This window comes from Lemur catta, chromosome 22, assembly GCF_020740605.2.
Source record: "Lemur catta isolate mLemCat1 chromosome 22, mLemCat1.pri, whole genome shotgun sequence".
NCBI classification, from domain to species: domain Eukaryota; kingdom Metazoa; phylum Chordata; class Mammalia; order Primates; family Lemuridae; genus Lemur; species Lemur catta.
Window position 1 is genome coordinate 24,855,004 of NC_059149.1, and position 130,059 is coordinate 24,985,062.

The window sequence follows — 130,059 nt, forward strand, 5'->3', positions numbered from 1 at the left end:
CAGCGGGGGACACAAGGAACACTCAAGGAACTCACAGCCCAGTAAGAAAAACAAGGAATGGAAGAAGCATAAGTTCCAGGTGAATCTAGACCTAAAGCAGGAAGGATCTAGCAGATCCAGCCCCACATGTTACAGCTCAACCATCAAGATGCTTTTGCTAATGGTCAGCCTTTTACTTCCTGCCCTGGCCACTCTGGAGTGCTTTGGTATGACAGTTAGAGGAGAGTCTTTCTTTTTCTAGACCACCTGTTAAGGATTGGAACCCTGCCACGAATCCCCTGTGGTCCTCAGGGCTCTGTTGTTAGCTGCTTTTCAGATGCTTAGTATGGTAGGGGACGACCATGGACTTTGAGTGACGGATCTGGGATCAAAACTATCTCTGTCATTTGCTACTTGGGTGACCTTTCAACCTTGGTTTCCTCACCCATAAAATGGGAATATCTCATGGGGCTGTTGGAGTGTTAAATGAAATAATATTTGTAACGTTCTTGGCACTTTGGCATCTGAAAAATGCTAAGTATGTATTAGCCTCCTTCCCTACTGCTTCTGAGATACCCGTCCCCTCCCACTTACTGCCAACTGTTTGCCGCCTGTGACCTGGGACTGTTGTTGCTACCTGGGACCCAGAGTTACCTGCAAAACTGTACCTTCCTTCTCCTGCACCTGCCAGTGGTTAGTTTTATGTGTACACTTGACTGGGCCCTGAGGTGCCCAGATTAAACATTATTTCTGGGTGTGTTCCTAGAGGAGATTAGCATTTGAATTAGTGGACTCAGTAATCACCTTCCCCAATGAGAGTGGGTACCATCCAGTCTGCTGAGGGCCTGCATAGAACAAAAGGTGGAGGAGGAAGGAATTCACTCCTCTTTTTCCTGCCTCACTGCTGAGGCTGGAGAATCTCTCCTCATCTTCTGCCATTCGACTGGGATTTACGCCATTTGCCTCTGTAGTTCTCAGGCCTTTGAACTTGGACTGAACTACACCATCAGCTTTCCTGGGTCTCCAGCTTGCTGACTACAGATCGTGGGACTTCCTAGCCTCCATATTTGCATGAGCCAATTCCTGTAATAAATCCACTCCCCTCTCTTTTCTCTCTCTCTCTCTCTCTATAGATATATATATGTACATACACACACATACACACACATACGTACATAGAGATATATATATACATCCATACATCCATATCCTATTGGTTCTGTGTCCCTGGAGAGCCCTGAATAATACAACCCCGAAGCAGAGTGGGATCCCCCACCCCCTCGCTGGTCTTCTGCATCTTAGAACTTCCCCCCAACTCTGCTCTGCTCTACTCTGTTGTAAGAGAATAGGCAATGGATGAGGTTCCCATGAGGGAACTTGAAGAAGTAAAGTGTGGGGGAAAAAGTGTGTTGAGAAGACAGACCCGCCCAGCAAAAGCAAGTTGTTCTCTCTTGTGAATTTGATTGCATTGATAATTTATGTTCCTCTAATTCCCGAAATGATCTCACCACTCCATTCCGCTTTGTGTTGAGTCTCAGTATGTATACGTCTGCAAATATACAGCATGTAAGTCTATAAAGCCTTCAACTCCACATTTACAAGGTCATTAATTTTCAGAGAAAGCAAGCACTGCATTGAACTTCACTTCCGCCTTCTGAAAGGATCTGGGGTTGGGGTCAGGGCTGGCGGTGCAGGCAGCCTCCGGAGAGGTGTGATTTCAGTTACATCATCTGCCCCCAAACATCCCTCCTCACCAACTGTCGTAGTGCCTGAAGTTCCCAAATTAGAAGGTTGCCCTTTTGCTTTCCTTATTACAATGTCTTGGTTCCTGGCAAACGCAATAGATTAAGTTATCCTGGGATGGCCAATAGGGAACACGTGGGAGCCAGGACAGGCCTGGTGACTTTGTCCCTTCCCGGGGTTCCTCTCTGTGCTGTTGGCTCAAGATGACCAGCTGACAGCATGGACCTAAGAAACTGCAGGACTAACAGGAGAGGGAGTGATGTGGACAAAGGACAGAAGAGGTTCCAACATGGGGAGACTATTTAGGAAGACCGTGTTCATGTGTGACTCTTCGGGGCAGAAGTGGAGGAGGGTGGCCTGAGCTCCGTGGAGGCAGTTCATGAGTGTCTTTGAGGTCGGGAGATCAAGATACTGAGAAGTCAGCATGAGTGTATTGGGCCACGACGAGGGGACAAGCTGAGGCGCTACACTGAGGGCCCCCAAGCCAACGTGAGGCTCAAGGGGGGAAGGACCGTTGAATGACACAGGAGGTTGGACAGGGAACAGCAGACACTGACTCAGATGTGGGGGGTTGCAGTGATGCTTTTACCGTGGGATTTGGGCCATTGTGACCTTCTGCTAGGGGTGGGCTGTTAGGATGACAGACCCCACCAGGCTCTGGGAACACAGTTTAGGGGCCCGCACAATGACATTCGCAAGCCCTAGGCATGCTGGCCTTTGTGGCCCCTTTGATATAATAAAAAAAATAGGGTCTTTGTTCTGGTCCCTGACACAGAGCTTCAAAACCCTTGGAATTTCCTGATGGAAAGGAATGTCTTTTGATATTCATAATGAGCCCCTTTTGACTACACCTGAGTTTATGCTAATGAGGTGACTCATCACAGGGTCCCCTAGGGACTGGCCACCAGAAAAATCAACCCTGTGATTAGAGGGTGGGAACTTTCCAGAAAGGGAGAGAGACTGAAGATTGAGTTCCATCACGTGGCTGATGGTTTAATCAATCAGGCCTGTGTCATGAAACCTTGAAGAAAGCTCTGGACAATGAGGCTTGACGAGCTGCTGGGTGGGTGAACATATCCAGGTACCAAAAGGGTGGTGCGGCCAGGCGCGGTGGCTCACGCCTATAATCCTAGTACTCTGGGAGGCCGAGGCCAGAGGACCCCTTGAGCTCAGGAGTTCAAGACCAGCCTGAGCAAGAGCGAGACCCCGTCTCTACTATAAATAGAAAGAAATTAGTCAAGCAACTAAAAATAGAAAAAATTAGCCGGGCATGGTGGCACGTGCCTGTAGTCCCAGCCACTTGGGAGGCTGAGGCAGTAGGATTGCTTGAGCCCAGGAATTTGAGGTTGCTGTGAGCTAGGCTGATGCCACAGCACTTGCTCCGGGCAAGAGAGTGAGACTGTGTCTCAAAAAAAAAAACAAAGGGAATTGAGTAAGGGATTTTGGTACTCAGAGAGAGGGTGCTGTGGGTCAGTCAGGAGGACCCACCCTGCCACTGCCCCCAGCTTGGGCACTCCACCTTGCCTCTGCTGCCCCCAGAAACTGCCTAGAGGTCCTTGCCACCCCCACCCATTGCCAGCACAGACACATAGCTTTTTTCTTTATTCTCAAGAGTCCCCCAGCCCAAAAGGATAAGCACATCTGTTTGTAAGACCTTTCCAAGTGTCTTATATTCTATGATTATTAGCTGTGGGTTCCAACAGTTACCTTGCGACTGGTGGAAACTTAGCTCTGCTACCTGGGTCCTTGGGGATGTGGACACTGGGGTGAGTTAGGGGTGGGAAGGTTGGCTGGGGTAACACGTGTGAAAAGAAACTTGGTGCAGACCTGCGAACAGGTGTCTGCTAGAGGAGGGGTGGGTGGCCTGCTGGGCACTTGTGCCAAATGTGCTCAGTCATTGTCTCAGCTGCCCTGGGAAAAATGTGACCCCAGAGCTGAGGTGGACCCGAAGGAGTTAACCCCAGACTCTTGTCAGTTAACCATGCAGCTGGGACAGTGCTTTCAGTTTTTATTTTTATTTTTTCCCATCTTTATTGAGGTATAATTGACAAATAAAAACTGTACTTATTGACAGTGTACAATATGGTGTTTTGATATATGTATATATCATGAAATGATTACCACAATCAAATTAATTAGCACGTGCATCACCTCACATAGTTACCTTTTTTTAAAAGGTAAGAACACTTTAAGATCTGCTCTCTAAACAAATTTCACATAGACAATATTATTAACTATAGTCACCCTGCTGTACATTAGATCTCCAGAACTTACTCATCCTGTCTAACTGCAACTTGTACCCTTTGACGAAAATTTTCCCATCCCCCTGGCCCCTGCAACCACCCTTCTACTGTCCACTTGTATGTTTGACTTTTTAGATTCCTCATATAAGTGAGATCACGCGGATAATCTTTGTGCTTGGCTGATTTCACTTAGCATAAACTCCCCCAGGTTGATCCACGTGGTTGCAAATGACAGGATTTCCTTTGTTTTAAAGGCTGAATAATATGCCATTGTGTGTATACACCACATTTTCTTTTGTTATTCATCCATCGATGGACACTTAGGTTGATTCCATAACTTGACTGTTGTGAGTCCTGCTGCAATAAACGTGGGAGCACAAATGTCTCCTTGACATACCGAATTCATTTCCTTTGGATATATAACCAGAAGTAGGATTGCTGGATCACATGGGAGCTCTAGTTTTAATTTTTTGAGAAACCTCTGTACTGTTTTCCATAGTGGCTGTACTAATTTAGATTCTCACCAACAGTGTGTGTGTGTAAGAATTCCCTTTTCTCCACGTTCTTGCGATCACTTATCTCTTGTCTTTTTGATAACAGCCATCCTAACAGGGGTGAAGTAATATCTCATTATAATTTTGATTTGCATCTCCCTGATGATTAGTGATATTGAGCATTTTTTCACACATCTGTTGGCCATTTGTATGTCTTCTTTTGAGGAATGTCTATTCAGATCCTTTGCCCATTTTCCATCGGGTTATTTGTTTTCTTGTTATTGAGTTGTTTGAGTTCCTTATATATTTTGGACATTAACACTGGGCCGGTGTGTCCTTGAAGAAGGATCTGGGCAATGCATCCCCATGCCAGCTGTGTTAGCCTTGGTCCTAAGGGAAACACCCTCTCAAGGATGTGAACCATGCACGAGATTCTCAGAGCGCGCATCCATTCTAGGCAGTATCGCACGTGCAGACAAGGGCGTCATTATAGTGGCCACACAATTCAATCAATATTGCACATTGGCCTGTGTCATTTTTCCTATTCTATGTGTGTTGGTTCCACTTCTCTAAAGAAATTGTTAGCTCCCAAAGCTACAGACTGTGTCTGACTTCAGCATACCAACAGAGCCCAGCGTGGGGCTGAGCACAGAGTAAGAGCCTTGGGAACCCTGTCTGATTCAGCTAAGGTGGCTTCTAACTGCCTCCCTATCCTGTCCCCTGAGCCCTGCAATTTGAAGGCTCCATTCGCGGCCATCTCTTAAGCCACTGGCTTACTCTCAGGGTGAATTTCTGACAGATGAGTGCTTTCCTCCCCACCCCCATCTCTGATCATTCATTGTTCTTGTCACAAAGTGAAGAGAAATGTGAACCGTCCTTAGCAAAACCTGCAGCCCCACTCTTGACACCTCCCACGCAGAAAAGCATTTGACAACCAGTTCCTATGGCAACAGGCTTTCTTTGAAATAATTTCTTGTTCAGTGTGCTAGACCCCCACCTCTCTCTTCTTGGGAGTAATGGCCACTGTTGACAATGAGAAGAGACAAGGAGAGAACATTCCCACCAGGAAGCCAGCAGGCAGGCAGGAGGCTCTCCCTGGCCCAGGAGGCAGCTCTCAAGGTCTCTCTCCTCAGGGCCATGCTGGTGCTCACCAAGGGCCAGAGAGGAGGTCTGAAAAAAAGCTGACAGCAGCGTCAACAGGCACTATTTAGAGCAACACAGTAGCGCAGAACACTCTAATTTTGGAAAAGGGCCATGTTCTCACGTTCTGAGCAGTGGTGGAGGCTGCTGGCTTCCTCCTCTTGTTTGTTGTCAGCTGTGGCACTAGGCAGAGTTAGCGTTTTCCCCTCAGAACGGGCAGTGGACCCTGTCCGCTGGTCCTCATCCTGGTCCTCCTCTGTGCTAAGGAGTGGGTGTCCCAGGCTTGACTTCTGCTATGAGCTGAACTGTACTCCACAAAATCCCTATGTTGGAATCCTAACCCCCAGGACCTTATAATGGGACTGTATTTGGAAACAAGGCCTTTATAGAGATAATTAAATTAAAATAAGGTAGTTATGGTGGCCTCTAATTCGATCTGACTGGTGTCCTTATAAGAAGAAGGGATTAGGACACACAGAAAGAGGTACCAGGGGTATACACACAGAGGAAAGACCATGTGAAGACACAGCAAGAAGGAGGCTGTCTTAGTCCATTCAGGCTGCTATAAAAACACTATAAACTGGGTAATTTATAAACAACAGAAATTTATTTCTCAAAGTTCTAGAGGCTGTAAAGTCCAAGATCAAGGTGCTGGCAGATTCAGTGTCAGGTGAGGACCCACTTACTGGTTCATAGACAAGGACTTCTTGTTGTGTCCTCACATGGTGGAAAGGATGAGCTCCCTTGGGCCTCTTTTATAAGAGCACTTTGTGAGGGCTCCCTCCTCATGACCTAATCACCCCCCAAAGGCCCGCCTCCTAATACCGTCACCTTGGGGATTAGGTTTCAATGTATGAATTTTAGGAGAGATACAAACATTCAGTCTTCAGCAATGGCCATCTGCAAAGAAAGAACTGTCAGGAGAAACCAACCCTGTTGATACCTTGATTTCAAACTTCTGGCCTCTAGAACTGTGAGGATATAAATTTCTGTTGTGTAAGCCACTCAGTCTGTGGAATTTTGTCATGGCAGCCTGAGCAGACTAATACAACTGCCCTCGGAGCTGCGGAGACTCCCTTTGTCAGGCCTGGGCTTGGGAAAGTCAGGCTGAAATCATTCCACTCCACAGTCCTGTTCAAAGAGGGATGGGCTCCACCAAATATGCCAGGCACACCCACTGCCTGGGATGGGATGCCTGTGTCTAGACATGCCTGGAGGTCTGTTCTCTCATTGGATACTCACAGTGTTCTGGGAAGTCAGTGACGGAGGCCCAGTCGTCCATCATTTATGCCAAAAGGAGGTGAAGACAGGTCTGAGGGATTCCCCTCAGTGAGGCTGGGGAGACATCACTGGATGTGTTGTTGCTTCTTCCACTCCCCGACCTTTTCCATGTTGTTGATGTATGTGCCATATCATCATGGAGTTCTCCGAGGCTGGGATGCTGTCTTGGTTCTGTTTGTATGCCAGCCCCAGGCTCCATGAGCATCATCAGAGGCTGACACTTTTGAAGGGATTGTTACCAGGGAGTGGAATACAATGGCTAGTCAGCAGAACTCAGCCTCTCTCATTTACCAAACTGATTTCCATTGTCTTGCTTATGTTCACTTACAATATAAAGTTTATTTTTGTGACAACTGCTCGTTAGTTCATGAAAGCTTTTATTTTAGTAATTGAGCTTGTTGGGAAAGCTATTGTGCCAGGAATCCAGGAAAAGCTTTCTGTGAAATTGTCAGGCTGTGCAGGGGGCTGGGCCGCAAGGGATGGGGACCACCATCCTTCCCCTACCTGCCCTGGGGCTGCCTGCAGTGGCTCCCAGCCTCAGCAATCCCCTGCATAGTCCAGTGACTCCTCCCCTTTGGTAACTTTTCCCTTGGGGGGTGGAGCAGATTGGGGAAAAGCCTCAGCTGTTGTTTAAAGCAGCCTGGACAGTTAACGGGCAGCTCCAGCTGGTCTCCTGAAAGCAAAACTGAAATCCTACACCTTTTTCCTTATGATAAAATTGATTTTGGCATACACTTCTTGAGTTGCTCTGATTTTCAAAAAAGGATCCCTCTGGGAGGTCAAGGGGCACTTGGGCTGGCAAAGGAGTTGTGTCACACAGGTCTGGACCATGACAACGCCAGGGCCTGGGACAGTGGGAAGGTGCTTCTGAGAAGCCCTCACACAGTACCATCTTCCTCTCGGAGACAGTTTCTCAATGTGTGCAAGTCTGCCCTGGAAAACTCGAGGAATTCCTGGCCCACCCTGTTGGAGAGGGGATGGGAGAGATATCTGCCTTTGTCCTGGGTCTTTAGACCATCCAGAGATTTTGCTGGGGGCCACCATAAACCAAGCATGGAGCACATTTGATAACACTTGCCCCGAAGCCTCTTGCTTCACTTGCGTGTTTCATTTCAGGCCCTGCTCCTTCAGAACTCCAGCTTCTAACCCTCCTCGCTTTCCCAGTCTCATAGGGTGCTCTTGGACACAGCTCATGGTCATTATTTTGCACTTCCTACTCTTTGTTGCTTTAGGTAATGCCCAGCCAGGTTCAGCCCCAAAGGGACCCCTCTCCGCACTGGCTTGCTTTGTCATTGCTCCGTCATCGTCATTATCCAGGCTAATCAGGCCACTCCGCAGAGGGTGGTGGGGCAGAGTGCGTAAGCTTATGCCAAGGAGGGGCTAATGTGTTTATAAGTGGGGACACGATGGCAGTGAACTGGAAGAAATGCTACCACCACCCTCCAATCTCTCCTGAGGTGGGGAGACTGAGCTGCCTCCTCTTAAGGGGCCACCTGGGCCACAGAGCACCGGGAGGGGGACTGGAGTTCATTGAAGAAATATGGTGACAAGGAATTCAGCAAACACTCTGATGACCCAGGCTGGGTTGTCTAGGACACTGTGGAATGTCTAGAAGGTGAGTTGGAAGCACAGCACAGTGTGGAAACACGAGCAAAGAGCTGCTGATGGAGTCTTGCATTTAGGATGGAAGCAGAACACAGTAGGAGGTGAGGCCTGGTGAGGCCAAGTGCAAGTGTCAGGTGACACCTCAGGCCTGAAGAGGCAGAAGACTGATGGGTTGGTCTGCAATTGTCACCAGAGAGCTCTGGTGGAAAGTTATACTCAGCAGTGGTGTGAGAACCCTGGAGACTCTCTGAGGGTCAGCACTGGAGACATGAAGTGTAAGGTGAGACCACCCCCAAGATGGTTTGCGCTGGCGAGTGGGAGACCCTCGGTGCTGAGCACCCCTTGGGACACTCCTCTTTAATGGAGTGGTCTGCAGTGTGCATGGCCCAGTGACCCAAATGCAAGAGGCATTTCCCCCCTACACATCTATATAATAAAGGCCACTTCAGCCCAGAAACACAATATTCAACCTTTAGGTCATTTCACCCTTGGCCAAACAGAGGCTGGCAAATTTATCTCTGCAGTCGCTTTCCTAAGCAACTGCACTGGCAGTCTCTGAGGGGAGTGGTCTCCATCTGTTGTCTCTGTGTGTTTAAAAGGGAAATCGATGATGGGTGGACGGAGCTATCTCTTGTCCCTGGAGACACAGCCCAAGTACTCTCATTCCAGCATTTTGCTTTCAATTTCTTGCCTAGAGAAGTTCAAGACCTCTTTGGCTTTAGCTTGATTTTCTAAACTTATCTCTCACAATTTTTTAGTAATGAAAAGTTCCTTCTTCAAGCAATAGCTTAACGAGGCCACACTATAGGAATGAGAAAAAGCTCAGGATTTTATTAGCGTATATTTATTTTATAACTTCACATTTAAAACATTTTACTTTGTATACTGTCAGTAAATGACAACAATGAGGCCATTGTCACAAACAGAAAAACACATTAAATCGGTGTAATGGACAACAGTTGCATCACTTTGGCCAAACAATATTGAAAATATAATTTAGAAAGATAAACGATCACAAATGATACCTTTTTTTAAAAAAAAAAATGCTTTTCTTACAATCGCAGGGTATTCTCTGGTTAAACTGACCCACAATCAGAAAGAAGAAATTATTGTTTCAAAGTCCAATCTCTAACAATCATTGACTGCTGGAATACTTAGCACAAATATAAAAGACGAACAAGCGCTGAAATTTACGATAAGAGCTGACGTGGTGTTTAATGCAGTGGCATCACAACTTGACTGGAAGATTTCACATTTACTTGTGACTACACAACTGTCAATACAGAGGGCATGCATTGCGCAGACTGTAAGCATCATGAAAACCGTAAGAGCCTCAACGTAGCGAGAGCCTTCTCTGTTCCAGACATCACGCAAAGTGCTTAAAAGGCACCATGTCATTTGATCCTAATAACAACCCTGTACTCTCATCTTCTAATTTTTCAGATGATGAAACTGATGTTTAGAGAAGCTAAGCAACTTGTGTATAGTACGCAGAAATCTACCAAGGAGACTATACGTCAACTATGTTGGAGCTTTGCCTAACACATAACTGAATGGTGCTCATTTATGCTGTGCTAGCACACTTGACATGCACAGGCTGAATTTAAACACCCAGGAGGTGCTACAACTTTTTAAATCTATCAACAGTTAAGAGTAGTGTGGATACGTGCACAGATACCATAAGGGAAGCTTTATTCCAAGGTCTGCACAAAATGAGTCAATCTGGAAATAAAAGGAAACCTGTTGGTTGAATAGTAGCATGTTAACATTTGGTCATCAGCACATTTGAGTCTACCTGTTATTTATTAGAGATTTAAAGAGTTTAAAATACATTCTGAAGATGACAGTGATGAAAAATCTCTGCAGAACTGTGGAGCACAATTTGAAAGCCATTATGATGGTAGAGAGTGGATTAGTGTGCGTCAGAGTTCTGGGCTTCTGTCTAGACTCTACCACTTCTCAGCATTTGGGTGTTGAGACCACTTAACCCATCTGAGCTTCAGTTTCTTTTGCTTTATAAAGAGCAAAATTATACCACAATAGGATTGCTGTTGTGTATCTCACACTCATGAGATACGCAAGAAACACCTTGCACATAGTAGGCCTTCAATAAATGTGAGTCCTTTTTCTCTCCTCTCTGCCTTTTGCCACCACTAAAACCTTCCTCTCTAAGCAGGCTGGCCCGTTCACTAAATCCAAACTTGCCCCGCACATCCCCCCTCCCATGCGTGCTTGTCCTCTCATGTCCACCCTCTCTTTGGGGACCTCTTGAAAGCAGAGATTAGGCCAAGTCATCTGTGTCTTCAGGGCCTGACATAGCACTTAGCTCTGGAACCATCTATCTGACACCTATGGGGGGTGGAGTGGGGGGAGGAACACTTCCCAGGTAAGAGAAGAAAGAAACCTACAGGCAGAGATGGTCCTATTCACTGGGTGATGACACGTCTATGTGAGTTATGAACTTATTTACACAAAGGGTGAGTTACCCTTTCACCTGTCTAGGCCAACCGCTCATCTAGACTGGAACCTCCCTGAAGGCCTGGCCTATTCTGTAGGTTTATAGCTGCTTAACCGCAGATCGTAGCTGTGGTCTGTAACTCCTCCTACGGTGTCTCACAATGCTAGGTACTCAAGAGAAAATTTGCTGATTGGAGAAAGGAAAATACCTGTCAAGTTGAACAGCTTCATTTGTCAAACAGTTACAAAAGATATTTTTTTTTCCAATGTCAATTCTTTCTTCTATGGTATGGTAAACTTTGGCCTATTTGGGGGTACTTAAAGGAAACTGGAAGTATATAGTGTTTTAGATTCCTTTCAGGCTTACTTATGTTTGGAATTTAATCTTTTGTTTATTAATAATCTATCTAGGGTCTAAGAACTCCCAAGTATTTTTTTCTTAGGAAGAAAAATCAAGAACTGGCTAGAATGCCTTGATTTCAGTCTCATGTGTTAGAGAAAAATGTATTGAGAGGGTCTTAGCCTAGCAGAGTGAACGTCCCCCAGGCCGACGAGGTGGGGGTCCTACTCCCAGGTGGTCTTTAGTTGTCTCCTTCATTGTCCCAGCGGTCATAGCCAGCCTCTTCCTCAGGCTCTTCAATATTCTCATTCTCGAAGGAGGCCTCTTCCTCCTCCTCTTCCCGTATTACCTTCATTAACTCCAGGAAGCTGGGGGGCGGGCCCTGATCCTTCAGCTCCCTGAGCCGACACCACAGGATCTCGTTCAGGCTGGCCCCCGCCATGACCTGCTCCAAGCGCACCTGGTCGGCTATATTCCTAGGGATGGCCCGTTTCTCCACCGCCCTGCGGAGCAGGGTTTCTAACCGTAACACGTAGGCCGACACTTTCTCTCCTTCCTCTTGGTATGTCTTCAGATACCTCACCTGGGAGGTCCTGCGGCTCTCCAGGCTCCCGAACACTTGTTTAAATGCCTCCAGACACTCTTCCACGCTGATGGACGGGTTGTCTGCCTGCACTATGTGCATGAGGTCCAGGGCAGGGCCACGCAGGCTTTCCATCAGCCACCTTTTCTTTTCTGCCTCTGCTACCGGCCACTCTTTGACTATCTCAGTGGCCTGTTCCAACCAGATCTCAAAGGGCTCTTCCTCGGGGGCTGGCACCGCGCTCCCCGAGAACACTCGCAGCTTCCGGTATCGCATGGGTAGCAGGGGCTGAGGGGCGTGCGCTATTGCCTGCCCCACCAAATGGGCCAACAGCTCTGGTGACACGCAGGGCACCGTGGCTGGAGATACCCCCTCGTGCCCAAGGGCTCGGAACATACCAGAGACTGTCTGCCCCTCTTTTTCTAGAAAGAGGTTCAGTCTTTCAAGAAATTCGGTGTCCTGGTTAGGGGTCTTAAAGATCACTTTCCAGACACCCCCCTTCCCCTGAACCTCACTGGGGATCACTGAGACATCAGTGTCCTCCATAAGCTCTAGTAAAACTGCATTGGCATTCTCCTGCTTCCGGAATATCTTGCCAAGCAGTCGATACCTGCCCAGAGACTTTAACGTCTCCTGCAGGACCTCCTGGATCTCAGCCTCATCACAGTCCGCCGGTATCCCCATGACCATCAGCGACTTCTGCTCATCCACACTCATGATCTTGCACCAGTCCTCCAGCAGTGCCAGCGCCATTGTCCCAAGACCTCACTCACTCGAACTATAGGACCAGTCAGTTAGTGGTGCCGATATGCACGCAGGACCAAAAATGCCCTCGATGAGCTTCCAAGCCTATCACCCACCAGTGAATGAGTCCCAGGCTAGGTCACTCCAAGACAGTCTCAAGTTCTCTGGACCAGTGACCCTTGCCTTCCCAGTGGCAAGAACTCAGCACTTCCCAGTATGTCTTTAGACCTCACCCACGGTGGGTGGCTTGCGTCTCGGGTCTGCAGTCTGGTTGCTGCTGTCTGCCACTGATACTGGCAGCCACGTGCGCTCACCCTGCTCTGACTGTCCACCGAGGCACCTGGGACAGCTGCCTTCCGCACGATCTCCTGGTCTCCGATGCTTTGCCTCTCTTCAGTTGGTGGGAAGAAGCCTTCCACTCTGGCACCTGGAACTCTTGCAGAGAAGCCTCTGGGCAGGGCAGCTTGGGGCCCTAGTAAGACAACGTTCAGTTTTACCACACAGCCCCTCCTTCCCGGGAAGCATCAGAGCTGTAGTTTGGGATGGGACTGGAGACAGCCCCGGGGGTCCTGCCTCACACTGTGCTGTGTCTGTCCCCCTCTGTCAGGCCCCTTCTCTGCTTACTGTGACTTGTTTTCTCTTGGGGACCCCACTGAAATCTGGCTTCCCTGCCATGCGCTCATCAGACATGTTGATTAATGTCTGGGCCCCAGCTGTGGACAGGATTCTAGGTCTTTGCCATGTGAAAGATGAAATCAGGAGATGTGGCTAAATACCTGTTGAAGTGTTCTGGATGTTCCGTGAGAGTCAAGAAGCTTATTTATTCAGCTTCTAGCACAGGAAGATGTCACCCACCTCCACACAATGGCATGTCCACATCAGCTCCAGTCAAGCCAAGTGCCCTGTTATACATAAATAAATAGTAACATGTATTTATGTTTCACTTATTTGAAGATATGAGTCCTTCACAATTCCACTAAACAATATTAAACTATTTCACTTTGATTAAAAAATATAATTAAGAATCACTCAAACATTTAAAAATAATTTAATAGGGGTATATCAATTAGGAAAAAATATCTCAGGGCCAAATAAGTTAAATTTGCAATTATGAATTAATTCTCTTTTGCTATGCATAGGTCTGGTGAGGCTTTGCAAATGCACAACTAAGTGCTACTTTTGCTATGAATGGTAAGTTGCTAACACCTTTTTCCCAGCACTTGAACTTGAGTGGGTCATTGGAGAAAAAAGAAAAAGGGAGGAAACACACCTGTTAAGGAGCTGATTCTGGAGGGCCTGTGGGGATTGGGAAAACGTGAAAAGGGACGATCTGGTAATAGCTCCCAGTTACCTTTGTGGAGTGTGCTGGGGGCTACAACCATTTTCCCCTTGGCTGAAAATCCCCATCAATCCGAATGGGGTCCCTATGCCACAGATGCCAACCTGTAGGGATATTAGCAGCAGCTGCTGCTGTGGGCACATCTCTCGGGTCTTCTGGGAAGGTGCGGAAGGCTCCACGGGTGGCAGAGGGTCAGGAGGACAAAATGGTGCTTCCCCCCATGCCAGCAGCCCCAGGGATGGAGACTGCCCACTTCTGACTGTTCCCTTCCAAAATATGGAGGAGACCTTCCTTCCCATTGGAATATTTAGAGGAAACATGGGATGTATAAAGGCATTGAATGCCCAGGAAGAAACATGTCTAAGGTCTACATAATAACTGTCATGCTAAAATTAGGCTACTTTTAGATGGCTTTTCCTCCCAAAGGCAATCCCTACCTGCCATGAGACCTTCAAATAATAAGATGGCAAGTGAGATGCCCTTGATATATAATAGGGCCTCGGGTGGAAATATTTGGATATGGCAAAAAAAAAAGTAAGAATGCTATATTTTCTCATATAAAGGAGGCCACAGCACAAGCTGGAAAAGGAGCCAGACTTTGAGGTGTAAGACCCCCACTGGAATTGTTGGGTCACTTAACTATGAGGAATACGACCTTAGGCAATGCACCCCAATCTCTCTACATCTCAGTTTCCTAACCCTGAAGGCCCTGAGGATAAAGCACTCATCTCACAGGGCTGCCGCGGGTAGGAAACGATGGAATTCATGTGGAAGCGCTTTATTCAAACGCGACGCACATCTGATGCTAAGTCCAAAAAGCCCACCTGGGATCCTCTCAACACCTGCACGCGTATATCCATCTTTCTTCTCCCCTTCTTAGCCGGAGATCCTTTTCTCAGATTTCAACCTGTAACTGCTTGTCCTCCAAATTTAACTCTATTCACCAAAGTAGCCCTCACAATTGGGAGGGGGTGGTATCCGCATTTAATCCGTCCTGGGGCAAGGGCTGACAATGGGACCAAACCCTTGGTCGCACTGCCCTGCGCCATGGCCCTGCGCTAAACTGCCTCTCTTAGCCCAAACCCACCCTGGTTACTGAGCATGCCCAGACCGCCCTCCCGAGCCGCCAAAGGATGGGCATCATTTCTGCGGGATTTTGCCACCGTGTAAAGAGAGGCGGGGCTCTAACCCACCCGAGGCAGGGAATGCTACGAGCTAAGGACAAGGAGATGGAAATAGGCAATGAAGGACCCTCAGAGATCGCGTTACCTACGCAAATCAAAATGCCCCTAGACACTCGCTAGCTAACCCGGTGGCCATGGCTGAACTACCTGCACGTATACATCAAGTTCCCACACACCTTTCCCCTGCTTGGTCCCACACAATTCATGGTGCTCCCAGCCGGCACCCTACCTCCTACCTCCTACCCCCTGCCCAGTGCGCTCCCGCACTTGCGTCCCAGGCCCGCGGCATCCGGCAACCTGGGAAACCTCACGGCTGTGGCGCAGTGCGCAACACAGGCGGGGTGGGGACGAGACGGGGTGCCCAGGGCTTGGGGAAACGCTGGCGATTTTGGGAGTGGGCTTCAATCTCTTTCTCCTCCCCACCTTTTTGTTTTTGTGTGGGTGTATGGGGAAGATACTAAATCATGACGCTCTCCTGGCCTGTTCTGGGCGCAGTGGCGCAGATACTGCATATGGCGCCCTCGGGCAATAGAGCGGGTCTGCACCCTCTATAAGTCATCGCGTAGGGCTGGGATTTGCTACGCCCCTCTGCATTTCTTCCCGCCATGTTGTGCGACCCCCGCTGCCGCCATCGCCACCACCGTGGGTGCACTAAGCAAGAACCTCCTAGTTTCAGTCTCTGCTCCCCGAAGCCCACCAAGGCGCGTGGGTAAACTGAAGCTTTGGTGTCCCGCGCCTTGGCTGGCCCCCTTCTGTCCGCGCTACCTGCATCACCCCTTGCGCAGCCCCAGGGCCGTCCCCCTTCCCAGCCCCCGATTGTCCTGGCGACTGCCAGTTTGTGCCCTTTTCCCCTGCATCTGCTCTTATCAGGGTAAGGGGGCGGGAGCCCCATGCACCGTGTGCACTCGCCCCCGGCCCACGTCCGCAATGCGGTGGGGGAAAGGCGCCCGGGCAGGGCAGGTAGGGGAGAGGGGCGCGGGGGCCAGGGGCTGAGCCCCCGAGTCCTCGCTCCCGCCACCCCACCCCGTACTCACCCTGGCGCCGAGAGCGGTCAGCGGGACCTCCGCTCCGCATCCATTAGCCGGTGGTCTGGCCGCTTCACTTCCGGAGCGCGGGGCTCGGGGTGGCGCCACCCTCCCCTCCTCCCCGCTCTCCTCCCCTCCCCTCCGCACCGCTCCCCTCGCCTCCCGCTCCCCCCTCCCGTCGGCTCCCCGGCGTCGCGCCCCGCCCCCGCCCCGCCCGCGCCGCCCCCTCCCCGCGCTGCCGGGAACTGGCAGTCTCTCGGCTCCGCTGCCGCAGCGGCCGCCCTCCCAGACCCAACTTTGCCGCTCGCCCGAGCTCGCGCGGTGGCCGCGGGGGGCGTGGGCAGGGAGGGGAGAAAGCGGGGTCAGGGGGAGGGACCGGGAGGGTGGGTCGCCGGCTCGCCAGCCCTCCTTCCTTTCTGTACACCTTGCGGTAGGCAGAGCGCGGCAGCCGCGGCAGCAGCTAGGGGTCTGTGCACACAGAGAGGGATCTAGACGGACGGACGGACGGAGACGACCCTCCCCGAGCCCCGCGCCATGGCCGAGAGAAAGCAATCCGGGAAGGCGGCAGAGGACGAAGAGGTCCCTGCCTTTTTTAAGAACCTGGGCTCGGGCAGCCCCAAGCCCCGGCAGAAATTCTGTGGCATGTTCTGCCCGGTGGAAGGGTCCTCGGAGAACAAGACCATCGACTTCGATTCGCTGTCGGTGGGCCGGGGCTCGGGGCAGGTGGTGGCTCAGCAGCGGGACGTGGCCCACTTGGGCCCAGACCCGCAGCCGCCGTACTCCCGGCAGGGCCGTCGTGCCAGCGGGGAGCCATCTGTTGAATCGGCCCGGAAGGTGGAGATCCGGCGGGCCTCCGGCAAGGAAGCCCTGCAGAACATCTACGACCAGGTTGGTATGGGGGTGGGGGGTGGAGACGAAGGACCGGGCGCGGGGATCGCCCCTCCCTCGCCCCCTTACCCCAGCGCTCCCGCCTTCTTGCCCCGCCTTGAATGTCGCCTCCCGCATCTGTACGCGCACCGCGCCCTGCCCGCCCCTTCCCCGCGCAGGGTGCGGCGAGGCTCGGGCTCGGCGGTGGGCGGCCGTGCGCCCACAAAGGCGGCCCGCGGCTCCCCGAGCCTGGGAGGTGGGGGGTGGGCGGAAAGGACGGGCCGATCCCCGGCTGGGGGTGGGGGTCGCCTGGGAAGGGGTGGGCCGCGGTTCCATTCTTCTTAAATCCTCCCGGGCGGCTTCCGATTGCAGCTGTGGCTGGGTGCCCCACCCTTTTTTGATGCAGCTCCGAGCGTGCAGGGGAGGGTCTGCGGGAAGGCCCGCGGGCTCCCCGGGGGTCGGGAGGGGCGGGGGTTCCGATGGCCGCTGCCCGCCGCACCTCCTCGGGCGCCTTCTGTGCGCACATCCCGAGCTCCGAGGCCAGCACCACGGTCAGCGCCTCTCCGGACCGCCTCGGAGGATCTCGCCACCCTTGACTCCTGTTCGCAGCTTGAGAAGAGCGAGGGAGGCCGTGGAGTCACCCGAGGAAACCAGGACGCTCCTAAATAGCCCATGTGGAGAACAAAGTTCCGCTAAGTGTCTCGGCGAGGGCTCCCCAGAGCGCTCCCCCTGCCGCTTTGTGGGAGACGCTTTGGGAACGGGGATTGTGTTCAAAGGGTAAAAGGAACAAGGGGGGAAAAGCCCCTCACATTTAATCAAAGAAGATTAACCCCCCTATACTGTGTTAACGGGGAAACAAAGAAGGCCCATGTGCTTAACCTTAATTTTAGAAAATGTTTGTCACCGTCTGGGAAATAGGAGCAGTGGGCGTTGTAAGTGCAGGCGTCCTCTCACTCCACGATTTTTTCCTTATTTGGGTGACCCTTATCCTGGTGCAATTTTTTTCACATCCTTAATTTCTCTATTGATAATTTTACAGTTCTAAATATTTTAACACTTGTTTGTGGTTTCTCTCTCCCACCCATTGGTGAAGATGAAAAATCCATCAATGAATGATTATTTATTGAATAAGTTCAAGAGGTTACTTCGTTTCAAAGGGCTTCCAGAGTGGTGGGAGTGGTCTGTACATATTCACTGAGGGCTCTGGGAAGCATTTATTCGACATTCAGGTTGTGTGCTTGCATTGATAGCATTAGAGAACAATTAAGAGTTGGTGATAACAGCGGGGGCATGATGTGACTTTTTTGACGTAGTATGCATCGCAGGGCAGTTTTGCAGCTTTTGACGTTCATAGGACCAACTGAGAAAAATAAAACCATTTGCTGTCATTTTCAAAAGGTGAGACAACTAAGTACTTAATTGATACCCACCCTCCCAGCCCTGTCCTCTAATTTATTCCTGTAGGGGAGTGTCTCATATCTATATTTCACTAGGATTTAACAAGAACAACCTCAATCCAAAAAATTAGCTTTGTTCCAAGTGATCGGACAATTGAAGTGAAAGTTTCTAATGATGTAACTTATACTGAAAGCTGGGTGTGAAATGCTTCCCTACGTGAATACCTTGGGTGAGGGCCAAGATCGTTTAGCATCATGGTTGAGTGAGTAGCTTCATGTATGGCAAGTTGTGCTGGTAATTCTAATGTCTTAGAGGGAGCAGAAAAACAACTGGGGAATAAAAAAGAAATGGTGTAAACAATGGCAGATCAGGGATAAGGGTTGATAATGGCCATCCTATCATGATGGCAGTGAATTAAAACTCACGTTTGAAAGATGTAATTTCACTGGGTTAAATAACACATCTCTGTTCTTGTCCATTTAGAAGCCTTAGATGTTTGATCATTGGAGCTACTTGTTTGAACACTCCCTGAATTTAATAGAAATTTTAAATTGTAAACCTAGGGCACATAGAGGAGGAGATTTAAAGAAAAAAATACCCAACCAAACTCCACAAAACAAGACAGTTTCAGCCTCTGCAATCCACATAGCCTCAGTTGCTTAGTAGTTCTGGTTTGGCCTTTCTGCAGTGCCCCCTGAATTTTCACATTTAATCTGGGCTTATCACATAAGGGCTGTTCTGTGACATTTTGTCATTTCTGACTAAGAGCATTTGCTTGGATTGGTGCTTGCAATGTTTGAATATTTCATGTCTATACAGGAGGGAAAAGGTATTGGGTGTACATGTGTGTATAACAATGGTGATTTCCAAAAGCGCAGTGGGGGCCACCACTTTGACTGAATTGAGAAGTCACTGCTTAGTTTTCAGCTAATGAGCCGGGTGACTGCCAGCAGCTCTGTGCATTCCTATCAGAAGCCCTGGCATAGAGAGGTGGGGGAGAAGAGAGCGAGGGAGTCCCGGGACCCCTGACTCATACCCTCCCTTCTCCCTGGCATCTGCATTTACAAGTGTTATTAATATATGGCCAGGAGTGGCTTTGCTCACCTGTTGTGCTGGGAATCCTGCTGTTCCTCTAGCAAGGTTTTGGGAAGGGAGGGAACAGGCTTCCTTAGCCCAGATGCCACATGGCCCATGGGAAATGAGGGAGATGAGTGCATGCATTTGCACTGGCTGAATGACACGTGCTGCAGAGTGTGAGCAGGTCAGCACCAGAAAGCTGGGTGTGGCTTGACCTGGGATGTCATGTTTTGGGGAACAGAAAGAGCCAGTATAGTGGATGTGAATGAGGAAAGCTTCTATCACACTCCTCTCTTTTCCCTACAAGTCCGCTTTGGGCTGCAGTGAGGTTCCGTTCATGACTACCTGTGAAGGACTCTGAGCCTCCTGGAACAGAGAGCAGAGGGGCAATTCTGTTGGCCTAATTCTTCCTCTCCAGTGCCCCTGGGTCCCACAGCCTTCTCCATGCCACCCCAGACAAGGGTTAGCCAGAACCAGCAGCGCAGCCAGGGATACTGGATGGTGAACATTCCTTCCAAAGGGCTTCCAGGCCCTTTTCCCAGCAGCAAAACACCCTGCACAGGCTAGAGTGATTCTCCTCTTCTCCAGGGCAGGTGCCAGCGAGTGCACGATGCAGAGTGCTGCTGAACTGATGACATCACTGAGTCTGCGAAATGCCTTCTGATGTTCCCTTCCGTCTGTGTCCCCATCCCCGCTCCCCAAGTTGAGTGTCTTCCAGCCCTGGGTGCCCAGTGCTCTGCTGCCCCCTTACTGTCCAACACCGCCCCCGCCATCCCCACAGGATGGCCCTTCTAGATCTCTCTTCCTCCAAAGGGCAACAGGCTCTAAAATCACTCTTCCCCTCTTTGACCTCCCTTCTCCCATTCAGGATCCCTTCCTTGTGTTAATCTTAGTTATAGAGGAATCCCGGTGATTAAAGTTATCTACCCCTCTGTGAATGACTGATACCCAAGTTGTCCCTGGAGATGCCCATTTGATAATAGACTAGCCCATTAAACGAAACCAAATGAATGTCTAGTTAGTGGGATGTGTGGTGGCGATTTGGCTGGGAGCCTAGAACCAGGCTTTACAGGTTGATACCTTTGATACTTTAGAGGTCATATTGGTTCAAAAGAGGAAATACAAATATGATCATTTGTGTGTTCAGGATCCCAAAACACCTAAGATCCACCTGGGATGAGATGAGCTTCCCCAGCCTGGGGCCTTAGGCCCGAGTAGAGGAATACTCTCACCAGCTAAACAGCTTTTATCATCTTTCCCCACGCAGCTTAAGGGTGGAGAGGAGAATTGCTGTCATTGAACCACCAGTGACAACATCTGGCTAGGACCTTTGCATAGTTGCATATGTAATGTTGCATAGTTCACAGACTCATAGTTCTGTGCCATGGGAATTGGGGCTGGGCTGGGCAATTTTTCCAGTCCTGGTAAAGATAGGCCAGTCATTCTTCCGGGGTCATTTGGTGTAAGGGTCCCTCTCTACTTTCTTAAGAAAGAAGGGAAAGTCAGAATTGATGGTGGATTCAAATGTATACTACTATTAAATGTCAGAGCTCGAAGAGACCTAGTGATTGTTTCATTGCCTTACTCTACAAGTGAACAAAGCCATGCCCAGAACACTACTTTGTCCCTTGGAATCCAGGTGACTGTCCTAGGCCTGGGACAGACGTCTCTTGCTCTCAGTCCATTGCCACTGCAGTCCTGTACCAGGAAAGCCCACTTATTTATGTAGCATTTATATAGCTCTAGAATGTGCTTTTACGTTCTAGATAATACATTTGAGAATGTTTAGAATATATGATTTTAAAACCTTGCCCCAATGCCCTCTGATATAGGCATTGTTTGTTTTCTGTAAATAAGGAAACTGAGATTTAGTGATATTTATTGACCTAATTCCTAGGGTCTTGCTATTTAATAAGTGTGTGAACTAGGATTTGAACCAAGATTTCCTAATCCAGTCCCATATTTCTTCCGACAAAGAATTCCATCCTCTCAGTTCTACTGCCAGAGATATGTAGTAAACAAAAAGGTATAATTTAGTTTTGCTGGTGAAATATTTTATATCCCATTAAACTGCCTATTTTCTATGGGTTAAGCTGTGTGATAAAATGCTTTGTATGCACTATCTTATTAATCCTAAAATGACTCAATAAAGTAAGGTGCTACTGTTGTCCTTATTTTGCAAAAGAAACATCTGAAAGTAAAAGAAACTTGTACAGCAACTTGCTAATGAAAAGCCAGAAGGAGGATTTGAACCCAAGACTTGTGACTAGAAAGCCTCTTAATCATTGTATCACTTTGTATATTAGTTTTTTTCTCATTTTATCTCATTTTTTGCAAGAACTAGCTCTTGCAAAAAAAGTTCAGAGTGCCTGCTTTGTTTTTTGTTTTTTTGCAATGTATTCTTTGAAGCCATTTGTATATAAAATGGATTCCTGATTTGTCTTTGTGCCTGTGCCCTAAACTGCTGATGTTCTATCCATTTTTTTTAAAAACACAAAAAATGTCTTCAAATATTACTGGGACACAAGCCAACTCTGACAGTATGAATGACATGCTTTTCTAAGATTAGAGCAATGCGATGACAATATGATTTTTCTACTTGATATAAATCATTGTCTTAGTCAGTCAAGCTGTTACAACAAATTAACATAGATGGGGTGGCTTAAACAACAAACATTTATCTCTCACCGTTCTGGAGGCTGGGAAGTCCAAGATCAAGATGTTGGCAGATCCAGTGCCTGGGGAGGGCCCACTCTCTGGTTTCCACATGGCCATCTTCTTGCTGTGTTCTCACATGGTGGAAGGGGTGAGGGAGCTCGCTGGGGTCTCTTTTATAAGGGCATGAATCCCATTCATGAGGGCTTTACCCTCTTGACCTAATCACTTCTTAAAGGCCCCACCTCCTAATACCATCCCATTGGGGGGTTAGGGTTTCCACATACGAATTTTGGAGGGGAGGATACAAGTCCATAACAACAATGAACTACAAGCAAATAAAACTATTTAACGAGGGAGTCAATAATACAAGCATTGGCAGGTGGAGCTGATGGACTTCAGTTGAGTTGGTTGCAGCCCCTGGTAAATCCTAGTAGCAGAGGCCAAAAGCTGTACACAGAAACAGTGTTGGGTGCAAGTGTTTGGTCTTGAAAGTGGTTTGGCTTTGTTTTTGAGCATATAGAAACAGCTTGCGTGGGCTGTGATTCCGAGGGAGCTCTGCAGGAAGGACTGAGTGGGGAGTTGGGAAGCCCAGCTCTGTCATTCACTAGCTGTGTGACACGCACAGTCACCTGACCACGGCTGTCATCTGGCCGGCCTAGGAATCTGTAAGGCTCCTTCTACCCATTTCCACTGGAGACTCTGGAAGAAAACTATCCTGTGCCTGGCTGTTCTTCTTCTTTTCTCTTTAATTGAGGCAACATTCCCATAACAACAATTTTCATTTTGACCGTTTTGGAGTGTCCAATTCAATGGCTTTTAGTACATTTGCAATGTTGTGTCACCATCACCACTGTCCGATCCCATCACCCCCAAAAGAAACCTTGTATCCATTAAGTAGTCACTTCTCATGACTCCCTACCCCCTGCCCCTGGCAACCACGAATCACCTTTTGATATCCGTGGATCTGCCTATTCTAGACATTTCATATACATGGAAGCATATATGTGGCCTTTTGTTTCTGGTTTCCTTCACTTAGCGTAATGTTGACATGGTTCATCCACCTTGTAGCAGGTATCAGCGCTTCCTTTTTTTTAATGGTCAAATCATAGTCCATTGTTTTGTGTATATCACACTCATCAGTTTTTCTATTCTTCGGTTGACAGACATTTGGCTTGTTTCCACCTTTTGGCTATTATGAGTAACACTGCTGTTAACATTCTTTTTACGAGTTTTTGTTTAAACATATGCTTTTCCTTTTCTTGACTAGTAGAATTGGTGGGTCATATGATAATTCTATGTTTAGCTTTTTGAGGAACTGCCAAGCTCTTTTCCACAGTGGCTGCACCATTTTACGTTCCCACCAGCAATGTTTGAGGGTTCCAGTTTCTGCACATCCTCCTCAACCCTTGTAATTCTCCTGGTTTTGATTATAGCCATCTGAGCAGGTGTGAACTGGTATCTTATTGTGGTTTTAATTTGCACCCCTAACAACTAATGATGTTGATCCTCATCTTTTCATGTGCTTGTTTGGCCATTTGTGTACCTTCTTTGGAGAGATGTGCATCCAAATCTTTGCCCCACTTTTTTTAAAGCTGGTTATTTGTCTTGTTGAGTTGTATGAGTTCCTTATGTATTCTGAATACTAGTCCTTTATCAGATGTATGGTTTGTAAATATTTCCTCCCATTCTGTGGATGGTCTTTTCACTTTCTTGATAGTGTCCTTTGGTGCACAAAAGTTTTTTGACTTTGATGAAGCCCAATTTATCTATCTTCCCTTCTGTTGCTTGTGGTTTCGGTGTTACATTGTCGCTGGCTGTTCTTAAAACTGCTGAATCAACTGGAATCTAGCAAGGGAGTTCCGGGAACTCATTTCCTAGAATCATATTCATATAACTAAGTCCTTGGGGAGCTTTAAAATTCATTTAGAATGGCATTTGCATTTTGTGCACTGAATAAACCTGGCCATTCTGTCTCATGATCCTGTTCATATAAAGAAAATTCTTTCTTTATGTATGTGCATATATATATGCACACAGACATATGTGTCTATATATTTTAATAAAATTAAAAATTTGCTTTTCAAACCAGTGATTTGAGAGTCACAGGGATGAGGGAGGCAGCAGCCAACAAGCTGAATTAATTAATTCATTAACCAATTAAATTAATTAATTAAATTAATTAATTTGACAGCGTCTCACTCCGTCGCCCCTGGTGGAGTGCAGTGTCTTCATCATAGCTCACAGCAACCTCAGACTCCTGGGCTAGGATTACAGGTGTGAGCCACCACACCCGGCCAACAAGCTGAATTGAAAGCAAATAAATTTGGGAAACTAATTGAATTCAATCAAATTTTTTTTATTGTGATAAAATACACATAACAAAATTTACTATCCTAAGAATTTTAAGGGTACAGTTTAGTGGTGTTAAGTATATTTACAGTGTTGTGCTACCAATCTCCAGAACGCTTTTTATCTTACAGAACTGAAACTCTGTATCCATTAAATAACCACGCCCCATTCTCCTCTCCTGAGCCTCCGCAACCACCATTCTACTTTCTGTCTGAATGAATTTGACTACTTTGGGTACCTCTTATAAGTGGAATCATGCAGTGTGTGTCTTTTTTTTGACTAGTTTATTTCTCTTAGCATAATGTCCTCAAGTACATTCATGTTGTAGCCTGAGTCAGAATTTCCTTTTCCAGGCTGAATGATATTGCATTGTATTTATAGACCACATTTTGTTTATTCATTCATCCATTCATATATACTTCCACCTTTTGGCTATTGTGAATAATGCTGCTATGAATCTGGGTGTGCAAATATCTACTTGAGACCCTGCTTGCAAGTCATTTGAGTATATACCCAGAAGTGGAATTGCTGGATCATATGGTAATTCTGTGTATAACTTTTTGAGGAATCACCTAGTATTTTTTTGTGGTGACTGCACCATCTTACATCCCCACCAACAGTGTGCACAAGGGTTCCAATTTCTCCACATCTTGCCTATTCTAGTTATTTTGTTTTGTTTTGTTTTAATAGTAGCTATCCTAATGGGTGTGAAGTGGTATCCCATTGTGGTTTTGATTTGCATTTCCTAATGATTAGTGATGTTGAACATCTTTTCATTTGCTTTTTGACCATTTGTATATCTTTTCTGGAGAAATGTCTGTTTAAGTCTCTTGCCCATTTTTAAATTGGGTTCTCTGTATTTTTTTATTGTTGAATTGTAGGTCTTTATTTATGCTGGATATTAACCCCTTATCAGATATATGATTTGCAAATATTTTCTCCCCTTCCATAGCTTGCCTTTTCACTTGTGTCCTTTGATACACAGAAATTTTGAATTCATTTTTATTTTGTTCTGTTTTTTAGAAGCAACAGGGCAAAAGTACCATGTTTAGTGTAGATAGCATCAATAAGCAAGATTTTAAAAAGAAAGAAATCATCGATAATATTACTACTTAGAAATAAACACCGATAGCATTTTGTTGCATCATATTTTCCAATCTTTATACTCTCACCAAAAATAAATGGGAATTACTGTTTTTCAGTGTTCCTAACTCACTGGATGTTATAGTTCTTAGAGCTATTTCCCATATTTATAGGTGAATGTGGTGTCCTGCTGTTTGCCTATTTTTCTATGTGTGTTCATATTTTAAATATCAATTTGTAAAAATTATATATTGAAAATTTATCCATTTTAATGTCATGTGTTACTCATCTTTTCTTAGTTTGCCTCTAATTTTTTAATGACTTATTTTTTTTAACATCCAAATTTAAATTTTACATAGTTGTCTATTTATCTTTTCTGACATGTTTTCTGCCTTTATTGTCATCTGACTTCAGCATTATATAACTATTTACCTGTATTTTCTCCTAAAACGTTTTTGGATTTCATGTTTACTTACATTTTAATCTGGCAATTAAGTTTTGCCTTTAACTTGAAGTAACATATAACTTAATTTTCCAAATAGCCACATTTTCTAATGGCATTTAGAAATTATATAATCAATGTTTTTCCTACTTTAAAAAAATATGCTTAACCTTTATATGCCTGGATCTGTTTTTTGTCTTTCTGTTGTGTTTCATTGATTTGGTGGATCAATACTGCTTTTTAATAGCTTTACTTTTCATTTTCCCCACCATTCAAAGGCATTTTCTGTTAAAGATATTTACAATTACAAAAACCTATTACGATTTTTACCAGAATTATGTTGAATATATATATTGAATTATTATGAGACATATTTACTTTTAAGATAGACAGCTTTTCTACCTTTGTTTATATTATGTCTTGCAACTTATTTCAGGTATTTTGTTTTATTTCTGTGGAATTTCCTGTTAGATTTATTCTCAGATGTTTCCTTGCTATTGTGAATGGGGAAATTTCTCCATTAAACTTTGTATAATAGTTTATATTCTGGGAGATTCTAGTCTGAGGCTTTGTTTTTTTAAGAGGGTCTCAGGAGTGCCTGGGCTAGAGTGCAGTGGCATCATCATAGATCACTGCAACCTCAAATTCCTGGGCTCAAGTGATCCTCTTGCCTCAGCCTCCCAAGTAGCCGTGACTACAGGCCCAGCTAATTTTGAAAAAACTTTTTGTAGAGACAGAGTCTCTCTGTGTTGCTCAGGCTGGTCTCAAATACCTGGCCTCAAGCGATCCTCCCTCCTTGGCCTCCCAACATGGTGGGATTACAGGTGTGAGCCACTATGCTTGGCCTGAGGTTTTATATTAGCAATAGCTCACTTTAGTAAGCCCGCTCTTGGTTTTAATAGTTTTCCATTGATTCTCTTTGGATGGTTTTATTATCTGTGGCTAATAACACACTTGTGCACTTTTTGCCAATGCTTTTATTCATTATTTCTTTTCCTAGTCTGATTATGTTGGCTAAAACTTCTAGAACCATGATATAATATTAGGGTTCCCAGTTTGATTCCTGACTTTAAGCAGAAGGCCTCTACTCTTTCATCATTGTTTGAGAGAGATACTCTGTATCATGTTAAGGAATCATCTTTTAATTCCTACTTGAGCTTATTGTCAATGTCCTTCAGCTAGTGACCACCAGGAACACACCTATGGTTGGACCAGTCGGGTTTACGACTTGCTGCAGTGAGGAAGAATACGACACCATGGGGAACTGTGGGCGTCTCTGAAGGAAGGTGTTAGAGAGATTTGGGCTTTGGTTGGGTGATTTTGGGGGTCCAAGGAAGCAAGGATTTCCTCTGGATTGGGTGCTGTCAGAAAGCAGGAACAATTCTACGACTGGGTGTCTCAGTACATCTTTATAGGACGGCAGATTGGACTCAGGCCAGAGCTGCAATTGAGAAAGAAGCAGTGGCCACACATCTTAGTTAGGATGAGGGAGTTTGGCATTTTGTGGCTTGAGAAATGTTCATATGTTATTAGACATGACAAGGGAATGGTCTTGTTTTTGCCCTGGTCCATCCTGGACAAGAGTGTCCTTGTCTGATGCTGGTGTTCTGTGAACACTCAGCTCTTACTGCAAGTGGCAGATCAGCCCTGGGGAACTTTTCTGTTTCTTAATATCCTGTCATATTTCCATTTCTGTTTTGGAGATATCTTCCTACCCTCCACTGAAGATGCCAAATAGTTTCTTGAAAGTTATTTTTTTAAGGATGGTATCTCTTATTCCTTGCTCCATAGTAATTTTTTATAAGCTCAATATATTTCTCCTTTTTCCTTTTCTTTTTCTGAGACAGAGTATAGCTCTGTCACCTTGGGTAGAGTGCAGTGGCATCATCATAGCTCACTGCAGCCTCAAACTCCTGGGCTCAAGCCATCCTCCTGCCTCAGCCTCCTGAATAGCTGGGACTACAGGCATGTGCCATGACACCTGACTAATTTTTCTATTTTTTAGCAGAGATGGGGTCTCACTCTTACTCAGGCTGGTCTCAAACTCCTGAGCTCAAGCCATCCTTCCGCCTTGGCCTCCCACAGTGCTGGGATTACAGGTATGAGCGCCGCTCTCTGCCTGTATTTATCTTCAATTCAGGTGAAATTGCTTCAGAATCTTTGTCTTCAGCAGAGAAGTGTGTGGATTGTCCTGTCTTTGGCCCCCATCCCAATGACACGTACCAGTCAATTCAAGCACCAGCTTCTTGTCCAAGTTCCATTCTCTGTTGCAGTGGTGTCAGATTTTGGCTTTATACACCCCAGTCATGTTTCAAGAATAAATTTGGGGAACAGCTTAAGGGTTGCCATTTTTTTATGTTGCCAAATAAGGACACTTAAAAAATTACCATTTAGTATCTTCTCATAAAATAAAGGACATTTTTAGCACCAAAACCATAAACGGAAATTAACCCCAGCATTTAAAAATATGCATAAATTGAGCTTTGTGAAAAGTTACGTGTATTGTCCTTCCTTCTCTCATTTTGACCCAGATTTGTGAACACTTTGCCTCAGGCAGCCTGGTGTCAGCTGCTGGGTCAGCTTTGGTTGAGGGGCCCCTCTCACCCCCCCTTGCTGCCCTCTCATTCCTTTTCCTGCACGATCCCTTTGCAGGAACTATGATCTCTGGTGGATAAAGAGACACGGTCCCTTGCAGACCAGCATGGGCAACTGGTTCAAAACATACCTGGGATTTGTTTTACTCAGGTGTGGGAAGGCACACAGGTATGGAAATGACTGTCACGGAGGAAAAAGTTCATACTCACAGATCCTAGAAACAGCAGGCACCACACGCTGTACAGAGACACAGGGGAAAGCACCAAGTCGGTTGGGGGACAAAGGGAAAACATGGGCAGAGGAGCCTGTTTTGTGGTTTCTGGGCAGGCATAGGAGAGGCAGTGTAAATGGGTTTAGGATCACCAGTTTGGATAATTTTGGTGAGCACTGGGGCATAGAGCTGTCCCTAGTTATCTGCTATGATCCCTGGGGGAGATTAGGGCAGGCAGGTAGTGGCCCCGAGTTTAAGAGCTTCATGAAGGAGGAGGATGGAGGTGTGGGCTTTGGGTGGGTTGGTTTGCACACGAAAGGCGTGCCCCCAGGACAGTAATTTTACTGTCCAGGAATTGGCTAGTCCTGGGAGGGGCATTCTTTCTAGGGTCAGCAGAGCCCCAGATGTCAAAGCATCAGAAAAACAAAATAAAAAGGCATGATTCATATGGCAATACTAGCTGGCCATAGTAAACCTAAGATTATTACAAGATTCTGGTCCTGGTGTCTGTTGGTCTAAATTTTACAGAACCATTGGCACTTTTAGAGTATTATGATCTTCATTACTATTTTAGTTGAAATGTTGTATCTGGAGCCAAATTGCTTTTTAAGTCATAAATCCATAGTCTTACTTTTAAAAACTTGATGTATGTTCAGAGTTATAGTCACATCACTAAAAGCAATGGAGCCAAACCTGTCCATTAAACTGCTGAATTTTTAAATTAAAAATTTTTTTTTTTTGCAAATGAACTAAATTTCTTACAGGGCATAGGAGTATGTCAAAGCTGGTAGTGAAGTCAAGATGACTAGAAATAAAATCAACTAAAAACAAAACTATCATCTACAGCTCTGCTCACTAAAGTGTCCTCCAACTTCAGTGACAGAATTAACAAAAACAGAGTTTCCAGGTAGGATCAGCGTTGCCTCATCTGCCCACGAGCTCATCCAGTAACCGTGGGTGCTGTAATCACTGCGTTGTCAGAGCTGTCTTAGCCTGACGGCAGTACACCAGCAAAAGTGTATCTTTGTGATGTTATTTTTTATAGGAACCTTTAATTGGTTTGTGGCATTTTTGGTTGCATCCTCATTGGTACAGGCTCTGAAATTATCATGCAGCATTCAGAAATGGAGCCCTTCATGGAATCATCCAGGTTTAGAATCATATGGAGTGATGTGGAGACATTCTACAAACTCCTCAGGCCCCACAGGGCTCTGTACTGTCTCTAGGACCCTTTAATATGTAATATTCTCACCAGTTGATTCTTTATCTGTTCTTCTGGCCATGTGGTTGTGTAAGAAGATGGACTTCTGTCCAATGTTGTGTTTCAAGCTTAATTCTTGAGATTTCCTTGAATGTCCCTAGAGAATCTAATGAGCAAAAGATTAGGAGGAGTTTAACAAGTCCTAGTGAGCTTTTGTGTTAGACCAGATGGTGGCTTTAGCAATCACCTATTTCTTTTAGATCTACTTCCTCAAAATGGGCATCAAAATGATGACCTCATGGGGTTATTGCGAAGACTGAGTGTTGAACGTGAAATGCTTGGTCTGAGAGGGGCTCAGTCGCCGCAGCTGTTACTGTTGCAGAATGAGCAGGTGATGGGCGTGTGTGTAAGTAATCAGGCAGCATTGGATGAGGGCCTCGGCACAGGCAGGGAAGCATGGCTGTGGTGTGAGGTGGAAGGGTTTGTTCTCTTGTGTTAATAATCTATGACCACAAACTACAAATGGACATTCCACCCTTTCCAGTACAAAGACAGATACTTTGCATCTTTTCGTTTCCACTCAAATCTTACACACTCTTCCCATCTGCCTTCTCTCAGTGGACGACTTCACTTTATCTGTGGGGACGGGGCACAAAGAGGAACCCACTTGTCTTTTTACCACCGAACTTATCACCTCCAGGGTGGGTACTGCCTTCCTCTTCCTTTTTGTCACCCACAGCAGAAGAAAGGTCCCTGCTCTGCCCATGGCCATTTTGTCCCCTTATGGCTGGGAACTGTCCCTTCCTGCCCCCTGAAACCATCCACCGCCGTCACTGTTGTCTCCTGGCTCATTGCTGTTGTTGTACGAACATCTTTAATGTCTCCTTTTGACAACACAACAACACAACTCACAAAATCCTGCTATTTCTCTACTCCTCTTCATGGAAAACTTTTCTGAAGACTTATCTATACTTACTGCCTCTGTTTCTTCATCTCCTATTCACTGTTTTTAAAAATTAACTTTATATACATGACACAGGAACATAGTATTGGATGGAGAGATAAGGCTAACACCCGCTTTGACCAAGCTCCCCTTTCTCGTCCCCTCCCCTGACCAGAGGTGACCAAGGTTTATCCTTTGCATCCTTTTATCCTCTTTCCTACGTATTTGTACAAGTATACATCCTTGGGGTGAAGGTGTAGTGTTATTGCTGTGTGTGTTTTACATAATGATATCAATCTATGCCAGCAACTTGCCCCTTTTCTCTCTTGGTGTTTCAGAGGTCTATGGTAGCATATACAAACTATATTATTGCATATAAATTATCTTTCAACTGCTGATACTAATAATAATTACTAATATTTATTGAGTGCTGACCATGTCCCAAGCACCGTACCAATTGCTTTACATGTGGTTATTTATTTAGGCCTTTCAATGACCCCGGAAAGTAGGTATTATTATCTCTATTCTAATGAGGAAACTGAGGCATAAATAGACTAAGTAACTTGTTTAAGATTATGTGCTCAGTAGGTGATGAAGTTGGGATATAAAATCAGGCATTTGACCCCAGAGTCTGTGTTTCTTACTCACTTACTCACTACATTATTCTATAGTATGAATGTACCATAGCATAAATAGACATTTTTCTGTTGTTTCCAGTTTTTATGTATAATAAACAATGCTTCCGGGACCACGAGTGTGGGTATTTCTTTGTGGCAGAGGCTGCATAGTGAAACTGCTGGGTCATTGGCTAAGGACATTTAACATTATTATAGATATTGTCAAATGACCTTAAAAAGGACTATTCACCTTACACACCCATCAGCCACAGCAGAGCATACCTATTTTCCCACAACTTTACCAACACTTGATATCAAACTTTAAATATTTGCCAATCACGTGGGTTAAAAACAGTCTCTCCTAATTTTCATTTGCCTTTTCCCAGGGCTTGTGGATGGAGCATCTTTTCATATGGTTACTGATCATTTATAGGGCTTCTTTTGTGAACTGCACCGTTTTTTTCTGTGGGAATATTTGTCCTTTTGTGCTGTGTGTATGAGCTGTTTATATATTTCAGATACCACATCTCACTCTGCAACCCACTGCAACGTGGCTTCTATCTGTGCTGAAGCTTGTGGAGGTCGTAGTGTCCTCTGTGGAGGGAATTCACCAGTTCCTCTCCTGTCATTATCTTACCCTGTAACCCAGTAGTTTATGACCATGCCCTCTGTGGTGGCTTTGAGGACATAGGGGCTGGCCAGGGAACAGACATGACCATGGGATGGCGGTAGACACATCAAGCTTTATTTGGGTGGTGCTTTGACAGGTTGCCTTAGGCGGGGAGGAGTCCCTCACAGCTGGAAGACCTTCCAGAGACAGAGATGTGGGACCAGGACCCAGAAGGGGAAGAGAGCAAGGGAACTCCTGGGGAAGAGGGACATCCTATGGGGTGGGGTGGGGGCTTATGTGTCTAGGTGATGTCACTCAGCACATGATGGGGAGTCTTGGGTTCCCAGAGCTCTGAGGGCAGCAGTGGGTTGAGGTCTTTCATAGCTACATAGCTTACATGGCTAGCAGATGTTGGGTGCAGTTTTGTGAAGTATGCAAAGCAGGAAGGCTCTAAATAGCTTAAAATATGCTCATTTGGGCTATATTTAGAGCAATTAGATGTGTAAAAATTGGAGTTTGGTGCCAGTGGGCTTTGAGCCAACAGTCCTAGTCTGTGTAAAGAAGTAGAAAACATAGGCGCCGACACACAGGGTGCTCTTTAGCCCATTTGCACAACATCCTTGTTTTTGAAACGCTCCTCTTCCGACTTCCGTAATGCCACGCTGGTTTTCCTCCTAATCAACAGCGTTTCCCGCAGTCCTGTGCTGACTCACACTCCTCCATCTGTCCTCTAAACCAGCGGTTTTCAAACTTTTTGGTTTCAGGATGCCTTTACATTCTTAAAAATTATTGAGGACCCCAAAGAGCATTTGTTGATGTGGCTTATATCTCTCTCTATTTGCCATATTGTAAATCGAAAACTGGGGGAATTAAAAAATATTTATTAATTCATTTTAAAATAATGGCAATAAACCCATTATAAGTTAACATATTTTAAAATGAAAAATAACTCAAAGGACCTTCTGATATGTCCATTTCATCTTCTTCTTCATCTTTAAGTTGTAGACAGTACAACTATGTGTGTAGACATTGAGTCTTCCATTCACTTTTTTAAAAAGCTAACAATCCATCCTTAACTATTGAAAAATGATAAATCAGTTTTCTTTTGTTTTAGAATAGAATGTTATTCTAAATAATAAAAGTCTGAGATAAAATTTAAAAATTTAGAAAAGATTTTAAAATTAAAAAATATATATTATTGCCAAACAAGACAACAAAGTCTGTTGTTCTAACTTAGTTCTAGTTGCGTTTCCATGCAGCCTCAAGAAAACTCTGGAATTTCAAAATAACTGTTTTTTGGATGACAAGGAGACTACGGAAATTATAGCAGGTGTGTAAAAGAGAGCTGGTAAGAGCAGAATAGAAGTCCTGAAAACAGAGTTAATCTCTTAAAACACACATATGTATAATCTAAACCTATTGCTTTAGAAAATTCTAGAAATCATAAGAATACACAAGACATATTTCATTAGCTGTTGGAGCCATGATATTATCAGACATCATGTGGTCTTTTGAAAACTTCCCTGTACACTCATGAAAGAATGAAATTGAGAAAGACAAATTTTGTTAGTATTATGATGATAATATTAATAGTTCTGATCTCCTGGACCTCCCCTTAGGAACTGCTGGAGTGAGAGCCTTAGCACTCAGACCAGGGCTCAAATCACCTGTCTGCCTAGATGATGTCATCCAATCCCATGGCTTCAAATACACGTGCTAAATGACTTCAAATTTTTATCTCCAGCTCAGACTTATCTACTTGCCTACTCAACAGTTTCACTTATATATCCAATAGACATCTCGAAATTTACATGCCCAAAGAAGAACTTTTGATTTCATCTCCCAAATACACGTGCTAAATGACTTCAAATTTTTATCTCCAGCTCAGACTTATCTACTTGCCTACTCAACAGTTTCACTTATATATCCAATAGACATCTCGAAATTTACATGCCCAAAGAAGAACTTTTGATTTCATCTCCCAGTCTTCCTAAGTCCATGGCACCAACCTGCTTGGCTGCTCAAGTTCAACATTACAGGACTCATGTATGTCCCTCATCCTTCATGTCTATCCCATCAGCACGTCTGTAGGGTTTACCTGCAAAACACCTCAAATCAATGACTCCACCCATCCCTACTCTTAGCTTAGTCCCAGCTGCCGTTGTGTCTTACCTGGACCACAGCAATATCACCGCATCGTTGCCGTTGGCCCAGTCTTGTGCTACGATCATGCAATTGTCGCACAGCAGCTACAGTGATACTTAAAAAATGCAAATTAGATTGTGACATTCTTCTGCCTAAACTAGTCTTGGGTTTAGATTTAGATTCCCAAAGGCTTTTTCTGGTTTGGCCCCGTCCTTCCTCTCCAACCTCATTCACATTGCCCATCCATCCCCTTCCTCATCAGGATGTAGTTGCTCAGACTTCTTCTTTCATCCTTAATCTTGGCAGTCTCTCTCATTTTCCATCTCTACATGGTTTCTTCCCCTGCTTGGATTGTCCTTTTTCCAGCTCTTTGCATGGCTAGCACCTTCTTATACTCCAGGTCTTAATGTAAATGTCACTTTGACAGGGAGGTCTTCCTGCAGAAAGCCCCCCCAAAAGGCTTTCTTTTATCTACAGCAATACTGTCCAATGGAAATGTGGTGGGAGTCACACTGCAAAGTCACATAGAACTTTAAACTTTCTAGTAGCCACAATAATAATAAAGAAATGTGTGAAATTAAATTTAATAATATATTTTATTTAATCCAATATATCCCAAATATTGTCATTTCAATATGTAATCAGTACGAGATTGTTAATGACATCTTTTACATTCTTTCTTTTTTCATGCTAAGTCTTTGAAATCTGATATGTGCTTTGTTTATACTTATAACACATCTCAGTTTGGACTAGCCACACTTCTAGTGGTCAGTAGCCACATGTAGCCAGTGGAAACTGTACTATACTGGACACTACAGTCTTAATGTGACACTCCCCTCGTCCTCCTCTAGTTACTCTTTTTTGTTTGTTTGTTTGTTTGTTTTGAGACAGAGGCTTGCTCTGTCAACCCAGCTAAAGTGCAATGACATCATCATAGCTCACTGCAACCTCAAACTCCTGGGCTCAAGTGATCCTCCTGCCTCAGCCTCCTGAGTAGCTGGGACTACAGACGTGCACCACCATGCCCGGCTAAGTTTTCTATTTTTTGGTAGAGATAGGATCTTGTTCTTGTTCAGGCTGGTCTTGAACTCCTGAGCTCAAGTGATCCTCCCACCTAAGCCTCCCCAAGTGCTAGGATTACAGGTGAGAGCCACTGTGCCCAGCCTCTAGTTACTCTCTATCACATCTCTGTTTATTTCCTTCATAGCCACTGTCCTGATGTTCTTGGGAGGAGTTAGAGTGTGGACTTTGGAACTAGACCAACCGAGTTCAAATGCAGGTTCCACCACTTTTCTGCTGTTGATCTGCAGAGAGTTACTTAACATTTCTGGGGCTTGGTTTCCTCATTTATTAACCTAATATACAAACAGCCCCATCTTAGGGTGCTGTCGTGAGGATGTTCAGGGCTTAAACAGTGCCTGGTATACAGGAAGTTTACATAAATGGTAGCTGTTATTATTTACTTATTTAATATTGGTCTTCTTCCCCTAGATTATAAAGTTCTTGATGGCGGAAGCCATGTCTCCTTTGTTGACTTTTGAACTTCCTGTTCAAAGGGGACATGGATGTACTCATATTTCTGTTGGATTAATTGAATGGATGGATGGACGGAGGTGGGCTGGGGTCAGGGTTTTCAACACAGGCAATGTGACTTTTAAGTTTGGCTTTGAAATCTGAGTAGAATTTCTGGTTATGAAGAGAAAGAGACCATGGGAGGCAGAAAGAAGAGAATAAACAAAGGCGTGGTGTTGAGCAGGTGCATGTTATTTGACGGGAACAATCTGTCTGGCTAAAAGGTGAAAGATGAGAGAGGAGTGAGCAGGAAAGGGAGAACCGTCAGGAAATGAAGCTGCAAAAGTATGCTGAGGCCAGCGGAGGGCCGGGGAGGCTGTGCTAAGATGCTTGAGTTTTATTATACAGCTTGCAGAGGGAAGATGCTAATGGCGATGGTGGTGTTTCTGTCTTAATTTCTATTTCCCTATAATATTTTTAAGTGGCATTATTTTTGTTTTCTTTTTTTCTTATATGGGCTTTCCCCAAGTTTTACTATTAAAATGTTATGTTGACTTTTAGAATTTAAATGCTTTTCTTCTGTCTGTTCTGGAATGGTTTAAATAACATTAGATCCACCTGTTCTTTGAGGGTCTGATGGGGCCCGAGGGCCATCTTACACATGTTGGCTTTTACTCAGATTAAAAGGGGGAGTCCCTGCAGGATTTAGCAAAGTGGGGTGACATAATATGACTTAGGGTTGAGAGGGGTTACTCTGGCTAGTGGGGGAGCACAGAGAGTGGTAGGAGCTTCTGCAATGTGTCACATGGGAGGTGATGGTGGCTTGGACATGAGTGGGAGCAGTGGAGATGCGAAGAGGTGATTGGATCCAGATAAAGGAGTTGGTGAGAGATTCTGAGTTGGAGGGTGGTGATGAGGAAGTAGGAGAACTTGAAGATCTCTAAGTTGCAGTTTGGATGAAGTGAGATTCATGATCCAGTGCAGGATGGGAAGCAGGTCTGGAGAGAGCCAATAAACTCTGGGTTGGTCATTTTGAGTGTGAGGTACTTGCAAGACATTTATGTGGATGTCACACAATGGCTTTAAGTGAAATAGCACAATTTCAAAACCAAGGTTGGTTGCAGAATAGGAGCAGTCAAATATCAAACTTAATGAGTGAGTCAAGAAATGAAGTAGACCTTATTTGCTGGTCATGAAGACTGAAATGCCAAGGTTGAAGACATGTAAAGGGGTTGTCAGACTCAGCTCTGAGGAGTGTCTTAGTCTTTTGTGTGCTGCTATCACCAAATACCTAAGACTGGGTAATTTACAAAGTACAGGAATTTATTTTTTCATAGTTCTGGAAGCTGGGAAGTTCAAGGTCAAGGTGCCATCTGGGGAGGGCTTTCTTGCTGCATCTGCACATGAAGGAAGGCATAAGTGCAAGAGAAAGTGAACCCACTTCTGCAAGCCCTTCCGATAGCGGCATTTATCCATTATTAGTGATAATGGATAAATTATCTGCTGTCATGACTTAAGCATCTTCCATAAGGCCCCACCTTCCAACACTGTTGCACTGGGGATTAAGTTTCCAACACATGAATTTTGGAGGACACATTCAGACAATAGCAAGGATAGAAAGTGAAATAAGGAAGCAGCAGAGGAAATTGGGATATGAAGAGGACACAGGGGCATCCCAGCTTAAATCCCCTGGAAGGGTAGCTCCGGGGCTCGTGGATGTTCTCATAGGGCCCAGCAGTAACACTCCTGGACATGCAGGGGCTGCCTCCCACTTTTGCCAGCCAGCTGGAAGTGAGCTCAGAAGAGATTTGGGGACAGGAGGTAGAGATGGGGTGCCATGGGCAAGGAGGTGGTTCTTGAAGCTACGGCTAGTTGAGGTCACTCAGGGAGAATGTGTAGGCTGTATGAAGAGCATTAACAACATGATTGTGGGAATGAGTAGCCTTTAATGGGTGGGCAGGAGGAGAGAGGCCTGAAAAGAGATTAAGAAGAAGCTGCCAGAGGAGCAGCACCAATAGCAAGAGGGAACATGGTAGAAAGAACACTGATTTGGGAGCCATCTAAAGCTGGGATTAATCAGTTATTTAATTCTGGGCTTTGGTGGTAACTAATCTGGGTTCTGACGCCACATAAGAGAGAGAGAAAGAACCTCTGTTCCATAGCATCTTTCAGATTAGCCCAGAGGACTGGAGAAAAGTACAGGGTTTGGTATTTGCTGATGTTTAGTAAATGGCTGTTTTATGTTAATTTATGTTGTAAAAGTCAAGACAGGGAGGAGAGAGAAGGACATTTCAAAAGGTGTATGATGGCCAACATTGTCAGAGGCAGAAAAAAAATGAAGTAGGATACGACCTGAAAAGACACCACTGGATGAGGCCTAAGACAGAACCCCCTTGTAAATTTTGTGCCTTGGAAGATTATGGTAGACTCAAGTCCTGGTGTGACTGTATTTTATAACTGAGATTTTTGTGGAAGGTGTTTATTTATTCATCTATACATCCTTCATCTACCCACCCATCTACCACCATCCATCTGTCCACCAATCCAACTATCATCCATCCATCCATCTATCCATCCACCCACCTACCCATCTATCCATGCACCTACCTATCCATCATCCATCCATCCCTCCATCCAGCCATCCAGCCATCCACCCACCCACCCACCATCCAGCCATCTATTCGTCCATCCATCCACCTACCTATCCATCCAACCACCCACCTATCCCTCTATCCACCCACCCATCCATCCACCTATCCACCCATTCATCCATCCATCCATCTATCCATCTATCCATGCATCTACCTATCCATCATCCATCCATCCCTCCATTCATTCACTGATTTTTGCATCCATTCAACCATCCATACATGCATCCACCCATCCATCCATGAATTCATCCATTCTTCCATCCATGCACCTACCTATCCATCATCCATCCATCCATCCATCCATCCATCCATCTATCCATCCACACACCCACCCATCCATCCATCAATCCATCCATCCATCCATCCTGTCAGAATTTGTTTCCCTATTATATGCAAGACTCTAAGATGGGTGGGTGCTATTATATGGTAGGCACTGAATAAAGTACAGTTTCTGTCCGCAGAAGCTTACTGTCTAGGAGAAGGAGACACTGCATAAAGAAATAGAGCAGGGAAATGTTTCAGGCACTCTGCCAGGAGTGTGAACAGGGCCCAATGGGGCATGATAGAAGGAGTGGCCAGCTCGACCTGGGGGCGCAGGAACGGCTGCACAGAGGAGTGGCAGTGTGAGGGGTCAGAGAGGGCCTGGGTGTTCTGAGAGAGGCAGGCATGTGAGCACAGGCACAGAGGCTACAAACAGTGTGACACCTCTGGGGAATGTGAAGATGACACCTCAATGAGGCAGTGGCCTTGGATGACGGAGGAGGGATGAGGGTTATTACCTCCCACCTAGTCTCTCCAGCCCCCCGGGTTCCTTTCTTCCTTTAGTGCCTGATCACCTTGAAGTGGCCTTTTCCCTGACCTAACTCCATTTCTAACCTCCTAAAGGAAGAGAAGGGAACTCCCAAGCCCCGGGGATGTGTGCGGGCACCCAGTGTCCTCCCTGGTTTGACTGCAGTGCCTACATGGGTTAAATGGCACCCACAGATGTAGAATTTAGCTTAAAGCCCACAGATGAGACTGACAGTTGCTCAAAGCACAACTGTAGTTGGCTGTTTCTGCTTTTAGTGAGTTCCTTATCTGCTTAAGTCCTAGAAAGGGTCCTGTTTGGTTTCTTGAGAGACACTGGATGTGCTCAGAAGTTGGAGGGAGAACAGTTTTCGGGTTGGTGACACCCAGGGTGGAGAGCCCGCAGCCCAGGCCTAGGGCAGAGAGGCCCAGCTTGTCTGGAGCTGGCAGAGCTCTGGGTGTGCAGCAACACGGAGGGGACTGTGTGTGAGCAGCTTGTGAACACCTCCCAATTTCCGTTGGTCTCCCGAGGGCTGGCACACAAGGCCAGTAATGAACTTTCACCACTTGAAAACAAATGCGGCAGGGGCAGTGAGAAAGGGGGGAAAAAGACCAATTTGATCAAGGGAAAATTCAGATTTTCATTACATCTTTACAATATCCAAATGGACTACTTCCAAGAATGCATAGACTAAGCTAATAAATTGCCCCAAAGAGGCCTCTAGGGAACCTGAACGGACAAATGGCCAAGAGCTGTGCAGTGTTTTTAGATAAGCGAGCAGTTCTCAGTACTCTGATCATGGCTGGTTCTTTTAAGAGACTAAAACTCCAGAAATATTATTTACACTTGCCTGGTATGTAGTTAAACGCTTTCCCTGGCCCTTTACAGAACTGACACAGATTCTGAGTCAAGGAAGGCCCAATTGGTGGAGATCTGCTGTATTTCCTGGGTGTGGTGAGCGTGAGCCTGAAGTGTGGGCTTGGGAAGAGGAGGCCAGCCACTGTCACCACTGCTGGACCTCCAGGCAGGGCCGAGCTTCACAAATGTTAGGTCTGATGCTTCTGAGAGACTGGTCCCCGTGGGAAAGGCATCTGCATGCCCTGCCGTGGATAATTAGAACGTAGGCCCCAGGACCTTATCCACTGAGATGAATTCTGGCCATCTGGTCTTTTAAAAACCTGAGTGAGTCAGGATTAGAGGTGGCAGGTGCACGTCAGGGAGGCAGCAGGTGGAAGGTGAGGCCTGGGTCACCTAGGCTGGAGAACGGGAGGAGGAGACCTGCGTGGTGTCCTTGGGAAGGTTCTGCCGCTCATTTGTTCATTCAGCTCCTGTTTGTTGAATGTGGTGAGGTCCTTGCCAGGTCGGGTAGAGAGCAAGGTGGCTTAGGGGCTTTGCAGCTGAGAGGTAGAGACAGATTGGGGATATCCAGGTAAACAAGTGATCATTGCTATTGAGGAGAGATGCTGAGATAGAGGGGAGTCGTGAACATGTGGGCAGGCTTCAGACATGGCGGTCAGGGACCTGAGGCTGGAAAGGAAGGGAGGAGTGAGATCGCACGCAGCAGACTCGACAAGCAGTTTGCATTTTCTTTATGCAGCCACCTGCCCTGTTGCCTGAAATTCTACTAACCAGGGTCTTCCCCTTGTAGCTGAGGGGCAGCACAGTAAGCGTTTATCATCATTTAAACCCTGGTGTTCATCTGTCATGGTTCCCACGAGAGGAGGGCTGGGGCCACTGAGTGAAGCTGAGTTCTGCCAGGGATTTGGAAAGAAGATGGAGAATTGATTCTGGGACAAGGGGGCGTGTCTAGGGAATGAGGACCCAGGACAGTGAAAGGGGTGGAGAAAGAGACAGCAGATCACCTGTGCCCGCCTCTTGTACTAGGCGGGTCCTACTTTCTACTAAACTGGTGCTTTATCATTGTGGGGACTGGGCCCTGGGCTTTGGGGTCAGGCAGACTGGACTGGCATCCTGCTCTTGCTCTTGCATGAAGGTGAGATTGTAACGGCAGGTTTCTTTTGCTCGACTCTTCTCAAAATAAGGATCTGAAGACTTAACTACTAGGATTTGGGGGAAGATGAAAGTTGTGTTTAGAGCACTCAGCATTGTGCCTCGATTATAGTAGGTGCTCCATAAATGCGAACTCCCTCCTTACCAACTATATTATATAATGGTTTAGACAATTGTACTGTTACTAGAAGGCAGACAAGTAGACTGATAGAGATATTTACCACTCTTTCATAAAACGTTCCCACCGGGTCACATGCAGGCCACTCGGGGAGTGGGAGAGCGTCAGGCAGGGAGTGGGCCCCTCTTCCTAGCCCACGGTTTCCTCACTTCGTCCTCTAGGAGAGAGTGGGGTGGGCAGGATCTGGAGCTGAGCGCCCAGAGGCAGACTGGTTAAAACAGCATTCCTGTCCCTTTCCTTTGGAGATTCTGTTCAGGAGGTCTGAGCTGGGTTCCCAGTGATCCCGAGAGCCTGAGAGTCTGGAAACCCTGGAACGTGATCTTTGAGGATGCTCCTGAGCCAGCACGCAGGGACCACGTGCACACTCCTCATTCGCCACCAGAGGGCGAGCCTGAGGCGCGGCGGCCAGAGCAGGCGCCCTCCGCTCCAGCTGGGCGAAGGCCCCGGGGGAAATCAGCAATTACACAGAGAATGGGGTGCAAGGGACTAATGCGGGGGTCCCTTGGGAGGCATGTGCGCTAACTGGACATCAGAGGAGAAAACCCAAGTCGACTAGATTCAGAGAAGTGCGCGCTTTCCTCCGTGCTCTGCTGTCTGGTGGGATTTGGCCAGAGGGGCCTCCTGTCTGCGCAGTGAGGTGGTCTTCAGGACCCTTTGAGAGCCCTGCGGAGGCGGCCGGCGGTCCGGCCAGTTCTAGCTGAAGCAGCGCCCGGCTCAGAGGGCCGGTCGGTGCTGACCCTCGGTGGCCGCCCCCGGGGAAGGGTGCACCCCCGGGGCAGGCAGTGGGCAGGTCCTGGGCCATTGGCTCTTGGCCATTCCTTCTGCAGTCTCTGCCCTTCAGGGTCACACACACAAAGAAGACGATCTCGTGGCCTGATTCCATCTGCAGCGAAGAAGGCATCACTTCCAGCTCAAGCGTCCTAGTCAATGCCCTTCGTTTTTGGCAAAGAAGGATTCTGGCGCCTTCTTGCCACTGCCGCATTCCTTGTACCCTTCTGCACAGGCTGCATTCGAGGCCGCAGCCCTTGGCGTCGGACTGCAGCAGTGCGGGCGCTTGGGGTTAGCGCCTCTTTGGCGTCCCTAAGCTCCGGCCTTCCTGTCAGCAGTTTCTCTTCTGGAGTTTCCCTACTGGTGACATTCTGAACATTACACATCCACAGGGGCCCCACAGAAGCAGAAATGGTTACTCCTGCCTCCCAAAGGGGGAAGATGAAACCGAGAGCAGTGGGGGGCTGGCCCGGGACAGAGCATGGGCTGCGCAGATGCTGAGGAACTGAAAGCAGACCAGGCACCGGGCATCGCAGTGACATCTCGTTCCCCCACCCCCACTTGCTGGCAGGTTGTACGATGCCAACATGTTAAACATCCTGCCTGGGTGTCACCACTCGTCTGTCCACCCTGCGTCCAGTCGTTGAGTCCCCACGTCTGTCCGGCCCTCTGTAAGGATAAGGGATGAGTAAGACTATTGAAGGAGTTTTTATTTTCCATGAGCTCAAATTTTGAATGGAAGGAAAATGATACTTAGGAAACTGATACAATGGGAAAAAGAGTTGGGAAAAAAAAGTTAAGGCATAGGTGAGTATTGTACAGAGTATGTGATCTAGTGGTGTAATACACATGTACAAAGAATTATGGGGAGGGCAGAGAAAAGAACAGTTTTAGAAATGGTGCCGTGTATGATTCTGGGTTTTTTTTTTTGTAGGATTGGATGCTCTCTCTTTGTGTCATGTCAGGCTTGGTGGTACATGGCAGTTTTGCTAGGGGAGGTGTAGCCTAAAATCTAGGCAGCTACAGCCCACAAAGAATAACAAGCTGCCATATAACAAATTTCTCTGCAGTTTCAGGGGCTTGGAGAAGGGGAGCTGGCTGCCCAGAAGGCAGACCCAGCAAAGCTATGGGGGCCAAGAGAGAGGCCTGAGTCAGGGATTTTTTGACATCAAAACTCACCATGGTGGTGATGTGCAAGAATCTTTTGTTCTCGTGATAGCGAGGACAGCACTTATTTATGCAGCAAATGTTGAGGGGATATGCCAGGGCCCAGGCAGTGTGCTGGTTGCTGGAAGGAGAGGCATGATCTGATTGGAAGAAAGGGCAAATCGTTACATTATGACGGGGCATGTGCTGTAATAGAGGCAAATACAGGAAGGAGTGCTCAAGGCTTTGCAGCGCAGGGTGGGAGAAGACTTCACAGAGGTGACATTTAAGCTCAGTCTGAGAGGGAAGGGGTTACAGAGACCTGCCTAGGGCAAGGCACACAGTTTCATGGGGCGGTGGGAGGTTTGCTCTGATGCTGTGGGTATGTGTGTGTGCACTTTTGGAGCACGGGGACAGGGTGGGTGTCTAGGGATGGGAGATGAAGCTGCAGAGGAGGCTGCAGTCAGACTCTGATACAGCACCTGGCTAAAACTCACTCCTGCTCACACATCTGCCAGGACCACCCGGAATGCCCAGGACGTTACCACGTCATGGAATGACTGTATCTATCATATCTTGCTCTTTCTTGGTGTTGGGGAAGATGTGGGAAGGTGGGGGTTCTGGAAGGGGTTATGAACTTGGAATGGGCGATCTTCCAATGCTTTTTCATGTTGGATACACATTTGATTTTTAAAAATTCAGAAAAGTCACCCCTGAGAAAAGGTTCAAATATTAGGTTCATGAATAGTGATTTGTAACTTTACAGGACATTTTCATTGAGAGTTTTTCTAAAGCAAGTGTAAAAAATATAATTCATGTTTTTTTTAACAAGTTAATTAGTGCAGAGTGGATGGAAAATACTCCCCCAACCCGTTTTTACTTTTCTGAATTGCATTTAGCGGTAAATACGGTAAGAAATGCAGATTGCAGACAGTTCTTTTCTTTGGTCAATTAAAACTATACTTTGTGTGCCAAATACTCTCTTAGGCCCTAGTCAGAACAGACAAATCAATTTAAACCTCACATCTTTGGATATTTATGAGTGGAAATGTCAATTATCATGGGCCAAGAACATCCTATCAATGACTACAGAATTAAGACCAAGGCAAATGAAACTGACACAAAAGCTCTTGCAAGCTTTTATTACGAAAGAAACTATTCCATGGCAAACTGGTAAATAACGAGATACACTTAAATCCATTAGGATCAAGGAACTTAGGAACAGGAAAATATAACAAGAATACCAACAATATAATTAGAGGTTACTTTGTTTTAAATTAATTTGAGTCCCACTATGTACTTGCTTGCCAAGTGGTATTTTTCTTATGATCTAATAGGACTCTCCCTCCCCCCGGATGGAACCTACTGTTGGCTTTCACAGGTAGGAAGGCACATTTTATGCTGTCTCAGACTTGCAATTTTAACCATTGCTGGCTGACACCAATACTTGCTGACATCAACTCACTTTGCTCCTCGCACATCAGATAGTTGGAGGGGGAAGTGCTTCTGCTACCTTTTCAAGATGCACAGCTCACTCGAACTTGAATGAATTAACCAGTGGTGAAGCCTACTGCATAACGCACAATCCCTTTCTGGGACTTTAGATTTTACAGGAATAGGAGTGAAAGAGTCAGTTTGACACCATCTTTGAGTCTTGAAAGACACAGCCTCTCAAAGTGGCCAAAGTGGTCAGGTGCAGAAAGACCCAGGAACTCAGGCCCACAATAGCCTACAGAATTATTCTGTATTTATCTGGTTAATCTTTGCCGACGAGGTGTGAACCAATTAAATATTCTTCTTTCCTTTTTCATGGCTGTCCCATGGCTTAGATTATGTAAGGATTCTATGTACTGTCTGATCTCAAGCAGAGAAGCCCAAAAGCCATGGGCCAGTCCAGATGTTCGTCATTGCACCTGTTTGTGCTACCTCCAAAGGGGTCCCCTCCATCCCCGCTCCCAGTAGATTCCCCACGATCAGCTGGCCCAGATTTTTTCTTCCGCAGGGATTCTGCAGTTAGAGCATCACAACATGGCTTGGATGGGCAAGGCCAAGGACTCCCAGGCCTGTTGGATTGCTAGGACGATGAAGAGGCCTTGAATGCCTTTTTAAATGACTACACTAGGGGGGACTCAGGAATCTCGTATTATTTCTAACTCTGATTCCGGAGGTTTTCTCCTTGACTCAGTTCCCCTTTCCTTTGGGATTTATAATCTCTCATTTTCTCTCGTTCTCTTCTTCCCAGCTTATGTGCTCGCTGACGTCTACTGACACCCTCAATTCTTAGGGCTCTTTGGGCGCTGTAACACCAGCAACTTTCCTGCGCCGGATCTGCGGGCACCGGCGAAGTGCGCCCCCCGCCCGCCCCCGCGGTGGTCCGGGGTGGGCCCGACTGTTTCAGAGCGCGAACGGGGCCCCCAGATTAGGCCGTTTTTTGTGTCCCCTCCCGCCAAGGTTCTAGTGGCCTGAAGGCACAAAAGGACGTTTCAGGGAGGGGTTTCCCATACCAGCAGCTCCCCCCCCACCCCATGCCGCCCTTCCCTAAAAGCGGCTTCCTTCGGGCTTCATTTCCAGCAGCCACGCAACGGCGCCCGCGCCCCGCTCCCGCCCCCGGGGCAGCCGCCCTCTCTCGGGCTGGGGCGGCCGGGCGTGGCCGGCGCTGCCGTTCGCGTTCCCCGGCGCGGCGGGGCGGGGAGAGGGCCCAGCGCCCTCCCGGGCCGCGCGGCGCCGGCCGGCGGAGCAGTCGCGCGCTCGCCGCCAGCGCGGCCATTGGCTCGGCGCAGTCACCCCACGCGGGGCTGCGGCGCGGCCTCCGCGGATTGGCGCGCGCGCGGGCGAGCGCGTGCCGCACCGCAGCCCCGCCGTCTCGGGGTGCCGCCCCCTCCCCCAGTCCGCAGCGACCACCCCTCCATTGTCCCCGCGGGGCGGATGCTGCGTCTGGGGCCACCGCCAGCCGCAGTCCCCGCTGCCCGGGCCCGAGGAAAGCGCGCGAAAAGCGCGCGCCCCGCGCGGGCGCACGCGGCGACCGCCGCCCTCGGCCGCTGCTGCAGCGTTTCGCTCGCTCGCGCCGCGCCCCTGGCCGCCTGAGCTCATTTGCATATTCCGCGGCCGCGGCCAATCGGGGCCCGTCTCTCTCGCAGCGGATGGCTTCTGCCTGAGAGGAAAGGGAGTGGCCGGCGGCGCATGCGCCACGGTGGCCGCCTTGAACCGAGGCTTTTATTGCTGTAGTTTATTTCCACCCCCTTCCCTCCTGTTCTCTCTCTCTCTCTCTCTCTCTCTGTCTCTCTCTCTCTCTCTTTCTTTTTTTTTCCGCCCTAGCTGGGGCTGTGTTGGAGGAGAGGAAGAAAGGGAGACAGAGGATTGCATTTGTCCCTTACGTTCCTGAAATCTGCAGCCAGCAAGACCGGCTAAGCGGTTGCACATTTTTCAATTCTGAAAAAAAAAAAAAAATACCACGTCCCCTTTCCTGGCAATTTTTGCTTTGAAGTTGCCCTCTTGAAATTAATTTTTTTTCCCAGGAGAGAGATGTCTTATCAGGGGAAGAAAAACATTCCACGCATCACGGTGAGTTTGGTACTTGGGGACTTCGCGGCAGGCCAGCGACCTTTTGTGGCACAGAATTTTCTTAAACGGAGAAGGAGGGAGGGGGACCCAACTTTTTTTTCCTCCTGTACCTAACAGAGGCGATGGTGGTGGTGATGGGGTGGCGGGAACGCAGTGAGGAAGGATCATGAACCGTATCTTTGCAGGGCATTGAAACAGGGCGTGCGTGCGCGGAGGTGGCCGTGGGTAGCGCGCCAGATCCGCCGTGTCCTTCCATTGTCGCTGCGAGATGCTGCGGCGCTGCCCGCGGGCGCGAGCAAATGGAAGCCAGACTGAACGTGCACGCTCGGAGCTCGGATATTGTTCTCCGGGCTGCGCGCTGCGCGGCTGGACTCCTCCAGCCGGGGAGGTGGGGATGGATCCTCCCCGCGTCTCCCGCCCCCACCATAAAGGGCTTTCTGGAGCCTTCTCCGGGGCTCCCCAGAAAAAGGAGCGGGTTCCAGCCTGGAGGCGTGATGACAGCAGAGGGATGCTGAAAGGGGCAGGGTGTACCGGAACGATGGGGAAACGGGAAGGGAAAACGGGCGCGCAGATGAGCAGAGGCAGGAGGGAGGGGCCCGGGCGGGGGCATTTTGTTGACCAGGGGCCGGTTTTCGGTGGCCCTTTTGGTGTCCTCGCCCTCGGGCTTGGGGCTGGGGCCCTGGCAGGGCTCTGGGCTTGCTTTCTCGTCTCCTCTGTCCCCGCCGCCGCCAGGGAGGCGTCCGCGTCGGCGCATACAAAGCGCTGGCGGGTGGGCGCGGGGACCGCGGGAGCGGCGCCGGGGAGGTAATGGCGCTGTGCGACGCGCGAGCAGATGGCCCGGCCCGGCCAGACAATGATCGCAGCGGCCCAAGGGTCGGCGATATTCGGGGGCCTGGGCTTGTTGGTTTGGAAATCACGGGGCAACATCTGTGCCGTGAATTCGCGGTGCCTCGGGGATGAACGTCGCTGCTCGCGCCCACCCTCCTCCCCGTCTTTTCCTGAAGAATCTCGCCAGTCCTCGTCTTTCCATCCCCGGCGAGATCCCGGGCAGGGAGGGACGCGGGGAAATTCATTGTTATGTAATGATGTGCAATCCGATTGCAGCCGGCAGGCTGATTCCCGGGTGCAGCCGGGGGCTGAGGCAGAGATTGAAAGAATCTCTCACACAGTCAAGATGTGTTTTTAGAGCTAGGTTGGAGGGCGGGCTTTCGCTTGTGTTTTCCCTTTAGCCAGGGGCACCCGCAGGAGAAAGGTGCGGGAGCAAATGCGCAGGGGAGCGGGCGTGTGCTCGGAGGATCTCCAGCCTGAGCGGGGTGGTTCTGCAGCGAGGGTGGGTAATTAGCTCTTTCTCGAAGGCAAAACACGCAAGATCCCAAAGGGCTGGGCACGGGGGACCCAACCTTAGGTGTTCCCCGCGCTGGAAGAAGGAGTGGGGGCGGGGGGGCAGATTTGCTGTCTTCGTGAATGAACAAGGCAGTTTCGTTTTGACAGTGTGGGGAAGAAAAAAAATTTTTAAAAGCAAACAATCAACAAGAGCAATTTTTAAAAGAGCGCCCCCTCCATCCTTTTTTTAAAAAATCTGGCTGCATTATCATAGGACCTATAGCATGGTGTGTCTCCCTCCACCAGCATGGCCAGCCTCTTATGTAAGAGCCTTCTGGAAGGCACTAGAGTGAAGGCGACTGTGATGTTTCGATTTTTTGCCTGGCATGATGTTGGCTGGGGAGATTCTAGGTGATGGCTGGGCCAGGTACCTTAAAGACTAATGGGGCAGGTGGTGAAGGGCACAGCTTCTCTTTGCCTCCCAGGTGACATTTATCCTGTAAGAAGCGCAGAGATCTGGAACAAAAGGGAGGATCATTGTAGACAGAGGAAAGTGCACTGAGTCAAGTCTGAGCCTCAGTTTCCTTATGTGCCATGGAAATAGAATCTGGCCCCATCTACCTCACAGATTCGTTTTGAGGCTCCTATGGCATGATATGCACGGCAGGATTTTGTAAAGGTCTTTACATGTACATTAACATTATACAGGTGCAAGAATGGTTGTTGACTATTCCCATGTGGCTTTCCAAAGTCTGCATCAGCATGAAGGACCCTACAGTGTACACACTGAAATGATCTTACTGTTTTTCAGTATGTTAGAGAAACAATAATACTTTCCAAGCCCGGGTGTGTGTGCATTTATGTGTAAAAGTGTCTTTCTTTTCCCCTTGCTGTCCATTAGCCTACATATTTTTAAAAGATTTTTAGTGACTTCGTTTTCTTGGTAGCTGCTAAATGTAAGTAGCATTTGCTGAGAATATTGTTTTCTAACTGAATTTTAAACTGTCAATATGAATGCCATTCTTTGCAATGTGTTGCATATTAAAATGGCACTATATGGTTCAGCTTGTAAGGTTTAAACCCAGTCTGGAATAATACAGGTGCATATTTACTGAACATACAGTTTTAACATTGCATTCCATCAGCAGCATTTGGAATACTGATGAGTCATAATGTAGCATTTCTGTTACATTCTTGGCCCTTATGTACTGCCTGCTCTTTATTTTTTTTGCACAAAATCACCAATTAAAATATTAAGTGCATCAACAATCTATAGTGGTGTTAGATTTTAGAATGCCATCTCATACACTTCATCATAAAATGTTACTTTTTTCTTAACAACTTAAAGTGGTGTTTTTTTTGTAGTCTTTTTTTTTCCTCTCTTTTTGCTACACTTGCTGTGATTTACTTCACAGACTAATGCAAATATAAAGGACATACTGAACTGAAACCTTGTTGCATTTGTACCAAGTATATTTGTGTAGTGTATCCCATGACAACAGACTTTTGGTCAATTTTCTTTGACACAAACCTTGCCAAGATGTGTCTTTCCTATATGTGGGTGTATTTTTTTTTTCCTTAAATGAGGTTTAGCCAAAAGCCATATAAGAAGTATTAGATATTATTTTCTTTATAGAAAATGTTTTTACTGTTCATCAATGGGAGCTTTTTTTTTTTGCTTTCAGGTCTAAGGTATAATTGAAAGAGATGTTCATTTATCTAGGAAAAGCTTTAAGCTTTGCCAGTGTGTTCTGACTCATCAAGTGGTGAATGAATAGATTGCTAAATAGCGGTTTACCTTTGTCACGAACCTTTCCAAAATTGGCTTATTTTGAACATCACTTTTGAATAGTGACCATGTGTCCTTAGCTTATTTATCTTAGTAACTGGTGTTTCTCATGGGTCAGTTATGCATTGTGACCTTACTACTTCCTCTTTGTTTCAGAGTGATCGTCTTCTGATCAAAGGAGGTAAAATTGTTAATGATGACCAGTCGTTCTATGCAGACATATACATGGAAGATGGGTTGATCAAGTAAGTGTAACTCTTGATAATAGAGACATACTTGCACACCTGCCGGTAACTCAGTATCAAGCTTTAATGATATCAAAGAGTGACCAGCTTAATATCTGTTTTAAAATTAGTGAATTTGAATGCTCAGATTTAGGGAATTCAAAGCAACAATTATATGCACACCCATTTCATTATGTATTATGTAATTTACTATTTTTAACCGAGGTGACACAGTATCTTCTTGTTGCCAGCTCAGCTACTTGGTTTGTGATATGTTGAATAGATTAAAGATTTCCTAGAATGTAGTTGTTCGGGATGGATTGCCCAATCAAAGGACACAGAGATGGAATATAGCCTCTTCTATTAAGATAGCACATCTGCTTTCTTCATCAAGAATCCAAGTTGCAGAGGCCAAAGAAGGATACCAAGTTAATTACCAAGTAACACAGACAAATTACTGCCTAATCCTGGGGGAATTTTAGGTTTCATTCTTTAAGTGGCAACTAGCACAATGAGACTGCCCTTGTGTTTATTGTGTGTTATGTTACAGAGGACAAACAACAGAGCAGTTACTGACTTTGGGTATTCTGGGACCCTGGAGGATTAAGTGAGCTGAGTACATACCAGTATCCTCATGCCCTGCCTGCTAGGATGGCTCACAGGGCCCTGGAGAAATAGCACATCTGTTTAAAGACAAACACTGCAGCAATGACATCTTTTAAATAAGTGGCATTCATCAAGTGCTAGCAGCTAACCAGTCCGGAGGAGTGGAAAACTGGGGTGGATAGGACTATTCTCTGGAAGCTCACGCCCTAATTTATGAACCTAAAATAGGTTTCAACATTTCCACATTTAATGTTTTCTCCATGTGTGTTTTGCTGTGACAGTCTCAGCTCTGGGCTCTCAACTGCCATGACTTTCATGTTCCATTTTCCCCAATTATAAGGCAGCATGATCGAGTCTAGCAGAGAGACACTGGCCTAGAAATGTCTGTCACAGGCTTATATGCTATTTTTAGTCATCACTCATTTGTTCTAGAACTTTATCAACTCCTCTTTGATTAATACTCTTTTAAAAAATTGGAAGAAAAATATAGTAAAAATATTTTTTTAAAATTAGAAATGAATCATCTCGTCTAACATAATGAATATTCATTTTTCTGCCTGTATTATCTAATTTGCTGAGCAAATGGTTCCAAATTTTTGAATCATTGTGATCATAGTGTTGTCTTTTTCTTCTTCTTCTTTTTTTTTTTTTTTTTGCTTTGTTTTGTTCTACCCTCACCCTTCTATCCTTATCTTCCCTCTAAGTGAAAAAGGATAAGATGAAAATAAATGTTTGGAAAAATACAGCCAGGTCTGGAGAAAAATTGCTGTAGGATAATTAGCTCCATTGTGTGTGTTGTAAAGAAAGTTTAGTGACATTTTATATAAATATCTTGGGGCTTGGTTATCATTTGATCTTAGGAGTTTCTTGGTAACTAAATCTCTTTGAATGGGGCCTCCGATGCCTTATTTAAATTTTGGTTTCTGGTATACTCTGCCTTGCCTCTTAGTTGAGGTAGGGAGTGGGTAGTGCTTCTGTTACGAGTCATAACAGTAATCTGTAAAGCCCATGGCTCCTGTAGAAGAATGGTTGATAGGTTAGTGAAAGTAGCTGTCAGATCCCATTTTATTCCATGTTTCATTTATAACCCTTATCTCCAACCCTGTTTATTTAGGCAAATAGGCGAGAACCTGATTGTGCCAGGAGGGGTGAAGACCATAGAAGCCCATTCCCGGATGGTGATCCCCGGAGGAATTGATGTCCATACGCGTTTCCAGATGCCCGACCAGGGAATGACGTCTGCCGATGACTTCTTCCAAGGAACCAAGGCAGCCCTGGCTGGAGGAACCACCATGATCAGTAAGAGGCTCACGCATCACCTTTGCGGTGCTCAGGAACTGTGGTCGTTTGAAAATCAGTCTGTGTTGTTCGATTCTTTCCTTCTAAAAGTTGCTAAACTGAGCAGCGCTTTGACCTACCAAATAAGGGAGTGAGGATATATCAACCACTTCTCTTATTTCATTATGCTCATTTGCCGTCAAATTTCAAGTTCTCTGGCTGAACTGGGGAATCAGGTTCTAGGAAATTTGGGTAGGATAAGAGGAATTGGCTTCTTGCTTTCACTGCTTGAGGATTTTCCTTGGCCCCCAAATGTGATTGGGTTGTGAAAACACAGCATCTGGAGTCATCTTCAAGGCTATTAGTTTTGAGCCTTTGCTCATAGGTATTTGATTTTAATTTTTAAAAAAAATTCCCAAGGGTATTTCTTTTCAGAATGGAGATGGGGTGCAGCAAATGGATTGTTGAACCAGGAACCTCTGTCCCATTGATATGAAAATCCAATGGGAAGAGGGATATTTCTAGCCTGGGTTGGATGTAAAAGGAATTGGGCAGCCCTTCCTGGAGGGGGAAACCACAGATAATAACTGTCCTTTAGATACGAAAACTCCGACACCCACAGCTAGGTTCCCCGGGTGCCCCTTAAATATCGCACCGAGGGCTTTTTGCTTTTTTTCAGCCAAACCTAACCCATATTCACCGAACACAGCACACATCATACAAGTTTGCTTGTGAACCGTCAGATTCCAGTGTGCCTACGGATTGTCCTTTTGACAAATGTCATTTTGTTTTTGAGGAGGTGGACAAGCTGCACAGTGGCCCATCAGATATATATTTTAAAAAATAGATTTTATCCAAGAGTGAAAGTCAACATAGAGTCTGTTGTATACAAAAAGCTAACAAGTTTGGCTCAGAAGAGGGTCTAAGTAGAAGGAACTCAGCTATTTCTGTTTTAGAAAAACTTATCTTGCTGGTTATTTTTCAGAGTGATGGTCTTTTTACCTGTGGCTTTGGGGTCTTTCCAGAAGATTCTCTTTTTTCTTTTTATCTTGCCTGAGCTAGAGGAACACTGTCCTGTCCCCCTTTCCCCCGGCAGTCGGAGTTCCCCTGCATTGTAAGTCACTAACCCTCTGGGTCGTCTCTGTTCTGGTCTTCAGTGTCTGAAGTGTCAGGGGCCTCCAAGCATGAGCCTCGTGACTTGTGTCTTGCTGCACAGGTTGTCTTCTGACCCGGTGGTTGCCATTCCCAAGGGTGGCCCTTCGTGCTCACCCTGGGACCCGGCTAGTGCACCAGCCTGCCCCTTTGTCAGTTGTTCAGGACTTCCTGGCCCCTGTGGGTGTTTCTGCCCCACCCCAGGGCGGGCTGTGGAATAACAACGCTTGTGCTTCGGGGGCACAGACCGCTTGGTGTCAGCTGGGAAGGCCAAGTCAAGGTGACAGTCTGCCTCAGTGTGGAGTTCATAGGGAGGTCCTGTAGGTCCCTGCATTGGTCACAGAGGATCAATAAGCCACAAATAATACTTCCTGAGTGAGTGGTCAGTGATGTCTATCACTGCAGGAGGAAATGCCCCCAGCCAGGAGTCGGGAGTCCTGGTCTGACGCTAACTTGCTGTGTGACCCTGGGCAGGTCACCTCACTTCTCTGTGCTTTAGCTGTGCATCTGCACCATGAAGGGTTTGCATCAGACGACCCTGGAAGTCCTTCCCAGCTCCCACATTCAGTCATTCGCTGAGCTCAGAGAGAGATTTTGCCTCTGATCAAATGCACTTTGCTCAGCAGATGCAGAAAGGCCGTTTTCTCTCTGGTTTACTTGAAAGACCCTGTCAGTGTGTTTTCTCCTCTCCTGCGTCCCTATATGCGCCTCTTCAGTCCTCACACCTGCCCCATGCTTTGGCCCCTCCATCTGCTTTTTAACCCTTCCCTGCCTTCCCTCCCCCGCCACGGGGCACAGCCTTCTTGCTGCCACCCTAACTTTCGCAGTGGCTGTGGCCTTCTCCCCATTCAGCCAGGTGGGTTCCTTCTGTGTGGCATGAGGGACATCTTGATGAGTCCCACACCTGGCCCAGGGAGCCCGGAATAGTCAGCAGATGGTGGGCAGATGGTCAGGAAAGGGGCGGGAAGGCACAGACCACCTGCCTTGCTTTCTCGGACAGAGTGCAGTGGCATCTTCCTGTGTGCTCCATGATGCAGTCTGGCTGAGGAGTGGGGTGGGGCTGTCTAATGAGCAGACCTCAAAGGATAAAAGTAATCAGAGGTGGCCACGTGTGGTCAGTTGTCACACCCAAACTCCATTGCTTTTGTAGCCGGAGAAAAATATTAACCACTCTTGCAAATAACCAGCCATGGTTACTGCCCTCGTAGAATTTCTGCCAGCCTGCCTTTCCCTCCGGAGGTGAGCAGTCATGATACCGATGAGGAAATCAGGAATTTTTTTGTCTTTTTTCTGTGTGCTGGTCATGCATGCTGCATTGCTTAGAATGAGCAAGTGACTGGGGCTTGCTTCACAGAGAAGGCCTTGCAAAGAAAGAGACATCACTTGGTGCAACTTTATTGGTAGCTAACACCTGCCCTCCAATGGGATTGTAGCTTCTTTGATGCGTATTGAGTCTAGAAAGAAATGCTTAGGGAGCTTTGAACAGATTAAAGTGACCGCCTCACATGCCCACTGCTGTTTGCTGAAACAAGCAATTGAAGTAAATTGGTACAAAGACCCCCATGCCCTCCTCTCTCCTGGCTTTCTGACTTGCTCCAGGCCGTGTCCCCTGCGCTCATGGGTGACTCTTCACCCACCTCCCTGCTGGCTGTGTGTTTCCCAGGTCACAGGCTCTGGAGGCTCCATTTCTGTCTGAGATGGCACTGCCCGCAGAGGAAAAATGTTCCCAGTTTAAAAAAGGAGATGGCATGTCAGCAGCAGAAAATAATATTATTGCCATCAAACAGAGCCTGGTATTGAGAATTGCACAATGAGAGCTTTGTGAGGGGGACTCTGTGGGGCAGGAGGAATGCCCTTTGCCCTTTGTACCAGTGGTGGGTGGGCAGAGACTCCAGACGTACCCTGTAGGCGGCATCCAGCCCGGCCGAGGGGTTACAGGGGTGGCAGGGTTGCTGCCTGGGGAAAACATATGGACTTCGCAGAGGCTTTATGGTCATCAGAGGCGTTAGGACCCCAGAGTCCCCAGGAAGCAGCTGGGAAAGGTGACCTCCATTTACAGAGGGGAAGCCTGAGCCCAACCCTTGCCCTGTGTGTCGGTGCAGGTGGCAGGTGTGGACCACACATCTGCAGTTCTGGCTGCATGATCTCCCAGCTGCACCACCTTCGCTTTCAGCCTCAGTTATCTCATTTGCAAAATGGGGAAGGTTGTCACAGAGATGGACTGCAGCGGCATCAGAACAGCAACTGGCTGGTAGTCAGCACTCGGGTGTGGTGGTCATTGTCCTTCCATCCTGCACTGGGTACCGTGACCTCCCATCTCGGGTCACTCTTAGGAGCTCTGCTCTCCCGACAGAGCTAGAGAAAGAGGCTCTAGCTGCCAGGGGGCTGGGCCTGAGCCCCCGCAAGAGGAGGAGTTCTCCTGGCGCAGCCAGTGGAGGCATGCCTCGGTGTCCCCGGGAGGTGCATCTTAAAACATTCCACTTCCTGGCCCCACCCAACCTATTAAAGCAGGAAATATGCTGGTGTAGCCTGTGAATCTGCATTTTAATCTGGCACCGGTCCAGAGCATTGGGAACTGTTTGACAGTGTAGTTCTCAGGGGTCCGTGCCAGATCTACAGACTCTGGACCTCCAGGGATATTGGGAGCCACTGCTGTGCGTGTCCTTTCTGCTCACCTGAACTCAAGCTTAGAGGATGTGGAGCTCTGGGCACAGCCCACCCCGGGGGGCTTCCAGGTGCAGCAGAGACCAGGATTGGAGCACAAGAAGGGGAGGAGTGCTGTCCCTGCAGGGCTGCAAGGGGTCCTCCTTCCCGAACTCTAGACCTGTCACTTCTCTGGCTGCAGCTCCATCCACCTGTCCCCAGTCAGACTCCCCCTCTGCCCTCATATCCCTGCCGCCTTCCCAGCGCCAGGGCCTGGAGAGGCTGCCCTCGTGGTCGTGCTGGCTGGAACCCACAGAGCCATCCTGGCGTCCTCCTGTTCTCTTGCCGCCTCCAGTTGCTTTTGTTCCATGTTATCTCTTGCACCCGTTTCTTTACCCCACTGATCCAGACCTTTGTCGGCTCTTACTGGGTTTTTGCCCAGCCCTCTGAGGAATCTTGGTGCCCCAGTCTCTGTTGCCAGGCTCTTTCTCCGGCATGGCTTTGATCGCGCCATCTCCTCTGAAGCCTGCTGTGGTTCCCTCTTGCTCAGAGAAGTCAGCCCGGGTGTCAGAGCCCTTCACGACGGGCCCAGTCGTGCCAGACTCACATTGTCACCCTCTTTTCATTCCTCTGCCTCCAGAAGTATTGCTGCTCTTAGCAGCCCAGCCTGGGTGCCCCCTGCTTCCTGGAGCTGCTCCCCAGCCCCCTTCCCTGCAGTCTCTGGCGGCTTCCTGGCACCTTGGCAAACACCGGGTGTTTATCCCGTGGCCCCTGTGGCATTCAGCCTTGCATTGCGATTCAGGCCAGGCCCTCTGCCTCTTCCATTTTCCTATTCCCCACTCCTGGGGCAGCGTCTCCCTCCCAGGAGACACCCCATTACTGACCGCCCAAAGGGTGGATGAGTGAGCGGATGGATACATACACCAACGCGATTTGGTTTCCTGGTGTGTCCGAGTGATGCCAGAGGATGGAGTGTCCTGGGGAGGGAAGAAGAGTTTCTGTGTCCAGCCCCAGCGGGAGCAGATGCTTCCTCAGTGGTGCCCTCGTTTCTGCAGCCCCGGCACTCCCAGTCCCTGTGGTCAGCCGTGGCAGTGGTGGAGGAGGATGGTAGGAGGGGAACGCCCAGAGCCCCAGCGTGGCCTGTGGTTGTGGATGGTTGTGGACAGGGGCAGCTCCCGCTGCCTGGGCTGTTCTTCACAGGGAGGTGGGGACAGCAGCTCTCACACTGGTCCTCTTGGGAGAGAGCTTGTTGATCAGTACAGAGGGTCACACCTTGGAGAAGTCACGTGGCCTTGAGCGCTGTGGCAGACTCAGCTGTCACCCTGAAACCTCCTGGGCTCGTCCCAGCTCTTCCCAGCGAGCCTCGCCCGTGGAGGCAGGAGGCCTGGGAGGAGGCGAGGTCATTTTTTCATCGATGTGGCATTCGGGTTTGCTCCCCGCTTGTGACAGGCACACATGTGTGAACACACACTCACTGTAATGTGAATGTGTCTGTAATTGATACTTTGATTATTCCCTTTGCAGCATTCATTTGACTAGGGTTAGAAAGTGTTTACAAAAACTCCCGACCACATCAGACCAAAGTTTCAAAGTCCAGGACTGAAGTTGTCACCACAAAATCTGCCCATGGCCTGGCGATTAGAAGCCACGTTATCCGGGCTGTCCATGTGGCTGGTCCCTGTGCTCCTCCCCTCGCCACCCCAGGCCCCACGTGGGTGAGGTCACACGTCTCCTAAGGACACGGGCGCCTTCTGCAAGCAGATGCCATGGGCCTGGGGGCATCGTTGCGGGTATCTTGGCCTTGATGAGCTGGACTGGAAGACTCTATCCGCTCCCTGGGATAGTCTGGGCTGATCGTCTAGTGCCTGGTGCCGAGCAGAGCGGAAAAGAGAGTAAGACTATGAGGAATCCCGAGAACTGGCACAGCTCTTCCCGAAGGTCCAGCGTGCACTCTGCCAAATGCTTTTCTCGTTAGGTTGGGCTTCGACAGCCTGCTGGGTGGACCAGTGGGGCTTAGGGTCCGCTGGGCCCTTCCAGAAGCAGGAGCATTCCCATAAAGGTCTCTAGACCATACTCCATAGACATTGTGGCAGTTATCGTAATCCCCTCGGGTTTCCTGCCCGGCCCCCGGCCCTGAGAGCTGGCAGTTACGGCTTTGAAAACCAGCCCGGCTCATCCAGGGCATGGGCCTTCATCTCTCGAGGTGTCTTCATCCTCCTCAATCCCAGTTCCGACTCTGCCTGTGTGTGTTGAGCCAAGAGCTTGGGGATTCCCAGCACTCAGCTGTTCCCAGAGCCTATCCTCTGACTTGCCCTAGAGTGTGTTGTTCAGACTATTGGGACCTTCCTGTCGCTTCCGTTGGCCAGAATGACAGCAGAGGTGGGTGGTGGAGGATGTGGGGATGCCGGACTCCAGCGAGGTCTTCCTAACCTTTGGATGTGCGGGACAGGCATTCAGTGGCCAGGTCTCAGGCTGCCTTGTTGCTGGACGAGAGCTTTCATGGCACACACACGCAAGGAGCAGAGACCGTGCCCTCTGCATCTGCATATGGCCCCAGCATGCACGGAGGGCCGCGCTGGCTGCCTGACAGGCTGCCTGTGATCCTTCCACTCCTCTGGCTTTAGCATTGCTGTCCTCGTGTGACATCGTATGTGGGACCCCGTCCATCTGACGGAGGGGACTGAGGAAGCAGAGCTGCTCTGGGTGGGTGGGCCTTAGCTCTCCATCTTCCCCCGCTCCGCCCCTGGAGAGCCCCAGGGCCCGGTAGGCACAGTGTGGAAACCCCCCTCCCACCACTGCCTCCCCACGGCCACCTCCCCGCCCACGTGTGGCAAAGCTTCCGTGTGGAGTTGTAGGGAAAGGGTGTTCAGTAAGCGGGGACATGCCCACTTTGTCACTTAAAGAAACTCCTAACCACACTAAGTTTTCAGTGGTTTCGTTTAATATCCCTCCCTCTGTTTGAGACAGGAGCTAGGGTAGGATGCCCATTTCTCGCTCCCTGCCTAGCTTTGGGGTGGGTTTGCATTGCTTTTCCTATGAGAGCCCTTAATAGGTGAGCATCCCGCCCTTCCTTAAAAAATTAATGGCACATAGAGTTTTTTTTTTTTTTTTTTTTTTTGAGACAGAGTCTCACTTTGTTGCCGGGGCTAGAGTGAGTGCCGTGGCGTCGGCCTAGCTCACAGCAACCTCAAACTCCTGGGCTTAAGCGATCCTCCTGCCTCAGCCTCCCGAGTAGCTGGGACTACAGGCATGCGCCACCATGCCCGGCTAATTTGTTCTATATATACTTTTAGTTGGCCAGATAATTCATTTCTATTTTTAGTAGAGACGGGGTCTTGCTCAGGCTGATCTCGAACTCCTGACTTCGAGCGATCCACCCACCTCGGCCTCCCAGAGGGCTAGGATTACAGGCCTGAGCCACCGCGCCCGGCCGGCACATAGAGTTTTAAAGCGGAAATCAACTCTCCTAAGAAGTGGCTGGCCAAGGGATTTGTGTTTTCTAATTTACCATCCACGACGCCGGCCCTAAATCATTCTCTTTTTTCTTTTTCCCCTTTTCCTCCTTTTCCTCTTTGAGCAGACCTTTCTGTTTCTTCTCAAGAAACGATTACTTACTTCTTTGGGTTTTGAGGGCTCTGCCTCTGTCTTGCCGCTGCTGTTGGGTGCAGCCGTTTACTCGAATTCCTTGCATTTAGTCTTAACTGCCGTGGGTAATGATAAAGGGGGATTACAGCGAGTAGGAATTAGAGTTCTTTCTGGTTAGCCCAGTTGGGAGGTAGCTTTCTTTGAATGTGACTAAATGTTCCCCAAATGACAGAGGGGATGCGGCTGGGGGTTGGGTCGCGGTGGCCGAGGCTGCTGTCCAGGAAAGGGAGTTTCGCAACGAGCCGAGCCGGAGCAGTGGTTGCAAACCTTGACTGCACGTTAGAACCCCCTGGGGAGTTTTAAACAAAACACAGACACCAGAACTGCTGGCTTCAGTGTTCCAGGTGGGGTTGGCTTTGGTGGTTTTGAAAGCTTTCAGGTGACAGCGGGGTTAAGAACCGTGGATCTAAGTGCCTGACTCCAGCAGCTGGACTTCTGTTGCAACTGCATGAACGTCTGCCAAGGTTTTCCAAATGCTAGAAATGCCTTCTGCCCTCTGTTCCCTGCTCTCTCCTGTCGTCTTGGCGAAGGGAAGGGGCCACACCCGGTTGTGACTTGGGCTGAGCGGATTCTACAGCCAGGGTCCCTCCAGAAGCTTATGAAACAGGGCAGAGCTGAGCTAATTGTCACCAAAAAGAGCCTCCTCCTTCGGATGTTGTCCCTGGTGTCCTGGGCGGTTTTGCTTGGCTAATTCCCTGATAGGGTGCTAGTCAGAACTTGGGGTAAACGGTCACGAGCAGGAACAGGTCTGGGTGGTGGGATGGGGGTGCCGCAGGCAGAGTGGGGCTGGAACATGGACCGCCGTCCCTGGCACCCGGGGCCACCTGCTGTGCTGGCTTCCCTGAGAAAACCCTGCAGTCTCTGGGTTGAATCAGTGGTGTTTATGACCTAATCTCCCCCTAATGACAGATCAGGACTGGAATTCTTCCCTGTGGGGAGTCTGTGGGGAAAAAATCAAAAAAGCCCAGTAATAACATAGAATCATGGACTCTTTCAGCAACCGCTCAGATCTCCCATCCCAGCCCCTCTCTCCAAGCTGGGTGCCATTTATTGGACCACACTTTAGAGGATGAGATTGTAAGTAGCCCAGCAGGACAGGGGTGGGAGAGCGCCAAGAATCAGATCTGAGTTTAAATTCCCTTTCTAGCATTTTCTGTGTGAGTACTAGAGCAACCATCCTAATCTATATTTCTAGATAGCAGTTTCTGCATCTATAAAATGGAGACAATAGATTCTTATTTCTTAGGGCTATGTAAAGAGTGAGTTTTTTTTTGTGCCATACTATTAAAAAATGATCATTGTGACACTTTTGGTGCATGTGTGAATAGATCTGTGTCTCTCATCTGTCTAATCTATCTATCTAATCTGGTATCTTTCTGCCTAAACTGTCTTAGTCTGTTTGAGCTGTTATAACAAAACACTGTAAACTGGGTGGCTTATTCATAAACAGCAGAAATTTGTTGCTCACAGTTCTGGAAGTTGGGAAGTCCAGGATCAAGATGCCAGCGGATTTGGTGTCTGGTGAGGGCTGCTTCCTGGTTCACAGATGGTGCCTTGTCACTGTGTCCTCACGTGGTGGAAGTGGGGAGGGGGTCTCCCTCTGGTCTCTTTTACGAGGACACTAATCCCACTCACGAGGGTTCCATCCTCATGACCTGCTCACCTCCTAAAGGCCCCACCTCCTGATACCATCCCCTTGGGGGTTAGGGTTTCAACATTTGAATTTTGGGGAAGATACAGACATTTAGGCCATACCGTACTTACTCTATCTGTCCATTCTACCTATCGATTGATCAATCAATCAATCCATTTCCTGGGATAGGATGATTATCCAGTCAGGTACCCTCTGAAAGCTTATGAAACAATCATTTATCTTGCAAATCTATCTACCTATCAGTTGACCTATTTGTCTATTATCTATCTAATCTATTGATCTATCAATTGTCCCTTCATCTCTTCTATACCAAGGATGTAGTTGTAGGTCGTCTGATTCCCGATGGGCCATGTTACTTCACTGTCACCTGATGAGATTAGGAAGAGGGTTCAAGGCTTGTTTCATCCACATGTAAAGGAGCTTGTGTTTTGAGCACAGCAGGAAAGATCTTCTGGATAAGAAGTCCTCTTGTAGGACCACAGAGGGTTTACAGTGCTTATAAGAAGGCTTAAACAAAAAAATAAAAGTTTCACTTTTCACTTTTTTTCCCCCTCCCAATAATCTCTGGGAAATTTAGAGTCTAAATTTTCCTGGCGATACATCTGGCCTTGCAGGTATAAAGTGATGTCACCAGAAAACAACTCATCTAATCGATAACTTGCTAGATTTGAAATTTCAGCCATTTCTGGAGATCAAATGAGGCCAACTTTATAATTGTTCATTGCTGTGCTATAGAATGCCCGAGCCCCCTCTGTTCTTCTTGGTGGATTCATTGCAGTGTCTGCAAGGGGGTTTGCATTCCACAGTGAACTAGCACCTCCATCCTCTTCTCCACTGCCCTGCAGCTCCCAGAGAATCCAGTGCGTGGCCACTGGGTTGTCCCTCTGGCGGCATTGGTGACAAATTCTTCCCCAATTGGTGTTTTGGCTAAGGAAGTGTTTAGTCACGCAGGGCCTACATGCACAGAAGTGTGGCTTGGGCGAGGCCTGGCAGGGTGCAGAGCTGTCTCCTATCTGGACGGGCGTGGCCAGGGGTTCCTTCCTCTTCTGTGGCATCAAACCAAGGGACAGCATAGACCCTGCAGAGATGAGGTGCAGGGATGACCTGTTACTGGCCAGTTCTGGCAGAGCCGAACAGCCCCCTGGTTGTGGCCAGGCACATCGCATGCTTCTTTGCTTCAGCTAGCAGTCTTTATTATTGTTCTTTATTTATTTTTTGCCTTAGCTCATTAGCTACACAAGTCATAGGGGATAAACAAGCAGGTAGAACGGATCCATTCTTAAAGCCAGCAGAGAGTTTAGTTAGGAAGCTGTGTCCCTGAGGAGACTTCAGAACTACTCTGAGGCCAGTGAGGGGGGACTTACTATTTTGGAGAAAATTTAACTTTTGCTTCAGCGTTTTCACAGTTAGATGGGGCTTTGGCCCTCTTTGTAGGACACTTATATGTCCTACTAATAACGTTCCTGAGACACAGTGTAAAACAGGCTGCCCCAGGCAAAACCCAGAGACATCACTCTGCCTCTAAGGGGTTTGTGTTGGATTCTCTTGTCTTCTGATGAGCTTTGAAAGGGGGGTGACCTAGTAGTTGCTCTCCAGACCCCTCCACACACCTGCCAGGAGTCGTGGCAGGAGCTGCGTTATTCTGTCCTTTTCACTAGCGATGGTTAGAAGAAGGCGAGGTAATTTGGAGGGAGCGAATATTGGCTAGCATTTACTGGGAATCTGTGCCAGGCAAGCCCTGCATACGTGTGTCCTTCTGCCCTCTCTGAAGGTAGGAGGGTTTATCCTCACGCTATAAATGAAGAAATGGGAAGCCCAGAGAAGCCAAGCGACTTGCCTAAAGCCACAGAGCAGGCAGGTGTTAGGGCTGGGATTCTGGTCCAAGCTCTGGGCCCACAGCACTTGCAGGTCACAGAATAAAGGGGTTACATTTGCTTTTTAACAATCAAAAAGCATGCTCATGAACGCTGCTCTGCACCCAGCACCGTGCCAGGTGCTTTACAGAAATCCCAGACACAGCCCCCACCTTGAATTTGCCATCAGGTGTCGGGCTATGGCCCAGTCCCGAGGAACAGAAAGATTTTGTTGTTCAAGCTTGATCCTGCTCTTTGATCTAGCCATTATTTAAAAATCCTTTTTCTGTAATGTCAGGGGAGAAAATGATCTGATAGCATACGTCTCCCACTAGGTGGGAGGCTGCACCCAGTGGGGAAGGTGCTCCCCGAGACACTGGTGTGTCGAGTGTCTCCAGTATCCTCACAGAGGTCCTGGATTGATGCCCTAGATTTGCCCCGCATCCCAGGTTGGGGGTGGGATTTGGAGCGAGTTCGAGAGGGGTCACTGACGCAAGGCATTCATCAGCTGAACTCAGTCCCTTTTCTGGGAGACCTGGGAGCCCGGTGCGTGCAGGGCCAGGTTGAGCTGATTGCTGTCACCTAGGCTGCCCAGAGTTCGCCTTGCCCTTGCCTGGCTCTGCCTCTCCGCGTCCCTCTGAAGTGCTCCGGCTCGGCCCCCTTCGAGGTTCATCAGGCTCAGCGCTTCCGGGGTCTGTCTGGGAGACACCGCGGGCAGATGGCATGCTTTGAGGAGGGGCAGGGGCCAGGGAGGAAAACCAAACAGTTTCTCCGCGCTGGAAGTGCTGCTCTGAACATCGTTTTTTTTTTTGCTTTATGGAGATAATCCAAGGAGAAGCATGAGGTGCAACGGAAAGAATGTGAGGCCTAACCTTCTTGGCGACACATCTTCACGGAGCTGGGAACTGGGAGACCTTCATTCCGGTCTTGACCCTGCTGCTTGCTAGCCCAGGCACGGTGCCCCACGTCTTTGTCTTGGTTTTCTCAATTGTCAGAAGTGCCTGTATCAGCTGGTCTCACCTAATAGGGCCTCTGGGAGGATTCAGGGAGACTGTGGGTATGGCAGGACCGGGTGTTGGGGGAGAAGGTCCTTCAGCCCAGTTTTGCTTCTGACAGTTGAAGGTTTTTATAACAACACATGGCTGTGGGGCACATGGCTGAATTTGTTCTGTGGCGATTGCCTTCAGCAACACTCTTGTTTCATCATCTGCCTCTTCTCTCCTTCTTCTGTCGTCCAGAATCAACTGTGATGGTCAGCATGGCTCCAGAATGGTTTATTTATTTGTTGTTGCTGATGTCCCAGAGGCACATCTCACTGTCACCTGGATTTCTTTTCTTGCTAAGAGCGTTCAGCTCCGTTCATTGGAGAGTTTTCCCCTCTCCCCTATGAAACATATTTTCCATCTTACTTCGGAAAAGGAGGGTTTACATTGCTGAACTTAACATTGTAAATGGTAGAATGTTAGTGCCGGCAGAAAGCAACAGGAGACATCCGGTGCACCCTGACCTCGGTGAGCGTCTTTCCCGGTGGGCACGGCCTCCTGCTTGGGGAGATTCAGGTGTCTGATCGTTTTCTCTTGGATTATAGAACAAAGTGCTTTTAAATAACCGTTGGCTCGGAGGGCAGGTTAAAGCTTCAACACCAAAATCTTTCTGTTCCTGGCAGGTAGATGGGAGCCTGACACCCGATCACAGGCTCCAGGGCAGGGCTGGGTCTGGACTTAGAACTTGTTCATTGCGGTTCCCTCCCTTTGCAGGGGCCACACTAAAGCCCCCGGGGAAGGGGGTGGCATTTGGGCAGGACGGCGGCCGCTTCCGTGTCTTCTCTCTGTGGTGCACACTTTTGGTCGCGCAGGTACTTCCCACGGGATGCGTTTAGCTCACGCCCACGGTGAGTGCTGTCACGTGAAGGAAGCTCTTCGCCGTGCAGAAGCTGGACCCTAAGAAAGAGCTCGCTTTGCAGAGACGAGCCGGAGAAGGTGGTATCATCCATGTTGGCGCTGAAACATGCATTTCCGTTCAATGCCAAGGCCTTTTAACGAAAGATGACTGAAGAGGCTGACACACAGGAGGGAAATCGGCTCTGTTATGTAGGACAGAAAGTCCCCAGTTAGCGGTGTTTCCCGGGTACTTTGGCTTGGGGGAATGGGCAGTTGAACTCCTTTTATGTTTTGGTGCTGAGATAGTCTGATGGTCCAGAGGCCACATTCTACTTAAAATTCCTGCTTCCCTGACATAAACCCCCTATTTCCTTTACCTTGCCAGGTACAGGTGGCCTCCAGTGACTGATAGATTTTCTGTCCATGATTGTGTCTGAAAATATCATTTTCCTGGTCTTTGATGTGAGAAGTTGGTTTAGGGTATGTTTCGCTGACCCTGCATTGGCACGTCTGATGTGACAAGTACAGGATGTTCGTAGAGATGGGACGGTGGACTTGAAACCAGGGACGCCCCGGAAGATCTGGCCTCTCAGCATCCCCCCGACAGCCCCGGAGCCCTCCCTTGGGGTGCAGCGTCTCTGGCTGGAATGGCCACCGCCCCTCCAGACTTGCTCTGACCTCACTGTGCCGCCCACAGTGAGTCCTATTTTGCCGCCTTTGTGACCGTCTTCATTCTGCTTTCTGGTGGGTGGGCAGGTGGGTGGGGCTGTGCCGGGAGGGAGCTTGGCAGAGGCCCTGTAGCCTCTTCCTCCAGTGTCACCCTAATGACACAGCACACTGCACCCTGGCTGCGGCCTGCCCGGCTCAGGCTCTCTTGGCTGTGACCAGGCGTCTCCCGGGCCAGTCCCTTCCTGCCTCTGATGGAGATGCCGCCTCCAGACGCCATAGGAATACGAATAATTTCCTCCTACATTGGCAGTTTCAGGGCTCTTTGCTCCCAGCTGCTCTGTCCTTGGATGCCACACTCACTCTGTAAGGTAGTTGGGGTGGGAAATGCCCCGCACACTTTATCCACTGGGGGATCGCAGAACAGAGGCTGAGGGATTCATCCAAGGCCACACAGCCAACACGAGGTGGAACGAGGACTGAGATCCCGGTCCTCTGACTCTCTGGCCAGTACCTGTCCTCCTTGGCATGTTGCTGGGCCCTCTGTCATTAGGGGACATGAGGCATGAAGCGAGGTCCTAGTACCTGTGCTGGGTTTGAAGTGATTCCCTCCTTGCTTTCCAGATGTTTCTGATGTAACAGCGGGGAGCACAGCCCCTCCCAGAGCCGAGAGCTGAGACTGTTGTGCTAGACGCCTGAGGCCGCACTGATGTGGCTGGCGGAGGGGTGACCAGAAGGAAGGATGTGGTCACCTTCTTGGCACTGTCACAGCCATCGCTTTGTTTATACAAAGCGGATTAGCACTGTGGTTTCATTCATTCACCCATTCATCCCTTCATTCATTCACCCATTCAGCAGACGTTTCTTAGCCATCCGGCAGGTCCTGGGCTGGGCGGTAGAGGTACAGGTGAGGTCCCTGTTCACGAAGAACGTGCAGTGTCCTGGGGATGCCTACAGAGAAAAGACGGAAATGAAACGTGATGATGGCTCCAGTAAGGTTCAGGGGGAATAGAGAAGAGGCTCAGGGAGAGTCAGGGGAGGCTTCACCCAGCAGCTCCTACGTGAGCTGACACACTCGAAGGCTGGATCGCATTTTGCCCTGGGGTCTGATCGCGGGCTGGGCAGGGGCAGGGACGTCCAGCCAGAAGAGAGGCATGTGAGGAAGAATTTGCTAAGCGAGAGTCCGGTGTGTTTTCGAGTTTACCAGTAAGTCAGTGTTGCTGCCGGGTGGCCGGCGGGGACGGGCCTGGCGCACCCTGGGTGCATCCTGTTGGCGGGGCAGGGGACGCTGCTGTCTGTCTGTCGCTGTCTGTGGTTGAAGGTGAGGCCGCGGCACCTGTTTTCCCCGGCTCCTCTCCAGCCTCTAGCTTTTCCTGTTTGCTATCAACATTACCCCGTATAAAACTCTCAAGATCGGCTAGTCCTCTCCCAGGTGCTGTTGGGTGGGGCCTGGCAGGCAAGGCAGGTGGTGGATGGCGCCAGGAGTCGGGGCGAGGGCCCTTCTCATTGTACGTTCCCGGGAGGGCAAGACACGGCATTGCCAGTGAAGCCTTTGTCGTGTGAGGGCGGATCCTCAGGAGGGTGCGCCTTGGGGACATGCGGGGGAGGGGTGGAGGGAGTGGGGGAAGACTCTTGCACTCTCAATTTAGCCGCAGGGTGTTTGAGTTCTACCTTCATTGCGTGCTAGCTGGCCAAGCTATTTTTCACTTCTCTGAGCCCCCGTTTTCTTTCTTTTTTATTTTATTGTGGTAACATACGTCCCATAAAATGTACCACTTTAGCCGTCTGTAAGTGTGCAGCTCAGCAGCATTAAGCATGTTCATGTTGTCAGGCAGCCATCACCGCCATCCGTCTGCAGGACTTGGTTATCTTCCCAAACCGAATCTATCCCCACTGCGCATGAACTCCCCATCCGCACCCCCTGCAGCCCCTGGTGACACCTTTCTACTTCCTGTTTCTATGAAGTTGACTGTTCTAGGGACCTCACGTAAGCATATGTGCATATAACTCGGTTCATCCATGTTGCAGCATGTGTCAGAATGTCCTTCCTTTTTAAGTCTGAGTAACATTCCACAGTATGAACAGACCACATTTTGTTTATCCCATCATCGTCGATGGACGCTTGGGTCGCTTTCACCTTTGGCTGTTGTGAACAGTGCTTCTGTGAACAAGGGTGTGCAAATATCTCTTCGAGTCCCTGCTTTCAACTCTTTTGGGTACATGCCCAGAAGTAGAGTTGCTGGATCATATGACAATTCTGAGCCATAGTTTTCTGATTTGTAATACAGTTTCGGGGCTATTGTGCAGCTTAAATTTGATAGAATATACAAAGTACTAACCGTGCGCTTGGCACATGATCAGTGTTAAGTAACCCTTCCTGAAAGGCCCCTTCCACCTTCTCCTGAAAAACTTACTCCTTAAAAACAAAAACACTTTTAACCATTTTGATGAGGAACACCTCTTCAAAGATAGTGCGTGGTTTTTCTAAGTGACGGGAAAGGAACACAATTGAAGACTTTGTTGATGACACGGTGTTATCGCTTGGATCTACGCTCTCCTTCAAAGCGCTCTCCTTCAAAGCGTTGGGCTTTTGACAGCTCCCACAGCTGGTCTCTAGCTGTTGGCAGGACTTGTCTCCATTCCATCCTTCTCCTACTTCCTCCCTTCCCATCCTCTCTGGAATTCTCTTCTTGCTGTTAGTGTCTCTGCCTGGTTGTCACTTCCCTCATTTGAGTTCACGTTTCAAGTCTTCCCTCAGCTTGGGGACCAGATGCCCAAGATCCTCAAAATGGTGTGAAAGGAGGAAGATTTAGGCTCGCAGGGAGAATCTGTGATCGCTCCTCCGCGAGTGAAATTTAGTGATTCCTATTTTGACCAAATGGAGGTCCTTTTTGGCAGCTTTGTGGAATCTGGGTGAGGAGCCAGATGGCCAGATGTGGATAGCGAGGTGTCTTTGGGTCCCAGGAAGTCACGCCAGGGAGGAGGTGGAAGCCAATGAGTATTCTGCCGGGCCCAAAGGTCTAGTGGCCATTTTCCATCTGGATGGTTCTGGAAGGCTTCCTGCAGGAGGGCGTAATGAACCCAGCTGCAGAAAAAGGAGGTGAAGGAAAGCATGGGGGACCTGCCTCCCTCATTGTGAGAGAGGAGAGGAAGCACAGAGCTGGGCTGTGGGGTCCGGTGGGAGCACCAGGATGGCCCAGCAAATACCTCAGTGTATCCTTCCCTGAAGAGGAAGGGGCCAGAATCTACATTATTAGCACGGTTATTTAACATTGTTCTAGAAATTCTAGCCAGTGTAATAAGATAAGAAAAATAAGAAGTAAAACGTACTGGAAAGGAAAAATAAAATTGTTGCCATTTTTTTTTAGCTGGTTGACCTTAAACATTCAAATGAATCGACTGAAGAGAATACTCAGTCTAAGAAGGTTTATTAAAATGGCCTGTTTAAAAATATGTATAAAAATGAATAGCTTTCCTGTATGCCGTAAGTAACCAGTTGGAAAATATGATTTAAAAATCCTATTCACAATAGCCGCACAAAATATAAAATCGCTAGGAATTATGAAAATACATTCTTAGATGTGGGATCCAAAAGAAGACTTAAATAAATTTAAAGAATGCTATGTTAATCAATAGAAAGACCCAATACTGTAAAGAAACAAATTCTTTAGATACTCATTTGTAAATTCAGAATCTCAAAAGGTGATTTTTTTTTGTTTGCTTTTTGTTTTGTATTTGACTGAATGATTCTGAAATTCAGGTGGAAGATTAAATAGGTGGTAAGAGCCAAAAAAAAAAAAAATTCAGAAAGGTTATGATGAAGAAGGGTAGGCGAATACTACTGGCTAGATATTAAAACAAATTATAAAAATATAGTAATTAAAGCAGTATAGTAATAGCTCCAGAAGACACACCTACATCAACAGGGTAAAGTAGAAAATCCATAAAGTAGAACCAACTGTATCTAAGTACTTAGTGGGTGAGAAAGATAACATTTCATGCTCACAGTGAAATTATAAAATATTCACAGTATTGTGCTGGATTCTTTAGCTGTTTGAAAACCAAAGTAAACTAATTACTTCAGTTCATATACCCAAATATATTCCAGATGGATTAAAGAATTACACTTAAACAGCAAAGTCAGAAAAGATTGGAAGAAAATACAGATGAAGAGTCATATAATTTAGATATTTTACCAAAAGCAGAAATCAGGCACTTTCAAATATTAAAAAGAGTTAAGTAAGCGGAAAAAAAAAGAATGGAACTTTTATGTGTTTTATTTAATTTCCTTTATATAAATAATACTTGAGGCAAATATGATAAATTGTTAATAAATATCAATTCTGAGGGGGAAAAAATAAAAGGAGTTAAATAAAATTAAAATACCCAGTTTTGGCTAGGTTGTGAAATGGACACTCGTAAACTACTGATAGGTGTTTGCATTGGCATGGTCTTTCTGGAGGGTACTAAGACAGCTAACTAGAGCTTTAAAAACTTATGATTCATACCCCTTAACCCAGAATAATCTATGTAATCCAATTTAGCTCTACGGATGTTTATTATAACATTATTTACAATGAGGACAAATGAGAAACGACCTCAATGACCAAAATAGATGATTGGTTATGTAAATTATGGCCACCTCTAGGAAAAAGTGGTAGGCAGTCATTAAACACCATTGTAAAAATATCTATTAATATGAACATGTTCACAATATACCGACAGAAAAAAGCCAGCCATGATCGCTACTTCCTTTTTTTTAGTAAAGAGCTTTTCTGAAACATAATTTACATACATAGGGACATTATGATGCTACTTCTGTAAAAATATACATGTTTGTGTAGAAGTGGGTAGCAAAAAAGATTGTATAGACACACATCGGCATACTAATAGTGAATTCATTTGGATGATTGGATGAATAATGGAAGATTTTGTTTTTTGTCTCAATTCTTTCCATTGTTTCAAGTTCTTGGCATTGAAGTACGTTTGCATTTTATAAAAAAGAAAAGTCCCCTTGGAGCTATACTTTGCATCTGAGTAGTTATCTGTCACTCCCATCACTGCTGAGGAGGAAGAGAACACCCCGTGAGGAAGTGCTTGCATTTGTGTAGAGTGGAGCCGGGCTGGCGCTTGTGTGCAACCTGGACTCTTCCCTGTCCCCACCGTCGTAAAGACTAATTAAAGGCTCCCTGAACAACAGGTCCGTTATCAGCCTTAAACCTCATTGTCCAGATACACTGGCTTTTATTCAGAGTCTTACTAATCAACTGGGGACAAAAAGGAGCCATTGAACAATTAGCCCTCGGCCTGAGATGGGAAGCACATGATGGGACAATGGCCATGGTTCAGACTCGAGAGATGTTATGCTGTGTTTTTGAATTCAGTCCAGGTTCCTAGGAGGAAAACACCCATCAAATTATGTTGGCTCTAGATTGATCCCAGTCAACAGATGACATCACTGACTCTTCCTTCCCCGCTGGACTTTATTTGGAGGGGATGCGAGAATTGTGCAACATTGGAATAAACAGAACAGAGACCCGACTCCTCGGGTTCTGCATGTCTGAGTTCAGTTCCAATCCCGTAGCTGGTCTGTTCTTTATCACGCAGGGTGAGACCGTGTCATGGCCGCTTTTGTACAGGCGGGGGTGGTGGTTCGTTTGCAGATTAGAGTCCTGTGTACATGTTTGTTGTTAGTTAACTAGGCACTCTTGTCTTTGTCATGTTATGTATTGTCTGCCCTTAAATGATGTCCCTAGATACAGGTGTGAACGTCAACATCGTTTATTTCAATCCATATTTTCCCGGGATTATTGCGATCAGATCATAGGGTTTGTTTGTGTGTAGCCTTCAATTAGAATCTAAACATGACCCTTTTCATTAATTTGCTCATTGTTCTTTCTTGGTATTGACAATGGCCTTTGGGCTTTTGGAACATTTTAATGTAGTTCTGCACATTATATACGTAAGTGCGTGTACTTCTGTGGGAAGCCGCGAGTCCTCAAGTTTACAGTCGGATTCCCTTCCCAATAAGGAACCTACAGGAAGGAGAATGGAGTCAAACCCAGTCTTTGCACGTGGAAGCTTGTGGTGTGACTTTTATTTTTTTATGATGTTCGGCACAGCCCTGTAATCTCTTATTTTTGGCAAGCCAGCTCCGAATCTGTGGTCTGGTAGCCCCGAGCAACCAAAAGCTGAGACAAACAGAGGAAGTGTCATTACTCACATGTTTCTCCGGCCACCTCATCTGGCCGGACACAGTCAGCTGCTGGCCCTGGACGAGGCGGGGCTCCTCAGAGCTCAGTCTGGCTGGGCAGGGTTGACCTGGCCCCCATATGAAGCACCTTTAGGTTGTCCCCCGCCCCCCAGGGTCCCTGTCAATCATTACTTCTCTGCACTCTTCTTGTAACATGTTCATAGTCTGGAATTTATTTCTGGCAGACTCTGTGGTGAAAACTGGGAAGTCTCTGTTTCCTTAAAGCAGCCTGAAGGCCCCAGGAAGTCGAGTAGGGAAATTGGCCTCCCCCTATCACACGCACACAGGCATACACGCACACACATGCACACTCATGTGTGCACACATGCCCACACACGTGGGAAGGATGCAGGGAGAACCAAGGCGTCCACTGCAGCCTGGGCTCCCTGTGTCCCTACGGGATTTTGAAACTATAAATAGTTTTAGTCTTTCAAAGCATGATGAAGATTTAACCGAAGTGATGCTTCATGGGGTCTGTAGGAACCTGTAGGATCAGGTTTCTTTGCTTTTGATGGGAAGGATGTGAACTCTATTAATGAGGAATAGTTTGTGTCGTGTGCTCTGATTGGCAGTTTTACTTGCATTTGATTCCTAATAAAATGGGAAATGAATTTATTGTTCCTAATGCATTCCATTTGATAGGAAATCGTTTACATTACGGTGTCCTGGGCTTGGGGGGTGCCCTGGGCGGTGAACAGTCTGTGTTTATGTCTGTTGACAGAGGGTCTCCATGGCTCTTCCTGCGCCAGCATTTAGTCTTACTTTATGATTAATGCCTACTTGCTTTGTGAACAGGACAGATTTGTTTTGTCCGTTTGGGTTGTGTTCAGTTTTATGCAGAAAACTGTTCTGCTAGATGGGTGACTCAAAGTTCCTTGCCTTTCTTGGGGCCCCGGAGGCTTCCGCCCTCCTTCTCTCCATAACATCTTTATCTGATCCCTTCCTACACCCCATTATTCCCCATTGGGGTCCTCTGCCGGAGCCTCTCCCACCTCCCCAGCCCTCCCCCATGCGCCACTGAGGGGTGCTGCTCATCTCCCTGCAAGCCCTGGAATGTGCTGGAACGTTTGCAGAATACTAAACTCTGCTCTAGGAATTGTGTCAAGAAGTTTTATATCCTCAAGGCACTCCTAAATTACTTTTTATTTAACACTTGCTTACATAGGACTTAATTGTTGTGAGCCCTTTATAAATACTCTTTCAGAGCAACCTTGTGAGTAGGTACTACTATTATGTCCATTTCACAGATAAGAAAACCAAGGCCTAGAGAGGGTACAAGATCCTATGGTTACAGAACTAGTGGGTGGCAGAGCTGGGGTGCAAACTCAGGCTGTTTGACTTCAGAGTTCATGCTTTTAACCCCTGTCCTATAGAGTAGGCACTGTGGCTATTTCTGTTTTGCAGATGGGGAAACTGAGGCACCGAGGAGTTAAGTAATTTTGCCAGGGTCCTAGCACTAGTCAGTGGCAGAGCCACTGGAACCAAAGCCCTGAGCCTCTGTGGTAGATTCCGTATGTCTTTTTGTCATGTTCCTGTTCCCAGCGAGTTCCATGTGGATGGTCATGGCATTGGGCGCTGTTCGTACACGCCCTGTCACTGCTTCTCCAGCATTTCTTTCACGAACGAGGGAATGTTTCAGCCCAGCTTCTCAGATGGTGCAGCTGAGGCCCCGTCGTCTGAGGTGGGCATCTGGGAGCAGCAGGCTTGCGGGCCTGCGAGGTCTCCCGAGAGCGGGTTGGTGGTGGGGCCTGGAGAAGTCGCTTCTCAGGACTTTGGAATGCTTAGAGGAATTCCAGGATCGACACACTGACTGGAAAACAAGTTCGTGTCTCTCCCACCGGTGAATGGATATGAGACGCTGTAAACGTGGCTTTTTCTCAGACTCTGATTTGGAATGCCTGTTTAATTATAGGAAACAGAAATGCCCCACACTGAGCCAACGATTTCAACATCTCTCGGAGAAATCCTACATGGACCTGAAGTTTGAAGCTTTGTGTTGTCACGAGTTTGGCTGGGATTGTCACCTTTGACTCTCCTTGCCTTCTCCCCGGGCCATAATTTCATCATCCCGCCTTGGGGTGGCATTTCCGATTAAGTGCTTGTCTATGAACATAAACATGGAGCTGAAATAAAGCACAGCTTCTCCCTGTACACGGAACGAGGACTCAGGCACCTGGGGGCTGCAGGCCTGGCCCACTCCCGATCTGCTGCTGCCTCGCCTGGTCCGTGGATGCCTAACAAGATGGTCTTGGCTGGGAATCGTCTTAGGGTTCAGGTTGAAAAGCGGGGAGAAGGGTTGAGAGGGCACGAGACCTGAGATGGTGGATGTAGCCATTTAGTTCATGTTCCTGTCAGCTACTTCTTTGCGGTTGATCTGATCTCTTGTGTAACTCAGTCCCCTAGTTGGGTCTTGAAAGGTGGCCATTTATCTGAAACAGAGACAGCTTGGTATAGTGAAAAAGAACTTTGTGTTTTACTCCCTTACATTGTAAGCAAAGAAAATGGAAATACCAGGGCTGTCTGGGGTGACAGCCTGGTGGATTGCTGGTGGCAGAGTACAGTGGTGATGGTTTTCCTACACGGTGTGGTCATCGTTTTAGGAACCATAGTCCATCCAGGTAATCCCAGCTCCAGGGCTGTCTCCAGAGAAAACTATTTAAAATACGGGGGAAGTTATTTGCATTAATATGTTCTTAAGAACGTTATATATGATAGAGGAAAATTGGAAGAAATCTACAGGTTGTTCTGTAGGGAAATGGTTAAGAAAATGATAGATGCCCCCCAAAATATCTCTCATTAAAAACTGAATTATGAAGACTCTAAGATAACATAGTATTAAGAAAAAAAAACCCATGATTAAAAGTGAGCATGCATGTGATTATACTCATATAAAATATATAGCACATGACAGGTCTAGAAGATAATACAGAAAAAGATTAGTAGCTATTAGTTGGGAGGTAGGATTATAAGTAATATTTTTTCCTATTATAAAACAAAGTAAAGGAAACAATACAGATTTGGGATTCAGACATGGATTTCATGCTGGTATTGCTACATCTGATTATGTATCTGTTAGCAACTCTTGAAACTTGCCTGAGACTTAGAGACTTCATCAGTGAAATGATAGAATAATTTCTAAGGGTCCCTGAATGAACCTGACACCAGCCACAAATAGTGTCTTCAAGTAGAATCTGCCAGACCTGCATGTATCAATGTTAGATTCATGGGCAGTTAGTAGCATCGTGGTGCACAAACAGAGTCCTTGAAACCCTTCTGTTGGTTAAACATTGCTCCTACAGATTCATCCCCATGACCCATACATAGTTAGATAAAACCTTCCTTGCAGACAGTACTCAGACCTCGCCCAACCATTCTGTGTGAGTGGGGACCAAGCTGCCACGTTCTGGCTTTCAGGCAAAGCCATCTTGGTGAAGTGGGTCCCCATGCCACTCTGGTGGGCCCGTTCTTAGGACGTTGGCCCCGTGCTACCTCCACGCGGGCTCCCGGGCTCCCACCCTGTCCACGTCTGCTTCCAATGAGTTAAGGAGGGAATTTCCTCTCATCCTTTAGTGTGTGACTCTTAAAGGATTCATGCATTATAAATGACCCTTCAGCACCACATGCAGATTTCATTAGGCTGGCCTTTGATCTGGGACACAAGGAGCCCATGTGCAAGCTACACCAAGCCTCAAAGCAAAGGGCTTTATGAGGTGCCGAAATGTTGACAGCCTCTCCACCTGATGCCCTAAATTGGCTTTTGCTAATGCACAGTGGACACTCCCCCTCTGCCCACTGGGTTAAGTTCATTCGCTGCCCACTCAAGGGAGCCTGCATGTTTTCAATGACAGAAAAAGCTTTAGGAATGGACAGGTGAGGTGGCTTCTGTTCATAGAAATGCTAAGAAGGTGGTTGTTAGTAAAGACCGGGGAACAAGGTGGGCTGCCGAGCGCCTCCCCTTTGGGGTTTGATCCCCTGAGTTACTGTCTGCATAACAGCTGGCAAGTCCTGTGGCTTCCACCCTCCACATCTGTGATGGCGATGGCCATAAGCCTGTCCCGCCCGCCTGGTGTGAGCATCAGACGAGGTCAGGAAGGATTGTGGTAGCACTTTGTGAACTGCTAAACAGCTACACCCATGTGAAGTTGATATTATTGCAATCAGATCAATGCAGACAGTGGTGGTATGAAATTATAAAATGGTTCCAATGTCCCGTCTTCATTTTTGAAACCTTCCGAAGAGGAGAGGTGGATACGTTTCTCTAAGTGGGGAGCTGTGGTGGTGCCGGTGTTCATCCATGAAAATGGGGTGAAAGGCCAAAGGTGACTTTCCAAGATCGTCTTTAGAATCCGAAATCCCAGTGGGTTTGGAATCTAGGCCTTCTCTCTGCCCTGCTTCCCACCCTCAGTTTCCAGCCCCAACTCCCGGTCTCCCAGAGTCATGGTCCAGCAGCCTGGAAGGAAGGTGCATTCTCATTCCAGTGGGCCGCGGTGCGGGGAAGGAAGTCTGGGTCTGGACAGCGGCATGGGCTGCAGGTGTGGTCGGCTCCAGGTGCCCACTGTGTTTCAGGAAGTGCAGCTCCCTTCATGCAGCAGGTGCCCACCCCAACAGGTGCTGTGTGAGGCCCACCTGCTTCAGCTGCTCATCGCGGGCTTTGCTGGAGACACAGAAGAGGCCTTCTGCCTCAGACCCACCGGGGAGAGCTGAGGCCGGGACTGCTGATGAGGAGGACTGAAGCCTGGGGGCTAGGGAGGAAGGGGATCAGGAGAGAGGAAGGAGGGGCGGTGGGAGGAAGGAGAGAGGAAAAGACAGACAAGAGCAAGAGATAAGGAGCCCCTTGCAGATCAGCCAGGGAAGGACCTGCTGGTCAGAACCCCAGCTCTGGACCTTCTGAGTCAACGTCGGAGGTGTGCATGGAGTCTAAGGAGGTGGGACAGAGCTCCCAGGGACACCAGCATTAACAACGTCACTGGAGAAGAGGAGCTGGGGAAATATTCTTCCGAGACATGGGAGGCAAACTCACAAGAGTGCTGTCCGGAAGGCAGGTGGACAGGGAGGGGACAGGGCTGGGATGCAGCAGGGGCAGGTTCCTGGGCCCCGGCAGGGTGGGGCCAGCGTGCAGTCTGCCGAGGGGAACGGGGGGATGAAGCAGCAGCATTTCATGTGTGTGCCTTTTAACGTGACTTTGCGTCCCCCACCTGGACTGTCAACATTTTAAGGGCGCGGTTTATATCTCCTGCCTCTCCGTTTCCTTCGAAGCTGGCAGATCGCTTACGGAGGTGCTTTGTTTTATGAACACGGCGCCCTGGATCTAGCCTCCACCCTTATCCCGCCAGATTCTGGCTTAAATACTTCTAGTGGGCTTGCTGGGTGCGAAACGATCACTGACGGCTCAGCCTGGTCGTATGAATACACTTGGTTCATTTTTGAAGCAGAATTGCAGTCAAGAAAGTTCAGGAAAGAGAAGGAAGAGGACGACCTGGGAGAACTCCCTCGCAGTTAAAGCAGTTGTGAGCGTGTTTTCAGATTTCTGCACCCCTTAGGCTAAGGACACAGCCCTCCTATCTGTTCATGGCATTGGGTCGCTTGCTTTAGTTATAATATATGAGGGGACGAGGCTGCAGTTCACTTCTCAGTTAACCACTGTCCTGTGCTGTTTTGGGCAGGGATGGCTGAGAGCAGGTGGTCTGGACCTCACGTCCCAGGGTCAGATTCCTCCTCCGCCTGTCCATGGCTGCGCTGGCCAAGGCCACGTTACCCCCCACCTTGCAGGGCTCTCCCAGGGGCCCTTCTCCGTGGAGGCGCAGGAGGTGTGGGTGTTGCTTCCAAAGGCCCGGCCAGCCGGCCCTCTGTGCGGGACATTTTAAGTAACGTGAGCAAGTTATTTGATCTCACCGTCTCTCAGCTTCTTCAGCTGAAAAGTGGAACCAACACCAGCCCCAACCTCAGGGGGCTGTCTTGAGGATTAAATGAGATAATCGTGGAAGGTGCATAGAGTAGTACCAGAGGCATAAGAAGGGCTGAGTAAATTTGAATTGCTTTCACGGTTACGCCCATCGTCCGATTCATGTGACTTACACTTACGTTAAAGTTAGTGACTGTTTTGTGGGCCCGTGCTAACCGGGGTGGCCCCTCACCACCACTCGGGACAGCTGGGGTTTAAAAACCAGCCACGATGAGTCTGTGTGGCAGATGGTGGGAGAGCGGGTGCCCCCAGGACTTGGGTGGAACACCGGGGCGTGTTCAGTCCTGGAGCCTGTGGCCGGGCTCCCCGGAGGAAGAGGTTCTCTAGCACCCCAGTGCTAGAGCTGGCCAAGGCCTCGTGATGTTTGGTCTCTCCTGTGCTTATTGGAGACCTGCTGTATGCCAGTCTCCCGGCTTGGTGCTTTGCGGGAGACAGAGAAGAGAATGTGGATGCTAACTGGTTATATTTGAGCTATGCCTCTGATAGTCTACAAACACCATCTTATTGAACATTCACGAGAAATGCTGTGAGGTATGCTATTGTTGCCATTTTATAGATGAGAAAACAGGCACAGACATTCTGGATGGTTCCAGATCCCAGGAAAATGCTTCTTTAGCATTGCGGGAGAAATAGTATATTTGCACAAGGCAAGTAGTTCACCCTGTAAGTCGGCACGTGCTTTAGGGGCACCTAGATGCTACACAGGGGTTTACGCGGGGGAGTTTTTCTTACAAAGCAGCACAGCTTTGCTTTCCTGCTGGTGTTTATTGAGCACATCTCCATAGCAAGCGTTCTTCAAGTGTTTCTCATATTCACTCATTTACACCTCGCTAGAACCCTGTGAGTGAAGTATTAGTCCCATTTCACAGATGGGGAATCTGAAACTCAAGAGCGTCTGAATTTCTTGCCCAAAGTCACACGGTGAGTAAGTGGCAGAACTGTCCTGGAACCCGGGCATCCGGCTCTGGTCTTTCCACTGCTGCCTCTCCTGCAGGTGCCCCTTAAATTCTCAGGGGCAGGTGCTCTGTCTTTCCTTTATGCCTTTTTTCCGGAACAATGTTGTGTTATCCTAACTGGAAGGCCCAGCTCACAGAGGCTCTTATCTGTCCACCAACAAAAGCCATTCCCTGCCTGGCTGATGAGGTCACCCAGCATTTTGCAGAGTACGTGCCAACTCGGGAAAGCCGCGTCGATAAGCCAGGAGTGCTTTGTGTCGTCGTCTCCCTGGTGGTTTGCTTTCCATTCGAGTCGATCCCTGTATCCGAGATGAAGAAGGGAGAAGCTGATGCACACACAGTTAAAAGCGGGCACTGAAGCCGGAGAATGAGGTCGTGCCTGTTTGGCATAAGATCCCGGAGATGGGCGGTTCTGAAAGCATAAACATCCCGGGGAGTGGGGGTGGGAAGGTGTGTGCGCTCACAGCAGGAGTTTTAAGATCTGCCCCTATCTGCCCCTATGTGCCATGGTGTCTGAGGGTTTGGAGGGGCTGGCGGGGCTGGTGGGGAGCTCCCCGCCCTCCCTTGTCCCTCCTGCTCCACTTGCACAACCCCCAGCAGACTCAGAGAATGCCGTTCCTGCTCAGCTGCAGCAATTCCGGAACAGGGACTGCAGTGATGGCTTCCCAGCATCCTAAATAGGAAGGGCCCCTTGAACTCATCAGACACATTGATGTCTGGCCTTTCAAAAACTTGGGGGTCTTGGATTATTATATCAGTGTCTCTCCCTGGTTATAGCGTTGTGCAAGATGCTTCCTTTGGGGGAACCCGGGCACAGGATCTTACAACTGCGTGTGAGTCTACAGTCACCTTTAAAAAAAAGTTAAAAAAATATTTAGGGTCTTTTGAATACTATAAATGCCAAAGGGGTCTTATAATATATTTGAATTTTCAAGGAACAGCTTGTTTACTTTGTGTCTAACACTTTGCCAAGGTCCAATAAGCATAAAAATAGGACACCAAAACCACTGGAGGCAAGAAAGAGGAATGAAGCCCTGATTCATGCTGCAACATGGATGAGCCTTGAAAGCATTACGCTAAGTGAAAACAGTCAGACACAGAAGACCACATAGATTCCATTGATGTGAAATGTCCAGAATAAGCAAATCTATAGAGACAGAAAGGAGATTAGTGGTCGCCAGGGGCTGGGAGTAACGGGTTGGAGGGAATGGGGAGTGACTGCTAGTGGGTACCGGGTTTCTTTTTTGGGTTATGTTCTAAAATTAGATTGTGGTGATGGTTGTACAGTGGAGTGGCTATACTAAAAACCATTGCAGTATCCCCCTGAATAGTTGAATTGCGTAGTATGTGAATAGTATCTCAATAAAACTGTTTTAAAAGGTAGAGTCCTTTGATCGTTTTAATAGAGGTTGATAATTGTCGTTTGGACATAGCTGGTGTTGTCTAGATTAAAGCACTTTCAGAGACGAATTGTATAATAACTTGCAAATTCGGGCCACTGTCTTGGGGCATGTTCTTGGCTCCCTCATCAACCAACGAGGATCACAGGCCTGCCCCCTGAACACATGGTATTTCCAGTGGCTCATCCCGAGGGGAAGAAAGCCCAGGGGGTGCCAGGTGCTTCTACCTGCACTTTCTTATGTTAACTCTTTGCAGCCCTGCATGGTGGGCAGTTTCCTGCCTATGTTTTGCAGATGAGGAAATGGAGGCCCCAGAGAATAACCCCCTCCCCCCAGCAAGGGAATACTGCAGAATGTGGGACACGCTGAGCGATTCGAACCCCAAACCCAGCCTCTTTTCGTTGCCGGTGCATAGCTGGGTTGCTGAGCTGTCACTCTGCAGGGACAGATAGCTTAGGAAGGTCACCAGAGAAAAGGCCCTTGCGTTCTGTGCATGATGTTTTCAGGCTTGTGTCCTCAGTGGGGACTCTGTACTCCCTCCGGAAGTGACTGTGACATTCTGCCCTGTTCCTTGGAGCAGCTCTTCCCAGGAGAGCTTCGGTGGAAAGAGAACTGTGGGAAAACATGTGGAGGCTTTTCATGGACACGTTTCTGAGTGTCATCAGCTCTCGGAGGAAACATGTTTATTTCTCTGACGTGCCCAGCTGTGTCTGGGTCCTGAGTTTTCGAGGGTTCATAACTCTAGGAACTGGTTTTGGATGTGGAGGGAAGCCACAGTCGTGCAGCCAGGGAACCTGATAGTTTTGGTATGTGACGATGCTGTTGTGTAGAAAACAGCCCCCTCCTGGTAAAATGGGTGGGAGTGAATGGAGGCGGAGGGAAAGTCAGTGGGAAAAGATTTGCACTCCCTTAGTGATGCTCAAACTGGTCCAAGGCAGACTCAGGCAGCTCCTGGGTTGCTTATTAGAAGTACAGAGTTATCAGATCAGAACCTCTGACATGAGGTCCAGGAACCTGCGCTTTGATGAGCACTCGAGATCATTCTTGTGCACCCTGACGTCTGAGAAGTGCAGCACCAGATGATCTGACGTACCCTCGGGATTTAGGGTCATGGGTCCTGCTGCCAGTCTAAGGTGGTCTTTGTCCCTTGTTCGTGACCCTCCTTGCCTTGTCCAAAGTCCAGTGCAGGCAGTGCAACATTGGGTGGCTTGTGTAAGCCCCTCGGAATAGGAATGGGCGTCCTGCATGTCTTACTCTCAGATTTCACAGGCTACGGAGGAGGGAAGGAAATCTTATGGAGGAAATGAGCTTTTGCAAGATAAATTTTTTCGTATAAAAATTGGGAAAAAAAGAGAACTTTTACTGCCAGATATTACCATGTATCCAAAAGCTGCTATATTTAGTACAGACAGAGATAAATGGAGCAGAATAACCAGAACAAAACCTGGTGTTGCCTCTCTGTAAGATGTGCACGAATTTAAAATATTATTAGGTATTTTATCTAATAATAATATTATTATTTTTTTAAAGTCACCATAAATCAAAAGGGGGAAAGGATCGTTTAATAACTATGAGCATGTGGGTCTTATATCAGTAGTGCTTGTTCTTCTGAGAAGGGATTTGTTTTGTTAATCCCAGAGGAAACATATGTTGAACATAGGCTTCCTTGTTTACGTTGGCTGGAGAGTTTAACTCTAAATTTAGCCAGTGTATAAGACTAAATGTTATTTATCTATACACACACACGTATATACATGCACACGTAACATACATGCCTCGTTCCTGGTTTCATTTTATGTTTCTTCTACTTCATCTTTTATTCCTATTTCTGGTTTATCAAATCTTCTTGTATTTTATGTATCTTTATATACCACCTTAAAACACTGGGGGAAAGAACATGGACTGTAAGTAAAGAAATAGAATAAAATATATAGAAAAAAAGACTTAGAGAAAATACACCCAAATTTGAGTAGGTTGATTGGAAGGGGCATGGTGGTAGTTGGATTATTAATTTTCCCTAAAATTTTCTACATTTTTAAAATTTTCCACTGAAAACAAAACTATATCATCAGAAAAATCCGTATGTTCCTTCAGAGCCCGTGCTGGCCCGTAAGAGGAATGCATTTCCTCCTGGCAGATGGACCAGAGTGAGGGTCTGGCAGGGCAGTGTCAGGCAGAGGGGCCTCCAGGCTCTGCAGCAGGAATTGTGGGTCGGTTCCGGGAGAGCATCTCCTTGCCTGCTTTGCCGGGTCTTGCGCAGGGGATGTGAGAGCTGGCAGGGGGCATTCCTTCACTGTTTACAGCATCTCCTGAGCTCTCCCTGGATCTAGCCATTCAGTCCCTGCTCTGGGGAAGTTTACATCGGTGAAACTCATACAGAAACTATTGCAAACAGTGATGCAACCCTGGGATGGTGACATGTTGGCTGGACGAGAAGGATGAGGAGGAGATGGCCATGCCCGGGGCAAGAGCAAGGGGAGTGGATTTCCAGAGCGGGGGAGCTGCTTGTGCAAAAGGCCGCAGGTGCCCAGGAGTTGGGCAGCTCAAAGTGAACACCGGCCGGGGTGGCAGCTGGTGGTGAGAGAGTTTGGTGGAGAGACCAGGCAGGACTAGATCTGGCTAGACCATGGGAAGGAGTTTCAGTTTTGCTCTAAAGACAGCGCACAGCACTGAAGGATTTAATCAGGGGACAGCAGCATCTGATTCATCCGATGAAAGGTTTAAGAAGATCCTTCTAGCTGTTAGGAAGGCTGGTTTGGAAGGGGACGAGATGAAAGCCGGGGGAATGTCTAGGAAGATTGTGTCCAACTTTATTGCTATAAAGTGATGTTTTTGTGGGTTTCTTTTGGTGGTGGGGGGGACACACAATTTAAGAAGAAAAACTGGAATTGTTTTGTCAAGATTTCTGTGTTAGCATTTTACCAATGGAACGGACTTGCATTGAAAGTGTACATCATCTTTGCTTTAGACCACATTATCTATATTATAGATACCAGGTATGTGTGTGCCCATGTAATTATATGTAATAATACTTATGAAAAGTAAATTTTTAATTTTTTTTATAGAGACGAAGTCTCGCTATGTTGCCCAACCTAGATTTGAACTCCTGGGCTCAAGCGATCCTCCTGTCTCAGCTTCCTGAGTAGCTAGGACTACAGGCATGTACCACCACACCTGGCTTATAAAAAAATAAGTTTTGTCAAAAGAGAATTCAGCATAGATGGCCAGATTTCTGACATATACAAAGCCAAGCTCAGTTGATCACAATTTAGCAGCATCTGCAAGATTTGATCCATTTCAGAAATCTGAGCCCACTAGCATTGCCTGGGCTGGCATTTTTTTTAGCTCAGAACTGCTTACCTGTGTGCAGAAAATGTAATATTTTATTTAGGAAGAATGATTCATTGCTTTAGGTGTCAAGAGTCCTGGGTTTTATCTTTATTGTTACACACCTTTGAGTTAACCTTGGACAAATCAGTTTGTATTTTAGTGCTTCTATGCAGAAGATGGGTAATAATAAATAGTTCTAGTAATTGTCCTGTCGTCATGCTAACTAGGTGAGAGCTCTCCAAGATCTAGGAGAGATAACAGCAGGTGCAAAGGCCCTGTGGTGGCAGGGAGCAGGCTGATATTGTGGGAACTGAGAGATGGCCTGCGTAGTTGGAGAGCAGAGTGCAAGGGAGAGATGGTCCAGGGTCACGTTGTAGAGGTAAGCTAGGGCCACACTGGGCAGGATCTTGCAGACCTTTTTGGGGGACTTTAATCTTTATCTGAAGAGCAAGGGGAACCTATTGGATGATTTAAATGGAGGAGTGCTGTAAGGTTGATAGATATCTAACAAATGTATGTGCTAGGTAATATTATACCCATTTTTTAACCAGCACAGAAATCTAGGGCGGTGGAGATTAAGTAGTTTACCCAAGGGTACCTTGCAATGAAGCCAGGAAACTAACTCAGGTCGGCCTGAGTCCAGAATCCTCTGTCCTCCGTATCAGCCTACCTCAGTAATATCACAACAACTGCAGTTTGAAAATGCTTTGAACTCTTAAGATGAAAGATATCCCTTAAATTACAAAGTGGTGTTATGCTGCAGAAATACGAGTGGTAATGTGAGAGCGGGTATGCCCGGGAACTTTTGAAAGGCCGGGTCTGCGTGGCTGTGGTCCAGCACCTTCGAGTTCTTGCCGTCTGATGGGGGCGTCTCACAAGCTGCATCGACACAAAGAAGGGTTTGGCGGCTCCACACTGGACCATTTGACACTGCCATTGTCCGTAAGGACTCATTGTCGGTGAAATATGCCCAAGGCTTGTGCTTTCAGGCCCTTGGCGTTGGGAAATCAGATCCGGCAGTTCATGCGTGGTTTCACTGGAGCCATCGTCCAATGCCAAGTTTCTGCTTTCTGCTTTCTCTCTCGGGTAGTCAGCTACCTTAAGTGGCTCCTTAGAAGCTCACTGTAGAGATCACTGTCTCGATTTTGAACCCAAGAAGCCTTATTCAGGGTTCAAATGGGTAAACACCTGCTGGCCCACGGCCCTCCAGGCTCTTGGTGGTGACGGCAAATGTCTGCTTCTTTCCAGTTGACCATGTTGTTCCTGAGCCTGGGACCAGCCTGCTGGCCGCGTTTGACCAGTGGAGGGAATGGGCCGACAGCAAGTCCTGCTGTGACTACTCTCTGCACGTGGACATCACCGAGTGGCATAAGGGCATCCAGGAAGAGATGGAAGCCTTGGTGAAGGACCACGGTAGGTTGCACAGACTTACTCAGTCCCCTCTGCAGACGTTTCCATTTCAATGCACGAACGGGCACAGTTCTAGGAAGAAATGGCTCTGCAAATAATGCTTCTGGATCCCATTTGCCTCTCACGCCTGTGCCTGCCCCTAGCAAGGGGAGAGGGCTTTGGGCTGCAGCTTGTGCTAATTGGAGGTGGCCCTGCCCCGTGCGGTAACATAAGCCTGCATTGATAAGAGAATACAAGCCTTGCTGCCGGGACCTGTTCTTATAAAACAGCTGCTCGCAGCTTATTGGTTTGAGAGATCTGTGTTCTGTAGCCTGGTCGGGGAGCTGAGGCTGCCTTGAGAGTGATTCACCCTTAAAGGTAACAGGTGCATATCCCAGTGAGGGTTCTGGGCAGCCTCTTCCTACAAACCTGGAAGAATCCAAGGTAGACCTGAGGGTAATGAGACAGCCTGAGGGGTCTTTTTTGTTTCATAGAATTATTTTGGGGAGCAAGATCCCAGGGTTTGGAAAGAGTCACAGGGAGGCTGAGGGGGTGGGAATTTTTCCCACCTCCTGGTGCCTCTGCGGCTCTTCTGTCAACAGGGACCTCGGGGGTTTAGGGTGGAAGAGCCAGATGACATCATCTGCCCGGGTCTCTCTGGGCTGGAGACTAGATTCCTGGGGTCTCTTGTTGACCACACTGGATCTTAACCTTCAGGGAAATACCTGCTTTAGGGTTGTGGGACTTCCAGGCCCAGAAACACCACATGCTATGAGTAAAATGGTAGGAAGGAAATTTCTAGGCATGGATATGATAGAAAAAACCCAGAAGGAAAAGCTAGAGTCTCAGGTTTAATTCTCTGCTCTTCCGGAGATAAGCTGTGTGACCTTGAATAAATCACTTAAATTTTATTCAATTTTTAAAAAAAAATCTCTCGTATGAGGGTGTTGGACTAGATGTCTTCTAAGATTCTTTCCAGCATGAAGCTTCCACATAAAAGAAAAATAGGTAACCTTTGACCTTTCTCACTTTTGACGATACCGAGACTCTAATGGATTTGACTTTCGATGCTTAGGATGAATCTACTCCAAATCTGGCAGGAGGGTTACCATAGTAACTGTTGCCTGGCAACGAGAGAAGGGCCAGGATGTCCGGAGACATTTAACTCTGGCAGCTTCCAGCACCCCCCAGGTGGCTTGAATTAAGCTCCAAGGCTATGAGGTTGTCAGGACGATTGTTTAAAATTGTGATGGATATTGGGCAGGGATGTTTGGTCTGGTGCCTCGGGAGGCAAGCACTCCGAGACGCCAGGATGAGAATTGCGACATTTGCTTGTTGAACTAACGAACCTTTTCTTATTTAAAAAATCGTTTCATAAGTATCAGCATGGAAGGCAGTCTGTTTGCCAAAGAAAAGACATTTATTGCACATTTTTCAAAGACAGAAACTTCTAATTCATTTTCTTATTAAAGTCACAACAGACTCGGTTTTGGGGGTAGCTTTTAAAAAAATTTAACTGTGGTAAAATAAATATAACATAAAATTTTACTGTCTTAACCATTTTTAAGTGGACAATTCAGTGGCATTAAGTATTAATACATTCACATTTTGGTGCAGCCATCACCACCATCCATCCATGTGGCTCTTTTCACCTTGCAAAACCAAAACTCTCTCCCCATTAAACACTAACTCCCTATGCCCCCTGCCCCCAGCCCCTGGCAGCCCCCATCCTACTTTCTGTCTATGAATTTGATTCCTAGGTGCCTCTTTCAAGTGGAATCATACTTTTGTGACTGGCTTATTTCACTTAGTATAATGTCCTCAAGGTTCATCCATGTGTCAGAATGTCTTTCCTTTTTTAAGGCCAAATACTATCCCATTTTATGAATAGACCACATTTTATCTATTCACCTATTGATGGACACCTGAGTTGCTTCCACCTTCTGGCTGTGTGAATAACGCTGCTATGAACACGGGTGCATAAATAGTGGCAACTCCTCATTTTGATGTAGTTTTAAAATTACAGAGAAATTATAAGAATACTAAAAAGGATTCATGTGCACCCCAATCCCATATTCACTAGTTGGTTATACCCCGCTTGCTTCATCATCCTCTCTTCCTCTGCACGCACACATACATATAGCACTATCACTTTCTTACTCCCTTCCAGATTATTTGGTTTTGGTTTATTTGTTAAAAGTCCTGCCTCCACCTCTCTATTTTGTCTGTCCACTAGGGGTGAATTCCTTCCTCGTGTACATGGCTTTCAAAGATCGCTTCCAGCTAACAGATTCACAGGTAAGAAGGTCAGCTGTTCTGAACAGTCTCACTGACACTTGGTACATTCGGGCTGTGGCTGTGGTCTGGGAAAGAAGTCTTCAGTGTAGGTACCTCTCTTAGCTTCATGAGAAATGGCTGGTGGATTAGGTGACTGATGGAAAATTTAGCCTTGAACGAGAGCGTGAACCCAGTGCCCTGGCCCAGGGGACGGGAGCTCCACCAGGCTCTGGATGTGAGCCTCGGAGCTGCCTACCACGTCATGGCATGGTCCAAAGCTGCACGTGGAGCTTCCTCCGCAAACCCGGTGTGGAGCTGGGGTGGTGTCTGGAGCTGCTCACTCCTTATCCGTGTCCTGCTGAGTTGCGCTGCCCTGGTCATTACTGAGGGGTCTTCTTCCACCACACATGGCCAGAGACATTACCCTCAGTCATGTCTGGCTCCGTAGAAGCAGCCGAGGGGAGGGTACCATGTCTCATCCCAGGCATGTCGCTGGCGGGGAGATGGTTGTCCCTGTGGTCAGGAAGCTGGAAGTCCTGGTCTCTGATCCCACCCTCCTCTCTCTCAGATATATGAAGTATTGAGCGTGATCCGGGATATTGGTGCCATAGCCCAAGTCCACGCAGAAAACGGCGACATCATTGCAGAGGTAGGGAGCTTTCTTCATCATTTCTTCATCACCTGGAGGGCAAGAGGAAGGCTCAGGAGAGTGAGATGTCTTCTGTAGCTTAACTCGAAGGTAGAAACCTGGGGGGGGGGGTTGCTGGTGTTCCCTTGTTGGAGCTCTGTTCGTGGTCTCCCTGGTGGCATGAATGCCAGTGACACACTGCTTCTCAGTGTGTCTGGCAGGACATAGAGCTGGTTCCCATTCCACGCAGAGGCTGTTTCTCTCAGCACTGTAACACAGCTGCCGTGGGTGGGGTAAGGGGGTGCCATCGCCACCCACAGGCATTGTGCACTGTGGTCACAGGCAGGAATGCGTCGGCCTTCAGCATCCCGGGGGACAGCTGAGCAGTGCTGGGGGCTGTCATCGGTCCATCCTGCTCCAGCAGGAGCGGGAACAGGGCAGTGGGGTCTTGGGATGAGGGTGGGTGGTCAGCAGTGACATTTTTCCATCTTGCCCGATCCGTGTGCCCAGCTCTGTCCCCACCACAGCTGGGTGAAGTCCAGCTCTCCCTGACAGCCTGGCTTTCTTTGAACATTCCAGGAACAGCAGAGGATCCTGGATCTGGGCATCACGGGCCCCGAGGGACACGTGCTGAGTCGACCCGAGGAGGTGAACATCCGAGGACCTGAATGTGTGAATCGGTGTCCCTTGGGCACTGTGCAGAGCCACAGGGAACCCACTTCCTACTGTCCTGTTGAGAATGTGGCTTCTCTGTGGTTGCATCGACTGCGGTCTCTCTGGGCAGCTGTGGGTCACGTGTGCATATGTGTGTGTGTGTGTGTGTGTGTGTGTGTGTGTGTGTGGTATCTGCACAGGAAGGTGACATGTCAGACTGCACCTGAGGGTAAGGCAGTGTGGATTGTGTAGCCTGCAGACTCCCCTTTCTGTCTCTGATTCTCCGAGCCCTTTCTTGGGTGGACACACACAGTTCTTTATTAGCATCCTGTAGTCAAGGTTTTGGGGGTTTATATGTGGTCTCCAAAATCTTGCCAGTCACCAAAACATAGCAAGGGGGTCTAAAAGCTCTTCTAAATATCTAGAGAGCGTAAAGGGAATTGTAAGTTTTTCCTTGATAAGCCTGCACAGGGTTTCACATAATTGGCAGAGTTTGGTAGACAGAATCTTTAAAACTGTGAGGGGATTCAGAGCGGGGGTCCGTGCTGGCAGGTCGAGCATCCCCGTCTTGGTGAGTGTGAGTTAGAAGGCAGCTCACGTCTCACGTGGTGGAGAATCTGCTCATCTGAGTTAGACTCTGGCTGTGGCTGCGGTTCAGAATCAGGCTCCGAGTGAAAGGCTCGCGGTCGGGCCTGCAGCCCGGCTGAGTTGTATCTGCAGCGCTGAGCGAGGAGGATGGTGACGGAGTCTCGTGGACACAACCAGACTTTCTCCTTTGTGGGAGGAAGTGGCAGAAAGGGGCAGGCACAGAGAAGGGATGAGCTCAAGACCCGGTGGGGGCCCACAGTGAGGGTCTCCTTCCAGAAACCGGGGGAGAGAAGCACTTGACGAGCACATTCTGAGGGGACCAGGCCACCCAGTCACAGGGTTTTAGCACTAGGACGTTCGCTCTGTGTCCATGTGTCCGTGTTGGCACTGGGATGGAAGGGCAGTTGCTCCCTCATAAGAAGGTGGATTCAAGAGGGCTGGAAACCCACGGCGCCTTACCCGGGCTGGGGCGGGGACTGGGCGTCCGGGACCTCCTCCTTCAGGCTGTAGGGGACGGGACAGGCCGGAAGAGGAGAAGCAGGTGAGACAGGCCCGGAAAAGGAGACGACGCCATTCTGGAATGTTCTGCACACGTTGAGGGTTTACACTTTGTTCTTACTGCATGCACGCTTACACACGCAGAGACACACGTACAGACAGACACGGGCATACGCAGAGAGATACAGACACACAGACATGTAGATGCACACACACACTGACACACAGAGACACACAGAGACGTGTAGACACACTAACACAGGTACACAGAGACACACACACACACGCAGATGCCCTAGGACACCTTCATCTCCATCTCAGTCCCTGAGAGTGTTTCCTTCTCCCAAGGTGACAGGACAGAAGCCCTGACATTTTCAGAACTGTGCAGCCCTGCTCTAGGCCAGGCACTCGGGGCTGCTTCTACCCACCCGGCCTCCCTGTGCCTGCCGGGAGCTGAAAGGGTGGGCTGGTGCCGCCCGAGGGTGAGGGCAGGTGAGGGTAGAGCCCCCGTGGGGCTGGCACTGTGCTCGTGTCACCCCCATCAGTACAGTTGCACGTTCCAGTCTGCCCAGGACAGTCTGGCCTGCGAATTCCATAACTCTGTTACAGAATTATCAAGAGTGCCTCTTGCACTTCCAGAAGTGTCCATGCTGGGACAGTAAATCAGGCCATCACCTGCGTCTCTGGGAAGTGCTGAGGATCCAAGTGGAGTCCTCACACGTCACACCTCTGAGGTGGCTGCAGAGATGGGGGACATCCCCGCCCGGTGCCCGCCCGGGCCAGGGGCACTGCTGTTGTTGCTGGGGCCGAGGAGAGGGGGGGCCTGTCCTTCAGCTGTCCCAGGAATGAGAGACATTTGGGCGTCTTTCAAGAGCTCTTTCAAGAGCCCTCTGCTTTGCCTGTGGGTTTCTGGACATCTCACTTCACATAGTTGGCACCTGAAGGCCAACCGTGAATGAAGTGGTCTCAGCGTCACTAAATTAGATTACCAGCTAATGCAATTACTGAGCCTAATCTCTTGGCCGAGCTCTGGTAGAGACAAGGTAGCTGAGTTAATTCAGCCGGGAGCTCAGTTCCGTCTTATGATAAGTAACAGCTCTTTCTGGGACGGACCATGAGTATGAAATGAAGTCATTTATTTGTTCAGCAAACAGTTTTGAGCACCTGCTGGGTACCAGGCACGACACTGGGAACTACTGGGGAGGGGCATGGAGGATAGAAAACAAAGAGTAGGCCCAGCCCCTCCCTCCACGAGTTCAAGCCACAGCCTTTTGCCAGGATTCGGGGAGGGAGCCAGTGACGTGTGAGCTCCGTTGTTCCGTCATTTCACCTGTTCCCTTGCTGGCCCGGCGTAAACACCATGGCTGGTTCCTCCTCAGATAGAACTTGATCCTGATCTGGTATTTAGCATCATCCTTCGGGGTCCTTAAAACATCATTCACTGACAGCTCGGCTTTAAAGAGCTTATTTGTGAGAACAGTCTGCCCGTCTTGTGCCAGAGGTCGTGCCAGGCTGTGGCTGGCTGGCCACGTTCATGCTTCACACGCGGGGGGCCGTTGGTGTGGACAGATGCTGCCCGCCCCATTCCCAGAGCCCTGTGAGGCCGCATTGTCTCGTGGGTGATGCTGGCTTTGTCCCTGAGCATCGAACACCAAAACCACATCACCGAATGTCTTGACTCAAGTCCATGGGAGTGGAATAAATACACTGAACTGAGAGCGATCAGTGTCTGGGAGTGGCGGTTCTCGAACCTTAGCAAGCATGGAGATCACAGACCGTGGGTTCAGAGTCCCCTTGCTGGGTCCCGCGCCCAGGGCTCCTAGCCTGTGGGTCGGGGGCAGGGCCTGAGAATCTGCATGTCTGACAGCTCCGGGCCCGTGCTTATGCGACAGGCTTGCCGCCCACACCTGGAGAAGGCTCAGGAAGGAATCACCCCATCTTTTCAACCACACCAATATCGAGTGACGCTGGGACAGTCACGTCCCCCTGCACTGCCCCTCGGGGTGGAACCTTGGGGACCCAGCAGCCCCTCATGCGTCTTAGCCTCTCTTGGGGGGTAGGGGGTAAAGACGGGGCTCACACGGGGGGCTGAGCGGGCTTCTCACGCTCGGCCACTCTTCTGCAGGTCGAGGCGGAGGCCGTGAACCGTTCCATCACCATCGCCAACCAGACCAACTGCCCCCTGTACGTCACCAAGGTGATGAGCAAGAGCTCGGCCGAGGTCATCGCCCAGGCCAGGAAGAAGGGTGAGCGCTGCGGCCGGGTTTGGGGGGCGGGGGGCACCTTTTCCAGCCCCTCATGCCAAGTGGGCCACTCGCACCACGTTCCGGCATTAACCTAATTACAGCCGAACGCGGCAGGGAGCTCCGGTTTCCTCCCTTTGTTCCACTGGCTGTTCAGAGCCGCACACAGCAAGGACGGGGTGGGCAGCCGCGCCCTCCACCCCCACGCCCCGTAGAAAAGTTGGGTTTAATTTGATGCAGTCTGAATAAACCAGGCACATACACAGATGACGTCAGTTTCCATCTGCCACAGAGTCCTTCTGGGGAGCGTCATGTTGCCTCATGCGTCCCCCCCCCCCCCCCCCCCCCCCCCCCCCCCCCCGGCGAGGCTGGTAGTGATTTCGGCTGGGGTGAGTAAGACAGCCTCGTGGGGTGCAGGGGTGCATTTCGCCCCAGACACTGTCACGTCCAGTCTTTCTGGTGCTCAGTAAACTCCATCGGTGTGTTCTGGGCCGAGGTTGGTTGTCTGGTATTACTCGGGGTCCGTTGAGAAGGTTCTTGGAAACTAATTCACTAAATGCAGCTTCCTCGGGAGGACTCGGGGCCTTCTGCCTTGTAAACGCAGTTGTCACCTGCTGCTGACTGTGAACTTGGACAGTCACAGCACGTTTGATGCTGGGAGTGATCTCCTGGCACAGAAAGCCTGGGAGCACGCGGTTGACTCTGGTGGCGGATCTTAGCCTGATGGGAAGTGAATGCCATGAAGGCCTCTCCCCTCCTTCCTTTCCTCCCTTCTTCCCCTTACCTCTCCCCCCGCTTTGGCCTCTCTCCATCCTCCTGTCTCCTCCTCTCTTCTCTCCTGGTTTCTCTCTCATTTTCTTTTGCCTCTGTCTCTTTTCCTCTCCCTCCCTTGTCCTTCTGTCCTGTCTTCCCCACCAAGAAGGGAGCAGCTCAGTTTCTGCTGCTTCCTGGGGAGTGATCCACAGGGATCGAGAAGGGCCATGGGATTTTTTTTCCCTGGTGGGTGTCTCGCTGCAAGCCCAGGAGCAAATTGCTCAATGACCATTGAGTCAGTTTGTCCCAAGAGGTGATGGCTTCCAGACGGACCAAGCTGTGCCTGGCCCCGCTCTCTGGAGCTCTCCTGGGGCCTCTGTCCTCTGGGTTTGCATCCAGTGGTTGCTGCCTTACAGCTTTCTTGGAAACCTGCCCTCTCCTGGCATCTTGAAGGAATTGCCTTTTTGAAATAAGAAAGCTTTTACCTTTAACAATGTCACCCACTCAGAATCAGCCTTGAGTTGTTTTTCTAGAAGACACTGTGGATGGACCACTGAGTCGGTGGCCCTGTGTCACGCAGGGACACATACGTGGGAATCGGCCTCAGCACGGAAGGCCAGTCACAGCACTGCTGCTTCCACGTAGCGGGGGGGATTCTTGGGGCTGTGTCTGAAAATGGAAAGAAGGAGGCAGCTTATTTTATGCATTTTACCAGACAAGGATGATAAACGAGTTAGGCTAACATTTCAGTATAATTTCGGATCGAGGCCTGGTTGACCAAAGTTTACCCCATATGCAAACACTTACCTGGGCAAATGAGAGGATGGAGGGGTCCAGCCTCCCCTAGTCCCCAGTCAGGGCAGGTGGCGTTGAGGGACCAGCCCTGCCACCGCCATCCTCGTCTCCTGACCTCAGCTTTCTTCCTGGGAGTCGTGGGGCTTGCGTGTGTGGTAGCAGCATCCAGTTCACTCCCGAACCCAACTCTGTTGTCTTTATCACTTTGACCCTGTGTATGTCTTGGTGGGTGAACACCAAGAGGGGACTTCAGTCTGTTTCCTTCCAGAACCTTCTGGGCATGAGTCCAACTGTGCCCCCACCGGGGTTCCCAGGGTGGGATTTGCATTCAAACTGTCACCCTTTAGTCCTTGAAAGCCTTAGCTGTAGATAAACCTGAGCTGCCGGAAAGGAATTTTCAGAGCATTCAGGTGCTAACGTGCAAGAATGAGAAACCCTAGCTAACTTCGTAGGCTCTCGAGGCTCTTTCCCAGCTTGCTGGAACTTCATGACAACTTTGGGAGGCGGCCCAGGCAGGAATTTCTGTATTTTGTTTTACTTTGCAGCTGAGTAAACTGAAGCTCAGAACTAATGAATAGTGGAATTGCGACTTCAGGCCACAAATACCCGCATTCCTGTTTGACTGACTTAACCTTGTGCTTTGAAATTATTTTAATGTGGTCATGCTCGTGAACTGTATCTGCTGGGGCTTAGTTTCTCAACAAACCTGGTAGAAACTGGAGCCTGACACCCAGCAGAGGCACGGATGCCGTGCCAGCAAGGATTCCCATATGACCAAGAAGGAAAATGATAGAAGGTGGTATTAAGTGTTTGCTCTCTGGGATCAATGTCCTGTCCTGGATCAAACCCCAGGTCCTCTGTGCACCAGCCACGTGATGCCGGGCTGCTTCCTCGTCATCTCCACATCCCCTTTTTCCATCTGCGAGGGAGGGTAGTAACAGTGACTCATTTCGCAGGACGATGATGATGTGCAGATGCGAGAATGCAGGCAAAGATACAGACTATAGCTGTTACCGACTATTGTCACGGTGAGAGAACGAAGGGCTGGTCGAACCTGGAGCTTGTTGAAAAAGCAAAGCAAAGACACCTCCTGACCCAGGGCAAGGGTTTTCTGCTCAGGACTGTTGTCTGCTTCAGGTGGGCGGTTCTCGTACCTGGAGGCAAGTGTGAGGCAGTGACAACATTCTGCTGCCCTGTTTCCTCCTCTGTGATATGGAGAGATCCTTCATTCATTCAGTGAACTTTTGCTTTGTGATACTTCAGGCCTGTGCGCCAGGAACGAGAAATGGTCCTGGCCCTCAGTCGTCTCCTCTGCTCGCAGGGGAGGGACAGAGTCACAGTGGGCAGGGGTTAGGGCAAGAGGAACAAGCCAGTAAGGTTAGAGCGCAGAAGGGAGCCTCAGAGGGGTCAGGCTGGGTAAGGGGACTGGAAACTTTTCTACAACTGTGAGCTGCTGAAAAATCATGATCCTCCTAGTGGGAGGAGCAGTCGCATCTTCTCTTAATGCCTCCCATGTGCCTGCCCCCCTCCCCTGCCCGCCGAGACCTGCTGGTCCAAACGCTAAGCCAGGAGAAGCTTAGGGAAGTGAGGATGTGAGATGAGACGTGAGTGGGAACTGTGTTCACGTGGCCACTGACCCAGCCTGACCGCATCCCGTCTTCCCCGAGAGACGTGCTGCCCCACTGTCTGCCGCTCAGCAAGTCAGCATCCCGTCAACCCCATGTGGCAGAAAAGGGAATGGAAACAGCCAGGAAACAGAAGACCAGGGGCAAGCTTTTACGCTCAAAGAGAACCATCCAGCCTGCGGGGAATAGAAACCGAGATTCCGGCCTCCTGGCCAGCTCGCTCTCCTCCGAGGGCCCAGTGCGGGGATTCTCCTCTGGCTGGGCTCCCTGGGACTGCGTTTTGCCCATGTGTGGGGTCTGCGTGGCTGCTGATGCCTTCCGTGTGTGAGTGGCAGCGTGGGCAGTGCCTGATGGCCTTAGCTGGTGGGCAGGTTTTCCCATCCTCCTCCTCCTCCTCGCTCCTCCCCTGTAATCCAGATGCAGGAAAGCTCAGAACAGTTGTGGCTGCTAAGGGACATTACACTCTGGGAACCGAAATTCACGAGGAGGCATCTTAAGCCCTGTGGGTCAACAGGAGTGACCCCAGCATCATGAGGAGCATGTGGTCCTGTGGTGCCATGGGGCCCGTGAGGACCCCCTCAATGTGGGAATGAATCCTTAGTGTCGAGCTAAGGCACCATGTACCATTCTTGAACCTAGAATTGAGATTGAGAGTGGCAGGTGTGTTGAGTCATGAATATCATAAAATCCCTCCAAAATCCATGTTAGGGTTATCTAAATAAATAGAAACAATGGAATATATATATATATATATGTATATATATATATATATATAGAGAGAGAGAGAGAGAGAGAGAGAGAGAGAGAGAGAGAGACAGGCAGACAGAGGTTTATTTGAAGGAATTGGCTCACGTGATGATGGGGTTGGCGAGTCTGAAATCTGCAGGTGGGGCCAGCAGACTGGAGGCTCGGGAGAGTTGATGTTGCCACTCAAGGCCCAAGGCCGTCCGGAGACAGACTCCTGTCCAATCAGTGCTTCGCTTTCTCGGCAGACACCTCGTGAGGTTGGGAATTCAGTTTGCATTGTGATTCAGCTGTTCGCGGAATGAGATCCTGGGTTTGGTTTCCAGCCATCTCAGCTCTGCATCTGCAAGACGAAAGGGTCTCTTTCAAGGCAGACGTGGAAACTGGGGTCGTTTATGTGCTGCTTGAGCTGGGAATTTGAATCCTGAACTCAATCTTTCCTTTCCCCACTTTGTTTGGCACAATTAGGAGCAACTGAGCGATCTCATTATACTTGCTAATTTGACAGACGTGTTCTAAGGTATCAAATACACAGTCATGCAGACCCTTGCCTCTTACCCAGTGGTGACGTTTTGTGCACCTCTATTACCGCATCGCGCCATGGACGATCAGTGCTCTCTTTCCTATTGGAACTAGGATCATTAGTGCCTTTAAATCCAATCAGATTCGAGAATCAGTTCTAAAAACCTCAGAACCAATTCTAAAAACCTTAAGATTTTGTTCCTCGAGAACCACTCCTGGTATGAACACCTGACAGCCCAGGCCCCAGGCTGTTAGGGTCTGGCACGGGTTCTCTGCGAGGAGGGGGAGACAGGTGAGCGTGTGTGAGCCTGTGTCTCTGTCCATCCTAGTGGGTTTCTCACTCTGCTTTTGTGGCTACATATTGAGCTGCATAGACATGGTTTCCCACTATTCCTCCTCTGGATTTGTCCTCCTGCATCTCGTTCATGGGAAAAGACTGTCGGAGCTGGGAGCTGTCACATGTCTCTAAACCCCAGCCTCCCGTTTATTCCTCATGAACGCACCTAGGCCCCGGGCGGGTTGTGCATAAACAACACCCCCGGGTCCCCTGCAGTTCCTGGCTTTTCTAGAGAGGCTGCTACAGGCTGGCTTGGGGTCACATCCCTCAGGGCCGACTTTCCCTGGGGAAGGAAATCGCGAAGGTCTACCGACCACCAAGAAAGCGTCAGCGGTGTTTTTAGAGGAGTGCAGCAAGGCCAGTTAAGCGCGTTCCGTGGTTTATTATTATTAGTGGTAATTATTTCTGGCACGTACTACATTGGTGTCTGTGGCCCGACTGAGCTCCGGAAGCTCCTCCACGGCTCCCTCATGCGCAGTGTTTATGGAGTGGGGACGGGGCCCGGGGTGGGGGCTCCCGGCCACTGTGGTGGGAGGCAGAGCCCCCGTGTGTGGTTCCGAGCTCCCTTGGGGGCGGAGGCCTTGTATGTGATGGTTTATCTCCCGCCTTGCCTTTTGGGGCTAAAGAAAGAAATGAAACCGAAAGACAGCAAGGACCTCTGAATCCCTCAGGGAATTTCAACAGAGCGGAGCAGAAATGAGCTGCCAGATGCCTCCCTCCTTCCGACGCCCACCTCTCCTGTCCCTGCGTGTCCTTGCGTTAGCCTGGCCCCGGCCCCGGCCCAGCAGTCCTTACTCGGCCTTGGTCTAAGAGGCAGGTTCTGGTCATCTGTGGTCTTAGACGCTCCTACCCTGTTCTGGGGTTTTCCAGAGGCTGAAGGCCAAGTTCATTGTCTTGTGGAGAGCCGCGTGTTCCCGTGCATGGAGGAAGGGGGGCTCCATCCAGCCCCTCGCAGAGCCGCTCCGCCAGCCCAGCCTGAGTCGTGCTCTGCAGGGAGAGCCGAGCCCACAGTCTGCAGCATTCACGCTCACGGTTTTTGGGCCACTTTTTATGAACAAGCCCCTCCTGGTGGCACCCGTTTCAGAGGTGGGATGGGGGCGGGGGGGGGCAGAGTCAGGCAGAGGACAAGTGACAGCAAGTTACAGGAAACCCAGGAAAATGTTTTTATGTTTGTCCAAGGTGTTCCAGAGGGCGTCCAGCCATTCTGTTTCTCCAGGCACCTCTGCACTCACGAACTTTTTCATGTGGACAAAACCAGGAAACCTTTAGGGTTGCGGATCCTTTGTTTTCCTGTGACATGTACAGACCTCACCTTTGTGGTCAGACGGACAGTGGCCAGCAGGATCTGCGGGCCGGGCGGGGTCAGGAGAGTTAGGGTTCGTCAGAGCTGTTTGAAGCTCGAACCAAAAGCTGGGAGTTGGAGCCGAGATCTTTTGAGAACTGTGGGCTGTCTCGGGTCCTGCCCGGCCGTTTGCATTCATAAAGGTCCTTGGCACATCAGGGCCTGCTCATTAGGCCGTGTTTTTCCACTTGGCGACGCTTTTGCTGGAGCGGTTTGTGCAGCCACCCGGCTGGCTCGGTGCACCAGCTTCTGCCTCGGGGGCTCTGAGTGGGTCAGGAGCCCAGGGGACACTTGCAGGCCTTCGGGGCACCGGCCCCTTTCTTCCTGGGGGCTTCCTTCTGGGCGAGGCTTCCCCTGGGTCTGGAGCCCGTCCTCCTGCTGGGGTGGGGGGCGTTGTCAGGGGTGTTGGTCGGGCGTTGTTAGGGGTGTTGTCACCGATTGCCCGGGTGATCGGCCTGCAGTGGCCTCCAGCACTCCCTGGCTGAACAGCGAGTCCTTTGTGAAATTCCTGAGGCAGGAGGGGGCAGCCGTGTGGAGCCAGCTCCCCCAGCAGCCTGCAGAGAGGGTGCCTGGCGTATTATCTAGCGATAAGGCCTGGGGGAGGCCGTGAGGGGAAGGGAAACACACTGCTGACTGCGGGGTGTTTGGCCTTGAGGGCCCTGTGTTTGGAGAAGAGGGAAGCTCGGAGCATTGTGGGAAGGAGGTGACGGGAGGTGACTTCGCTGACCTGGGATCACATTCCAGCCAGAGATGGCTTTAACTAATAAAATATTAGACCATTTAATCAAGTGAACACACATTCACGGAGGGCCTACTATGTGCAGACAGAGAAGTGATCTCCAGTGTGTCTCCATCAAGTGCAGAGTCAAAAAATGTCATTTTTTTGGCAATCAGGGGAGTGGAAGATGCGATTCTCAGATGGGTGGCTTGACACCGAGTTGAGTTTAAGACGAGGTTAAAGAGGAGATTAGCTGGATAAGCCAGGGCATCAGATGCTTCAGTGAGGAAGGTTTTTTTTTTTAATCCCCAAAGGCAGAAGGGCTCCTGTGGAGGATTTTGTGCAAGAGAACGTCATGGAAAGATGGTGTTTTAGGAAGACCACTCTGGAAGTGTCGTGGGGAATGAATGGAGGTGGGGAAGGGGTTTGGGAAAACCTGATTCTAAAGTCTAACTGGCAGGCGCAGTTGGCGTGAGCCAGGGAGAAATGACAGGGCCTGGTCTAAGGAAGGCTGGTGTTTAAGTCACTAAAGCACCGGCCTTCGGTGGATATCAGTGATTCCCAACTTCATGGCTTGCCCCCGAGCGGGCAGGGAAGAGGGCACGATTTGGGCGTCAGGGAGCTGGCATTCTTTCTTGGACACTGTATTAATTAAGTTAGGCTGGGCTTCCGAAAATGCTGCCATCTCAGGAATGTAACTGTGCAAAGTTTGTTTCTCACCCTCATGAAGTCCACTGTGACTCTGGTGGCTGTCACGGGCAGCCCCCTTCTGGGAGTGACGAGGGGATCCAAGCTGTCTCTTGGGCAGATCTGAAGGGCTTTGGATTTGCTCTCAACTCCTTCCGCCTGGTGATGTCACGTGTGAGTCCTTGCAGGGGCCTTTGGTCAGAGCTGGACACTGGGAGGGGTTGGGAGCCGCAGGCCGATCGAGCGTGTGCCAAACGGTACGGCTGCCTGTGCGGTGCCACGGATCAGCCGAAAGCAAGGGTCCACGTGGCACCTGGGACTGGGTGCTGGGACACCGTCTGGGCAGGAGATTGTTAACAGTTGGGAATGAACAGAGCAGGAGGGGGAAGCCTTCAGGATGTTGGGGTTCCCTGGGGAGAGTGTGTTGAGCTGGAAGAGCAGGGGCCAAAGGTGAAATCTTAGAGAACACACATTCCTGGGAGACTTTAGCTGCCTCCCCAGGTGTCGTCTGTGGGACGAGGCTGACGTCTCCCTCGGAGGGACGGCGGGAGCCCTGGGTGTGGCAGCTCCTCAGAAGGGCGCTTTCCTTCCTTCCTCATTGTCTCGCTGTCTTGGGCTGAGCCTCGCGTGTTCTGTTTGCCAGGAACCGTTGTGTATGGCGAGCCCATCACCGCCAGCCTGGGAACCGACGGCTCCCACTACTGGAGCAAGAACTGGGCCAAGGCCGCCGCCTTCGTCACCTCCCCACCCTTGAGCCCGGATCCGACGACTCCAGACTTTCTCAACTCCCTGCTGTCCTGGTGAGTCCCGGCGGCTTGTTCACACCCTGCGTTCTCGGTCTTTCCTCGGACCAAACTGACCCAGTAGGTGCCAGCGTGGTGGCCGAGAACAGGCTGGCAAACAGGTGGACCCCATTCACCACACCAGGATCGCTAACCAGGAATGGGATTATCCTTCCGACACCACTCTGGGAGGGAATTTCACATAAAAACCTGGGCCCAGTAGATTTAGGGACACAGCATTCTCACGAAGCTTCAGCGTCTCGTCACACGTTTTCCTTCTAGCGGAGACCTCCAGGTCACTGGCAGTGCCCACTGCACTTTCAACACTGCTCAGAAGGCCGTGGGGAAGGACAACTTCACCCTGATCCCCGAGGGCACCAACGGCACCGAGGAGCGGATGTCCATCATCTGGGACAAGGCTGTGGTAAGGAGCAGTGGCCTCGCTCTCGGGCACGTCTCAGCCTCTTCCTCCCGGGGCCGTGGGGCTCCTGGAGGCCTTGATGTGACAACTGAGAACATTCTAGAAGCTGGTACTTGTGTGACATATTTCTTAGGTTTGAAATCCAAGATCACTCATCGTAGGTCATTCCTCCCAAACATTACATATATATTTCTTAATCATTATCATCTATGGAAACTATATACATAGTCTTTCAGTGTGACTCTCAGAGTCATGTAGGAAAAAGTTTCCTTAGCAACCTGGTGACTCACTCAGTGAATCCTCTTCTGCTCTTGGAAATGACTCATTTTCCTTAGAAGTGTCTTGTAGGGCTCTCTGGGTTTATTTAGCATTCCTACTCACTACTGGCCTCTGGTAGGCCTGCTTTGAACATATACTGACCTTTAGGAAAGCTTTGGGATTTAATGTGTATTTAATGTTTTAAAATATATTAACAGAACAGGTTTTCTGTTTCTTAGTGATTTTTTTAGATCATGTAAATAATATATCCTGGCTGAGCACAGTGGCTCACACCTGTAATCCCAGTACTTTGGGAGGTCAAGGCAGGAGGATCATTTGAGCCCAGGAGTTTGAGACCAGCCTGGGCAACATAGCAAGACCCTGTCTCTACAAAAAATAAAAAAAATTAGCTGGGCATGGTGGTGCATGCCTGCAGTCCCAGCTACTCGGGAGGCTGAGGCAGGAGGATTGCTTGAGCCGAGGAGTTCGAGGTTGCAGTGAGCTATGATTTTGCTACTGCACTCCAGCCTGGGCCACAGAGTGAGACCCTGTCTCAAAAAAAAAAAAAAAGAAGAAAAAAAAATATATATCTGAAATTGCTTTTTTTTTCCACTTGACGTAATAATGCCCTTGGCCTCTAAGTTATTGGATGCATCCATAGTTTGTTCCTTTTTATTGCAAAGTAATGTTCTACCCTTCAGCTTTTTAACCTGCTTTTGCTGTGTGCATGTGCGCCTGCGTGTGTGCTGTGCCCCGCAGGTCACGGGGAAGATGGATGAGAACCAGTTTGTGGCCGTGACCAGCACCAACGCAGCGAAAGTCTTCAATCTTTACCCCCGGAAAGGCCGCATCGCTGTGGGATCAGACGCCGACCTGGTCATCTGGGACCCCGACAGCGTGAAAACCATCTCTGCCAAGACACACAACAGTGTAAGGCCTGTTAACCGTGCAGACCCGACCCCGACACAGAGAGAGACAGAGGGAGGGAGGGTGCCGGGGTTTCTAAGAACTTGCTGTTAGGAGTGGACTTCTCCCTGGCACCTGTTAAAACTTGCAATTTGCTGGGGAATAAAAGCAGCTATTTCATTTTCTCTAGTGAGGTCAATAAGACTGTTACCTCATCATCACTTTCGAGTACCACGGCTTTCTTATTCCATAGACCAGATACTCCAAAGTGATGCCAGGACCCGAGAAGCTTCTAGAAGTCAGGCACCATCCCATTTTCATAGTTTGGCGCAGCTCATGGTGGTGCTTAATGCAAGGGACCTAAATAAAACAGTCAGATGTCCTCTTTTGAGATGCCCATTGGGCACTTTTATTCTCTTAAGCCATTGTTTTCTCATGTCAGTGTACCCATGCAAAATCGAATGACAATCCCTCTTATTGTCCTGAAGGAAGCGATTGACTTTGCCTTCTCCCTAGGAGAAGAAATTACCCACAGCCATTCGCTCACAGGTTTAGGATCTGCAGGTTTGGGGTTTCTCTTGCCTCTGGGTCTGGTCTGTGGAGCTTAGGGGCGCCTCTCTTGTTAACGTGACCCTGGGCACGTGACTTGGTGTCTTAGGCTCCTGAGCGGAGAGTGAGGGGCTCAGACGAGGTCCCCAAGCGTCCTGTGAGGTCAGTGTGCATTAAGCAGAGCTGACAGACACCAGCGATTGCCCGCAGACAAAATGGTAGAGAGATGAAATTGAAAGAATATGGACAAGGGGAGAGCTTTGGAAGAGAAATGGGCCCCAGGCAGAAGTGTTTTGTGTCAGGAACTCATCTGAATCTTGGAGTGAATTCTGAATGGGGACATTATTCTCTGTGAAGCTCTAAGCTGCAAGCTGGCTCGATAGGGAGCAGGGTTCCAGCCTGTCCACCCCACACAGCCTGCGCCAGCAAGCACTGACACCTCCCCGCCACCCGCCACGTACCACGACGCGAGGACCGGCATGCTTCTGGCATTTCTCCAGACAGCCGGGGCCTTTGCCGTTTCCTAGTCCTCTCTCCTTTGGGCTGCGGTGAGCTCGGGCCCAGTTCTGGCTCCTTCTGGCACCTGTGGGCACCAGGATGGTGGTGGCCGCTCACCTCCGTATTTATAGCTGACTCTCTCCCTCCTTCCCCGCTGGCTGGCTTAGCCTGGCAGCACGTCGCACCCACTTACAGCACAGATCACAGCCCCGTGGGATTCCGACCGGCTGCTTTATGGGCAGGGGTCCTAGGGCCCTGCCTGGTGGACCTTCCTAATTCATGTGCCTTTAATGTCACATCCCCTTTTACTCTTTTATTTGACCTTCTCAATAAAGGGACTGGTATTATTATCCCAATTGGGAAGATAAATAAACGGAGGCTTAGAGAGCTTAAGTAACCAGTCTAATGTTACATAGCGATTTTGCGGTCAAGCCAGAATTAGAACCCAAAATTGTTCAGAGCTCCTCCCTGCCAGCCTGCAGCTTCCCGGTCAGGGCCGGGTGGAGAAAACGCTTTCCCTCCTTGCAGGATGCCTTCCCCCAGAGGAAATATTAACATTAAGGGCAGACTGGGCTCCTTATTTGAGAAGCATATAGACCTAGCCGGGCAGCTTGCATTTGGACCTCCTAGACTAGAAAAAGCGAAGACGGGAAAGAGTGCAGATTCAGGAAGACATTTCCACCCAGACCTGCCCTGCCTTTAACTCCAAGTGACCCCTGTAAGAAATGCTGACTTTCAAAGTGCTGCTTTTCCGTCCTCACCTGTTTTGAAGAGCCAGCACTAAGCATGCCTGTGCATTCGTCATCCGGGAAGATGCAAACAGGAGGCTTTCCCCATGGAATAGTGTTTCCTGCTAATTGGCTCTAATCTGGGGCATCCAGCTAACTATTACTGACAGCCCTGTTGCTAAGCCTTTGCTAGCATTTCCCAGGCATCCAGCCAGATGAGTAATTTTGGGGAGCCCGTGTGGATGTAGGTTAAAAATGTCTATACGTGGTGAGCCACGAGCCTCCCTGCCTCACGGTTTGACAGAGGGTCAGCTCTGAGTGCCCTGAGCTGGGATCCAACCCTTGGACTTCTTGATTTTAAATCACCTAAGAGTCGGGGGGCTGGTTCTTCCATCTTTCTAACACGGGAGGTAGTCCCAGAGCTCAGTGGGTATTCATCTACAGGCACCTAGACTCAGTTTATGCATAGCATGACGTCTCAGACCCTACAGTCTTGTCAGCAGGTGCAATAAAAGCCGGACAGTGAACGGGCGAACATTTGCTAAATGCCTGCTGTGTGCCGAGGAGGGTAACAGATGCGATTGTTCGTTTTATTTCATTTAATCCTGGCATCAGTCCTGCGGAGTGGGCTCTACTTATCCTCTTACAGATGAGGAAACTGAGGCTCAGCGGAGTGTAAGGGACTTGTCCAAGGACACGCAGCTGGTGAATCGCAGACCTGGGCTGTGAACCCAGGGCAGACGGCTCCATGGCCAAGGCCGTGCCCCATTGCTCTCCCCAGGAGGCTGCAAGAGGAGGTTGTCGGGGCAGAGCCGTGGGGTGACGTGGAGGAGTTGAGGCTGGACCCAGGTCTTAAGGGCCGACTCATTCGCTTCCAAAGGTTACCTTGGAGATGACGGGGGATGATACTTTTTGTATCATCATCTTCACATAAGCCTCGGGAAGGCGGCAGATGGAGAAACCAAAGCTCTGCGGCAGGATTAGGGTGACCTGCCCAGAGTCACACAACATCTGGATTATAGCATATCTGAGATGCCATCCATTTTAAGATTTTCCATTAGATCATACACTGCCGTGAAAGAGAACACACCCAAGATGAGGCATCTCATAGGAGACTCCTGTAAAAATGTGCAGGGCCACCAAGGGCCCAGTGGGAAGTGAACTTCCATACAGAAAGGAGTGGCAGGAAATCTTCCATGCCTCAACTTTGCCATTGGGTGCCAGGAGGGAAAAATGTTTCTCCTGAGAATTCGAACCAAATGCTGGTGCTTCTGCAGCTTTGTGGTCTGAATTCACACTGCCCGTATGGTCTGGAGCAGCCTTAAGCTGAGGGTTTAATGTCAAATGCCCCCAGTGTGGTCGCCCTCCCGGCCAGGGGCAAAAGCAAACCCAGGTCCCCCGGAAGAGCTTGACTTCAGTCCAGGCTGACAGCAGTGGCACAGCTCTGGCTGCGGTGAGACACATTTTGACTTTAGGGACGAGTGTCTTAGAATGGATGAAAGACAGTTGTAAGAGTTGTGCACTCCAGCCACGCTGGTCTCAGATGAGAATCCACGTGGAGAGGCCTCTTCCCTGCCCCCAGGTTCCTTTGGTAGCTCTGGAATTACCCCTTTGAGATGAGAGTAGCGCGCTGACAGCCCTCATTGCTGCTCCACTCCATGCGCATCCGGGCGGCGCTGCGTTTCCGTGCGGAGTGCGCGCTGCCAGGCCGGCCGCAGCTGCTCTGTGCTGCCCACTGTGGCACCAAGCAGGCGCTCTCCCGGCTTGTGGGGCCCTGGTGCAGCTTTCTGCTCGGACCCAGCTCCCTGAGTGCTGGTAACCTGGTCTGAATCGCAGCAGAAGCCCAAGCTGCTGTTTGTGGCCAGAGCCGCCTCTTAATCCTCCATTCCCGGGCTCAGCCTCGGCCACTGGTGTCGGCAACGGGGCAGGCAGGAGGAAGCGGGCGGCGTTCGGGACCTGGGGGAGCCGAAGCTACAAGATATGACGCCGACACGTGGAGTTTTTGATGTCAGGCTACGATGCTCCCTCCCCCCACCCCCCACCCTGTGTTCTGTCACCTTATTCCCGACAACAAACTCAAACTCATACAGGGACCCCACCTGTTTCCCACGAAGGCATCCAGAGTTGACACTGTTTCCCCCTGGAAAATCTGTAAACAAAAGGATAGCTGCATAGTTTTGGAAATTAACCAACCCTCAGACATTTTACCTGAGGCACCTCTCTGCAGATACCACAGTCCCTTTCATTTAGGGACTTCGGTTTAGCTACACCACTGACAGCTTGGAGAACCAGGCAAGCCAGTAGGAGAACCTGCCTGTGGATGGCCCCTTTCAAGGTGCAATTTAGAACTTGGTCGGAGAAGGCCTTTGGAATTCAACCTGAGTGGCACTTGAATTGGTGGGAGCCCCGTCCCTTCTAACAGGAGGGATCCTTTTCTTTATATTTGTGTAGCATTTATGCACACTTTAAATGCAACTCTTCTGTTCAATTATTTTTCTTCTAAATTTGGAGAGGTAGGGAAGGTTATTCCATATGAAGACACCAGGAATGAAGTGCCTGCTGGGGTGGCCAGCCAGGACAGGAGCCCTGTCCCTGGGGCTCTCCTCTGTCCACAGGAGGTTGGGGCAGTGGGTGCCGCCGGGCTGATTAAGTCCCGCAAGGTGGCAGGGCCTCTCTTGAGTTTCCTGTGCTGTCTTCCTCCAGGCTCTCGAGTACAACATCTTCGAAGGCATGGAGTGCCGCGGCTCCCCGCTGGTGGTCATCAGCCAGGGGAAGATTGTCCTGGAGGACGGCACCCTGCATGTCACCGAAGGCTCTGGGCGCTACATCCCCCGGAAGCCCTTCCCTGATTTTGTTTACAAGCGTATCAAGGCAAGGAGCAGGGTGAGTGGTTTTGTTCTTATGCATCGTTTTTTAAATCATGGATTAAGTTCAATGCCACAAACACTTACTAAGCACTTTGAATCAGAATAATGGGGGTGAATACAGGGGATGACAAGAGTAAGGGGTAGGGTGAGGACCCAGAGGAGGGAACCACTGCTTCAGAGTCATGGGGGAGAGTATCATGGGGAGAGAGCATTTTGAGTTGGGCTTTGAAGGTTAAGTAGGAGTTTGTCAAGTCAAAGAAGGGAGATGGGGAACTAGGTAGAGAGAGTGTCATGAGCGTAGAAAACGTGCAGTGTGTTCAGGGCATGGTGAATAGTCCACATCCCTGGGGTGGGGACTGTGAGGCAGGGAAGGGATGGGCTATAAGGGAATTAAAGGGAGATCAGATAGAAAGTTTGGGGCCAGATCTTAAAACTGACACCAGGTCTTCCTCACAGCGTGCTTAGGGGATCTTATAGGATTTAAAGTTGAAGTTCCTTGGGAGAAAAATGGTAAGAAATGTTATTTTTTGGAGAGGAATCAGTTACCAGTGACCCATCTTGTGGGGAGCTTCGGCTTAGAGCGGAGGGAGCTGGCCCCACACCACCTGTCCCTGCCGTACCTGTCTGTAAGGAGAGCCCTCCATCCCCAAATCTCACAGGCTCGTCCTGGCCTCGGGTCCTTCCTCGTCAGGAGGTGTCCTCCGTGGCTGTGGCCTGAGTCGGGGGGCTCTTGTGTTTTGCAGCTGGCAGAGCTGAGAGGGGTTCCTCGCGGCCTGTACGACGGACCTGTGTGCGAGGTGTCTGTGACGCCCAAGACAGTCACTCCAGCCTCCTCGGCCAAGACGTCTCCTGCCAAGCAGCAGGCCCCACCCGTCCGGAACCTGCACCAGTCTGGATTCAGCTTGTCTGGTACGCTTGTGGCATGGCCGGGGCCCCGTCCTGCGGGACCAGCTCACCGGAGCCGGGGAGCCTGCAGTTGCATTTGGAAAGGGGACAGAAATGGAAGGGAATGATACTCTCATTCTCCCCGGAGTGGGAAGTACAGTGTTCTGATACCACCAGAGATGTGTTTTCACAGGAAATGACCACTTGGGTTTCAGAATCTTGACATCAGTTTATATCACATATAACGCTATGATGCCCCTGCTCTGTGTAATACCTAATATAGTAAGACATTTTCTGAGTTTGTTATGTCCCTTGTGAAAAAGGACATAGTCGTATTTCAGGACTTCTCCTCTCCCTACAGTATATCATAATAGTTCAGCTTGTGGAGTCTGGCGTTTGAACAGCCCAACTTCGGAGCTCAGCCCTAGCTTTGCCTCAGTTTCCTCACCTGTAGAATGGGGATAATAGCAGTAGCTCCCTCACCAGGTTGTCTGTGAGGATTAAATGAGCCAATGTAATACTCTGTAAAGTGCTTAGAACTTTACAATTGAGAACTGTTAGCTTTTCGCCTGGATAAAATATGTGATGTCCCCTTGGTGACAGGAAAGGGTCCGCATTTTAGAGTTTCCTTCCTGGAAACCTCCCGTATCTCATCTGGCCCGTGACCAGAATATCCCACTTTTCCAGCCCCCAGAGCCACAGATAGGTACCCACATCCCTACGGCATGTTGAAGGAATAGTTCATCAGACGATTTTTGCCTTGTCAGATGTACTGGATTTTAGAAAGTTACCGTATGTGACATGCATGATCGCCAGTTTTCAAAATCTTTAAAAACAACGAACTTTAGTTTTGCGATTCTGATTTGCAGCAGGAGCTACTGTGCCCACGTGGCAGTCCCTGACCCTCTCTCCTCTCCTCTCCCTCCAGGCGCTCAGATCGATGACAACATTCCCCGCCGCACCACGCAGCGCATCGTGGCTCCCCCTGGTGGCCGTGCCAACATCACCAGCCTGGGCTAGAGCTCCCGGGCCCCGTGCACTTAGGGATGGGGGATGAGACAGCTGAGGACATTCTGAGACTTCCTTTCTTCCTTCCTTCCTTTTTTTTTTTTTTAAGAGCCTGTGATAGTTACTGTGGGGCAACCAGTTCACGACGGGGTCCCCTACTGGGCCTCGCACTCCGTCTCTCACCGAGAGTTACTGATTTTGCTCACCCACTTCCCTACACATCTGCGAACACCACACCCGAGTCTGTCCACCAACCGCACACACGGGACCGCACCCAACACCCAGACATGCGAACAGAGCAGACCACAGCGAGGGTGTTCTTCACCTCCAACCTCTGTCGTGCTCGTTAGCATCTTCCTTTTCATGCGGGGAAGATAAAGTGAATTGCCCAGAGCTGCCTTTTTCTTTTCTTTTTAAATTTTTAAACAAGTTTTCTTCGTAGGGGGCTGGGGAGGGGTCGGGGGCAGGGGAGAGTTTTTTTTTTTCAATAGTAAATTGGAAAGTCTAATTCATTATTAATACAAGGGGTTGAACTGGACATCCTAATGATGCAATTATGTAACCGTCACGCTGATTCAGGGTGGTTGGCAAACTCATCACGTCCATCCTGAGAGGCTCCAAAATGCCCACGTCACAGCCATTCCATAGCCTTCCAGGTCACCCGTCGACAAAGGGCAGGTTGGCTTTTCTTGGCCTAGATTTTATTGCAGATGAAATCTCTGGAGGTGAAATCGCTTCACCGTTTTTCTGCACACTCTTTCTCTCTCTCTTTAGCTCGTGAATATTTTCAAGTGTCTGTCTCTTTCTTTGTGTTTCCTCCAGCCCTTGTCTCTGAGACAGTGGGGTTTTCCCACCTTCCCCTGTCGTGTTGTCAGATTGCCAGGTCTGCCATTCCACTGTGGTCACAGGACCGCCCAAAGGATTCGAGTGTCGGCATCGCAACCGTGGCGGTGTTTTGTCCTTGAGTGTGTAAGACTGGTGCTGCCCACCCCATCCTGAGCCTGTGCACTCTTGCCAGGTGCAGGGGCGGGCCGAGCGGTATCACCCACACTGTCACACGTGGGCCCCGCATGGACCCGCAAACAGTGCTGAGATGTTGAAGAAGTCTGAGGCTGCTGAGCAGGACATTTTTCCCCTGGGCGGTGCTGTCTGGCTAAAGACACAGTCCAACCTGTCAGTCACGCCCCAGTCACCCTAGCAGGCCACCTGGCCCGAGTGCCTGCTCTTTTCGGGTCTTTTGGGATCCTAGAACACACTGGGGCTTCTCACTTTGGGACAAAAAAATCCATATTTTTTTTTCTCATCCAATTATTTCAAGAGATGTAATGCAATATAGGGAGGCCCTGTAAACTCAGAAAATCATCGGGAAATTTGACTTAAAGTCCATTTTACTTTGCAAGAGGAAAAAAATCTGTTTTATGAATGATATGTCAGAGCTGTTGTGGGGCAGAAACCTTACAAGTTAAACATGTGGTCGCCTCAGAGACCACAGGTGGTCTCGTGTCCCCACGCCTCCCTCTGCTCGTCTCACTGACTGGCTGGCTCCTTTGTGCCCGTTCCTGTCCTTGCTGACGCGTGTCACGTTTCATTCCGAGCATGTTTACAGTTTCTCTTAAGCAATGTTGTGTTTGCAAGGCTTTTATTAAACCAAATCTGTTTTTGTAAAGCATAACATCAGAAAAGTAGGTCATCGCATCATTACCCTCCTCTCTCCACACGTTTTGCCTTTGGGGTTATGGTTGGGGTTTCGGGTTTATGTTGTTGTTGTTTATTTGTTATTTTAAAGGTAAATCGCACTTTTGAAAAATAATTGGTTGACTTAATATATTTGCTTTTTTTTTTTCTCACCTGCACTTAGAGGAAATCTGAACAAGTTGGAAAAAAAAATTTTTTTTTTGTTTTGTTTCAATTCTAAGAAACACTTGCAGCTCTTTAGTATTCACTTGAGTCTTCCTGTTTTTCCTGTACCAGGTCATGGTCATTTTGGTTGTTTTGATTGTTTTCGTAAAAAAAAAAAAAAACAATTTAAAACCTGACGATTTCTGCAGGCTGTGTAAGCATGTTTACCTGTTGGCTTGCTTTGTGTGTCTGTTAAATGAATGTCATGTAAATGCTAAAATAAATCGACAGTGTCTCAGAACTGAATAACTGCAGTGACTTGATGCTCTAAAACAGTGTAGGATTTAAGAATAGATGGTTTTTAATCCTTGAAATTGTGATTGTGACCCATGAGTGGAGGAACTTTCAGTTCTAAAGCTGATAAAATGTGTAGCCAGAAGAATCCTTTTGTTGTTTTTTTTTTTTTTTTTTTGTAACCACTGTCTTAATGGCAAAATAATTATGGTAAAAAACAAGTCTCGTGTTTATTATTCCTTAAAAACTCTGTGTTATATTACCATGGAACGCCTAATAAAGCAAAATGTGGTTGTTTCAGGGCTGTGTTTGTATTGAGATGTTCTGGAGGTGGCCCCTTGGCTCGGGGCTCCGACAAAACTCCCTCTCCAGAAGCATTCACGGAGCTGCAAAAGTTTGGTGGCTGCACCAATTCGAGAATTTTTAACTCCATGTTGCAGGTTGCTATGTCTAGGCCATAGGGTGAGGTCCAATCCCAAGCAAAGCTGCAGCCTGCAGGTGCATGGCAAGCCGAGTGTCGGGAATCCACAGGCTCCATCCTGGAGAGGCTGTGCAAGCCTCTGGGGTCAGGCTGCAAACCGAAGTTTGAAACTGGGAATTGGGGAGGACCTCAGAGGTTATGTGGCTGACCCCTCTGGGCTCTCTGCTTCCTTCCAGAATATTTACCCTGGAAAATCCTCAAGCATGGGTGCCTGAAGATGAGGCTGAGGATCCATACCTCAGTCAAGGAGCTTGCAGGAAACTGGGATGCTGAGGCTTGGGCTTCCACGCTCAACCAACCGTCAAGAATGCAGCCAGGGCAGGAGCCCCGCCCCGCCCCAGCGCTGGATGCTTGGTTTCCATGGTTACCGTGTCAGCCGGCACTAGCCTTGTTGGTGCTGCAGACAATGAGCGAGAAGGGGTGTGCTTCTAGCGCCCCAGGCCAGTCTTGAGGCTGACAGAATCTTTTTCTTTCTTTCCATCCCTCCTCCATTCCTGCCTTCCCTTTTTGTTTTCTACCCAGCCCGGCGTCTAACAGGATATAAGGTGGCCTACAGAAATATATACATGATACCCAGGTTTTATAAACAGAGTGTGTGGGAGAAGGGAAAATAAGAGTAGGAAAAATAAGACAAGGCCCGTGGGGTTTAGTGCAAAATGCCCGCCATGAGGCTGGGGACTTGCTGGGGAGCCCGGAATGTTCTAGCAACAAATACACAAAACATTTAGAGTCACAGAAGATAAAAATAATTAGTCCTTCAGAAGAATCCTGGTCTTCAGCCCTGAGGGCAGGTCCTGGGCCTCCCAGTAACCGCAGTGTTGAGTGTCTAGGCCGGCTCTTATCCCGCCTGCCAATGGCAGAGCACTGTGATCCTGTGAAATCACATCTGTCTGGGAGAGAGAGGGGGCAAAGAGTCTCCCCCTAACATTTATGGGACCTGGGACCAGAGTTAAAGTGGAGACCCCAGGCCCACAGCCTTATCTTCCTCTTACTCCCACCCTGGCTTCACCCATACTGAGATAGGCATCCTGCCCACATGTCCAAGTTCTTCCCAAGCCCCAGCCAACAGCGGCCCCAAGGAGTGTCCACAGCAGCTGTGAGATCTGCTCTCTGAAGGACAAGAGCCAGCACAGGGGCCCATGGAGGTACCAGGAGGGGACAGCAGGGACCCAGATGTAAAAGCTCGTTTCAAAGGAGCAGCCCGGGCTCTGGGGACATCTCACTGCCCCTTGGTAACTCCTCACCCTCTGGTGAGAGGCTTGCTGGTGGGGGCCCAGAAAGCTGGTCTCTAAAGATGGACGAGGACAGCTAGTGCCACGTGGCTAAACACTGGGGCCGGCTGTAGAACTCTTGGTTAGTGTGATTTACTCCAAAGACAAATTTTAGAGCATCTAGAAAAAGTAAGTGGAATGCAAATCCTTCCGGAAGTGGTTTTGTCTTGCATTGCCGTGAGTTGAAAGTTATATTCTTTAGGAAGTTTTTGTAGCATACATTCCGTAAGCAAAGGCTGGTCTATTCCTCCTCCCACCAACCGAGTTGGGGCGAAGTCCTGAAGGTGCTAATATGGGCAGAGCAGGGCACTACACAAAGGAACAATAGGAAGCTGTTGGAAACAGTGTCCTAAATGTCTCTCCTTGCAAGGTAGAAATAGAGTAGAAGATGCAGACTGATGATTGAAGACTGTGGTTGAAGTCACAATGTTAATAGCTAACATTTATTGTTATACACCAGGCACGGTTCCAAGGGCTTCACACCTATTAGCTCAGTTAACCTTTGCAGCAACCCATGCAGAGGGCACCATCGTTTCTGGTGCTGTTCAGATGAGGAGACAGCAGTTCAGAGAGTTAAGTAACTCGCCAGAACCAGGCTTTGAATCCATGCAGTCTGGGTACATTTCTAAGTGCTGTTATTCCACCATCTCTCCCGAGAAAGCCCGTGTTTAGAAGGGCGTGGGCAACAGAGAGGTGGAGAGCGCTGGCGAATGGGACTGAACAGGTAGTTAGGCCCAGGGAAGAAAAACGTGGGCAGATGAAAAAGAAAACAGTGGCATCAGGAAACCAACCCTAATCTGGAAATCCGTGGGCACTGGTTAAGAAGAAACAAGACAGCCTACAAAGGACCCCAAAAGAGCCAGGAGAAAAATGGCCCAGAGGGGGACAGAAAGTGTGAAGGAAAAACAAGAACAATTTGAATGTATTAAGTTTCATGGACAAGATTCGGGGAAATAGTGTTGGTTCGGTGACAAACTACAAATGTGTGTACACACACAAAGATGTATATAGTTAATTTTCATAAGATTTATCTTTATTAATTTTCATTAGCTTTATCTTGCGACTCTGGGGACCCCAGGGACTCTTCGTGGCACCCAAGTGTGGAGCCCTGGGAAGAAGCGGGCAGGGAGGGGCGAATGGACTGTCCTGCTGCCCACAGCTTTTTAGGATCAGTCAGCGAAGACCAGACGGACAGCGGCCTCGGCATTGAGGCCTCCCGTTTCTGATGGTCACGTCCCTTGACTTTTCTATCACTCCAGAGGTTTCCCTCGGCTCCTAAAGAGGCCTCTGAGTCCCCGGGGCAAGCCTGTCCCCGGTCGAGAGGAGAGGGACCTGCTCTGTCCAAGTCACTCGCGGCGTTGAGCGCCCTCTGCTGGAGACCCGCATCGTTTACGTTTCGTTACGTGTTTCAGCCCAGAATGCCGCGGAGGACAACAGAAGGGCAAGCCCTCTGCTGGAGGGGTCGTGATGTCTGTCCTGCCTCCGGGCGGGGACAGGGGCTCTCAGCTCCACCTTCCACTCTGCGACCAGTTTGCTCACCCCCTGCCCCCCACCGCACCCACTTTTGACGTCCGGCACCTTCAGTCTCACCTCCTCTCTGTTGTCTGCTCTTAGCCTCCCTGGCCTGTCCCCTACGCCCCACCAGGACCCCACGGCAGACGCGCGACTTTCCTGCTAGTCCCCTCACTTGCCTGTCGAACGACCCCAGCCTGGCAGCCTGGCAGCCAGCAGCCCCTGAGCGCCCCCTCCAAGGGACAGGCACAGTCGCTTGCCTGCCCCCAGGTGGACCCAGGTGGCCCGTCCCATTGGGCTCAGTCCAGGGGAGAAGGCAGACTTGGAGACAGATGATTGTGATCAGTGTTGTGACGCATTATAAACCACGAGATCACACAAGCAGGAGGATGTAGCTAATTGGGGGAGACGAGAAAGACTTGCCAAGAATAAAAAAATGGGGACGCCTGCTACGGCAGAGAGGTGACCCACCGGCCCTTCCCATGTGTATCTCAGACCAGCTTCATCTCCAAGGGCATCGATCTGATCCTCGAACTTAAGGTGTTTATGCCAAGTGTGCGAGGACCAGCTGATTCTCACCCTGCCTTTCATTCCCGGATGACCTGACTGCGAGTCACTGCTGGTGTTTAGCGACCCGGGTGCAAATCTGGTCCGGGCTGCTTATCGCACTGTGATCACAGTCACAAGGGTCACTCCGTTGGAGTCGTTTTCGCACTTCCTCTTCCTCCTTCCCAGATCGCCCTCTTCGCCACCGCACCCCACCCCGCCACGCAGTTTGCAGCCGTTCCCGAGAGGGCATCCTGTTTACAGGTCCATACTTGCAAAAATAGCCCTTTGCCTGGTTGCCTTTAATTGCTTAATTCCACTTTCACAAGGGGTTCTGTCTGCCCACGCCCTTTTCTTCCTGGGTGACAGAAGGAAGACCTAATGCTGGTCTTGGGGGATGCAAGGCTGGTGGAGCAATTTGGAATGTGACCTGTGAAAAACTCGGCCTTGGCCGGCTGCGCGCGGTGTGTCCACCAGGTGGCAGCAGAGCCCGAGCTATGTGCGAGCAGGTTCCGGAGCCCTGGGAACAGGATGCAAGACTCCTCCCTAAACCAGCACCAGCCGGCTGTGGCTGGGTATGGACTTGCCTCTGTCCGTGAGGATGCCTCTGGGTTTAGAGAGTTATTCCTACAAAGAGGCGTGTAGATTTAGCAAGAGTCACTAAAAAAGATGATTCCTAGAGGGAGATGGTGTTCCTGGGAGGGGCAGCCTGTTTTCTAACAGGGTTTGTAGCGGTGTTGTCAATTAGCCAATCAGATACAATAGGAGTCAAGCTCTTGCTTCCCTCGTGCCCCCTGTTGATGTCCTAAAGTCAGAGCATCTGTCTCTCTCCCTGCCCCCCCACCCCGCCAGACCCCTCCTCTCTCTGTCAACACAGGTGCTGTAAAGTTACCTGTGGCTGCTCCAACTGCTCACCATGCTTCACCTGCTTCCTTCCCATCCCTGGCTCTCGCTCCCCACGCCCAAGCCTGAGTTTCTTCTTAGGCCTGATGGAGGGAGAATGAGGTTGTGCAAGGTCGTTGAGAACACTCCAGAAGGTGCTACCTTTCCACTACGGAGTCACGCCTTAGAAAGGTGTTCTCTGTACGTTTGTACTGTAAGTGAGTCAAGGCACTACAGTAACTGGGACAGGTGATACATTAGCTGCTTGTGTACTGCGGATGCCAGTTCATTTATCTGTACTAATTAAGCATTAGCACCCCAGGTGAATGGAACAGAGGCCATATAAGCTTTTTCAAATAACTATTTAAAAACAAAAGTAATATATGTGAAATGTAAAACAGATATTTGAAAAGTAAAAACACAAGGAAAGAAACACATTTTGGTATGTATATTCATAGACTCATATATATACTCCCTCCTCTCAGCGGATGGAATTCTATATATACTGTACAGGGATATTTTTAGTAATATCATTTTTAATGGCTGGTTAGTATTCCATTCTAAGGAAGCATAACTTATTTGACCAGTTCCCTGTTTTGGGGTAGTTATAATGGTTTTCATTTTATCTATTCTAATTAGTTTTTTAATGAACACACTTGCAGATAATTCCTTCATGATTTAATCCTTACTACAAATTGCTAGAAGTTGAATTGTTAGGTAAAAAGCTATGCCCATTTTAAGACGTTTATTTGCATTTTCAAAATGACTTTCAGAAAGTCTGTATACGATTGTCCTTGTATCCCAACACTGAATATAATAACGTTTAAATAATATTTGCCAATTTAACAAAGATATTCTATTTTTGTGTCACCTATTTATTTGGTGGTTGTTTCTTCTCTTTATTAGCCATTTGTACTTATTCTTTGTGAATTGTGTATTCATGTCATTTGTTCATTTAAAAATTATAGTGATTATCTTCTCACTGATTTGTATGAACTCTTTGTAATAGGGATATTTATCTTTTTTCTGTAATGTATTTGCAAATATTTCCCCAATTTGTCATTTGGTTTTTGAAAGATTTAAAAAATGTGTTAATATTCAAAAGCTTTGTATAACTGACATACAATAAACTACACATATTACAATTTGATAGGTTTTCCCATATGTATGCTTTTATGAAAACATCATACAATAAAGATAATGAGCACATTAATCACCCCAAAAAGTTTCATTGTACTTCTATGTAATTCCACTCCCCCACTTTCCACCCCCATCCCAGGCAACCGTTCATTTGTTTTCTGTCATTATTAATTAACTGGGATTTTCTAGAATTCTATGTAGGTGGAATAATGCAGTATTTATAATTCATATTGCCAGCCTTCTTTCTTTTCTGGATGGCTGCTTTCTCTCAGTATAATTATTTCTATATTCACCCAATTTATTGCATATATTAATACTTCATTCCTTTTTATTTGCCGGGTGAGTGTTACATTGCATGGATAAGTTGTTCATTCACTTGATAGTCATCTGCATTATTTTCAGGTTTGGCTATTGTAACAAAAACTGCTGAACAGTCTTTGCAAGGACATAGGCCTTCATATGTAAATACCTAGGAGTGGAATGGTGAGATCAGATAGTAAATGTATGTTTCACTTTTTAAAATAAATTGCCAAACTGTTTTCTAAAGTGGTTGTACCACCGTACTTTCCCACCAGCACTGTACGAGAGAGAGTTCCAGTTACTTCCTCCCTAACCCACACTTGGGAGGTCAGTCTTTTTAACTTTTAATTTGCGTTTCCCTAAGGAGAAATAATGTTGAACAACTTTTCATGGGCTTGTTTGTCATCTGTATAACTTCTTTGGTGATGTGTCTGTTCAAACCTTTTGTTCATTTTTTAGTCGGGTTGTTGTTTTATTATTACTGATTTTTGAGTTTTAAAAATGTTCTGATTCAAGTTCTTATGAGATAAGATGCCTTGAAAATATTTTTTCCATAGCCAAGAGTATTCTGCTTTCCAGATTTGAACAGATAATTCACACTTTTTCCCCTATTAGTTTCCTCTTTAAAGGTCCGATCTCCAAATACAGTCTCATTCCAAGGTACTGGGAGTTAGGATTTCAACATATGAATTTTTGGGGGAGCACAATTCAGCCCCATCTCAGGAACCCATGGTGGGGAATGGGGTATGGTCATTTCTTTCTCTATTTATTCTTTCTTCTCTCATTTGTTTTTGTTTCTGTTGTTTTCAGGGTCAGAGGAAGGGAAAAGAAGTTAGATAAAGAGATCAAAAAGTATTTTTTAAATCTTAAATGCTATCTCCATGTCCCTGGCCTGAGGGACCTGCTGCCTGGCTGGCATCTTGCATGCCCAAGCCCCTGTTTTCTGGGGTGCACCCGGCAGTCTCTTCATGCCAGCTGTCCCCTCCTGGGCTGGGTACCTTCTGCAGTGTCCACTGGACCTTAGGAAAGTCACATAGCCCTGGACACTGCTACCTCCTTTTCCCTGCGGCTGTGGGTGGCTCTGGACAGCCTCCCACGTCAGAAATATTTAGGCGAGACACATGTACGTGTCTCCATGTTTCATACATTCCTTAAACTTTGAGGGACACGTGTCACGTCCTGCCAGGTGTTCTCCATTGTGCTCTGCTTTGATACAAGCAGATAGGCAGCAGATGGGAGAGCTGTAAATTCTTACGGCTTAGCAATTACCCAGGCAGTGGGGAGGCCTGTTCTCTCCCTACAGGGGCATCTGATCTATGAGGTGGGGGTGTGGGTGGGCAGAAGGAGCACAGGAGGAAGGGAGGAGGAATTCACTAGCGCTCCACTCCGGGTCAGCAGCTGAGTGTTCCTGGACACCCCTCGCTCCGAGGAAGCTGATTTTGAAGCCCCTGTTCTCCTAGGACACAAGGTGAGCGAATGAGACACAGCCGGGCTCCATGAGAACCGGACTAATCTGCTTTCTGGATTCTCCGGGTTGGCTTCTCTCTCCCAGGTAGACCATTCTGCTCTCTGAGACTGGTTTTGAGATTTTCCAGTGGTGCACATCTATTTTGAATTGTTGGTTAGGACTTTTCGGTGGTGAAGCTCATGTTCTTTGGTTCTTTGGTTCACGTTCATGGTTCTCAGCCTCCCAGTGGACCTAGCAGGGGAGCCTGGGGCCTGTGCAGTTACCCATCCACGACAGTAGCCGGCCCCACACAGATAGTCGTTCATCTTTGGCAAAATGCAAAGGTACTCAAACATGTGCAAAGGCGTTGTTACTTCCAAATAGTTTATAGATGCGAGAGACACTAAAACTGAAGTAGTTCTGCTCCCCAGAGTGTTTTGTTTGTGGCCTGTGAGGGGGATCCCAGAGTGAGGTCCTAGGTGGGACATCCTACAGGCACCGCAAAGCTGGGATGCTGGGGGCTCTTGGGGCAGGCTGGGCGGGGGTCTCCCTGCATGAGGAACACGTTAGGATCTGTTTGGGGCTGAGAATCTGCCCTTCCACTAAGACCCCTCAGTTGTTAATCAAATAAATCCTCAATGCCTGTTCAGTGCCTCAGATGGGGAAGAAGTTTCCCGTGATAAGCCAAAAAGGATGGGATTTGGAAGGGCTGTTACACTGTGTTGGGGACAGTTGGGCAAAGCCACAGAAAAACTGTTTCATTGGCATTTTTCTGTGTGTGTGTGTGTTGTATCACCAGGCAGATGTGCAAAATCTGCTGTACTACAAGAATACACGTGGGAAAGTAATGAATCTAGTTCAACAAGGACACTTTTCTGATAATTTTTTATAGGATGAATTATCACTTTGTAGATTTGAGGATATATTGTTCAGAGAAAAGGAATATTAGAGTGGCTTGGAGAGAATTTAAGATCCCAGTGCATATTTTCAAAAACTCTAGGGATTGAACAAGCTTAAAACACACATTCTCCATCCAGTTTTTGATGCTTGAACCATCCCTGTGCCAAGCTCTCCAGAGGTTATCTGGACCCTGCTTGAATTCTTCGTGGTGCCATGGTACCTCCAAGGCATCCGCTTCCATCTTGGGTAACTTTATTTGCTGTGGTTATATGTATTTCTATCCACTAGTATAAAGTCCTATTTATTTCTATCCCCTAGTTAATAAGTAAAGTCATATTTATTTCTATCCAGATTTTAAAATGCTTAGATTTTAAAATACTTTTTGCTAGTATTCATTGAACACTGAGAGCTGGTTTGGGTGTTATTTAATTTCCTAATGTACCTCTAGAGGTGCATTAGTCAGCTCAGGCTACCATAGCAGAATAGTATGAACTGGCTGGCTCAAAACAACAATTTATTTTCTCATAGTTTTGGAGGCTAGAAGTCCAAGATCAATGTTCAGGCTGATTTGATCTCTGGTGAGGTCTGTCTTCCTGGCTGGTAGCTGACTGCCTTCGCTCTATGTCCTCACATGGCCTTCCCTGTGTGTGGTGGGGGTGGGAGAGAGATCTAGTGTCTCTTCTTAGAGGGCACTAATCCTGTTAGATCAGAATCCACCGCTTATGCCCTCATGTCACCTTAATTACTTCCCTGGACACTCCCAAATATAGCACCCGAATACAGTTAGGGCTTCAGCGCACGAATTCTGGAGGAATACAACCATTCAGTCCATAAAAATGCTGTAAATATTAGTGTTCTTATTTTAGGGAGGAGAAAAATGTAAGGTATCGATTTGCTTTCTCATGCAACGAGGGTCGTGATCAGGATTGAAACCAGGTGTGCCTAATTCCACAGTGGGGGCTCTTCATGTGCCCTGCTGCCTCCTGCCCTTGGAATCGCCCATCCCTCTCGGACTTGAGTCAACCTAATGCCAAGTCCTTGCAGCTGATACTTCGTGCAGCCCAACTCACCAGGGCAGGAGACCTGATAGGGATTTGGGGCCACAGCCATATCTAGAAAAAAAATATGCATTTTCCTGGAGTGCAGTCATAGCAGGAGGGGCTGTGGCCCAAGGAACCAGGGACTCAGTTTACGAGTTTGCTCAGGTTGCTCTAACAAAGTACCCCAGACTAGACGGCTTAAACCACAAACATTTACTTTCTCCCCGTTCTGGAGGCTGGAAGTCGGAGATGAAGGTGTCGGCAGGGGTGGTTTCTTCGGAAGCCTTTCTCGTTGGCCTTGTGGGTGGCTGTCTTCTCCCAGTGTCCTCACACGGTCCTCCTCCTCTGTGTGTCTGTGTCCTGATCTCCTTCTTACAGGGACAGCAGTCATACCTGGTTAGGGCCAGTCTCAGTGACCTCCTTTTAACTTAACCATATAGCCAAAGACTCAATCTCTAAATACAGTCACACGTTGAGGTACTGGGGATTAGGGCTTTAACAAAGGAATTTGTGGGGGACACAACGTAGCTGGTACCACTCAGGTTCACCCTCAGCGTCCTGGCCGGCAGAGGGCGCCAGTGCCCACAGTATCAGCAGCCTCCCCTGCAGCACGCACAGCTGCTCCTCCTTGGTCTATGGCAGGTTGCTGGTGCGCCCACCTGCTTCCAGTTGGCAGGGAAAGAAAAAGAGCACGTGTCACGTAATAAAATGAGCTCTCTTTGAACCCTGGGATCGTTTTTCTGTTACTGGAAAACATTTTTCCCCCTCCGTTAGATAGCATCTCTCTCAGTATTCTATTTACTTTTTCTTCTAGTATTTGTCTCTGTCCCCTCCCACCTGGCAATTACCAGCGAGTTACATCAATTGGTCTCCCTGCCTGTCATCGCACGCAGGAGTAGCTCGCCCCGGGTACACCCCGTGCTCGGGAAAGGGCAGACTTACAAAACCACATGTTACGGGACTTTAGAACTATTTGAAGAGAGATAAAGAAGCACCCATGGACTCCCCACACCAAAACAAGTGTTTTTCTTTTGCCCGTTTCTTGTTGTTCCTTAGTGGCGTGCTGATATGTTTTATTTCAATATCTGTGAGGATCCCAGCAGGAACACCGAAAGTAAAACTAGTTGTTTGAACAGAGAAAATTTAATATAAGGAATTGGCTACACAGGGGCTGGAGAATTGGAAAAGAACAAAAAGTAACGAGGGGAAGGGGTGAGATTTTCGGAAACTGGGAGCTTGGTGGCAGTTCTCTATAGAGCTGGGACGCGGTTCTCTGAGGAGGGGGCATTCCTGAGCCAGCATGCGAGGCTGGCTCGGCCAACAACCCTTACATAAAATAAAAAGGGAAACGTAAGAGAGAGGGAAAAGTTAGTTAGCGTATCCCATACGCGCAGCACAAGAGAAGGAAACCGTGCATAAGAGCCCAGCGTATTGCTGCTTTATTTGTTGATGAGGCCACAGTTGAGATCTAAAACTTCTTTTCCCAAAGTGACAGGTAAGAAAAAAGGAAAGGCTAGAAAGAACTCTGTGACACTGGAGTAGCGTGGAGACATCGGTGTGATGTCTCCTTATGTACAGATGGACAGATCTCCATAATCCTTTGGATTCCATCCTTTGCAGTATAGCGGGAAAGTTCTAGAATCCCAACCTTGGCGAATGTAGCTACCACTGAGTCTGAGTTACAGTCGGCCAGCCGAGCAGACCATTAGAACCGTTTCCAGTTGTAATAGGTGACATGTCCAATCCCACAGCTCTGGTAGTTTCTCCCATCTCAGTACATCTAGCCCAGTCCCATGCTGTCTCCCTTGGTCTAACAACGGTATTATCCACTCCTACACATGTTGCGAGGTTTCTGCTGGTGTAGACTATTACACTCTTGCTCTTCTGTTCTTTGGCCAAGAGGACAATGTGGGGGTGTCTTAGTTGATGTCCACGAGGTCTATGGCTGATGACTAATCAAATAGCATTCTAATACTTTTGTTCTACTACCCATACGTGTTTTGCCTTTACTAATTCGATTTCCAGGATTAGCCTTCCTGGAAGCCCTAGAGTCAATTCCTTGGTGATTCCCTGAGAACTGAGCGAGCCACCTCCCACACCTGTGCTCTCTACTTGGCTGGTGAGAACAGTGTCTGGAGGCTTCTTTGAAGACTCACCTTAGTTAGGTCTGTTGGACAAAGAAAATATGTCAGTGCCTTCATTTGAGAAGCCACAGAACTTTGAAGACCATTTTTTAAAAGGATAGTTGAATGGAGAAGCTGCTGTGAACTTTTGAAAGCTTGGAAGGAGCACCAGAGCTTTGAAACTGGCTCTAAATAGTAAAGGCCAACATGTTTTTCATTTTTCTTGCTAAAAGATCATACATAGCATTGTCATCTGTTTGTTAGTAGAAATGGACTTTCTCTAGGCGAAGGTTAGATAGAATTCTTTGCAATGCCATGGATAACTGAGACACTTCACTTCTCAAAATGTGCTATTGCACTAATGCAGATATTTTGGAAGGTTGGGAGTGCCTTTTGCAAACCCCAGCTTGTTTATGAGAATCAGAACTTCAGTGAGTATCTCATTTCAATTCCTTAGAGATCCAGGGAGAACCAAGTCATACAAGCTTTGGTGCTAAATTCACATCCTAGACAATGAAAGTGATGTTTGTAAGTATCTGTGAGGAAGTGATACAGTTAGGAGAATGCAGTTATATAGTAAGCTGACTCCCTTTTGCTCAATAAACTGTGTAATTAACACAGGTGTGTTCACAGGAAACCCAGAGAGTGTTGGTCTGGGTTTAATGCAGTCTCAAGAAGACATGTTCAATACTGTAGCAGGCGTACTTTTTAGTTTCCCTGCTAGGAAATTCATAGTCTTGTGACATTTTGGGGCAGAACATAAAAATACAAGGAATTGGTGGTGTGGATCTTTTGACATTTTGGGGAGTATTGCAAAAGGTTCATCGCTTTGCTTCTAGTTCTCACTGTCATGAGTTATCGTTTAGAAGCTTCTCTGAATGCTCACTAGAGCTAGCTTTTAAGTGCTTCTTATTGTTTTAGTATTAAAAGGTAGTATCCAGCTACTGTTGGATTGTTTGCTCTTGCGGATCCTTAGGACTTTCAAATAGAACTTAAATTTCAGGTCTAGAAATCCAGATGAACATTTGGAAGCTTTCACGAGTACTTATGTAAGTCGAGGCTGAGCTCAAATTACAGTGCGCATACGAACTCCTTCATTTCGTCAGCCACAAGCCTCTGCCTCACTCATAGGAAGTACATTTACACAGATGCCTGGAACCGATTCCTTACAACTTAAGGACGATCTGCGAAATCAGTGTTTGGAAGTGTTTGTGCTTGGTGATCATGGTTATGGTGGAGTGCAATGAAGTATTATACTGCCTGCTTCACCGATGATTATGTCAGTATCTCTGACAGCACTTATTTTGTGAGAATTGGACTTGGGGGTCATTTATAAATATTAACTGTTGAGGAAAGAGTTCAGCGTTTCTCTCTGTGCCCTCTCACCTTGATTAGGGTTGATCAGAGTCAGTGACACAGACTGGGCCACATTTGCTCTTAGGTGGACTTCCTGCGTGCTCAAGCCGTGTGGGGTGAATCCTGTGATCTGCCTGTGAGAACCAGTTGAAAGCACGAGAGACTCTGGCTCTAGACTTCGAGAGCCACAGCAGCGACCTTCCTCTGTCAACGCTGTAAGGCCAGGGTTGAAACTTAGCCCAGTTTTATGCTCATCCATTCGTGCCCCTCACTACTTACTACAATTTTACTTCACTTTACTATAGTCTTTTCAGCAGTTGCAAGGAGGGAGCTGCTAGTGAGCGGTGTTGGTTCCTGGCTTAGGTAGCAAGAGGCATCCAAATGGTGCTTTTGTTACCGGCCTCTGAGTGGAGGTTCCTTCAGGTTCTTGGTGATGGTTGGAAGAAAAGAATTTTAGGATGCACTGTGGAAGCCAAAAGCAAGCAGGTTTTATTGAAAGTGAAAATGCGAGAAAGAGAGAGAGAGAGAGAGAGAGAGAGAATGAACGTGTGTGCACAGGCTGGACTAACGCATCTGCACAGAAAGGGAGGGGTTGGTGGTCATATGAAATCTCTAGGAATTTGGGTAGTAATTCCTAGAATTGGGTTCCCTCCCATTTTCATACTTTATACAGTTGTTTTGGAACTGTCTTGGTGATTTCAAGGGTGGAGGGATTTTAAAGTCGCAATGTAGATGATATTATAATTAGCCAAAGTTCCTGTAAGATGACCTAGATTGGTGACAACCTGGTTGAAGCCGGTTCTTGTCTGTGGTTTTCAGCCACTCTCCCCTTAGTTAGACTGGAACACCTGCACCCTCTCTGCAAGCCCCTGCCTCCGGCCTCAGCCCTGCCCCCAGTCTTCTACTCTAACACTTTGGTTTTCTAAGATCGGGATACTGGAAACCGTGTCTTTTGGTTCTTCTCTCTGAGAACTCATTCAAATTGCTTCGAGTCCATTTCCTGTTAAACAAATTAGTATCTTGATTGTGAGATTTGCACCGGCCTTAATGAAGTATTCATTATTCAATTGAAAGCAATTGAGCAATAGCTTATACTAAGTACTGACAGAAATCTCCAAAATGTCTAGTACTAAACTATAAGCGTTTGTTTGAGATGGTTCTTTGTAAAATGTCAAGAAATCACAAGAGCTACTTGCTTCAAGTTCTAGTTTGAAAGCAAAATAGAGTAGCAACGTTAAGTCCCTGAGCTGGAGGAAGAAAATGGAACGGAAGAGTCAATAGGATGACATGTCCTGGCTTTCATCAAAAATAATGGAATAGAAAAGTCCAAATATCACTTTCAATGCTAAGACACAAATTTAATCCTGGTAATGAGGTGGCTTAGTTCCCCCAGAACTTGAAACAGTCTTCACCAGCATTTCATACCATGTCTATTTCCTGTGATTTAAAGAGTAGAGTCCTTAAGCCTATGGCAAGGGACATGAAGGTTATGTCATGCAACAGCTTCAGTGACAGAATCAACACAGGCACAACCAAACATCACTCTTGTTTTCTATTAAATGGTTTCTGAATAACAGCATTTAGTTTTTCTCCGCACTTCAAAGCCTGAACAGCAGCTATTCAATGGGATTCTAGCTCTTGCAAACCTTTTGTGAGGGGCACCCTGACTTTATAGTGGCTGGAATGTATTTAGGTTTGTAGCAAACTGAAATGCCCTCCGGGTGGAGTATTCCCAGATACTGGCAGGAACTTCTAATTAGGCTCAGTTTATTTATGATCATGCTGCATATTGAAACTGGCATCTTGGCTCTCTGGGTGTCTTTAGAGAAACAACACCAGCTGTTCATCAGAAATTTGCAAACAAACTTGTGGTTGTGTTTAGTAGTTTGTAACAGGTGAAATAAAAGAGATATTAATATTACCAATCGAATTTCTGAAAGTTATGTGCTTTGTTCTACTGAGCTTGTTAGGAATCTGTCTCCTGAAATCTTGCAACTAGTACATCTGGAAGGTACTATTGCATTCATAGTTTCTCTTTTTCCTGTAGTAAGCTTTCCTCAGTTGTCTGGTAAACGTCAATTGCTTGGTCATAACCTAAATATGAGGCAATAGAAAGGCCGATTTGGATCTTTGCGAGGGTAGATGTGACCCACTAACTGGGTAAGAGGGCAGGGTGTCGGTCATTATGTAAGCATCCTTCATAGCTTGTCATTGTCCTCATGAGGCTATAGGCAAAGCAGCTTGTTAATTTTTAAAAAGAGTGTCCCCTAGTTTATGTTTTGTTTTTTCTTTTGCCTTTCCGAGGAGCGTGTGTGAGAAGAGACTGTGGACACCTAGTTCCTCCGCTGCTGTGGGCTGGTGAACTTGGCAAACACAGACCTTCCCCAACACCCTGTTTTTTGCTCCCTCCTCTCTGCCTCCGTGCCCTCTGAACCCAGAGGCTGCAGGGCAGCTCTGCGGCTTCCATGGCTGACTTCAAAGCCCTGTGTATGTAACGAAGCTCTGCTTCATTAACTGTGTACCCATCTTTCAGAGATGTATTGAGATGTCCTATCTACTGTTGAACTTGCCCTAATCTCTTCATAGAACGTTAAGGATTTGGCTGCAAGCCTATTAGTAGCAGGATGGGGAGTCAAAGTAGGTAAAATTGAGGATTCATCATTCTGTCGCATTTTGGGTGATGGTTCCATGACTTCAAGGAATCCGTGCCAGCTATTCACAACAAACATCGTTCATTCAAATCAAATAGCACAACCTCACTGTGGTGTAGGTGAAATGTAAAGCTTAGCATGTAGAAGTCGCCTTCCTGCTTTTGGGCATTGACTTTGTTTCTATTTTCTTCCTGTACATTGATTCTTTCCTAGTAGGTGTGCTATATAACAAAATCTTATTTAAAAAATTTCCAGCTGGTACTGACATGCTTGATAGATGCCATGGTTTTTTTTTTTTTTTTTTTTACATCAGTAGATAGCCATGAACAGAATTGGAAATTATACATCTGAAGTTCTCTGAAGAAAATTAATTACTGTCTTCTGTTTTCTACGCTTAAAGGAGCCTTTGAATTAATATTACTGAATATGAGAACCTATAGATTTGAAGACGTAGGTTTGTGTTTTTTGTTTTTTAATGAATGGGTCCCTAACTAGCAATTTCCTTTTAATATGTTAATTAACTTACAAATACCTTAAAGTAAAATCTTAAGAAGGAATTCAGGGAACTGACAAACATATTAAAATATATTCAAGCTCATTAGTAGTAAAGTGCAAATTAAAACTAGTAATAATAAGGTAACTTTTGCCTATGGAGCTTGCAGCAATTTTTCAAAATGCTAATGCTTAGTGTTAGCAAGGGAGCAAGCTGGACGGAGTGAAAACTGGGATGTTTCTGGAGGGAAACTTGGCAATAAATATGAAAAGCCTTAATTATGCATATCCTAGCCAAAGATTGAAAAAGATGTAATTGAAAAAATATTACCATAGTGCTATTCATTTATCAGAAGTTGGGACTAACCTAAAATATCTAACAATAGGAAATTGCTATAATCACTTACTGTATATAAAAACAGGAATCAGTATAGGCAAAATAATGTAGAATATTTAGTAACTGGAAGAATTCTCACAATACATAGTTCCCAAAAAAAGATAAAGGCTATAAGAGAATATTGTTATGATCTTTTTGTCCATTTAATTTCTCCTTTAGACAAAAAAAAAGACTCTGAAAGTTTGTACAGGCAAAGTATATTATCAGAAAGAAAACAAAATTTTATTAGTAGGCTTTATTTTTTAGAACAGTTTTAGTTTATAGACATATGAGTAGAAAGTACAGAGTTCGCATATACCAGTCCCTCTCCTACCCGGTTTCCCCTGTTAACATCTTGTTTTATTTTCGTACATTTGTTGCAACTGATGAGCCGATATTGATACACTATACTTAAAGTCCATAGTCTACATTAGGGTTTGCTCTTAGTGTGGTACATCCTATGGATTTGTCAAGTGTGTAATGATGTGTATGCACCATGACAGTGTCACATAGAATAGTTTCACTGCCCTAAAAAGCCCCCGTACTTCATCTATTCATCCCTCCCCTCTTCGCTCTGAATCCTGGCAACCGCCGATCTTTTTATTGTCTCCATAGTTTTGTCTTTTCCGGAATGTCATATGCTTGGAGCATGTAGCCTTTTCTTTTGCCTTAGTAAGATGCATTTATGTCAAAATGTTTTCCAAAGTGGCTGTACCATTTTTTTTTTTTATCTCCACCAGCAATGAATGAAATTTCTCATTGTTCCACATCCTTGGTAGCATCTGGTGTTATAGTATTTTGGATTTTAGCCATGCTAGTGGGTGTGCACTGACACTTCATGGTTGTTTTGACTTGCAATTCCCTAATGACATGTGTTGTTAAACATCTCTTCATATGTTTGTCTGCCATCTGTATACCTTCTTTAGTAAAGTGAAGTGAGGTATTGGTGAAAGAACAGACAAAGAGATAAATGGAGCAGAATAGAGAGCTCAGAAATGGACCCATACAAACATAGTCAACCGATCTTTGATAAAGTAGCAGAGGCAACACAACGGAGAAAAGATAGCCTTTCCAACAAACAGTGCCGAAACAACTGGACATCCACATGAGAAAAAAATGAATATAGACACAGACCTTACAACCTTCACAAACATCAACTCAAAATGGATTATAGACCTAAATGTAAAATGCAAAACCATAAAACTCCTAGAACATAAAATCAGAAAAACTCTAGATAACCTTGGGTTGGCGACAATGTGTTAAATATAATACCAAAAGCACAACCCATAAAGGAAAAATTAATAAGTTGGACTCCACTGAAGTTAAAAAAAAAAAACTTCTGCTCTGCAAAAGACATTGTTCAGAGGATGAAATGACAAGCCACAGACTTGGAGAAAGTATCTGTGAAACATGCATTTTATAAAGGACTAGTATCCAAAATAGACAAAGAAATTTTAAAACTCAACAATAAGAAAATAAGCACCCAACCAAGAAATAGGCAAAAGAGACTAAAGCATTCATGAACATGGACTATTTCTCCATTTATTTAGATCTTTGATTTCTTCTATCAGAATTTTGTAGTTTTTTCATGTAGATCTTGTATATTTTAAAAAATATATATTCATATTATTATTTTAGTGTTAATATAAATAGTATTGTTTTTAATTTTGATTCCAATTGTTCATTGCTGGGAACAAACTTATTTTTAACAGATCATAAGCAAGTTGGAAGATAGGATGAGACATCTTTCTCTTACCTATGAAGTTGTTGTTACGTGAAAATATTTTCCAACAGTTTAGTTAAGAGCATGTGTCAGAGTTTTATTTTAATCTTTCTGCAAAGCAAAATGTTTTACTATATTCTAAAGATTCACTTTTGGAAGGCATATTTTAGAAGAAAAGCGAATGGTCAGATAATCATTGTCAAACTATATATAAAAAGTTATAGAAAAAAGAAAGGACTACTGGTCCCAAGAATTTATTGTCCCAACTGGCACACGTAGGATGGAGCAAGGGCACACTGTTAATGATTACACTGAGATGAACCTGGAACTGCCCCTGTCCCCAGGGATGTGTGACCACTAGACTCTTGACCTACAATCAGTGCAAAGCATGGTTTCCCAGAACAAGCCTTGATCTCATTAAAGTTTATCAGAAAATTGTGCAAGCATTTTTTCAGGAATACTGCTTTCCTTTCAGAATGAATTGTGAATTATATCGTGCACAAAGGTCCTGTCCAAGCCAAGGCTTGGGACAATTTTTCTTTTACATTGCCTTATGGGGTCAGCCTCAGACAGCTGTCTGGGAGTCCCCTATCTCTCCGGTTTCTCTCCCTCTCCTTTCTCTCCCCCATGTCTCTCTGCTGTTCTCAAGTTTCAGATCATCCTTGCTAGTAGTGATGCTTCATCTGAGAAGTCTATGGTAGTACTAGGAATAATAGCAGCAAATCCTTGTGGAGAGATTAACATGTAACAGATGTTATTCTAAATGCTATACATATATTTGCTACTTTAATCCCTACAGAGGCCCTTTGAACTAGATACTGTACACATCCCATTTTAGTTAAGGAAACGGATGCACAGAGAGGTCAAGTAGCCTCTCTAACATCACCCAGCTAACAAGTGGTGGATTTGAACACAGAGCCTGGAGCCCCTGCTTTTAAACACTCTGCTCTAGAGATGAACATCTAGAACACCAACCTTTCTCTCTCTCATATGAGCACTTCTCACCTGAGCAAGGTAAATAAGAAAGTTGAGAGTCAGAGGGATGGAAAACCACTGGTCCATATTAAAAAAAAAAAAAGACAAAAAACACTTATCTCAGTCTGCTTGGGCTGTGCTAACAAAATGCCACAGACTGGGTGGCTTAAGCAGAAATTATCGCTCACACTCCTGGAGGCTGGGAAGTCCGAGATCGAGGCACCAGCTGACTCAGTTCCTGGTGAGATTTGCTTCCCGGCTTGTGAGTGGCTGCTCTCTGGCTGTGTGCTCACATGGCCGCGTCTTTGTGCAGTGGAAGGATCATGGAGCTCTGGTATCTCTTCCTTCTCCTATGAGGACACTAATCCCATGATGAGGGCTTCACCCTCATGACCTCATCTAAACCTAATTCTCTCCCAAAGGCCCCAC

At 48.0% G+C, this 130,059-nt stretch overlaps 2 protein-coding genes across 2 annotated transcripts; one reads left to right on the forward strand and one right to left on the reverse strand.

Annotated features, from left to right (window-relative positions):
* Window positions 1-11,494: 11,494 nt before the first annotated feature.
* On the reverse strand, window positions 11,495-12,846 carry PNMA2 (PNMA family member 2). Its single transcript, XM_045535802.1, has one exon. The coding sequence runs from the start codon at window positions 12,616-12,618 to the stop codon at window positions 11,524-11,526; it is 1,095 nt and encodes a 364-aa protein (XP_045391758.1). The 5' UTR covers window positions 12,619-12,846; the 3' UTR covers window positions 11,495-11,523.
* A 33,769-nt stretch (window positions 12,847-46,615) lies between these two features.
* Window positions 46,616-108,397, forward strand: DPYSL2 (dihydropyrimidinase like 2). Its single transcript, XM_045535803.1, has 14 exons — window positions 46,616-46,966; window positions 50,235-50,323; window positions 52,023-52,207; window positions 84,829-84,993; window positions 87,206-87,267; window positions 87,815-87,895; window positions 88,454-88,522; window positions 91,740-91,860; window positions 100,024-100,180; window positions 100,445-100,586; window positions 101,601-101,771; window positions 106,226-106,405; window positions 107,133-107,298; window positions 108,203-108,397. The coding sequence occupies exons 1-14, from the start codon at window positions 46,928-46,930 to the stop codon at window positions 108,292-108,294; spliced, it is 1,719 nt and encodes a 572-aa protein (XP_045391759.1). The 5' UTR covers window positions 46,616-46,927; the 3' UTR covers window positions 108,295-108,397.
* The last annotated feature ends 21,662 nt before the right edge of the window (window positions 108,398-130,059 follow it).

Excerpts from the sequence above, each read along its gene's own strand:
- DPYSL2 (XM_045535803.1), top strand. The coding sequence starts at position 46,928 with ATGTCTTATCAGGGGAAGAAAAACATTCCACGCATCACG. Across the intron at positions 46,967-50,234 it reads AAAACATTCCACGCATCACG|AGTGATCGTCTTCTGATCAA; the intron begins GTGAGTTTGGTA and ends TCTTTGTTTCAG. Across the intron at positions 100,587-101,600 it reads TCATCTGGGACAAGGCTGTG|GTCACGGGGAAGATGGATGA; the intron begins GTAAGGAGCAGT and ends TGTGCCCCGCAG.
- PNMA2 (XM_045535802.1), bottom strand. The coding sequence starts at position 12,618 with ATGGCGCTGGCACTGCTGGAGGACTGGTGCAAGATCATGAGTGTGGAT.